Consider the following 144,179-nt stretch of genomic DNA (forward strand, 5'->3'; position numbering starts at 1 on the left):
GGCCCAAAGATCCAGGCCCATTCTGCAGTTGGGGCCCCTTCCAGGCAGTTAGGACAAAATCTGGCTGTACTGACTGTAAGAAAACCACAAGGTTCTGGCATTAGTATTTAAAGACTAGCAGGAGGGTCTGGAGAAAGAGCACAGTGGAGAGGGCACTTGTCTTGCACAATATTGATGCAGGTTCTATCCAAGGCACCCCATATGGTTCCCTGAATACTGCCATGAGTGTTTCCTGAGCACAGAGCCAAGAGGAGGCCCTGAACACTTCTGGGGTATGGCTCCAAGCTCCCCCTCCACTCTGGAAAGAAAAAGCAGGGTTGCCAGCTCACTGAGAGTGAGACAAGGTCACCTTACTAGAATGGTTGGAAAAGAAATGGATTGAGCAACTATTCTGTACAAGATTGGTGATGGTACCTAGGTAGGTACTGCAGATGGTGGTGGGTAGTGAATGAGTTAGTGGGTATAATTTGACAAACTGTTTGTTCAAGTTGCTATCATCTTTAGGGAAGACTGATATTATATACAAATAAGAGCATATGTAAAGGGGTCGAAGCAACAGCACAATAAGTAGGGCATTTGCCTCGCATGTGGCCCACTCAGGTTTGATCCCTGGCATCCCATATGGTTCATTGAGCTTGCCAGGAATGATTTTGGAGTGCAGAGCCAGGAGTGACCCCTGAGTACCACTGGATATAGCCCAAAAACCAAAAAAAAAAAAAAAATAAAGAACATATGTACATGTACATAGGGATTTTAGATCCCAAAGATTAGGAGTCTTTTTTTTTTTTTTTTTGGTTTTTGGATTTTGGGTCACACCCAGCAGTGCTCAGGGGTTACTCCTGGCTCTACGCTCAGAAATTGCTCCTGGCAGGCTCAGGGGACTATACAGAATGCCGGGATTTGAACCACCGACCTTCTGCACGTGAGGTAAATGCCTAACCTCCATGCTATCTCTCGGGCCCCAGATTAGGGGTCTTTAATGTGGAAACATGATTGTAAATATATCCGAGTAATTAGAATTATTCATTGTATCCCTAAAAACCCTATTCTCAACCATGGATTCATCTGTCTCAGCTCCCTGGCAGACACTCCAGAAACCTTTGAGAAGATCATTTTATGTAGTTACAGTGTCCACAATATGGAGTTCTCTTAAGAAAACAGCTCGCCAAAGCTGGTCATGGTAGAAATAGGTAAAGTCTCAAGAAAGACTCAAATTAAGCCAGGTTTTAAATACATGCCCCCAGTGGCCAGTGGGTAGGGCACTTGCCTTGCATACAACTGAACTGAGTTTGATCCCTGGCATGGCATTCCATATGGTCCCCCTGAGAACTGCCAGGAGTGATCCATGATCACAATGTCAAGAGTAACTTCAGAGCATCACTGGATGTGTTCTCCCTAAAATCAAAACCCCTAGATAAATAAATAAAATACATGGCCCAAAATTCCTTTCATGAACAGTCTGGGCAAGGACCACAAGCTCTCTTGTGAGCCATTTCATTTGTTCCATCCGTGGGAAGGGGCTGGGTGCCTGGTCTGGTGAGAACCCAGCAGGCAGGACCAGTTTTGGGGTGTGACAACAGGACAGCTGCTCCTATGCAACCAATAGTACCCAGGGATCCCTCCTGTCAGCTCTTGGGTCCATCTGTGGTGCCAGGGAATGAAGCAAACTGGCTTTGTGCTTAAATCTTAAATCCTGTACTATCTTTCCAGCTCTCTATATTTTTTTTTTGGGGGGGGGAGGAAAAATACTTGTCAGTGCTCAGGGGTTGTTGAATTAAATAAATAACAATGGGGCTGGATGGAAGTGGATGGTATCCCAGGCCACGTGGCTCTGCAACCCCCATCCAACCGGCGGGTCCTAGGTCCAGGTGAACGGCAGAAACAAGACTCACTCACAGGCAGGCATTAGGAAGCATCATCTTTATTCATGCCCTGACCACCACAGGTGTGTGGCCTATCTCATAACCTTTCAAGCATTCGGCCATTCTTAACCCTGCTTCTTATAATTCAGCCATCTTCCTTTCGCCTCCATCCCGGTCAAAGACCAAAAGAGGCAAAGAACCTAAAGCCAGCGAGCGAAGCAGGGCAGAGAGACCTAATCCCCTTGCTCCAGGGTTTATCTACCTATTCCAAGACCCCTCCCAGGAATGGGCCGGGTCTTGCAGGTAAGGTCACACCTAATATCCGGTTCCCAAGACCCCTCCCAGAAATGGGTGGGTCTCAGGTATCTACACCTAAATCCAGGGTCTCAGATAGGTACACCTACAAGGGGTTACTCCTGGAGGGCTTGGGAGACCATATGGGGGCCTAGGGAGTTAAAACTCAGGTTAAGGCAAGCACCTTCCCCTCTCTACTACTTTTCCACCTCCCCCTATTTTTTGTTAGTATTTTTTTTGGGGGGGGGTCACACCTGGCAGGGCTCAGGGGTTCCTCCTGACTCTACGCTCAGAAATCACTCCTGGCAGACTCGGGGGACCACATGGGCTGCTGGGATTCGAACCACCGTCCTTCTGCATGCAAGGCAAACACCCTACCTCCATGCTATCTCTCCGGCCCCTGTTAGTTTTAATATCACTGATGCTCAACCCTCCCTTGTTGGGCTTGGCAGATAACTGGACTGTATTGAGTGGTCACTGTGATATTCAAACAGTGAGGTGTCTCCTAGCACGGGAGGTTAAGTTCTCAAGCTGAGCAGCAGGAAAAGAGGGAAATCTTTCATTTTCTCTTGCATCACCACCCAGATTGCAAGGTGGGGATTGGTAAGATCCAACCAGCTAGGCCGGTTCCCCTTAGCCGTTCCACACCTGAGACATCGTAGGATGCCTCACAGGGCCAAACAAGTGTTTATTCTGTATTTGTTAGGAGTCCTCCACATTCTCCTCTGCCCAATCGGAAGTGAGGTCTGATGCCATTTCAACTTCACCTAATGCTTCGCATTTTTGAGGCAACTAGCAACATTTCAGCCCAGAAGACAAGCGAATCATGATAGTGCTTGAATCACGGGAAAAATGAACTTGAGAGCTACAGAATGGAAATGGCTGTCCTGGACACCTGGGGTGTCTACACTATCATTCTCAAGATTCTTAAGGTCCCCATGGAAAGCGCATCATGAATGATGTCTGATTGTCCAATCTGGGGCCGGAGAGATAGCACAGTGGTAGGGCGCTTGCCTTGCACGCAGCCCATCCAGGAGGGATGGTGGTTCGATTCCCAGCAACCCATATGTCCCCCCCAAGCCTGTTAGGAGTGATTTCCGAGTGCAGAGGCAGGAGTAACCCCTGAGTGCCACTGAGTGTGGTCCATAAACCAAAAAAAAAAAAAAAAAGTTTGATCTATTTTTGGGGGGGCGGGGGTACTGGGGATTGAATCTGGTTTGCAATGCATGCAAGGCAAATGCTTTTTTTCTTTTGGTTTGTTTTGAGCTACATCTGGCAATGCTCAGAGGTTTCTTCTCTCCTGGCCCTGGACTCAGGAAATCACTCTTGGCAATGCTTGGGGACTGACCATATGGGGTGCCAGAGATTTTGCTTGGTTTAGCCACGTACAAGGCAAATGCTTTACCACTGAAATACATTCTCAGTTCAGTAGTCCAATCTATAAAAGATTTTTTTTCCTGGTGGGAGGGCCACACCCAGCAATGCTTAATGCTCAGCACTGACTGTGCTTAGGGTGACCATTAACAGTGCTGGAGATTCAAACTAGGTCAGTGGAATGCAAAGGAAGAGCATCTTATAATCCCCGTACTCGCTCTTTGTCCTAGCCAGTTGGAGAGCACAATCTTTTTTATCTACAACAGGATGCTGGCAATACAGATTTAGCAACGTCCTTTTCTTCTGTTTATTATCAAGGTCACATAGGAAGATTAACTTGTGTAACTGCAGAACAGAAACATAAAAACTTGCTCAAATTAGCACATGCTCTTCTTTGTAGCCGTCCCCACTTCCCCCACATATCTGCCAAGACTGAGGGAGAGAAAAACATGACAGGAAGCACTGAAGCTCCCAGGAACTTTGCACAGAGTCAGAGAAGGGCTTTGCATGTGGACCTGGTCAGTTACTGCTGTTCGAGCACATAAGCAGGAGAGAAAAGGAAGTTGGGCTAAGTTGGGGATTTGACTTTTCAGATTTTTTTTTGGCCACACCCAGCAGTGCTCAGGGGTTACTCTTGGCTCCACGCTCAGAAATCGCTCCTGGCAAGCACGGGGTACCATATGGGATGCCGGGATTTGAACAAATGACCTTCTGCATGAAAGGCAAACGCCTTACCTCCATGCTATCTCTCCGGCCAACTTTTTAGATTTTTGACTAAACAACGAACCTTCAGATCTAACAAACCTTGTCACCAACAATGCATCTTCCTCCTGGTGGGTCTCCAGCCTGCCAATCTCAAGAGACTAATTTCCAAAGTACCTCTAAGAGAGGCATCCACAGGACTGCTCTAAAGGCCAAATAAGTATAGATCAAATTCTTCCCTTGGGGCTGGAGAGATAGCATAGTGGTAGGGTGATTGCCTTGCGTGCAGCTGACCAGATATGGATCCGGGTTCTAACTTCGGCATCCTATATGGTCCCCCGAGTCTGCCAGGAGCGATTTCTGAATGCAGAACCAGGAGTGACCCTTGAGTGCAGCTGGGTGTGCCCTACCCCCCAAACCCCCCCCTTCCCTCACTGTCCTTGTGTTCTGGGTGGTGCTGGCCACTCCAAGAGACACATCATAAATTTATAACCAGGAAATCTTCCTGCAGCTCATCCTCAAAATCCTGAAAGTAATCATTATTATCTTTTTTTTTGGGCCACACCCAGTGATACTTGGAGGTTACTTCTGGCTACACGCTCAGAAATCACTCCTCCTGGCTTGGGAGAACATATGGGATGCCAGGGGATCTAACTGCACTGTCCATCCTAAGTTGGTGTGTGCCAGGCAGGTGCCCAACCGCTTGTGCCACTGCTTCGGGCCCCAATCATTATTTTTGATTTTTGGGTCACACCCAGCAGCGCTTAGGGGTTACTCCTGGCTCTATGCTCAGAAATCGCTCCTGGCAGGCTTGGGGGACCATATGGAATGTCGGGATTCGAACCATCGTCCTTCTGCGTGCAAGGCAAATACCTTACCTCCATGCTATCCATGCTATCTCTCTGGCCCCACCAATCATTACTATCTTATTTAGAAAAAATCATGAGGGAAAAAATAGATGAGCTGGGGCCCAAGTGATAGCATGGAGTCAGGGTGTTTGACTTGCACACAAAAGGATGATTTGAATCCCGGCATCCCATATGGTCCCCCGAGCCTGTCAGGAGCAATTTCTGAGCATAGTGCCAGGTGTAACCCCTGAGTGCTTGCCGGTTGCAACTCAAAAAAAAAAAAAAAAAAGACAAGCTATTCTTTATCAAATAATTTTACAGCAATAGTGGTGGATATGTATGGGGGGAAGAGTACGAATCTGCTCCAGAGACAGAGAGGAAAAGGGCCTGGAACATAGACCTTGGTGCTGTTTCTGGAGAGGTGGACCAATCCTCCCTAATAGAATGAGCCTAGAACCGCCATCTGTTAGCTGCCTCATTAAACCTTTAGAAGCAGCCATTGGTATCTTGGGGCTGGAGCAATAACACAGTGGGTAGGGTGTTTGCCTTTCTTGTGGCTAACTTGGGTTCGATCCCCGGCATCCCATATGGTCCCCTGAGCCTGCCAGGAGTGATTTCTCTGTGCAGAGCCAGGGGTAACTCGAGTACTGCCAGCTGTGGCCCCCAAACAAAACCAAACAAAAATAAGAAATGCATACCTCAACAGATGCCTCATGGAGATGCTCACTTCGATTTAATTGATATTTGGGGGGGCTGGGGACATACCAAGTGATGCTCAGGGGTTACTCCTGGTTTTACACTCAGGTATTACTTCTGACAGTACTTGGGGGCCCATATGGGATGCCAGGGATCAAACCTAAGTCTGCTGTGTGCAGGGCAAGCTCCCTACGCACTGTCTTATTATATCTCTTCATTTCCCAAGTTGAAAGTCCATCAGCTGAAACAGTGAGGTATTTGTGGGTTAATGACAGAACCAAGTGCAACCCATTTTCTGCTTATTTGCGTCATTTGCAGGAAGGTTACTCGGTTCACTGCCAAGAAGTCCAACTGTGGTTCCGAGTGTGCATGACCATTTCCTGGTGTCTCATTTCTTCCTGACCCCAACATTTTCCAACAAAACCACCATTCCCGAAGACCATTTCAGCCAAACCAAGAAGTACGAGAAATAATGCTTGTTTTGATTTTAAAATTAAGGAACACACACACACACAAAGAAAAAAAAATATTTTTAAATGTTTAATTCATCAAATGCTGCCTCACCACTCCATAAGCAGTTAGAAAACATCTGTTTCTAGACATACTGTTAAGATGACTGGATCTGAGATAATCTCGAGTGGTGATAAGCAACTCAATCCTCTTCTCAAGAGCCACTTCAGCCTTGTCCGCCCTCTCCTTCCACATGCCTGGCCCTCCCCATGGACCCAGGGCCCAGTTGGGTGACAATGACTGGGATAGTTTAATTTCTTGACCGGTTTTGTTGCCTGTCCAAAAACTGAGAATGAAGACTGGCCTTTCAGAATCAAAACTTCAAACATGGCCTCATTGGAATCCTGCTCTAGTCAACAGAGCTACAAAGACGAAATAAGGAGACCAAGAAGAAAATTGACTTTCCCTTTTCCTATTTCCTGCTTGAGACGTTGGGCTTTGGAAAAAAAAAAAAAAAACTCACGAAAATGTGTAAATAAGACAATAACAAGGATTTTGGTCATCATTAACACAGAAACAACTTCATTCCATGTATTCCATGGAAAGAACAATTTTTGAGTGCCACACCTAACAGGGCTCACTTCCGGTCCTGGTAGGGCTCAGAGGGTCAGATGGGGTGCCAGGGATCACGTTCAGCTTGGGTGAGGAGTAGGTGCAAGGCAAACACCAACCCATGGTGCTCTTTCTCCAGCCCTAAATTGAATTGTAATATGGGGTCCTAATCGAATGACCAGCGTGCCTTTCAATCACCATGACAAGAAAAACTCATCTACAGTATCACTGCCTGCGTTCGCCCTTTGGAACTGAAAACTCGAAGCGTTCCGGCATGAAGCAAAAGCTTCAGGGCTGCTCAGGCTTTCTTGGGAGGACCTTTGGCGGCGGGGACAGGAGGCGGTGCTCAGTCGTATTTACCCGTAAGAAACTACAGCTCAGCTACATGGGCTTCTTCAAGACTTGCCCTAATTCAATGCCCAAGTGAGGACTGGAGGGAGGTTTGAGGGGCTGGATGTACCTGCGTGGAAAAGCTGCTTCAGCCCGCTCCCACGGGGCACCAGAACCTGGCAGCGATGGGTGTAGAGAGAGTAAGCGAGCTGAGCTTCTGCCGATGAGCAGGGAAGCGCGAGACAAGTCCAAAAGGGAAAGAACGTTGGGCTTGAAAAATGAAGCTACTTAGTAGTATTATCAAGCCTTTTTTTTTTTTTTTTTTTTCATGATAGGAGTGTAAATAAAGTTCCATAAACCAGCATACATGTTTATAGGGCAGAAATTAGATGAGAAATGAGGACCAAAAAAATAAAATAAAATAAACACGCTACCTGGAGCCTACATACATGGTTAAATGAATGGATCCACTCCAGGCCAAGAGTACTAAGTTAAGTCTGAAATTCTTTTTTTTTTTTTTTTTTTGGTTTTTGGGCCACACCCAGTGACGCTCAGGGGCAACTCCTGGCTATATGCTCCTGGCTTGGGGGACCATATGGGACACTGGAGGATCAAACCATGGTCCGTCCTAGGTTAGCATGTACAAGGCAAATGCCCTACTGCCTGCGCCACCTCTCCAGCCCCAAGTCTGAAGTTCTAAATCGCAAGGGTTTGAGAGGAAACCAGGAACTGGCAGAGCCGCAATGCTGTTAGCAGCATCTGTTCTAGAACAGACAGCTCCTCTCCAACATCTTTGATGGAGAGGAAAAGGGGGGGGGGGAAGGCATAATTCTGATGGTTCTTTCCACATCTCAGAGTTTCTCAGAACTTCTTGTGGAATGGTGGGGAGGGGGTGCCAAGGCCAGAAACCAGCCACTTCCCCACTTCACTTGTGGCTGCTGGCAAGTGCTAGAAAAAGGGCCCTTCTGCTCCAGGGACAGGCTGGGGGTGGGGGACCGCCTTGCCAACACGCCAACAAGCATGTGGCTTTGGAGCATCTGGCTCTCAGATGCTATCTATGGTGGTCTGGAGGGGTGCGGATGGGTTGCCTCTGCGGCAGGTACTGTTGGTTGTGAGTGGAGGGGGGCCCCTCAGAGCGCTTCGGGCATTTAAGCACTAACCCCCAAGCTCCTGGTCCTGGATCGGTGGAGAGGGAAGCGCTGGGCGTTCATCTGCGGTTGCCTACAGTGCTATGCTGGTAAGAGTTCAAGGAAATGTCAAAACTGAAGAAGGGTTCGTATGAGCTCAGGGGACCCTGAATTGGACGTGGAACAGTGACCTACGTGAATGAGCTGGGGCTCGGGCTACTGGCTCCATCTCCTCACAGCCGCAGTCCCCCCCTCTCTGCTGAGTGTCACCGGGATGGGTCCCACGCCGGCCCTCACGGGGAGCGTGGGGCAGCAGCAGGGCGGTGGCTTGCGGGGAAGCAGTGACTGGCCTTGCCATGTGCTTCCCCCATGGCAGAGAGACTGAGGGACAGGTCGGGGCTCGGCTGAGTCCGGAGAGGGGAAGGCCCATGGGGGAGGGCGAGCGGGGCACACGCTTCCCTCCGCGGCGTGCTGTCATACGCAGCCCTCCGCCTTCTCCTCTTCCATGGCCTGGCCCTCAGCCTTCTTCGCATGGCTGGCAACATCCTCCAGTGGCTTCTTGCCCAGTGCTCTGCTGGCCTCTTCCTGAGGAAGAAATCCATCACAAGGGGGAGAGAAAGAGAGAGGTGAGAGAGATGTTCAGTCATTGCAGGTTCCTGCCAACTACCAGGCTGGGAGCAAGGGCGTCAGGCCAGGACTTTCGTCAGGGGCTGTGGGGGCCATGGCACGTCAGGGCTGTTCTGTTGATAACACTCACTTTTCTTGGGTCCACAAGACTAGCTGCCTCAGGGGATGTGCTTAATCATCAGGGTTATGCGAGAAGGGGGTCAGGGAAGAGAGCACCACTTACTTACAGAAGGGGAGGCAGACCTGGCCCAGATATCCTCTCCCACACACGCGGGCTGGCTCTTGGAACCTCAGAGTCCTGGTTGTGGCCTCTCCCATGAAAAACAGGCTCAAGGGCCATAGTGGTAGCATAGCCGTAGGGCTTTTGCCATGCTTGCGGCTGACTCAGGATGGACACGGGTTCAATTCCCAGTATCCCAAATGGTCCCCTAAGTCAGGAGCGATTTCTGAGCGCAGAGCCAAGAGTAACCCCTGAGAGTCACCAGATATGGCCCAAAAACAACAATAAAAAAGAAAAACAGGCTCAATTCTGATGGGTCTAGCTGAGAGCACTCAGGTGACTCAACCTCCCAACCCCCATGGCCAGTCCTCTCTGCTCCACCGGGAGTGACTCTTGAGCACTGAGCCTGGCGTGCGCTCCAAGCTGGCTGTGCCCAGAAATCACAATTCAAAGCAGAAGAATAATGAAATATTTAAAAACAAACAAATGGAGCCAGAGCGACAGTACAGTGGGTAGTGTTTGCCTTACATGTAGTCAATCTGGGTTTGATCACCAGAATCCCATATGGTTCCTTGTGCACTGCCAAGAGAGACCCCTGAGCTCAGAGGCAAGAGTAAGCCCTGATCACTGTTGAGTGTGGCCCCAAACAAAATAAACAAAACAGAGACCAAACCCCTGGTGTCTTTATGATCTTAGGAAAAAAAAGCTGCGAGTTGGAGTGATAGCACAGCACTAGGTAGGGCATTGTTTTTGCACAGGGTCAATCTATATTTGACCTCCGGCATCCCATATGGTCCTCCGAGCCTGTTAAGAGTGATTCTTGAATACAGAGACAGGAGTAACCCCTGAGCACTACTGGGTGTACTCTCCCGTCCCCCCAAAAAGCCAAAGAAACCAACCAACTAACCAAACAAACAAACAAAAAGACCCAAATGCCACATTGGATGTCAAGGGATTTGCCTTCATTCATCCCTTTCATGGCCAGGCCAGAATGTTATGGCCACAAGCCTCTGGGGAGTGCAATAACCCTCCAGATGCAAACCAGCCTCAGATCAGAAGCAGGGCCCTTTCGGGAAGGGGTGAGGTAGGGTGGGGCTCTCAGTGCACGGGCTGTCCTGTTTTCCTCCACTTGCCCTACTAAGGTTAGAACCCAGGTAGGGCTCGACATCTCAATGCATGCCCAGGGACTCTGCACGCACCTTGGCATCCTGTTCTGCGAACTTCTTGAACATGTTGGCGTAGATCCTGCGGTCCCGCTCATTGTGCTCCTTTGCCTTCTTCTGGCACACGGAGATTTGCAGCCTGGCAGCCTTATTGTGGGGATTGACTTCCAGCACTTTCTCGAAATCACCCCTGGCTGACTCAAACTCGTTCATCAGCAGCTGGGCTTCACCCCTCCGGTACAGGCCCTTTTCATTGGTATTGTCCAGGCCCAGTGCCTAAGGGACAGATGTCCGTGTTTCAGAAGGATGAACCAATGGGACTCCAGGGAAGTTAATAATAAACTGAGTTTATTTAAAGAAGCTCTCTGGCTTGGGGCTGGAGCTGTGGTGCAAGTGATAAGGCAGCTGCCTTGCACGCACTAGCCTAGGACAGATCATGGTTCAATCCCCATGTGTCCCATATGGTTCCCCCAAGCCAGGAGCAATTTCTGAGTACATAGCCAGGAGTAAACCCTGAGCTTCACTGGGTGTGGCTGAAAAACAAAAAAACAAAAAACAAATACAACAACACAAAGAAGCTCTATGGCTAATGGGATTGGAAAATGCATATTGAGAAAGAAGGTACTTGTAGATTATTTATCCAAATGCAAATACTTGTAGCTGGAGGGATAGTACAATGGGTAGAGAGCCTTCCTTGCACACAGGCAATCCAGGTTCAATCCCTGGCATCCCATATATGAAGGAGTGATCCATGAGTGCAGAGTCAGGAGTAAACCCTGAACACTGCTGGGTGTGACCCAGAAAACAAATGAACAAACAAAACAAAATTGCTCCTGGCAGGCTTGGGGGAACCATTGGGATGCCGGGATTCGAACCACTGTCCTTCTGCATGAATCCGGTCCGTCCTAGGCCTGCTGTGTGTAAGGAAAATGCTCTATCGCTCTGCTATCACTCCAGCCCTGTCTTATTAATGCTCCAAGCTATTGTAGGCATCTGTTATAGTGTATTTCAACAGTCCCTTTCAGTAGATTTCCAGATTCTTTTTATGGGTCACACCTGGTGGTGTTGAGGGGTTACTCCTGGCTTTACACTCAGAAATTGCTCCTGGCAGGCTCGGGGGACCATATGGGATGCTGGGATTCGAACCACTGTCCTTCTGCATGCAAGGCAAATCCCCTACCTCCATGCTATCTCTCTAGCCCCAGATTTCCAGATTCTTTATGTTGCATATTATACAGTACCTCTCTATATATGAGTTTTCATTTTCGTGGCATGGCTTGTTTCTCTTTTGAGAGTTAAATGTGTCTTGTGCTGGTAATGAGCTGACATGACAGCTGCTGTGGGTTGTGGGCGTGTCTAGGATTGTTTTTCTTCTTCTTTTTTTTTTTTCGGGCCACACCCATTTGATGGTCTGGGGTTACTCCTGGCTAAGCGCTCAGAAATTGCCCCTGACTTGGGGGAACCATATAGGATGCAGGGGGATTGAACCGTGGTCCTTCCTTGGCTAGCGCTTGCAAGGCAGACACCTTACCTCTAGCGCCACCTCGCCAGCCCCTAGGATTGTTTTTCCAAGGATAAATTTCTAGAAGTAGAAACATTGAATAAAAATTATTTCTTGGGCAGGAGAGATAGCATGAAGGTAGGGCGTTTGCCTTGCGTGCAGAAGGACGGTGGTTTGAATCCCGGCATCCCACATGGTCCCTTCAGCCTGCCAGGAACGATCCCTGAGAGTAGAGCTAGGAGTAACCCAAGCACCACCAGGTGTGACCCAAAAACCTTAAAAATATTTCTTGGATTTTGCTTCCATGATACTTGATTTTGGGGGAGAGGGAGATCCCACATTTGTTGTGTGTTATTTATGTTTAGTAGTACCAGGGATTAAAACCCAGGGCATCACACACGCAAGTAAAGTTCTCAACCACTGAGCTACCTCCTGTCCCTTAATTTTTGAATTTTGAGTAGCTCAATTTCTCCTTTAGTTAAGAAGCAGAAAAATTTAAAATATGGGGCTGGAGCAATAATAGTACAGTGCATAGAGGGCTTGCCTTGAATGCAGCCAACCTCAGTTTGATCCCCAGAGAAGTGCCAGGAGTAATTTCTGGGTACAGAGCCAGGAACAGTCCTTGAGCATCGCCAGGTCTGACTCCAAAGCTGCCACCCACTCCTCCAAATTAAAATGTAAAGAATAACATCCTTTTCTTTTCTTGTTTTGTTTTTGGGCCACACACAACAATGCCCAGGGGTGTATTGTGCAAGCATCTGACGCAGGATCAATCCCTGGCACCACACGGGATCCACAAGCACGGCCAAAGGGTCACTCTTGACTACAGAGCCAGGAATAGTCCTTGAGCATGGCCTGACTGGCCGTCATCCCCCACCCTGATAAAATAAAACATTTATTCATACTCTATTATTATATAAATATAGGTATCAGAGAAGTCTTGTTATAATTAAAATTTTTCTGGGGCTGGATAGTGCAGTGGGAAGAGTGCTAGGCCGGAATGCGGATGACCTGGGTTCGATTCCCCAACACCATATATATAGCTCCACCCCCATCCCTCCAGGAGTGATCCCTGAACATTGCCGGGTGGGGCCCCAAAAGAAACCAACCAACTCATCTTTCCGAATTTCTCAGTTCAAAAGGAGAAACAAAGAAATGAAACAACAAAAATGAAAATGCTGCCCAGAGTGGCTGGAAGAAAGAAAGCCAGGAAGATGGGCTGAGGAGAAGGGTCCCAGTCTGGCCACAGACGCTACCTTGTCGCAGCACTCCACGGCTCTGCTGTACTCTCGGAGCTTCAGGTAGCACATAGCCAGGTTGAGGAAGGCAGCGAGCAGGAAGGACTCTGAGGCTTTCGATTCCTTCTCTGACAGGCCATATTCCATCTCCAGCCAGGAGACTATCTTCCCGTACTGGATCACGGCCTGCATGTACTTGCCTCCCTACAATAAAGGGAAAAGGAAATAAAAGGAAATAAAGGGAAAGAAAGGAGTGGTACAAAATCAGCAAAGTGCTCCACAGACAACCAGCCCCTCCGCACAGGAGCAACTCCTCTTTGGCCCTTTGGATCTGAGCAGCTCTCAGAAGCTTTGCCTCCTTCTTACTGAAGCCCCAAGACCTCTGGCAAGCTACCTGCAATGCCTTTCACCAGGGATTACACCTTCTCTTCCTTCCCAAAAAACTATTCTTTCAGAGTTATTTGGTCTGTGGAGCTGGAGCGATAGCACAGCAGTAGGGCATTTGCCTTGCATGTGGCTGATCCAGGTTCAATCCTCAGAATCCCATGTGGTCCCTTGAGCCTGTCAGGAGCGATTTCTGAGCCAGGAGTAATTCCTGAGCACTGTGGTCATGAAAAAAAGGTATCTGGGCTGCATATTTGGAGCAAATACTGGGCAGATTTTCTCAAAGATAAGCAGTTTTACTATAGGTCATTAACATCTTTGAGAGAAATTACTTTTTCCTTTTTTCCAGATACAGCAGAAGATTATTTGGGCAGTGACAATCTCCAACCCAACAAACATTAGTTATCAAGACCAAGATGGTGCTTCTTATTTTGGAGAGAGGCAGAAAGCAAACAACAGCTCTGCAGGCCAGTCCTGGTTTCCACTTCGTCACTGGCAGTGCAACAAGTAGCTGCAGACAATACACATTAATGGGTGTGACCAGGCCCTGTAAAAATTTCCTGACAGAATGTGGCTAAGGAGTCACTCATAAAAAAATAAAATAAAAATAAGAAGAGTCACTCACTGACTAAACTACAGGTAAAGAGCTCACGAAGCTGAGTAGCAGCCCCCAGTGTCAGTAACAATGATACCACAAATCACACAGGGGCCAGTAGGCTAACTACAAAAGAAAAAAAAAATCTTTCTCTAGAATTTTGTTGATTTCTTGGAACTGGACTGTGTGGTGAGATTCTTGCCTTGTATGTGGCCATCCCAGGTTAAATGCCTAGCACTGGATATAGTACAAGGCTTGGGGGACTATAGGGGATGTCGAGGGATCGAACTGCAGTCCATCCTAGATTAGCCGTGTACAAGGCAAACGCCCTACCACTTGCACCACTGCTCCGGTTCCTTTTCCCCAAATTTTTACACAACACCTTCCTGTTTCATCCAAGTTGAAGCAAGATGCTAAGACATATGGTTGACCCCAGCTGAATTCCTGAGCACTGCATATAATCCCTTTAGTACTGCCAGGAATGATCCCTGAACTGACTCAGGAATAATCCCTGAGCATCATCAGATAAGGTCCAAACTCCCAATGCCCCATTAAAAGAAAAAAAAAATTAAAAACAAAAATAAAGGGGCCGGTGAGGTAGCGCTAGAGGTAAGGTGTGCCTTGCAAGCGCTAGGCAAGGAAGGACCGTGGTTCAATCCCCTGGCGTCCCATATGGTCCCCCCAAGCCAGGGGCAATTTCTGAGCGCTTAGCCAGGAGTAACCCTGGAGCATCAAACGGGTGTGGCCCAAAAAGCAAAAACAAACAAAAATAAACAAATGGGATTACATCAAACTTTTAAAAAAACTTCTACACTGTAAGAGACACCAAACAGGGAAAATAGACAATATTTTCTATAGACAATAGACACCAAACAGGGAAAAACAGTATGCATACTGCACACCTGGACTGCATGAATAAAACACTCATAAAGCATAAAGCTCAACAACAACAATACCAATCACATTCAAAAAATGGGAAAAACTGAAAGCAGGTTATGAAAAAGTGTTTATTATCACTGTTGTGATGGTCAGGAAAGTCCAAGTCAAAATCATGAGGAGACAAATTTCTTTGCACCTATCAGAAAGACCTATAAGGGGGCCGGAGAGATAGCACAGCAGTAGGGCGTTTGCCTTACATGCAATAGACCCAGACAGATGGTGTGGCTCAAATTCCGGCATCCCATATGATCCCCCATGCCTGCCAGGAGTGATTTCTGAGTGCAGAGCCAGGAGTAACCCCTGAGTGCCACCGGGTGTGACCCAAAAACTAAAAAAAAAGAAAAAAAAAAAAGAAAGAAAGACCTATAAGGAAACAGATAGGAAAGAAGCAGAGGTGGCAGGATGTGGCCATCAAGGACACTTTTCAGTGCACTCCTGGGGGCTCTTGGGCTGGTCCAGCCTCTGTGAAAAGCAGCCCAGAAGATTTCTCCAACATTCAAACACAGAATCACCAGGCGATGCAGGAACTCCATTCCTCAGCAAGGAAACAAAGATAGCATGTTGAAAAGACACTCGCTGACTTGTGTTCACTGCAATGCTCTTCACGATGGCCAGATCAGAAAACACCCAAGTGCCCAATGAACGATGAGTGGTTGTACATAAAGGGATGTTTCTACACAATGGAATCCCATGCAACTATTTAAAAAAGGTGAGATCCTGCATCTCACTTCAACTTGGATAAAACAGGAAGGTGTTGTGTAAAAATATGGGGAAAAGGGGTCAGAGCGATGGTGCAAGTGGCAAGGTGTTTGTCTTGTACACGGCTGACCTAGGATGAACTACAGTTCGATCCCGTGGCATCCCATTTGGTCCCCCAAGCCAGGAGCAATTTCTGAGCGCATAGCCAGGAGTAACTCCTGAGCATCACCAGGAGTGGCTCCCCCCAAAAACAAACATAAAACCCCCCCAAAGAACAAAAATGTGGGAAAAAATGTCAAACAGAGAAAAACAATAGCAGAGGATCTCACTCGTGTGGGGGAACGCAAAGAGACAAAGCCAGGGAGCAGACAAGGGCCAGTGAAAACAGAGCCCGAGACACTAACATTGGAACTGAGGTGACCCAAGAGGGGCGAGGGGACAGGGGTGTGGTGCGGAGGGAGAGGCTGGATGAAAAGAGCCTTTGGGGAGATGATGGAAAGAAACTGGAATGTTGGTGCAGTGGCACTACATATTTAAAGCATAGGTATTGCAGGGTTATAAGCCATGTTACCACATGGCAAAAACATGGTTCAAAGAGCAGTTTAGAAAAAAATTCATCCTAAAAACCTAAGGAAATCCAAGCTTCGTTTCACAGCGGGAGGCAAGGCAAAGCAATGGTGTGATTCACGGTCTCTTGTGAGCTCCTGTCCCTTCCCACAAAGAGGCCCTTCATGAGGGTCTGGTGAATAAATATTAAGGAAAAAGAGAACCCAAGTGGAACCCAAATGGGATTCTATAATTTGTGAGCAAAAATAAAGATTCGGGGCCTTAGATGTAATACAGAAGGGATCAATCCCATATGGTCCCTGAATCCCCACCCTAAGCACAGAGCCAGGAGTAATCCCTAAGCACCACAGGGTGCTTTGTTTAGGGGTGTGCTCTCCAAACAAAAAAACAAAAACCAAAACAAAACAAAAATGGAGATGAGGGAAGAAATGGAGGGTTTTATTTTATTTGAGCTAAAAGTTAGGGTAGACAGTCCCTGTTACATCTGCCTTTTTTGTTTTGTTTTTGTTTTTGTTTTTGGATCATACCTGGTGGTGCTCAGGGGTTACTCCTGGCTCTGTGCTCAGAAATTACTCCTAGCAGGCATGGGGGACCATATGGGATCCTGGAATTTGAACCACTGTCCATCCTGGATCAGCTGCGTGCCAGGCAAATGCCCTATCGCTGTGCTATTTCTCCGACCCGTTATATCTGCTTTTGTCTTTCTTTTTCTCCTCTTCATTTTTAATGTACCGACCCACTGTCTGAGTATCTCCTATTATAAAGTTGTAGGGAAGACATGAAAGGGGGGGGAGGAATGGGGAAGGAGAACAGACCAAGCCACAACACTCTGCTACACTTTCAATAATCAACAACACGAGGTTATAGCTTCTAAAAAACTAGAATGCAGACACTATGGATTTCATAATACAGGCATGTTTGATTTTATTGCAGCTTTACATAGATTGTTTTTAAACAATTAAAAACTTGTGGCTGGGGCTGGAGAGATAGCACAGCAGCATTTGCCTTGCAAGCAGCCGATCCAGGATCTAAGGTGGTTGGTTCGAATCCCGGCGTCCCATATGGTCCCCCATGCCTGCCAGGAGCTATTTCTGAGCAGATAGCTAGGAGTAACCCCTGAGTGCCACTGGGTGTGGTCCAAAAACAAAAAATTAAAAAAAAAAGCTTGTGGCAGGGGCCAAATTGATAGCACAATGGTAGGGTGTTTGCCTTGCATGTGGCCAACACAGGATGGACCCCGGTTCGATTCCCAGCATCCTGTATGGTATCCTGAACCTGTGACTCAAAAACAAAAAAATTTTTTGGCAACTCTACACTGAACAAACAGTGCCATTTCCTCAACAATATGCTTGTTTGGTGTCTCTTGGTCAGACTCTGGTCATTTTTGTAATATTTCAAACATTTTTGGGGTGTGTGTGTGTGTGTTTGTTCATAGGCTACACTTCGTGGTGATTGGAGCCATTCCAGGAGACTATTTTTGGGGGGGTTACGTAGGGGCTTAGCCCCAGTGATGCTCAGAGCTTATTCCTGGTTCTGTACTCAGAAGTTTCTCCTGGTGGTGCTTGGGGGGACCATATGGGATGCCAGGGATCAAACCAGGGTTGGCTGCGTGCAAGGCAAAGGGAGCACCTGCTATATCATTACTCTAAAGGACACATTAAGTTCAAGTGTAAGGAAGAATCGTACTTCTCTTACTTTGAACCAAAACTTTGTGAGAAATGCATGTAAAAAAAAGATAGGGGCAGAGAGATAGTACAGTCAATCAGGTGCTTGTGCTGGTGTGTGGCTGACAGGCTTTGGTCCATGAGAAAGTCCTGAGTATCACCAGGCATAGCCCCTTCTTCCATAAGAAAAAAAAAGTTCTCCTCTGTTTTGTTTTTTAAAGCACCCACAGGTATTTACTCCTAACTGCACTTAGGGATCAATCACTGGGAGGACTTGGGGAATCATAAATGGTGCTGGGGATTGAAACCGGGTCAGGCACATGCAAGATAAGTGCCCTACAAGCTGTCCTATCTCTTTAGTCCCCGAGAGTGATTTTTTGAAAAAGGCAGAGGCAATGCAAGGGTGAGGTCATCTCTTCGCTGACAGAGACAGTTTCGTAGTTTTATAGATATTGAACCAGCCACATTTCTTTAAGCCAAACTTTAACCCAAGGCCCTCATGCTCCTTGATCCTATGAAAGCCGAGAAGGAGGCGGCGAGGAAGCTGTGGGAGAAAAGGCGGAAGTTGCAGTGCTGATTCCTGAGGTTTAGGAAACTCACTTGCAAATGAGAGATGAAGCAGCCAGTGAGATGGAAAACAGCAGCGGCAAGTCTAGATCGAGACTGAAGACAGGTGAAAAACCATCTGCTGGACGGGAAGAGGAGCCAACGAGGGCTGACAGAAAAGTAAAGGCCTGGCTTCAAGGCAAGAACTGACCTTCCTTATGGGGCTAATGCAGTGGGTGGCTTGAGGCTGATTCTAGAAGTCCTAGGGCCCTGGGGTAATAGATAGCACAGAGGGTAGAGAACTGGCCTGGCACACAAGCACCATCCTGGCATCCTATCTGGTCCCCTGGGCACTGCCAGAAGTGATTCCTGATTGAAGAGATAGGAATAGGCTCTGAGCACTGAGGGGTGTGGACACACGATAAAGAAAAGAAAAAATAACCCAGGGCTTTAAGAATGCTACTGCCTTGCATGCTATACATGGAGCAATAAGCTCTGAAGGACAATCGTTTGCAACATGGTTTCCTGAATATTTTAAGCTTGGTCTTTAGACCTACTACTTAGGAAACAAAAATTTTTTTTTTGCAGTATGACAGCTCATTGGGACTGGGGAGCTTAAAGGGCTAGTGCTTTGCATGTGGCAGGCGTGGGTTCAATTCCTGGCCCCACATGGTCCCCCAAGCATCACACTAGGATGAGGCCCTAAGGACTATCAGATGTGGCCTGCAAACAACACACAAAGCAAAATTTGGGCCACAGAGATAGTTTTGAAGATAAAGTGTTTGCCTGCATGTACCCAACCTGGGTTCTATTCCCAGCACCATATTTGGTCCCCCAAACTTCAACAGGAGTGATCCCTGAGCACAGAACTAAAAGTAAGCCCTGAATGAACACTCCAAGATATGGACCCAGAAACTAAAAGATTCACAGACAGCACACTCACTAATTCAAGCACTCTGATAGTGATGTAACAGGAGATGCCTCATGGGGCTGAAGAGACAATACAATGGGGACAGCGCTTGCCTGTACATGGCTGACCCAGGCCCAATCCCCAGCACTACATATGGTCCCCTGAATCCCACCAAGAGTAAACCCTGAGCACTGCCAAGTGTAGGCCTAAAACAAAACAAAGGAAAATGCCTCGCTTTCCTGTTGACACCAAACCCATTCTGCAGCCCATGAGTCCAAGAGTCATTTCTTTTTTCAAATTCTACTACTTAAGACATACTTGGGCCTGAGAGACAGCACAGAGGTTAAGGTGCTTGCCTTGTATGTGGACAGATGGTTGATTTTGGTTCAATCCCTAGTACTACATGCGATCCCCCAAGAACTGCCAGAGAAGGCTCCGAGTACTGCTGAGTATGACCCAGGCCCCCCCAAATTTGTTTTATTTTGGCCACACCAAGAGCTACTCGGGTCATTCCTGACTTTGCATTCAGAGATCATTCCTAGAGGTGCTCAAGCCCACATATGAGATGTTGGAGATCAAATATGAGTTGGCCACATGCAAAGTGCTGTACCATCATTCCAGCTCCAAAAGAAATAATTTTGGAGCCAGTGATATGACTTAAAGTGGCATGTACCCAGTATGAGTGAGGCCCTGAACTCGATCCCTGGCAACATAGGGTACCTTTCAGTACCATGGCATGTGGCACCTATTATAAAAATAAATAATAGAGGCTAAAGGGTCTTGGGAGATGGCTCATAGGGGCAGAGCAGTGTCTTCTGTGTGTGACCCCTGTATTCCTGGCACCAGAGCACTGGGCCCAAGACACATCAGGTTGAGACTGCCAAGCCACAATGAATACCAGGAATGGCCCCCAGGTCCCTCAAACAGTGGTGGGGAGCTCCAGCTCCCGCCTTTCTTTTTCTTTCTTTTTTTGGGGGGGTCACACCCAGCAGCACTCAGGGGTTACTCCTGGCTCTTCGCTCAGAAATTGCTCCTGGCAGGCTCAGGGACCATATGGGATGCCAGGATTCGAACCACTGTCCTGCATGCAAGGCAAATGCCTTATCTCCATGCTATCTTTCCAGCCCACCCCCCTTTCTACTGCCAAATATTTCTTAGGGTTTTTGTTGAACTTGTGAGTCCTCTGACGTAAACTGAAAATCTGAAAGGATCCTAGAGGCCTTACCTCCATGCTATCTCTCTGGCCCCCTAGAGGCCTTGTATGTAGAGGGCTTTTAATAGCAGGAGCTATTAAACAGCAGCGTCAACAAGAGTGTGGAGGAAGTCCTGTCCCCGAAACTCTATCCCACGGATTGCTCTGGGGGGTACAAGACTTTACTGGAGAAAGTAACCGCCAATGTGGCAGAAACAATGAAGAACAAGAGTGAGAAGTGAGGCCTGAAGACAAAGCTGGATTGCTGCACTGTCATGACAAAGCTCAAGGAGGTAAGAAATTACTTCAGATGAATGAACAAAGAGAGTGTGCTTCTGATTTAGTCTAGAAGTTCTCAGTTGGGGTGATTCCCCACTCCACTTCCCCTTGGGAAGATATGACAATGTGAGACGTCCTGAATTGCTACAAGAGGGGAAATACGTACTCCTGGCAGCAAATGCCAGAGGCTGCTAAATACACATACCAGAGTGACCTCACAACCACTCCACTCTCCACTAAAAAGTTATATAGACCAAAATGTCAAAAGCGCTAACACTGAGAAATTCTGTTACTAAAAGAGTGGAGAAAAAAATGAGGGGTGGGGAAAGGGGAAGGACACAGAGTTTTTAATCCTAAAACCCCAGAATTACAGATTACTTGTTTTTATTGATTGATTGATTGATTGGGTTTTTGGGCTACACCCGATGATGCTCAGGGGTTACTCCTGGCTATGCTCATAGGACTCGCTCCTGGCTTGGGGACTATATGGGAAGCTGGGGATCGAACCGGTCCGTCCTAAGCTAGCACAGGCAAGGCAGACACCTTACCCCTTACGCCATCACTCTGGCCCCCAGATTACTTGTTTTTAAATTATGGCACCGTTCTTTTTGTTTGTTTGTTTGTTTTTTGGTCACACCTGGCGATGCTCAGGAGTTACTCCTGGCTGTCTGCTCAGAAATAGCTCCTGGCAGGCATGGGGGACCATATGGGACACCGGGATTCGAACCAACCACCTTTGGTCCTGGATCGGCTGCTTGCAAGGCAAACGCCGCTGTGCTATCTTTCTGGGCCCGGCACTGTTCTTTTGTTCAGCAGAGATGGTCAAAACCAGCAAAGACTGATTTATTTGAAATGAATTTTGTGGGAGCTTTGGAAGGAGGGCAGAGGGTGGAAATCACACCAGGAAGTGCTCAGGAGACTACTCATGACTCTGGAGTCATTCCTGGCTATGCTCAGGGGACCAACCATGTGGCACTAGGTACCACTCCAGGAGGTCTACATGCAAAGCATGAAGCTCTGGCCCTAAAGATGCTTCTTAACTGGCATGGTTTAGAAGTTTCTCCATATGAACACAAGGGGGCGCCAGAACCCCACCTCGTTGTCAGATAGCTTCTAAGTCATGAAAAGACAAAAAACACCAACCAGGTGGGACAGTTAATGCACTTGGTCCTAAGGGACAGTCAGTTATGAGGGTAAAAATCGGGTCTATTCCAAAAAAAAAGAAAATCAGGTCTGGTGTGGAGGAGAGAGCTTAAGGGGTTTGAGTATATGCTTTTGCATACTGGAGACCTGGATTTGGTCCCTGGCAAGAACCAAGAGTAAACTTGCATGTCTGTTTAACTGGCTTGCATAATAATGCCTAGCATTAACGTCACAGTGTTATCTGTGCTTAATAAGGATGTTCAAAACCAAGTGAAGTCTCCTTTACCTTTTCTTTTAGCATCCAGAGGTTGAAATGATAGAACCTCAACCTTCGTAGACATCAGCCGTTCCCACTTAAAAGCTAAACACAATTCAACTCAATGAAGACGATTTGCCCACTTTGGTGTCAGTGAAAATGTGCCTCAGTGTACTAAGCTTGAGAGTAAAATGCAGGCACTGACTTCACCCTGTCTGGTACTCTCTCACACCTCTGGACTCTGGTTGTAGCCAAGCTGGAAAACAGACACCTGGCCAGAGCAGCGGATTGAAACTTGCCCCGGAATTTTACAAGGAGATACGACCAGGAAACTATCCACCAACTATTTTGGACTATTTTGAAGTGAGGATTGTTGCTGGGGTCCTTTAACCTATAATTAAGAAGATGCCTCCAGGGAACTTTTTAGTACAAAATGTTCAGACATTCTGGGGGAAAAAAATAGTCTTAGGTCAGTGGTTTTGAATCTCTCATTAATTTTCCCTCAATGGACTAATGTTTTTAAAGATGTTGTCTATAAAATTGCATATTATAAATAATATGTTCCATATGTGTGACAGCTGATCCAGATTTTATCCAAAGATCGGTAATTTTGAAAAGGGGTTCATAGCCTGAAACAATTGTATTATGGGATCACGGTGTAGTAATAATAAAAATAAACAAAAGGGTTCATATATGATTCACATGAAACCTTGGTGTAGCTGGGATGATTCTAAGCAGTAGATGCTATTTGCAGAGATACTTACGCGGTGCTTTCAGTTACTGAGCCCTAATTCTGCAATCCCCCCATATGTATTCATGTATATGAACCCAACTATATGATGGGTGGATTTGCAATATTATTTTGTTCCACGAATTTTAACATATTTGGATATGGTAACCCAAAGATCTGAGTCATCGGCAACCAATTACAGACCTCTGGACAGTTGAGTTATTTTACTCCACGGAGTGGACCTGATTCTAGTCGAACATCAAAAGCCTCAATTTTCCCTAAACAGCTAGTATTTTATTCAGAAGGTTTAGAAAATACAAAAAAGAAATTACACCAAAGTATTTAATAAATTCCAGGAATAAAGGAAACACTGTTCAAGACATATTAAGAGACTTAACCAGAAGTTTTCTTCATGTCCTACGTCACTGAGTATTTGGTTGGGTACACAAATAACTTGGATAATTCAGAAGTATCCAATATACTTAATTTGAAATTAAAAAAAAAATCAATTTTGCTTTAAAAAGAGTGTAGAAATTCACAAAATTTGGGGCCTGGAATAAAACTAGGGAGTCATTTAGTCTAATTTCCTCAAATTTTCACATTAAAAAAAATAAATTAAGGAGCTGAAGTGATAGCACAGCAGTTGTTTGCCTTGCACGTGGCTGATCCAAGTTTGACCCCCAACATCCCATGTGGGCCCCGAGCCTGCCAAGAGTAATTTCTTTCTTTTGGGTTTTTGGGTCACACCCGGCGGCGCTCATGCAAGGCAAATGCCCTACCTCCATGCTATCTCTCCAGGCCCCCAAGAGTAATTTCTGAGCAAAGAGCCAGGAGTAGCCAGCGTGCCATCAAGTTTGGTCCCCAAATAAACAAAAAAAAACCTTAAGCTCTTCAATCACTGGGAGCCAGAAAGTCTGATTTTCCCTGTTTGGAGCTTATTCCACATACCTTTGTGCTTTTCATAGAGTATTTTAGTTATATACAATAATTATATATGTACACACATAAATACATGTTTCTCTACCAGTGGACTTCAAATTTAATCATAACTTAACACACTATAAAGTTTTAAATTATTGAGTTCCTGGGGCCGGCGAGGTGGCGCTAGAGGTAAGGTATCTGCCTTGCAAGCGCTAGCCAAGGAAAGATGGCGACCGCGGTTCAATCCCCCGGCGTCCCATATGGTCCCCCAAACCAGGGGCAATTTCTGAGCGCTTAGCCAGGAGTAACCTCTGAGCATCAAATGGGTGTGGCCCGAAAAACAGAAACAAAAAAAACAAAACAAAACAAAACAAAAAAAATTATTGAGTTCCTACTCATGCACCACTGAACAAAATTTTTATGAAATAAAATTTGTCCTTACTATAAAATGCAATATACTTCCATTAAATTGCCTTTCTTACCCACTAGACAGGTAGGTTGCCTCTCAAAGTCTGAAAAATACCAACTGGGGCTAAGGAGGTTAATTCAGGCTGCAGAAAGGCCTTGCATTGGATCCCCTGAACTTCAGAGACCCCTGAGCACCATGTGTGACTTACAGAAGTGAATAATTTTTGAAATATATGCATAGGCATAAAATATAGTAAGCCTACAGGTGTCCTCTGGCTGTGTGGGTCTGGTGATGATAGTCTTGTGTATTGACTTTTTTTTTTTTTTTTGGTTTTTGGGTCACACCTGGTGATGCTCAGGAGTTATTCCTGGCTATGCACTCAGAAATTGCCCCTGGCTTGGGGATCCATATGGGATGCCAGGGATCGAACCATGGTCCGTCCTAGGCTAACGCATGCAAGGCAAATGCCCTAATGACTGCGCCATCACTCTGTCCCAGTCTTGTCTTAACTCTAGTTGTTTCAGGTGACCTGTCACTCCCTCTTCCTCCTCCAGACTAGGCTGTCAAAGCAGGAGCCCGCCTGTAACAGATGTCTCATATGTGAAGTGCCTTTAGGCCTCAATCCAGTGGTCCTCAAACTATGGCCGGCGGGCCACATACTGTATTTGTATCTGTTTTGTTTCTTCATTGCAAAATAAGATATATGCAGTGTGCATAAGAATTCGTTCATAAATTTTGTTTTGACTATAGTCAGACCCTCCAATGGTCTGAGGGACAGTGAACTGGCCTTCTGTTTAAAAAGTTTGAGGACCCCTGTGACATTGGAAAGAATCCTGCAGGAGATTGGGAGAGAGCTCGAGGCTGCAGGTTGAGGGAGCACTGATTGGTGTACTTCCAGAGGTCTCTGAGCTTACAGGCCTCCTGAAAAACCCTGAGGTGGCTGTCGGCACTTCAGGCTTCAGGAGCCTGCAACCCTTTCACCCTGGCCCCCAATTAATTGCTCATGAATTGCAGTGGAAAGAAGAAAAGAAGGGAACCTTGACAAAATTTCCATTTTCTTTTTTTGTTTTGTTTAGTTTTTTGAGCCACGCCCCGCAATACTCAGGGGTTAGTCTTGGCTCCGCACTCAGAAATCATTCCTGGCAGGCTTGGGGGACCATGTGGGATGCCAGGGATCAAACCTCAGTCAGCAGCATGCAAGGCAAATGGTCTACCTGCTATCTCTCTGGCCCCAAACTTCTATTTTTTCTTTCATTTTCCCTCACTTTTCTGCTAGAGGCTGAGAAGGTACATATTTAAGGGCAGAGAAGCCAGCTGGAACATTCAGATCAGGAGATCTAACTGCTGCTTCTTTTTCTTTCCATTAAAATAATAAGATATGGGGGCCTGAGAGATAGCATGGAGGTAGGGCGTTAGCCTTACATGCAGAAGGATGGTGATTCAAAGCCCGGCATCCCATATGGTCCCCCGAGCCTGCCAGGAGCGATTTCTGAGCATAGAGCCAGGAGTAACCCCTGAGTGCTGCTGGATGTGACCCAAAAACCAAAAACCGAAAAGAAAAAAAAAAGATGTGGGGGTTTATAACCTAAAGGAGAAAATAAAAGATTCTCAGGGGTTACAAGAGTGTTTTTTGAGAAGCAAGAAATAAGTGTGATATGAGGGATTTCTGTAGCTGCCCACCCCTACCCTCCAGCAAGTGTGGAAGGGATCTGAGCTTATCAAAGGAAATTCTATTCTCCCGAGGTCAGTTTTTTTCTGACAACTGTGCATGTCCTCTTTTTTCTTACTATGTGCCGTCACTTGGTGTGGAATTTAGCTGGGGATTTGTGTTACTCGCTGACAATCATTCAACTCAGATATTGCTTCAGTTCACAAGTATTTGCAAGTACCAACCATGCACCAAGATGCTTTAAGGTCTTGAGCTATCAAGAGCCAGGCGGGCAAACTAGTCTGGTCTGCCTACAGGGAAGGCTTCCAGTTTCGGGTAGAGAAATATCAGATTATTTTTGTTAGTTTGTTATTTGGGCCACACCTGGCATTGTGCTCAGGGCTTACAGCTGGGTGGCGAGGATCGAATCTGGGTTAGCTGAATACAAGGCAAGCGTCCTACCCACTGAGCTACCTATCACTCCAGCCTGGTCTTTACATTCCTTTTTCTCAAATTATTCTCCCTGCCCCCTTACCACCTTCTCTTCTGGAGCTGAAAAAAACACGAACTTGTAGTAGGAATGCAGGCTTATTTTTACAGAAAGGTGCTGACAGAATTCAGAGCAGGGGTTATCAGCACAATTCACTGGCACCCAGTCAGTTCTGCGCTGAAAGGACCGGACAGTCACGGAGACGAAAGGACTCACACACCTTGAAGTACACAGTGCCCTTCTCCTTAACAATCGCAGCCTGCTCCAATTTCTCTTTGGTATCCATCTCCCAGGATTCTTTGGCCTGTGTGCAAATTTGTGACAATGGTTAGAGAAACAGGAAGGGCAGCGCATCAGCTGAAGCCCCTGAGAGCAGAAGCTACTTCTAACGGCGTCGGTTTTTCATCTCTTTTGCAGCCGTGGCCAGCCATAAGCCCCACAGACTGCTGGTTGAAAGAAAACAAAAATCACTGCTCTCAAGACACGGTGGCCTTGAAAATGTGAGTGCCCCTGCCAATTCACACGGAGGCCAGGACTCACTTTCCAGGCTGATAATGCTGCAGCGTGGCCCATGTTGCTCAAGAGGAAGGAACATACAAAAAACAAAACAAACAAATAAAACAGGCTGACATCAAGCCAGGGCTGACACCATCGGGCACCGGGAAGTACCGAATGTTTCTTTGGAATGGAGAGGTGAGGTAGGCACACCAGGAAAGCCCGGGTCCTCTAATTCCTCCCTGCAAACTTCTATAAAAGACTCGTGGAGGCTTGGCAAGTGGTTTTTCAGGAGCCTCAGTTTTCCAACTGTAAAAGGGCAACATTACTGGAAGCAGTCATAGAGTCACACACTTTTTTTTGGTTCTGTTTTGTTTTGGTAGCACTCGGGTTTCTCCTGGCTCTGTGCTCAGAAGTTACTCCTGGCAGGCTGAGGAGACCATATAGGATGCTGGAGATTAAACCTGGGTTGACCTCATGTAAGGCAAACTACTATGCTATTGCTCCAGTCCCCACTCACATTTTTTAAAATGTCAGGGCAGGGACTCTTCTCCCCACTCTCAAGCAACTCGTTGGAAGATCCGCCCAGTGTGTTGACTTGCAGGTGCCCACTTAGGGAATTTCAAGTAAGACACAAGTCACCTAAAACATTCGTTGTGCGCCTTTGGACCCAGAGAAGATTGTTCTTCCCATGGCATGAGCAGGCTGGGGTGGATTCTAAAGAGTCAACAGACCCAGCCAAGACCCTTTAGCGAAAGGGACATGACTCTGGGCTCTTGGCTGTGTAGATACCAGGACGCTTCTTCAGCAGCTCAACTCAAATTTATTCCATTCGAAACACATGGGCGTATTCTAGTGCCAGAGTCCCATTTTTTCAGAAACCCCCCGGGTTTCTTCATCTTCCAGCCACTCGGCTTTTGTATTTAAAAATCTAGTAACATGAGCCCTTTGCGTACTTTCACGCTGGGTTCAGTCTTTAGGGGGTATCAAAGCATCGAAGCATTCTTGCTATCAGGAGGCCAGGAGACCAAGAAGGTGGCCCTGCTGTTCTCGAAGCACACACTGCCCTGAAGGTGGTTTCCAGATACCTCAGGAGCACAAGGAACAATCCTGGGGAGCTATGACAGACACAGGCCCTGGGTGGTGTACCCCATAGCGAGCGATGTGCATGGGAACAAGGACATGAAATGAAAACAGTCTGTGGGTCCCCACAGGGGGCAGGTTTGTTTGGGGAAATGTGAGGGGCGGGGGTGTGATGAAGGTGGAAGGTCATGGGCAGGCTGGGGAAATATTTCTGTTTGTTACCCCACAAGAACAGGCCTACAGGGCAGTAGGGATACAGCTGAAAGTAGGCATAGGACATGCAGCAGGCCCTGCAGCACAGGTATAGGGAAAGGAGACACTTTGTGATGCCAAGGGGGCTCAGCTGGGCCAGGCACAGGTTCTACGTGTGGCCTTGGCAAGGCGGAAATGCCAGTAAAGCTCGAGGAGGCCCAGGGTTCCTGGAGCACAAGTTGACACTGGGAAAATGCTCTTCTCTCCTTGGTCAGGTATGAAGGAGAAGGCCCTGGGGGTCAGGGGTTTGTGTTTCCTCAGGCCCATCTCCAAACCCGGTGGCCTGCAAGACCTTGTGATTTGGAGAATAACTTGGAGGCACAGCAAAAGGGCTCCTCACTGGCCCTGGGAAGGTACAATCTGTCCAGCACAGGGAAGCTGCACCCCCAACCCCCCCTCCCTGCATTCCTCCCCCTCACCCCCTCCCAGGAGCTGCCTGGCAGAACACGAACCTTTTTGTCTTCAACCCAGGAAAAAAAGTACAAAAAGAACAAGTCTAGGAACAAATAAGGGAACAAGCCTTGGATTCTACCCAAAAAAAGGAAAAGGGAAAAAAAAAATAAGAAAAGGCTGACACATAGGAACAAAATAAGCGCAGGGAACTATAGCTTAGCTGCTGAGCTCCTGCGCTGCGGGGCTGGGTGAGGCAAAGTGGCCAGGAAAAGCACCAGAGCACACTCCAGCAGGGGGATGGGGGAGGGCCCTAGGGCACCAACTCAGAAGCAGTGAACTGAGAAGAAGCCTCCCAGGATGTCAGAAGTGGTATTTTTCTCACCTTTTCGAAGCTCTTAAGTGTAACTTCATATATAAGCTCAGCATTAGGTTCAATGCCAAATTTAGGCTTCCCTGCCTCTCCAAAACCATATCTGAAATGGAGAGTAAAAAAAAAAAAAGTATATATATATTTATTTATAAAACCTTAAAAGTATCGGTGTATTTCCAGGCACGACCTGCAGTATTATTCCCAGGCATGACATTAGCAGAGGAGTGATCACAGACAGAAGGGCACACACACACTGGAGGTAAACTGGCACCAGGCTGAGACCAAGTAGGGACCACTCTGGCTCCATCTCCTGGGAGCAAGGGCTTAAGGTGATGGGGACATGTCCCTGCCCCACCCACTGTGGGGGACCTCAATCTTCTACTCAGCTGTTATAGAAAGCCAAGTCTTGCCCTGCCTGGAGCACCCTCAGTGGGAGGACGCAGAGCAATGCCATGTCCCAAGGGTCCTTCCAGCCCAGGAAATAGGGCGAGGGTGGTGGTCGCTTACGCACCGGGCAGGAAGGAGACCTAATTCTTGGCAGGGCTCTCCAGGATTTTCAGAAAGTAGAGTAGGAAAGGCAAATGCCCCGATAAATACAAAATTAAAGAGAAGAGCTCCTCTCCTCCAGCACATTCTAAGATCTCAGGGCAAAAGGAATATATTCTTGGAGCCTGAGGTTCTAGCATCCTGAATGAGCGCACTAATGAGCCAGGGACACCCTTGTTTTGTGGGGCTTCTTTATTATCTCTGACGGAATCGGCATCCAAAGAGCCCATGTCAAGGCTAGGCGGGCTGGTGGAGCTTTGCCTGCCTGGCACAGTAGTTTCCTCGGTGTTGGTAGGAAGGATTCGCTGGCACAGATTCTTATTCCCACCAAGTCAAGTGCATGAAATAGCTTCAGTATATGAAATAGCACCATAAGGACAATTCAACAACAACAACAACAATAACCCCCAAAGTCTTAGAGAACCCAACTTGCAGGCTCTGACCTGCATGTGTCCCCTCACCCCCCAAGCAGGCCAGAGCTGATTCCTCCAACTTCCTCTGGGCCGGAAGGAAGCAGCAGAGCGGGAGGCCTTCTCTGGCGCCACTTGCATCACTTTCTTTACCCCTTGCCCGAATTTTCCAAGAAGCAAAGTGCTTACTCACTCATCTCCACAGTTACACAAGAACAGGGAGCCAGAGCCAGACATAGGCCGAGAGATACAATGCGAGCAGGCGGGAACGGGGTGCGGCCGGCTTAATAGCAGGGCAAAGGGTATCTTCAAGCAGAGAAATCAAAGAGGGCAAGAGGACCCACCATGACTGGTAATTATAGGGGCCACTTTCAGGCAGTGGTGACCAGGTTTCTACTTTGAGATCCCGCATGTGCCTGTCTCCTATTTTCTTTCTGCCTTCTGGGATGGAAGGAATATTCCTGCCTTCGCTGCTGGGAAATCGGCGGGTTCCCGGGACAGCAGGTCTCTATTTGACGCCCACGGTACAAACAACAGAGGAGGGGCCATTTACAGATGGCAGGCGATTGTTTGGGGGAAATGGATGGTACCCAGGAAGGTTTTTCCTCCCTACCCTTTTCTTTCCCGGGAGACAGTCATTTGTCATTGCCTGGAAAATTCTGGGCTTCTCACTAATAGTGAGTAAGAAGGACAGTCCTTACAAGCCTTCAAATGTCACAGACAATGGGCTGGAGAGATAGCACAGCAGAAGCGCATCTGCCTTGTACGCGGCCAACCTGGGATGGACCGGGGTTCAATTCTTGGCATCTCATATGGTCCCTTGAGCCTGCTAAGAATAATTTCTGAGTACAGAGTCAGGAGTAACCCCTGAGTACCACCAGGTGTGGTCCAAAAACAAAAACAAGTCACCAGCTCTGAGGAAGGAAAGGGCAGCCTGAGGAATGCACACATGGAAACCCAGGCCTGAGCTGGGAGGTGAGCTGTAAGGGAGCCGGGGTGCAGCAGCCTGTGCTGCTGACATCAATGAGCCTGTGGAAGATGAGTAGAAGGTTCCATTTCTAACAGTCTCCTTTGGTTTTAAACAGAGACGTACATGGAGTATTTCATCCTGGGAAGTGAGATCCCACGCCACAGTGCTCTGAGCCTCTCACTGGACTCCCATATAAATAGGGGTGAGGGCTGCCTTCTGCTAGATCTGTGGGGACCAGGGAGGCCACCCGAGCTCACAGGACTAAATGGTAGATGCCAGACAAGGCAATCCAGGGCCTGACCACAAGAAAGGCTGGGCCCAGGTAACGGAATTAATATTCTTTTTTTTTTGGTTTTTGGGCCACACCCGGTAACGCTCAGGGGTTACTCCTGGCTATGCGCTCAGAAGTCGCTCCTGGCTTGGGGAACCATATGGGACACCGGGGGATCGAACCGAGGTCCGTCCAAGGCTAGCGCAGGCAAGGCAGGCACCTTACCTTTAGCGCCACCGCCCGGCCCGGAATTAATATTCTTGAGCAAGAGTTTCCTGAAGAGAGTAGACACAAGGATGACCAGGAACAAACACAGCCTCAGGTGCTCAAAGTTCTTACTGTGTGTTCCCTTTTTATAGATGACGAAACTGAGGCTCAGAGAAAAGTGCTTCTCGAGAGTCAGATGAGAGCAAACCCAGATGGGCTCTTCTGGTCCGAGTTTTCCCAAGGATCTCACCATCTCTCTTTGCTCATTTGCTCTTTCTCTAACCCGTGTTCTCTCTTCCTGGATTCCTTTCTGTTCCCCCACTCCACAGCTTTCTAAGCATGTTTCATTCAATACAAATTATCCTGATTCACTACAAATAAAAAAAAAAATTCAAGACCCTACGTGCCCACAGAAAATAGTTTATTTTTGACCCACACTACCTCAGGATTAAACACTATGGTTTCCTTGATGACTTGTATCTTTATCTGGGGTTGGTGTAGGACCGGAACAAAAGGAAGTTAAAACTAGAAAATTAAATGAAAACAAAATGGGGCTGGAGAGATGCTACAGTGAGTGAGGCGCCTGCCTTGCATGTGTCATACCCAGGTTTGATCCTTGTCACTCCAGGGGGTCCCCAGAGCCCTGCCAGGAGTGATCAATCCCTAAGTCTATTCAGAGCCTGAGGACTGCTGGGTGTGGTCAAAATTTCTTTTAATTAAAGTTATTTTTTAAAGAAAAAAGGTTAAAATTTGCCATACTTTACCTAAAATGAAAAAGATTTATCTCATTCTTCTACTCAGCTGTTGTATAAAGTGGGTCATATCCTCCCACCCAACACTCTCAGCGGGAAGATGCAAAGCAGTCAGTATATCCATCCCGATGGTCCTTCCAGTGTGGGGAATGGTGCGGGGGGAGTGGGAGGGCTCATGCACCAGGCAGGAAGGAGACCTCATTCCTGGGAGGACTCTCTAGGATTTTCAGAAAGTAGACTAGGACAGGAAAATGCCCCAATAAGTACAGAATCAAAGCTGCTGTCCTGATAACAAGAGAGAGAAAATGAGTTCTGAGGAAGTATTTTATGAATTTCTTATCATGAAAATAGTCCATGAAACAGTATGTTAGAATGACAGCGAAAGTGTATCCTAGAAATGTTTTGGAGAATGAAATACAGAAGAGAGCGGGAACAGAAGTAGTCATGATGGCAGTGACCCTCAGGAGCAAAGCACCGTGGAGAGTGGGAGGGGGGAGGGTCCTCTGAGAAAGGCCAGACAATGCCTTTGGGCTCTCAGCATGATGGGTGCTATGGAGTGAGACAGAGGGTGAGGGGTGGGTAACGGGTGCTTGAGAATGTGATGGGTGCTTGGGAGTGTGACATATGTGCCAGAATGTTTGCACACTCAGCTGGAATCACACACCGTGTACAGAGTCTTGGATAGAATGAAGTACAGGCCACATGTACTCCCCCTTGACACGCTGAAAAGAAAGTAACATGCGCCCCTTTACTAGGCTAATTTCCAGCAAATACTGAAAAACTCATGCCTAGATACTGATTAAAATGTGCCAACAACATTGATAAAAAGCTCTGAGAATTTTACCAGGCTGAAATAGTACTTCCTTTTTCTTGTGGTCTGAGCGGTAAAACGAAGGGAAGATAATGATCACACTAGCATTATTAACTAATGCTGTAGATGAACGTGCCTGGCACTCTGCAAAATTTCTCATGTGGATTATTTTATGGCGTCCAATGCCTTTCTATCTCTGTGTTACAAAAGAGGAAACTGAAGCTCAGAGAGTTTCGTAACTTACCCAAGTATCCACAGCTCTACATTCAATGAAATAAGGATAATCTGTTTCTCTTTGCCATAAACTTGAGACATTTGACCCCACTACTGCCTCCTCAATCAGATTACAAAGAAATGAATTGGTATTTTCTTTTTCTTTTTTATTGGGGGGGGGGTCACACCCGGCAGCGCTCAGGGGTTATTACTGGCTCTCTGCTCAGAAATCGCTTCTGCAGTCACGAGGGATCATATGGAATGCTGGGATTCGAACCACCGTCTGTCCTGGGTCAGCTGCTTGCAAGGCAAACACCCTACCACTGTGCTACCTCTCTGGCCCAATATACTATATATTTTCTAATTTTTTTGTTTTTGGGCCACATCCAATGGTACTCAGGAGTTATTCCTGGCTCTGCATTCAGAAATCGCACCTGGCAGGCTTGGGGGACCATAAGGGATGCCAGGGACTGAATCGTCCCAGATCATCTGCATGCAAGGCAAACAACCCTACCACTGTGCTATCGCTCTGGCCCCTAATTTTTTTTTTCAGCCCCTAATTTTTTAAATAGATTCACTGCTTATTTATCTATGTTGGCGTTTTTGGACCACACCCGGTGACGCTCAGGGGCTACTCCTGGCTCTGTGCTCAGAAAATGCTCCTGGCACCGAGAGTTGGTCTTATGCCAGGAAACTTCAAAGGTAGGGTCTCCTTGTATTTAGGCCAAGGCTTTTCCTTTCCATGTCCCCCATATTTTGGTGGGCCTATGCAAACAATATTTGCCACTCTAACACCATTTACTGTGCTCCTTTGACTCTAAACCTTAAAAAAAACCACTTAAACTTTTAATGTTAACTCAAACTAATATGCATGTGCATGAAAATGTAAAAAAAATACTATGCCTTCAATGTTTAAGGAGTCACATAAATTTCATGGCTTTAGATTGCTTTGTGTACTGCTAAGAAATGTTATAATGTACTACAATCTGGAGACTTGTGGACAAAGTAATTGTACATGGGTTCTGTTTTATCTTTTTTTTTTTGTCACAAATGAGAATATTTGAAAAGAGTTATAGATGTTAAGGGAATACATCAGAGATATACAAAAGAGATACATATGACCCTTTTATGTTTTAAAAAGAAAAAAAAAGAAAGAAAACAAGGGTATTTGAAGACAACAGGTGATAGTTGAGTTTGGGACATGTTTTGCGGCATGACGGAACCCTATATTGTCCTTGAACAAGGGGTTATGCTGAAGCTGATTCCGGTATCATGCAATAGTCCATAGTTTGATGGGGGCAGGAGGGGCCACCAAGCATGGGTCAACAGGCATGTTGTTTGTAGTTGTTTGTGTAGGCATGAGCTGGGGACCGAGAGGGTGTCATTCAATGAGGAGCTGGATGGTGGTGTTGGGGCAGAAGGTCAGTCTTGGTGTTTACCCAATTAGGAACAGAAAAAAAGAGGGACGATTTTCCTGGCATGTGCGCTCTGCTGGGTCCAACTGCGAGCTCCCTCTCCAGTTTGAAAATTGAAAGGGAGGGGCCGGAGAGATAGCATGGAGGTAAGGCGTTTGCCTTTCATGCAGAAGGTCATCGGTTCGAATCCCGGTGTTCCATATGGTCCCCTGTGCCTGCCAGGAGCAATTTCTGAGCATGGAGCCAGGAATAACCCCTGAGCACTGCCGGGTGTGACTCAAAAACCACACACACACACACACACACACACACACACACACACACACACAAAAAAAAAAGAAAAGAAAAGAAAATTGAAAGGGAGGAGTTTCCCTCCTCCGCCCGCCCCCCAGGACCTGAGTTGCCAGGGCCGGCCATGAAGACCTGCCTGGCGTGGGGGGTCCCAGTCTCCTGGACCAAGTGTTCAGTCCAGGAGATCTGTGGCCCGCTGTCCGACCAGCGACCCTAACCTTATCTTTCTTAATGTTCTTTGACTGTAAGTTCAAAATTTAGGTGTCAGCAAGGGGATTTCTTCTGAGAACTCTGTATATGGGTGATTGTCCTTCCCTGTAACTTTACCTTATCCTCTTTCTTTGCATCATTGTTATCATAATCAAAAATAAAAAATTAAAAAAAAAAGAAAAGAAAATGCTCCTGGCAGGCTCGGGGTCCATATGGATGCTGGGGAATGGAATCCAGGTTGGTCTGGGGTCAGCAGCGTGAAAGACAAACACCCCACTGCTTTGCTATTGCTCCAGCCCCTGGCTAATAGAATATTATATGCTCACAACATATACAGAATGTTTAGGGAACTGAAATCTGAAAAGAAACCTTGAACATAATAATGATGTTTTTGGGAAGGGGATTTGGGGCCATACCTGGCTTTACTCAGGGCATACTCCTGGCTCTGTGCTCAGGAATTAACTCCTACTAGAGCTTGGGGAAACATACAGGTCCAGAGATAGAACATGGGTCAGCCATGTGTAAGGCAAAGGCCTTACCTGCTTGCTGTACAAGCTCTTTAGCCCCAATATTGTCCCCTTTACATAAGTTTAGAGTAGCTGCGATTTTAAAACACAGAATTAAGAACCACTATATATTGCTGGTTTAGAGATAGACTCCTCTCTGCTCTACTTGATTAGAAAATGTTATGTAAAAAAAGAGAAACTGGGATTAGAGTGGTGGCACAACAGTAGGGCATTTGCCTTGCATGTGGCTTACCTAGGATGGATCGTAGTTCGATGCCCTGGTGTCCCATGTGGTCCCCCAAGCCAGGGGTGATTTCTGAGTGCATAGCCAGGAGTAACCCCTGAGCATCACCAGGTGTGGCCCAAACCCCCCTTCCCCCCAAAAAAAGATAAATTGACCAGGGGCAAAACAGTCTCATGAGCATTGAATGGAATATGATCAGACCTAAATACCCAACTCAAAGTCAATGACAATAGAATCAAGAGACCCAAACTGCAACAAGCTATACACAAAAGAGAACTGTTATATTAGCAGTCTAGAGGGCTAAGGATGAAGGGATGGGATGCATGCTGGGAAGAGTGGCGAAGGGAGGTCAACACTGGTGGTAGGAATTGCCCTAATTCACTGTCACTATGTACCTTAAATATAACTGTGAAAGACTTGTAATTCACATTGGTCTCAATAAAAAAATAGAGGGAGAGACATTAGTTCACCTAATAAGGAGTTCCAAAAAAAAGAAAAAGGGAGAAAGAAACAGACTGAAGAGGGCATATAGTCACAGCAGGAAGGGATTGTGACAGACACATAGAAGATTAATTTAAAACTGCCTCTACAAAGAGTTGAGATGGACAGCATTTTGGCAAGATTTTAAATAGGTACAGGCATGGCCAAAACACCACTTGAGAAATCTGATTAGTGGCTCAAGTATTAGGGCAAAGGTAAATAGGCCACGGGATTGCTCCTGCAGCTACATAGAGGCCAATGGCTGAAGAACAGGCACAACATCCCCCAGTGCTAAGTCTGGGGCATCAAGACTCCCAAAACTCCCATCGGAGGAGCCAGAGATGGAGGCGGCCTGAGAGGCAGATGCATTTTCATGCAAACAGAATCCAAACGCCTGCTTTCTCTCCAGGGTCCGTCTCTCAGGATGCAAGGGTTGGATTCATGGTATAAATTTAGATCTAAAAATAATACCAAACATGTTTTCACAAGAGAGACTGATAGTTCTAAGCCTGGAAGTGCTAATGGAGATCCTTATGATGGGAAAAATTTAGGCAAAAATGAGTCATCGTTGCTGCCTTTAGATCCAGGAAGAACACTCTTTTTTTTTTTTTCCAGGGACTCTGTATAAGAACAGGTGGCACAAATTCAAGTGGGTAATAAATCATCCAAATGCTGCTTCTGGTCCCAGCCTCCAGATATGTTTTTTGTCTCCTGTGTAATTCAGAAAAAAGGAAAGAGAGGGGGGCAAGAGACTCAGAAGAAAAAGACCAATAGCTTCCTGTCTCAGCTATGGGCCAAGCAACATCAAAACACAAGAAGCAGAATGGGCTGCCCAAGCCTATCCTGAATACAACCATCATGCAGGCCAAGGAACCTTGCTGAGAGAAATCCATGGTGAGCCCTGTACATTCACCCCAAGACTAACTGCTTTAACTATTTCTACTACAGGCATTAGCAGCGCTGAAAACACCAAAACATGGCCTGGAAAGCAAGCATGTCTCTGCTCTCTGGAGAAGTAACCGACAGGCTGCTTACTTACCGAGGGCCGAGATATAAAATGCATTGCTCTTCCCGCTGCATTTTCTCCAGGGCTTTGTCAATCCCGATTGGGATGTCGTGGTCCTCCCCTTCGCCCACGATGAATACCACATCTCTGCAGTCAAACCTCCTTCCTCCACAGCAGCCTTCCAGGTGAACTGTGAAGAGCAGTAAGGAGAGTCACCCAGAGCTGTTCCTTGGGCTGGGCTGAAGGTTTCATTTTTTTCACTTAGCTGGGGTTAGGGGTCAAACAGAGCTCAGGAAGCTCAGGGGCCCAATTTGGTGATTCTTTTTTTGTTTGTTTGTTTTGTTTTTTGGGTCATACCAAGTGACTACAGAAATCACTCCTGGCTTGGGGGACCATATGGGACACCAGGGGTTTGAACCACGGTCCGCCCTAGGCTACTGCAGGAAAGGCAGATGCCTTACCGCTGGTGCCACTACTCTGGTAATACTTAACCAACTGGGCTGGGGGCTTGAGGCAAAAAAAAAAAGACCTAACAATATGCTGCTGCTTGGGTCCCAAGGGGTCAGGGGTTACTTGGGCTACCTTGGGGTCCCTGGGGACCTCCAGGACTGTACCCACTGATGCTTTAGGGGACCATGCGGTGCTTGGGCTTGAACTAGATTTAGCTGCATGCAAGGCAGCTATCTCTTTCTGACTTCTTGGGAAGTAGTATTAGATAAAGCTTTTTTTTTTTTAGCTTTTGGGCCACAGTTGGTAATGCTCAGGGGTTACTCCCTGAACAGGAATTACACCTGAGTAGGATTCACTCCTGGCAGGTTCAAGGGACCATATGGGATGCTGGGGGTGAAACCTGGGTTGACTGAATGCAAGGTAATGTGCCCTACCTGTTGTAATACCACTCTGTTCCTAACTCTACATTGGAACTATGTGATCTCAAAGGTCTTTTTTTCTATGCTACTGTAGGCAGTATAACACCCAATTTAGACAGGAAACTAGCTTCAAAGCTAATTTTGGTAGTTAATCATTTGGTTGAGTCATCTTTGGTTTAGGCCTGAGAAATGAGGGAATTTCTGCAGAGTGCAAAGCAGGGATAGAGACACGCAGGGGCTCAATGTCACTTGGATATTTATGCAGTAAAGTGCTCTGCCTTTTCTCACTTTCTAGGATTGATCCAACTCGATTTCATTTCACTGAAGACATAGGCTTGGTGTCTAAGAAAAGCAGATATGGAGAAGACCTGCCTCTTTTTCTTTTTGGGGCCATACCCAGTAGTGCTCAGGGCTTACAGTCCTGGCTCTGTGCTTAGGATTCATTCCTAGAGCTCAGGTGGCAACTATATAAGGTGCTGGAAATCAAACCTGAATCAGCTGCATACAAGGCCCTACCCACTGCATTATCTCTTTGGCCCCAAGGTCTGGCTCTTGAGTCAGACCCTCTAAGTGAAGTCAAGAACACGCCTGGTTCTCAGAAGAAATACATGGAAAGCTGGGCACACATGTCCCATTCTCATAACTGTAGATGATTCTCTTCTGCTCGTTTCTGGAATGTTCCAGATAAAATGAAAATTAATTGATGGGTAGCACAATGAAAGTTCTTTTCAATTGAATTTATCTTCCAAATAAATTCAGCTTAATTATTCTCAAATGTATACATACCAGAGATGTTTGGTGGGGAGTCTAAGGTTTAAGATAGTTTCACTGAACATTGCTGTTTCTATTGGAGTTTCTAAATTATGTGTGTTCTCAAATACTTTAAGATATAAGACAAGGGGCCCGGAGAGATAGCACAGCGGCATTTGCCTTGCAAGCAGCCGATCCAGGACCAAAGGTGGTTGGTTCAAATCCCGGTGTCCCATATGGTCCCCCGTGCCTGCCAAGAGCTATTTCTGAGCAGACAGCCAGGAGTAACCCCTGAGCACCACCGGGTGTGGCCCAAAAACCAAAAACCAAAAAAAAAAAAAAAAAAAAAAAAGATATAAGACAAATAAAATAAATTAAAAAAAGAAAGAAAAGATCTAAGACACTTAATTTAGACTAATTGGTAATTTAGACTTTAAAAAAATCACTTTATACATCATGGTTACAAGGTTGTTCATCTTTTTTTTAAAGACACAAAGTTGAGGGGCATTTGCCTTGCACATGGTCGACCCAGGACAGACCTGCGTTCGATCCCTGGCATCCCATATGGTCCCCTGAGCCTGCCAGGAGCGATTTCTGAGTGCAGAACCAGGAGTAACCCCTGAGCACCGCTGGGTGTGGCCCCAAAACCAAAAAAAAAAAAAAAAAACAAAAACCCAAAAAGCAAAAAATCAAACAAAAAAACACCACCAAAGTTGTTCATGATTGAGTTTCAGTCATACAATGTCCACCAGTGCACATTTCCTGCCACCAATATCCCCAATTTCCCTACCGTTCTCACCCCTGCTTGCCTCTGTGGCATACATTTTTTTCCTTCTTTCTCTCCATTTAGACTGTGGTTTGTAATACTGTTATTGAAGGGGTATCATGCTTATCACTTTCCCTTTCAGCACCCAGTTCTTGTCCAGAGTGATCATTTCCAACTCTCACTGCTAGAGTGGTCCCTTCCCTGACCTAACTGCACTCCTCCCATTTCTGGCAAGCTTCCTAACACGGACTGGCCCTTGTCTCTGTTGTCTCTAGATATTATTACCATACTATATTCTTTTTTTAAAATTTAGACTTTTTTCACACAAAAGATTTGCTGAGCAAAGTAAATTACAGCGCTTATATATGAACTATCTCAAGTAACAGACATTTATTATATCCTTGACGCTCACAACTTGGCTGAAAGATCTTCTTGTCTGAGGTTCATTGTTCGAAATAGCGTCTTCCTCTCTACAGGACAGCACGGTTTGTGGGGGAGGAAATTATCAGTATGTTCGTTGTGGTTTTTGGCGGATCAGGTCTGAATGTGCATTCAAAACAGGAAATGCAGAGGCACTGTAAAGGATTTCTGTCAAGTGTGTCTGTTTCCTAGGCTGGTTTTCACTCGATGCATGGACATGATGTTACAATTCTATAATTATACCATGTGTTCTCACTTATCTATGGTATACAGGATAACAGGATGAGGGAATGCAAGGTATGAAAGCGGGGATACCTAGATTACCTCTGACCCTAGATTATATAAATGAAAACAGGAAAGGAAAGAACTTGGGGAGTGGGGGGAGTAAGACGAGGCAGACAGGAATAACAGGGGCCGGGCTTTGGTACATGGTGGTAGAGAGGTGTAGTAGATAGGTAGGTATCTAAACCACAGAGCTGGAAATGCTCTGCCAGCAGGAGACAAAAACTACAACCACCATACTTTAAAAAGGGCCTGTTGGGGCCAGAGCAAACTGTAGCAGTAGGGTGTTTGCCTTGCATGCGGCTGACACAGGACGGACCTGGGTTTGATCTCCGGTGTCCCATATGGTCCCCCAAGCAGGAGCAATTTCTGAGTGCAGAGCCAGGAGTAACCCCTGAGCATCACTGGGTGTGGCCCCCAAAAACAAAAAACAAACAAACAAAAAACCCAACAACAATACCAAACACATAAAAAGGGCCTGTTGGGGTCAGAGCGATAGTAGAGAAGATAGGGCTTTTGTCTTGCAAGTGGCTAACCTGAGTGAGATCCCAGACAGCCCTCCAAGCACTGGTAGGAAATACCCAAGCATGGAGCCAGAAGTAAGCTGAACATGCTGAGTGTGGCCCCGAAGCCCTCCAAAATAAAACACAACGTGCCTGTCAAGGATGCAGGCAGGAGAGTGGGAGAGAGCTTGTGACTACTGTACCGGTGGTGGGATTAGCGTTAGAACATTGTACCCTGAAACTCAGCTATGAATAACTTTGTACATCACGATTGCCTTCAGAACATCTTTTGTTTGTTTCTGAGCCATACTCAGGGCTCACACCTGGCTCTATGCTCAGGAATCTCTCAGGTGGTGCTTGAGGGACCCTATCTGGTGCTGGGAGTTGAAAACGGGTTGTCAATGTGCAAGGCAAACCTCCTACCAGCTGTTCTATCTTTCTGGTCCCCTTAACAACATTTAACATTTTTCGTTATTATAATTTTGGATGTTATAGATATAACAACTCCAGTTTATTAAGTGGGTGAGAAATAGGTTACTAATAAACATGTTGTGAAAGATAAAATGAAAAATAATCAAACTATAATGGAGATATCACAGGTTTCTCTGAGATACAATAAATCAAATTCAACATTTATAGCCACCTAACAGGGAGGCAGACATTTACAACATCTTTCATAAAAACTTGCCACCTTATGGATTCCTCTGTGCCTGTCTAATCTGTTTTGTGCATAATCCCTGCCTAAATTGTATATAGTCCCTGTTATATATAATCCCTCCTTTCCCCCTCCCCACCTACCACCTTACAAATCCTCTTCTGTCCTCTCACCCCCTCAACCCTGATCCTTTATCTCCTCCTATTTAACCCTCTTTACCCTCAGTTCTTAACTCCTCAGGAACCAGAACCTTTCTCCTGCCCCAGCAAGCTGCCAGCTGGCTCCCAAAGTGAAAGGACAACCTCCCAGTCAGCCTTGTCTTACCCCGGAAAAAAGCTGCAGCCACCACTCATTCTATGCGGCCCTTTTTCTCCCACCTTCTTTCAATGTGGACTATTGCTTGCTGCAAGATATAGTTCCATAGAGACCCTTAGCTCGAGGACACTACCTGATTCCTGACTTCTTCGAACCATTTCTCATACTCCAGAAGACCGCGGCGTGAAATATAAAACTGTGCTCGCGGGGTCAGAGAGGTGGTGCAGGTGGTAGGGCATTTGCCTTACAAGCACTAACCTAGGATGGACCGCGGTTCATATGGTCCATATGGACCAATATGGTCCCCTGAGCCAGGAGAGATTTCTGAGCACATAGCCAGAGTAACCCCTATGCATCACTGGGTGTGGCCCCAAAACAAAAACAAACAAACTGTGCTCTGGATTTTATGCCCTCCCGCCCCCCAAATATCTCAAAAGACTTAAAGGAGATGTCTATATTTCCTTTGTATATTTCTGTAGACGCATTTCCTTAGTAGTTATAATTCTTAGTGTTTATTTCCATATATAGAGGTATCTTCCCCCATCCCTTTTTGGGATCTGCTTTGTAGTAGATAAGACTTGCTTGGGATTTTAGGTCAGGATAAAACCAGGTTATAGAGATTGTTTAGCTTGTTACTTTTACCTCCATATGCACCAGTAGTATCATATGACATTGTTCCTCTTTGCATAGGCACATTAAAATAGAGAAATCTTAAATGTAGAAAGGAGTTCTTATCTAACAGGGATAAGAACTCATAATTTTTTTTTTTTTTTTTTTTTTTTTTTGGTTTTTGGGCCACACCCGGCGGTGCTCAGGGGTTACTCCTGGCTGTCTGCTCAGAAATAGCTCCTGGCAGGCACGGGGGACCATATGGGACACCAGGATTCAAACCAACCACCTTTGGTCCCGGATCGGCTGCTTGCAAGGCAAACACCGCTGTGCTATCTCTCTGGCCCCAGAACTCATAAATTTTATAATACAAGGTGCCTTTTACCCTGAACATTTGTCATGTGGACTTGACTTACACCTCAGTTGATCTGCCATTAATTGTCCAACCCTGAACCTTGGATTCCATCACTGGAACCGGCGTGGTTTTCTGCACTAGCACCAGAATTCAAACTCCCCCCCCCCCACCCCCCCCGCAGGCCCTAATGCCACTCTGGCTCCAACTTATTCCAAGATAGGTTCATATGACACCTGACAACAAGGAAACAGCAACAACTTGCTCTAAGGGCAGGTTTCCCTGTCTCACCACCTAACAGTGACATGAAATCAGAAGATGCTGTGACACTCCAGGTTTGACACAGGATCTGTACAAAAACCAAGATCTCTAATTACAGAAGACTGACTATGACAACTGCTTCTGAGTAGAACTTTTCCTAGGACCATGAAGAAAAACCTTGGGGTTAGACAATTAGTATGCCCAGAGCCTGTTTTTTTAGGCCAAGGGTATTTCCTTTCTAATTTCCCCATTGTTTGCTGCGCCTATGCAAAAACACCAAAGCCTAACCCCCCCCCAAAACCCAAAAAACTACCAAACTGCCACACCTGCCCCTTTCTCCTCCTCCTCCTCCTCCTCCTCGTCCTCCTCCTCCTCCACCACCACCTCCTCCTCTTCTTCTTCTTCTTCTTCTCCTCCTCCTCATCCCCCCTCCTCCTCTTCCTCCTCTCCTCCTCCTCCTTTTTGTTTTAATTTTATTTCTATCTTCTACATAAGAGCTCCCACCTTTTTCATAGAAACTTGGGACAAGAATCACTTTGTTTTACCTCATCTTACTACGTCTTTCTACAAATTGAGAAAAGAAAAATAAAGTGAATGGGGCCTAAGGATCAAATGGTCTCAGGTACATTGGGTAGGGAAAAAAAAGGTCAGAACTAAATACCCAAGCCAAGGTCAACGACAATAGAATCAAGAGATCCAAACTATAACAAGCTAAACAAAAAACGAAGCTGTTACACCGGTAGACCCAAGACTAAGGGTGTAGGTACAGGATGCAAGCTGAGAATTTTGGTAGAGGGTGGTCAACACTGGTGGTGGGAATGGCCCTGATTCACTGTCACTATATGCCTGAAATACAACTATGAAGGATGTGTAATTCACAATGGTCTCAATAAAAAATAAAAACTTGCCACCTAATATACAGAATTTTCCCCTGATAAATCTAATCCAGGGGTCTCAAACTCAAATTTACCTGGGGGCTGCAGGAGGCAAAGTCAGGGTGATCCTTGAGTGCAAAGTCAGTAGTAAGCCTTGAACATTGGGGAGTGTGACCCAAACAACTAAAACAAAACAAAACAAAAAAAGATTCCTCTAGGGCAGGGCCACAAAATGTCGTACGGAGGGCCTCGAGTTTGAGACCCCTGATCAAATCCTTCTAAACTGGATGGTGGTGTCATGGCCAAGGCACCTTCCAAATTGGCCGCCTGCCCCCAAGTTCAATCTTGAGTGTCACACACAGGTGTCCCACTCTTTCCTGCAGCCCTACTGTTTAGGAGCCCTGTGCCATGACAGGATGCAGAATCTCTGGAGCACTAGGGCCAGAAGAAGTATAATCCACTGTGGACACATTCAAGAGAACCATGCTGCTGTCCTGCCCTTCCCTCCAGAAAGCACATCTTCCAGAATGTGCTTGAGAACCACAATTAAATGAGTGCAATCCAACCTCAATAAAGGGAGAGCCATGAAAAGAAGAAATTGGATCAGAGCAGGCATAGCCATAGTCTGTTTTGGGAGCCACACCCAGCAGTACTCACAGTGCTCAGAGATCACTCAGGGATCACACTCCTGGTGGGCTAGGGGTGCCAGGGATCGAAAGCAGGCCAGTTGCATGTATTGCTACTATTGCAATGACCCCAACAGTACCACAATAGTTCATTGTTGGGATTTAAGGGTCATATCCAGAGTGCTCATGGGTCCATATATGTTGACAGGATTTAAAGGATCAGTGGGATTCCAAGCAAGCACCTTAACCCCTGTACGATCTCTCTGGTCCCAGTAACATAACATTTATGATAAAATGATGGGTGTATATATAGGATAGTCACACTTATCTGTGGTATAAGAATAAGTGGATGATGAAATATAATACAGTAAAGGGGGGATGGATAGATCATCACTGACTTTTCTTTTTTTTTGGTTTTTGTTTTGTTTGTTTGTTTTTGGGCCACACCCAGCGGTGCTCAGGGGTTACTCCTGGCTGTCTGCTCAGAAATAGCTCCTGGCAGGCACGGGGGACCATACGGGACACCGGGATTCGAACCAACCACCTTTGGTCCTGGATTGGCTGCTTGCAAGGCAAACGCCGCTGTGCTATCTCTCCGGGCCCTCATCACTGACTCTTAGGGAGAACAGAGAAAAGAAGTAAAGGTGGGAAGATGGCAAGAAAGGGAAGTAGGGGCTGGAGCGATAGCACAGTGGTAGACCATTTGCCTTGCACACAGCCAACCCAGGACGGACCTGGTTTCAATCTCCGGCATTCCATATGGTCCCCTGAGCCTGCCAGGAGCGACTTTTTTTTTGTTGTTGTTTTTTTATTTTTTTGGGCCACACCCGGCGGTGCTCAGAGGTTACTCCTGGCTGTCTGCTCAGAAATAGCTCCTGGCATGCACGGGGGACCATATGGGACACCGGGATTCGAACCAACCACCTTTGGTCCTGGATCGGCTGCTTGCAAGGCAAACGCCGCTGTGCTATCTCTCCGGCGACTTCTGAGCGCAGAGCCAGGAGTAACCTGAGTGCCACCAGGTGTGACCCAATCCTACTAAAAAATAAAAAAAAAAAAAGAAAAGAAAAGAAAAGAAAAGAAAGGGAAGTAATGGGGGAAGAGGAGTAGGACTTTATATTGGTGATGTGGGGGAATGGTATACATCCAAAATAGACTCAACAACACTAAAAACATGAGGTCTAAGCTGCAACCATTACACTGTGCCTGCCGAGGGGTAGGGGAGCTTGACTGGAGGCTGGGAGATGACGCCGGATGGAAACACTAGTGATGGGAGAATTGGTGTTGAAATATCATGTGTCTAAAACTCAACTATCAATAACTTTGTATGCCGTGGTTCTTTAAACAAAACTTTTTTTCCAGGGGTCACACCTGGAGGCGCTCAGGTGTTACTCCTGGCTCTTTGCTCAGAAATTGCTCCTGCCAGTCTTGGGGGACCATATGGGATGCTGGGGATTGAACCTGGGTCTGTCCTGGGTTAGCCATATGCAAGGCAAATGACCTACTGCCGTGCTATCTCTCTGGCCCCGAAATAAAACTTTGGGCTTTTTTTTTGGACCACACCCATTTGATGCTCAGGGGTTACTCCTGGCTAAGCACTCAGAAATTGCCCCTGGCTTGGGGGGACCATATGGGACGCCTGGGGATTGAACCAGGGTCCCGCGGTCCTTCCTTGGCTTGCGCTTGCAAGGCAGACACCTTACCTCCAGCACCACCTCACTGGCCCCTAAATAAAACTTTTAAATAAATTATGAGTATATAAACAAAACCATATACATACCATCTTTTTTTTTTGGGGGGGCCACACCCGGTGATGCTCAGGGGTTACTCCTGGCTATGCGCTCAGAAGTCGCTCCTGGCTTGGGGGACCATATGGGACACCGGGGGATCGAACCTCGGTCCGTCCAAGGCTAGCGCAGGCAAGGCAGGCACCTTACCTTTAGCGCCACCGCCCGGCCCCATATACATACCATCTTTTTTTTGTTTGTTTGTTTTTGTTTTTTTGTTTTTTTGTTTTTGTTTTTGGGCCACACCCGGTGACGCTCAGGGGTTACTCCTGGCTATGCGCTCAGAAGTCACTTCTGGCTTGGGGGACCATATGGGATGCTGGGGGATCGAACCGCGGTCCATCCTAGGTTAGCGCAGGTAAGGCAGGCACCTTACCTTTAGTGCCACCGCCCGGCCCCTTTATACATACCATCTTATGTGTATCATTAAGTCACTACCTTTTAAAACTGGTATTATCTGGAATATCTATGCAAGAAAAGATGTCATAATCTCCGAGAGTTGACAGCTAATTGATCCTTTCTATCAATTAGCCAAGAAGGCTATTGCTCTTCACTGGCTCCTAAACTAGGAACACTGGTGTGACCAGCTCTATGAGTCGGTGGACAAGAACTCACACGCCACACTGGAGCCTGCCCCTTCATGGTAATCGAGGCAGACATACTCACTTCCTTTGGCTCTACCCATGCAGATTTAACAATCACCACCAGAGAAAACCATGGCAGCTCTGTCTGGGGGAAAGACCTATGGTTGCTTTTGACCTTGTCTCTCCTGGTGCAAATACTCCCTTAATAAATATTTAATAATAACTACCATGACTCACTGGGAGTTCGGCCTCTGGGGCTCAGGAGGTCTGTTGCTAATTCCAACCAGCATGATTTACAGGAAGTAAATGATCTGTGACGCGCACAAAGAGAATAAAAGTGCATACAGGATGCTTCTACTTAGGACATTTTTGGTAGGGAAAGAAATACACAAGTTTAAAAAAGGGACAATTTCTCTAGACTGGAAGTCACTGGAGGGGGCGGGGGGCGGTCCTCCGAGTCCAGCCGGGTCCCAGCAGAGCCGATGGCCCCAGCCTCAGTGCGCAATCCGAGCGTAACCACATCAAGTGAGCCCCATGTGCTGAAAAACATCACTTAAACTGGGGCTCTGACTTATTGTTCTTTGACTGCCCTACAGCAATTTTGTTTTGAAGAGCACAGAACACCCTGTTCTGAATGTGGCTGGCACATGAACTCAATGTGCTGACAGCAATTTGTACTCCAATTAAAACAGGGGGGAGGAAAGGAAAGACTGTACTGCAGTAAACCAAAAGTGGAATGCCTGAGCCCAAAATTGTGGGATTTGCATTTCAGGAAGCAAAACTGAGAAAGAGGCTCCAAAACCTTTTTTTTTTTTTTTTTTTAAGGGTTCAGTGAATGCTCCAGCAGAAAGACGTTAGCTCTGGTAAGTGGGTCCCCCCCCATTTCTAATTATAGAAGTTGGTGTCTGATAGCTTTGTATTCATTCCCCCAACAATTACTGGGTCATGGGGATCCGAAAGGGAATGGTGGAAGGGCTGTACTCTCGGACGTGTCCGGTCACTAAGGCCAGAGCAATCTGGGCTGGGGCAGGTTACTCCCCCGCAGCAAGGGAGCTTCCTTTGCTGTCACTTCTGCCAAATGAGTCCGCTCTGCCCGCGCCTTCTGCCTCACAGCTCGGAGCATCCAAGAGACAGTGAGGTCTTAATGACCCCCCTCAACAGGCAAATGAGGAGGCAGAGATGGCATTCTAAAAGCCGGGAGGCATATTAATCACTGATTAGAAGAGAAACAATTCCCATTAAGCCTAGTGGTCGAATTTTCCCCAGAATGGTCTCACTCCCTGCTCTTGACTAAGACAGACAAATAACATTCAGATTGCTTATGGAACTGAGGGGGCAGATGTGGACCGGGAGCTGGAAGGGACCCTGGTGGCTGAACTTGGTCACAGTTATGCAAATAACATGGATCTCAGTCTAAACAGGAAGCCGGCACATCAATCAGTTCCACACTGACACAAATCCTTGCTGTCATCCTTTACACCAGGAGAGAACTATAGGCAGCCCTGAATCCTATGCCCATTCTGCCGACTTCATTGTGTTTTACAAGCTCATTTAAATGACCTGAAGCTCCAGCTTTTCCTCTATGGAAAAGGGGGAATGTTTTTCATGGTGCTTAAATAAAGATATTTAAAAATAAATAAATAAATAAATAAATAAATAAAAAGGGGGAACGTTAATTTATACTACTGGAACTTATACTAACATACAAGCGGAACTAGTAACTAGTGTTAACTTATACTAGTGGAAAGGATTAAACAAGTAATCAAATTAAAAACTTATAACCTTCCATTCATTCATATGTTGGGGTGTCTACCATGTAAAAATGTTACTATAAAGATAGTGAATGATAATTTTTTTTTTGCAATTAGTGGTAAATTATACCAGATTAAACCTGTACTAAAACTCGGTATGATCCATCATTTAATGGTTCCACAGAGAAGAGCTGAAGAGTAGGAATAAAACTCAAAGAAGGCAACTAGTCTTAATGCTTCTTTAATAATCTCACAAAACTGCTCTAAAATTTAAGGTCAGAAAGTAATTATTTAATGATTAATCTGAAAACAGGGCAATAAGGAAAATGGTAGGAATTTTCCCTTTTGAATATATTAGTACTGGGGTTACTTAAAAAAATAAAAAACGAACAGGCAGTCTCGGTGGCGGGGAACAACAACAACAAAAAAAAAACCCCACAAAACGGGGCCGGGAAGGTGGCACTAGAGGTAAGGTGTCTGCCTTACAAAGCGCTAGCCAAGGAACGGACCGCGGTTCGATCCCCCGGTGTCCCATATGGTCCCCCCAAGCCAGGGCGATTTCTGAGCACATAGCCAGGAGTAACCCCTGAGCATCAAACGGGTGTGGCCCAAAAACCAAAAAAAAAAAAAAAAAAACCCCACAAAACATCATATGAGCTATTTAAATCCCTGACATGGTATGCAACTTTTGGGTTTGTTTTTGCTTTGGGGCCACACCCAGTGATGCTCAGGGAACCATACAGGATGCTGGGGATCATACCCAGGTTGGCAGTAGGCAAAGCACTCTGGAGTTTGCTGCTTTATTCTTTATTAGTTTTCTAAAATAAATGATCCACTGCCTGAGCAGTGTACCACTGATTTCTGCTGGGCCCCCAGTCCTGCCCCATATTGTTTCCTCCTCCCACTCCTGGCTGCTGACAGAGGCCCTCCTAGCCTCACCCCAGGAGACTTTTTGTCTGAAGTTCTACCCAGGCTGGATGAGAAGAGGAGTTACAGGCCTTCTCAGAGCAGTTTTCTACACCTGGTTCTGGGCTGGGTCTCCTGAGTCGAGTTGCCATCAGCTTTTTACTGGCTTGAGATATTCATCCCCATAGATTCCTCTCTATCTCTGGTGTTCCAGAGATTTCAGGTTTCAACACCAATAAGGAATTCTTCCTTTCTGAAATCCTTCTCCGCTGCTGCCACCTCTCTTGCCATTCTTCATTTCAGTGGGATTTGGGGGAGGAGTGAGAGGTGCAGGCACGCCAACTACCTGATCCTGCGTGTCACTCAGGTGGAAGCTTCATGTTTGAAAATGCTGCCAACGGTCTGCGCTCCTTGCATTCAAATGCATTTGAAAGCACGGTTAAGACAGGCTGCAGGAGAGTGACACGCAGACAGCATCTGGATATGCCCTCTGCTTGGAGTGAAGCCCACAGCTAGAAGATGCAAGAAGAAGAAAGGCTGGCAGATATTTAGAGCTTTAAATTAGCCAGATTGGACTTTCTAAGAAAGCAAACCTCAAAATTAACAATGCAGCCATGCTGGCAAGGAAACTGAAGCTTGATGACGACAGTAGCTATTATCCTAATAATGTCAAATGGAGTAACTTAGAACACAGTGGTTGTGCATGTGTTCATATACATGCACATGTGTGTATGCCCCTGGAGGGGCTGGACAGACCATGTGGAGTGTTACGTTGACTGCATGCAAGGCAAGTGTCCTATTTACTATAATACTCCAACTCCGCAGTGACTTTTTAGTTGTTGTTTTGGGGCCACCCTGGTGATGCTCAGGGTTTACGCTGGTAGAACAAAGGAGACCACATGGGATGTGAAGGTCGAACTTGGGTAGACTACATGCAAAACAAGTGTCTAACCACTGTACTATCTCTTTAGCTCCCACCTCATCCCAAGTAACTTTTGTTTTTGGGCCAAATTCAGTGATGCTCAGGGCTTACTCCTGGCTCTTGCACTCAGGAATTATTATTGGCCATGCTTGGGGAAACAGACAATATGGATCTCATGCAAAGCAAGTACCTTATCTTACCCCTGTGCTATTTCTCTAGTCCCCCTTTTCTCCTTTTCATAATTTGTCACTAAGTGTCCAGGGAGATAGTCCAAGGGATTAAAGAAAGGCCATGTGCAAGGCAAGTGCCCTTATCTGCTGTACTATCTCTTCAGCCCCAGTGACATTTTACAATCAATAAAAATAAGATCAAAATGTTAATCTTTTCTGATATAAGAAAATACACTGGGGGCTGGAGAGATAGCATAGCGGTAGGGCGTTTGCCTTGCGTGCTGAAAGACGGTGGTTCGAATCCCGGCATCCCATATGGTCCCCTGAGCCTGCCAGAGGCGATTTCTGAGCATAGAGCCAGGAGTAACCTCTGAGCACTGCCGGGTGTGACCCAAAAACCAAAAAAAAAAAGGGCCCGGAGAGATAGCACAGCGATGTTTGCCTTGCAAGCAGCCAATCCAGGACCAAAGGTGGTTGGTTCGAATCCCGGTGTCCCATATGGTCCCCCGTGCCTGCCAGGAGCTATTTCTGAGCAGACAGCCAGGAGTAACCCCTGAGCACCGCTGGGTGTGGCCCAAAAACAAAAAAAAAAAACAAAAAAAAAAAAAAAGAAAATACACTGGGGGCCGGAGAGATAGCATGGAGGTAAGGTGTTTGCCTTGCATGCAGAAGGATGGTGGTTCAAATCCTGGCATCCCATATTGTCCCTCGAGTCTGCCAGGAGTGATTTCTGAGTGTAGAGCCAGGAGTAACCCCTAAGCCCTGCCAGGTGTGACCCAAAAACAAAAAAAAGAAAAAATACACTGTAAGAATCTAGAAATTTGTTTGTAAGCACTATGATCCTGATTTATTAAAATAAATTTTTCTTAAATTTTATTCAGTATAAAACCCTGAAATATTTGGTCTAGTACAGCAAGTAGTACAACTAGTACAACTTACCTTGCAAGTAGCTGACCTGGGTTCAATCCACAGCATCCCATATGATTCCCCTGAACCCACCAAGAGTGATTCTGGAGTGCAAAGCCAGGAATAAGCCCTGACCACTTTTGAGTGCCCCGCCAAAATAAACCCTAACATTTCTCTCTTTTTTTTGGGGGGGGGTCACACTCAGCATCACTCCTGGCTCCACGCTCAGAAGTCGCCCCTAGCAGGCACAGGGGACCATATGGGATGCCAGGATTTGAACCACCATCCTTCTGCATAAAAAGCAAATGATTACCTCTAAGCTATCTCTCCGGCCCAACCTTGAAATTTCTATGAGAAAAAAGAAAATCCTGCCAAGCTAATAAAATTCTTCTTTCACAAAGACAGTTTTGGGGGACCACACTCCGTGGTACATGAGGACTATTCCTGGGTAAGTCAAGGACCATTTCTGGTAGTGCTCAGGGAGTCACGTGATACCAGAGTGTTGTGTGATTGTTGTAATAATGTTTTTGCCTGTCATCCCACCTGGATCTTCCAGGTGGGGGTGATTAAGGAAACAAATAAATAGCTTGTTGGGGAGGCAGAGGGGGCTCTTTTGCCAGAACTGACGGCTTGTTCAGTTTGCTTTTTGGAGCTGGCTGCAACTGACAAAAGACTTTCTTTGCTGAACCTTTGGTCCCCTAATCTTTTGCACTCGTTGATTATTCACGTTGGATATTATTATCAAAGTCTCCCCCAAAAGGGGGGACGGAAGAATGGGATTCAATTTATCTTTTTGGGAATCATTCTTTGACTTGGAGACCATCAACAAAGGGTTTGACCTCCCCCCACACCAGAGATCAAACCTAGGGCTCCCATATGTAAATCATATGCTTTCTTTAGTCTCTTGGACTATCTCCCTGGACACTTAGTGACAAATTATTAAAAGGAGAAAAGGGGGACTAGAGAAATAGCACAGAGTAAGTAAGTAGCACATGTAAGGCACTTGCCTCGCATGAGACTAACCTCAACTTGAACCCCAGCACTGCATATGGTTCCCTGCACACAAGGAGAGATTCCTGAGCATAGAGTCAGGAGTAAAACCCCAAGCATCATTGGGTGCTGCTCCCCAAAGTAAACAAACCAACAAAAATAAAAGAAGCCAAAGATCATAATTTGGCAAAAGTTTTTGATTCATTTTGTAATGCTGTGCTTCAAAGAACAAATCAGGAGACCAGAGAGGTAGCACAGCAGTAGGGCATTTGTCTTGCATGCGGCCGACCCGGACGAACCTAGTTCGATTCCTAGCATCCCATCTGGTCCCCCGAGCTTGCCAGGAGCAATTTCTTTCCTTTTTTTATTTTTTTTTAATTTTTGGGTCATACCCGGCGGTGCTCAGGGGTTACTCCTGGCTGTCTGCTCAGAAATAGCTCCTGGCAGGCACGGGGGACCATATGGGACACCGGGATTCGAACCAACCACCTTAGGTTCTGGATCGGCTGCTTGCAAGGCAAGCACCGCTGTGCTATCTCTCCGGGCCCACCAGGAACAATTTCTAAGCACAGAGCCAGGAGTAACCCCTGACCATTGCCAGGTGTGGCCCAAAAACCAATCAATTAATAAACTACTTTAAAAATAACACATAAATCTGGCTTGAGTGATAGCACAGGGGTCGGGTGTTTGCCTTGCAAGTGACCAACCCAAGTCCGATCCCTGGTATTCAAGAACATCCCCTGAGCTTGCCAGAAGTGATTTCTGAGTGCAGAGCCAGGAATAACCCAGGAGTGGGTGTGGCCAAAAGAAAAAAATAAAAAGCACTGAGGTCTCAAAGATATCAGACTCAGGCAGCATTTATAGCTCCCAACTGACAAGAAGAAAGAGGTTTGGGATTGTAGAAATAAAATGACCCTGGCAGGCTCATATAACCTATTTGACATTCCAGTCTGGTTCTCAGGTGATTAGGATGTTTCTATTGCGTTACCGGAAGGGGATTTTCACACAGGGAATTTATCCCGCATGTTCAAGGACAGAAAAGAGGATCAGAATGTCTTTGTACCACCTGCTTCTCACATAACTTCCATTGAGAAGAATTAATATGCCAAAGTGACATATTTTGGGGGTGACTTTCCCTGAATTCCACCGGAACTATCACATTTTCTACTCTGGAATTCTGTTTTTTTTTGCACAGGAGTATGAATTAGCAATTCTGAAACTAAGTGTCTGCTACAACTGTCAAATAAACTCACTGTGGTGAATAATGAGAACTAGGTTTTTCACTGAAAACAAAACAAAACAAAACAAAACAAAAAACAAAAACCAGTGTTGAAATGTCAGGATGAACATGTGGTTTTAAGTACATTTTCATTTACCTATAACCTAGTTCTGTCTGCTAAGAGGTTCTAGCAGCAATAATATACCATAGTACAAGCAAATATAACAGCATCTTTGTTTCTAGCTGTTCTCCCATAAAAAGGAATCACAGTCCGTGATGGTCTACTCTAGGTCTGGGGAAAGAACAGTACAAAATGAACTTAGAACATCCTGTAGTGCCAAAAGCAACAAAACTATGGGGGGAAGGAAAAACCCAAACTCAAAGGAGTGGCCAAGGCTGTGGCTCAGGTGGTAGGAAAGCCAATTGCCTTGTCTGTGGATGACTCTGGGTTTGATCCCCAGCATCACATGCACCCTGCCCCTCGAGCCCTGCACCCAAGTGTGGCCCTGAGCACTGTGCACCTGAGCACTGCTGGGCCATGTAGCTAGTCCCAAGCACTGCCGGAAGGTGTCCCCACAATTTCAAAAAACAAGCAAGGGGCCGAAGAGATGGTACAGTGGGTAGGTGCTTGCTTTAAAGAAGCCAACTCAGGTTCGATGGCTCCCAGTGCCACTCTGTGGTCTATGTCTCGGGGATCACTGAGACATCTCACAGTGCTGGGTATCACCCTGGGGTCAGCCACATATAAAGCAAGCATTGAACCTACTGTATTGTGTCCTTAAAAAAGAGTTTCAGGTCCTTTCTTTGAATTTTAGCAGTTCTCAAACCGATTCCCTTTTTTTAGTTCTACAATTAAACTTAGGGTCCAAAGTTGAGTTTAGTTGTCATGTGCCCTAGTCCCCTCTAGTCTTCCTGGACCATTTCTGATGACTGACATTTGTTTGTTTGTTTTTGGGCCACAACCGGTGATGCTCAGGGGTTACTCCTGGCTATGCACTCAGAAATCGCTCCTGGCTTAGGGGACCATATGGGACACCGAGGGGATCCAACTGTGGTCCATCCTAGGCTAGTGCCAGCAAGGCAGATGCCTTACCGCACCGTGCCACAGTTCTGGCCCCATGATAGCTGACATTTTTGAAGATCACTGGCTGGTTAGTTTGCAGGAAAGTAGCTAATGCTCTCAATCCATCGCCTTCGTGTGTGTGTGTGTGTGTGTGTGTGTGTGTGTGTGTGTGTGTGTAATACTCTCAATCCATCGCCTTTGCGTGTGTGTGTGTGTGTGTGTGTGTGTGTGTATGTGTGTGTGTGTGTTTGAGTCACAACCAGAGGGGCTCAGGGGTTACACCTGGCTCTATGCTCAGAAATCGCTCCTGGCAGGCACGGGGGCCATATGGAATGCCGGGATGCAAACCACTATCCATCCTGGATTGGCTGCGTGCTAGGCAAACACCCTACTGCTGTGCTATCTCTCCGGTCCACAATCCTTCACCGTTTTTTCTTTCTCTTTGGTTTGTTTTGGTCTACTTTGCTCTTTGGGCCACACCTGATGTTGCTCAGGGCTTACCGCTGGCTCTTTGCTGAGGGCTCATTCCTGGCACTGCTCAGGGACCCATAGGGGATGCCAATGATTGAACGTGGGTCAACTGCATGCAAGACTAGCACCCTACCTACCCCTACCCACTGTTCTATCACTTCAGCCCCGAGGCTCACCGCCTTAAAGTTCACTCTTTTCCCTTTGTAATCATTGTCTGGTTGGGAGGAAATTTGTAGGAGACTCTACAAACAGCATCTTCTTTTACATCACACCCTCACACAAATATTTTACCATCAATCAATGACTGGGAAGGGGATGAACTCCCAAGTAGTGCTCCTAAGGTTTGGGGGCTGGGGAGACTTTTGACACTTGACCTGACTGTGCTTAGACCTGGTGATGAGGTCAAATGCCCAGTGGTGCGGAGGTGCCAGCAGGGTCAAGCATACCCATTAGTGCTGGGTGATCTCCAGAATCACATTCTAGGATACTTGAAAAGTGGGGTGAGGGCAGGCAGGGGTGCTGGTGACTGAACTCAGATTGTGCAAGCTAGTCCTGCACTCCAGCCCTGTACTTACTTATTTGCAAGTTGTTCAACTTGTTCTAAGTATCTGTCCAATTAAATTTGTTCCTTGTCTTTTAATCCTTCTTCCATTATGGTTCTCAGAGATTACCTCCCATTCTGTGCTCAGGGGTCACTCTGAGGATCAACAGGTGTGTGTGTCTCCCCCCACATCCAGATAAGATATGCAAGAACAGTAAGTGGTATCAAATCAGTGACTCCCTGACCTTGCTCAGTATAGTTTGGTAGAGGAAGATGTCAAAACTGTAGGTGAAATAAGATGTGGATGGATGAGGTAATATTCTCTGTATCAGTTGTAACTTGTTTGTATCAAAACAAAATAAAACCCTTAAATTATTCCCATCAAAGAAGTATAAAAATTAAGTTCTGAATGAATTTAGCCTGCTCCAAAGTTAACTCTACCAAGAGATTTTTGTGGTATTATTTACAATGGGAAAGGTTTTTTGTTTATTTGTTTTTTTGTAATTACCAAAAAAAAAACCTCAAACAAAACCTAGTTTGAAACTATATGTGGTCAAGGATCAGAGAGAAAGCTTAAGTAGCAGAACACATGACCAGCACAGGTAGGACCCTGGCATCAATTTCAGTGTCTCTGGGTCTGGAGTGTTTATTCAAATAAGTGTGGAGAGGTTTCCAGTGGGGACTCCAGCCTGAAACCTATGTATGATGAGAGGACAGGAGGGGAGGGAAAGGGAGGAGAGAAGAAAGGAGAGGAGAAGAAGAGAGTGGAGGAGAAAGGAGGGTAGAGAGAAAGAGAGCTAAAAGGAGGAAGAGAGGGGCCGAAGTGATAGCGCAGAGGTAGGGCGTTTGCCTTGCGGATGACCCAGGATGGACCTTGGTTCAATCCCTGCATCACATATGGTCCCCCAAGCCAGGAGCAATTTCTCAGCGCATAACCAAGAGTAACCCCTGAGTGTCACTGGATGTGGCCCAAAAACCAAAAAAAAAAAAAAAGAGAGAGAGAGAAAGAGAGAGAGAGAGGGAGGGAGAGGGAGAGAGAGAGAGAGAAGTCTGAACCAGAAGCTAATGTATTTATCATAGGAAGAAAAATCCTCAATTTTGTATGTTTAAAAAATTCAAGAAAAGGGGCAAAAGGACTGGAGCGATAGCGCAGCAGTAGGGCATTTGCCTTGCACACAGCTGACCCAGGATGGACCTGGGTTTGATCCCCGGCGTCTTATATGGTCCCCCAAGCCAGAGCGATTTCTGAGAGCATAGCCAGGAGTAACCCGAGTACCACCAGGTGTGGCCCAAAAACGGAAAAAAAAATCTCAAGAAAAGATTGAAGAACATATTACTAGATTAGTCCTATAAAACCTCAAAACTGAAGACCATTTCCTATGGTTCCTGTGGTTTCATAAATGTTCCCATCCCATTGCAGATCTTTAGGGCTGGCAAGCAGGACCTTTGAAATCACCAAGTTCTAAGCTGGCCTAAGAGGATAGTCAAGTGGGTAGGGCACTTGCCTTCTATGCGCTGACCTGGGCATGATCCCTAGATAGTCCCCCGAGCCCCGCCAGGCGAATCCTGAGTGCAGAGTCTGTGTTCAGCCAGGCACAGTCCAGCCGGCTGAGCCCAGAGTCTACCTTCTGCTCCAGCCCAGGTACTTTTCCATCACACATATCTGAGCTCTCCTCTGCACACTCTGAAAATTGTCCTGACTGAGAATTATTGAAACATTTGAACGGCAACGCTTCATAAGACTAATTATACTATTTCCAGTTCAGTAACAGCCGACTGAATTTAAAGTAACGTCAGAATCAGAGAAATGAGATGGGTCCAAAGTGAAAGAGACATTAAAAATGGCAAGACTCGGGTAATCTAGTTTGCCGAATCTAGCAAATTCCATTTCTTTTCATTTAAAAATTATTTTTTAATTTTTGGGCCAGGTCTGGTGATGGTCAGGGTTTACTCCTGGCTCTGCACTCAAGGATAATTCCTGGTGGACTTAGGGGACCATATAGGGTACAGGAGATCAAACCTCTGAAGGCAAATCCTACCTGATGTACTCTCTGGCCCCTGATATACTCTACTTCAAACAAGCTTTTCACCAAAAACAAAACAAAACAAAAAAAAAACTTGAATCCTTCAAAGACTGGCCATTTTCTTTTCTTTTCTTTTTTTTTGGTTTTTGGACCACACCCGGCAGTGCTCAGTGGTCACTCCTGGATGTCTGCTCAGAAATAGCTCCTGGCAGCATGGGGGACCATATGGGACACCGGGATTCGAACCAACCACCTTTGGTCCTGGATCGGCTGCTTGCAAGGCAAACGTCGCTGTGCTATCTCTCCGGGCCCGGATTCAAGTTCTTGGTGTCCCCGCTTTCCCTTCTTTTTTCTGGGGCCACACATGCTTAACCATGGTGCTCCCCAGAGGTTGCACATCTAGTTGTGGGGACAGATACTGGGGGAGCCTAGAGGTACTCAGTCCACTAGGGTAGGTCTGGGGGCTGCTGGGTCAGCAGCCTGTCTTTGCCATGACTGAACTTGTCCTGGGCAGGTGCTTTATCACTCGAGTCACACAGCCCAGGCCACTCATGAGAATAATTAGTGAATTAGTGAATAATCTCCATTTCATCCAGGTGAATGAACTCAACATTTTTGGAGGTAGTGGGAATGGTGCATTTTGAGCCACACCCAGCACACTCAGGGGTTACTCCTGGCTCTGTGCTCAGAGATCATTCCTGGCAGACTCAGGGATCATATGGGATGCCAGGGATCAAACCCAGGTTTGTCACAGCAATGCATGCAAATGGCACCCACTGTGCTATGGTTCCAGCCCCTGGAACCCAACCTTTAAGGACCAGCACCCTCCCGTGGCAGTCACTCCTTACTTTCTACGGTGGCGCCTTCATTTGGGTTTGAGTATCCTTCTCCTTTCTGTTTGATCCTGCGGATGATGCCTCCATCTTCAAATAAATCCTCTCCTTTGAAATCAAGGAGCTCAATCTAGAAAGGAAGATGGGAGTTGGCTGAGAAAAGAGCAAACAAAGCCAATTTGACATTGTCCATAGCAAGCATTACCACATCTCCTTTCGTTTTACAAAACACAACTCGGTTTGGTGTTTATCTATGCATCTTAGTTATTGGAAAAGGGGGGGTTGGAGGAACACAGTTCTTTTCAATACCTGGAAAGAACGGAAAGAACCCCTGTGTAATGATAATGTCTCGGAGTACATCCTGTGGGACAGGCAGCGCACAGACAGACAGGAAATACTAGGAAAACTGCCTGGTGGGCACACAGCCAGGGCAACAAGGTGCTGGCACTGGACTCGTGTGTCTGGCTCTAGAGGCCACCACTTTTCCACCCGGAGTCACGGAATTCCCATTTGGAAATGTAAAATGACACACGACTCGATGTGTATTTTTACCCAGTTCCAACGTTTCAGGCCTGTTCCCTGTTAATTTCCAAGTCAGGCTGGGCCCAATAAATGTGAGATTCAACACAGAATGAACATTTCCTTATTGCCGATGGCTTCCAGGGAAGAAGTGATGTCTGATATGCCCAAATTGTGGTAAGGTGAGGACACCTTGGGGACCTGGTCTAGGTGTCCTTCCACCATTGTTCCCTCTGCACAGCCGTGTGTTTTTTTTTCGTCAGCTGCGAGTCCAGCACAGCGACCAGTGTGCTTCTAGCTAAGCCCGGTATCTTTTGTTTATTTGGATATGACCTTTTTGTGCCAGAGACACGTTTCTAAGAAAGCCCTGGCACACACCCCTTGGGTTTGTGGGAAACAATTCAAGAAGCCAAGCTCCAAAATAAATAAGTCAACTCTGTTTCTCAATCACCAGCTGTAGCCTCTTTATTCCACTGCCTGTTGCTTCAGAGCCAGAGTGGGCTGGGCAGTGGCACATATACTTGCCTCAAAAAAGAGTGTTGCATTCGAGGGGATCTGGGGGAGATTGCCAGCAGCGCCATATGCATATTCCGGTTTGCACAGTAAATGGCAGATCTCGCCTTTCTTCATGGTGGCCACCCCGATGTCCCATGCCTTGATAACCTGGCCTAAGAGAAAGAGAAAGAGAGTTGAAGCAATAAAGTCACACTTTAGCAAACTCAATTATCTCAAACCAAGTGTTCAGTGTTGCAATTCCTCTTCTGTTTCCTTAGGGGTGGGCTGTCACTCCTGGCAGTGCTCAGGCTGGCAATTCGAAGGGAGGGGGCAGCAAGGCCAGACCTGACACTGCTCAGGCCCATGGGAAGGCTGGGCTTCAACCTAGTCTCACACAGGCAAGGCACCTGCTCTGAAGACCATTTGACCCACATCTCTGGCACCTAAATTTCAATTCCTTTTTGTTCAACTTTTGAGCCATACCTAATGCTCAGGGGTTACTCCTGGCTCTGCACTCAGGAATTACTCCTGATGGTGCTCAGGAGACCATACAGGATGTTGGGGATTGAGCCTGGGCTGGACATGTGCAAGGCAAGTGCCCTACTTGCTTTATTATCGCAATGGCTTTTTTTTTTTTTTTAATTCTTTGGCTCTCAGGCAGTTTTCAAAGAACCTGGGGCCACTCCTAGTGACACTAGTCATCCGGTCCAGCGGTTCAGTACTAGTGGCACTGCTTTGGATCTGCAGTGCTGGAGACCATTAGGGCTATGCAAAGGTGCTCAGGAGGTGCCCAGGTGACACCCAGTGATGCTCAGGGTGCTATGTGGTACCAGAGATACACTAGGCTGAGGTGCATGCCTTGGTTTCTACACTGTCTTCTGTTCACCCCACATTTCAATTCTTTCTGCTCCATATACAGCTAGGAAGGGGCCAAAAATAAAAGCCCTCAGTAATGTACACACTATGAAATATTTATTTTTTGATCCAAAGTAAACAGTCAAAAGTAAAGACCTTATCTCTGAGGGGGTGAGGAACAACAGTCCAGGGGCCTGGGATCCTCCCTCACTTCCAATATCCCCGCAATATCAGAACCTTAATACTGGCTGAAGGGTTCAATGCTCAAGCCCAAGGGTACGGTAGGCAGTCATCAGGACCAAACTAGGTTTTAAAAAAGGGCACAATCTGCTGAGCCTAAGCCGGGCCCTGGGCAGGGAAGGCAGGACTCTGGCCTGGCCCCAAGATTAGGTCACTGAAAGGTGATGGCAACGAGATCTTCAGAACGTGTCTGGGTTGCAGGTGTTGCTCCATTTCTAATGTCAACCCTGACAAGAAGAATATGTTCTCTAGGCAGGAATGGAACAAAACTAGTATGGGGAATGGAACTTTTTCCCAAGAAAGCTTCTAATTTAGTTGGGCCAAGAAAGATAATGAATGAGGGCCCGGAGAGATAGCACAGCGGCGTTTGCCTTGCAAGCAGCCAATCTAGGACCAAAAGTGGTTGGTTCGAATCCCGGTGTCCCATATGGTCCCTCGTACCTGCCAGGAGCTATTTCTGAGCAGACAGCCAGGAGTAACCCCTGAGCAACGTGTGGCCCAAAAACCAAAAAAAAAAAAAAAAAAAAAAAAAGAAAGATAATGAATGAGAAACACCAGAAAGAGTTAAAATTGCATAACAGAGTCCATAAAACAGGTTTCCCCCCTTCTCAAAATTTAGAATAATAAAAGCTTTTCTGGAGGGGTCAGAGTGATAGCACAGTGGGTAGGGCGTTCATCTTGCACTTGGCTGACCCAGGTTTGATCCCCAGATCCCATATGGTCCCTTGAGCATGCCAGGAGTAATTTTTCTGAGCGCAGAACCAGGAGAAACCTCTGATTGCTGCCGGTATGGGCTCCCCCTAAAAAAATTTCTTTAAGGTTCATAAGTTAAAAAAAAGGGTTTTGGGGGGCTGGAATCACAGCAGAGCAGGCAGGATGTTTGCTTTGCCTGTTACCAACCCAGGTTCAATCTACAGCATCACACATGGTCCCTTGAGCACCACCAAGAGTAATTCCTGAGTGTAGAGTCAGGAATAATCCCTGAGCATTGCTGGTTGTGGCCCAAAATCCAAATAAATAGACACCCTTGGCAGTGCTCAGGACAAACAACCACAACAAAATAAACCAACAACAACAACAAAAAAGGAAGATTTTTTGGCTTTGAGCCATACCCAGTAATACTACAGTCTGGGGAGGAACAGCAACTACTTTTGTTTGTTTTTTATTTTGTTTGGTAATAAACCTAGTAAGGTTTAGGGGATACTGTGACTTGAACCTAGGGAGGCTGCTGGCAAGGCAAACCAACTTGCCTACTGTATGATCCTTATCCCCCGGTCCCATATGGGTTATTCTCAACTAAGACTGGAGTTGCCCCCCAACAGTGCTCAGGGGAGCCAGCGGTGGTGAATATGATTTTCAGATCTGAGAGACTGAGCCCACAGTCCCCTCCAAAATGGTTTCTTACACTCCTTTGGTCATGAGTGGTGCTTGGTAGGGGCCGTTTCAGATCACCACTAGAAACATGGTGCCTGGTGCTGCTCAGCTACTCTCCTGTCACCATTACTCAGCTAAAGTTAGTGTGGGTCACGAGAGCATTGTTTTTGCTATGTGAGAGTGTAACACATACTCTATTGCACCCCCCAACTCCACCCATCTTTTTCAAAAGCAGTGCTCTAGGGACCCAGGGCCACTTTCATTGAAGCATCATCCATATTACCCTGGCAATCATTATTTCCGGGGCTACCAGGGCTATTTCCAGTGGTGCCAGTGATCAAACCTGGTCATGCATATGCTAAGCATGTGTTCTACCACTTGAGCTCTCTTTCTGGTCCTCAACCCTGACTTAAAGGCAAATACTTGAGAAGCTCCTTCAAAAAAACTGTAACTTTTCAGGGCACTAGTTTACATAATCTATGTACCATATCTAACCAGCCACAAGCAGCAAAGGTCTGTCTCAGTACTAACAACACCAGCTATGTCCTCTTTCCTTCCAAGGCACACCCATTAGAGTAGGACATAGATACACTGTCTTGTTCGATTTAGAAGCAAGTAAATATTACAGTATAAATAAGGGCATGAGGCTGGAACTGGGGGTGAGAACAATCAGTCAAAGCTTAATTCATCGAGAGAATTCGTGCTGAAACAACAGCCTGTCAACGAAATTCATAGGAGCCTCTATCAGGGGTCTCGAACTCAATTTACCTGGGGGCCGCAGGAGACAAAGTCAGGGTGATCCTTGAGTGCAAAGTCAGTAGTAAGCCTTGAACATTTGAAGGTGTGACCCAAACAACTAAAGCAAAACAAAACAAAACAAAAGAAGATTCCTCTAGGGCAGGGCCACGGCCACAAAATGTTGTAGGAGGGCCGCAAATGGCCCGCGGGCAGTGAGTTTGAGACCCCTGCCTAGCTGAAGAAATCACGCCTGTTTTTTCATTTGGGAACATTAAAATCTCGGATCGTGAAACACAAGGCGCAAAGAGCCGGACTGAGGTGGGCATAGAAATAATGTCTAGAATTGTAAATCTTGTGTTTCTTTAGAAGCATTTCCCAGATTTAAAAGAAAGAACGCAGGGGGCCGGGCGGTGGCGCTAAAGGTAAGGTGCCTGCCTTGCCTGCACTAGCCTTGGACGGACCGCGGTTCGATCCCCCCGGTGTCCCATATGGTCCCCCAAGCGAGGAGCGACTTCTGAGCACATAGCCAGGAGTAACCCCTGAGCGTTACCGGGTGTGGCCCAAAAACCAAAAAAAAAAAAAAGAAAGAACGCAGACTCATTGCACACTTGGGGTGCAAGGCAAAGCAAAGAGAATATAATTTTAAAAAAATGTAAACTTGGGCCGGAGAGACAGCATGGAGGTAGGGCATTTGCCTTACGTGCAGAAGGACAGTGGTTCGAATCCCGGCATCCCATATGCCCCCCCCCCTGCGTCTGCCAGGAGCGATTTCTGAGTATAGAGTCAAGAGTAACCCCTGGCGCTGCTGGGTGTGACCCGAAAACCAAATTAAAAAAAAAGTAAACTCTGGGGGTACTAAGCTGTCAACTTCCTTCTCTCTTTTCATTCCAATTAGTCTGCTCTTTGCATTTACTATTATAAGGACATTTTTATTGGTAAACAATATCTGAAGGAGAGAGGGAGAGGGAGCAAGAGAACAGCAGGTCAGGCACTTGCCTTGCATGTGAACAATCCAGTTTCTAACTCTAGCACCACTGAGCCCCATCAAGAGTGATCCCTGAGCACAGAGCCAGGAGTAAGCCCTGAGCACAGCTAGGTGCAGTCCCAAAATAAATTTGAAAACAGAACTCTGTACCCATCAACCTTTTGAATTCACAAAATATCATTCTCAATGATTAACATTTAGATGGTTGGTAATAATGTCAATGATGATAATGACTGTTTTCAGGCCACACCTGGAAGAGCTCAGGACCCACTCCTTGGATGTATGGTCAAGGATCACTCCTTGTGGTGCTCAGGGATCATAAAAGGGAAAATCATTAGCCTCAGGCAAAGCAAGAACCTTATTACCTCCCTTGTACCATCTCTCCAGCCCTGAGGCATTTGAAAAATCTATGGGGGCTGCAGCAATAGCACAGTGTTAGAGCGTTTTGCCTTGCACGCGGCCAACACAGGATGGCCCCTCGTTCAATTCCCGGCATCCCATATGGACCCCCCCCCCTCCCCCGAGTCTGCCAGGAGCATTTTCTGAGTGCAGAGCCAGGAGTAACTCCTGAGTGCCACTGAGTGTGATCCAAAAACCAAAAACAAATAAATAAACTATTAATTTTTTTTGTTTTCTTTTTTTGGGGGTAGGGGTTGTTGAGCACACCAGTGATGCTCAGGACTTACTCCTGGCTCTGCACTCAGGAATCACTCCTGGCATTGGTCATATGGGATACTGGGGATGGAACCCAGGTCAGCCACTATGCAAGGCAAGTGCCTTAGCCATGCTGTACCATCTCTCCAGTTCCCCTGGCATTTTTATGTGTTTTTTTTCTTTTTTTCTGTTTTGGGTCACACCCGGCAGCACTCAGGGGTCACTCCTGGCTCTATGCTCAGAAATCACCCCTGGCAGGCACGGGGGACCATGGGATTTGAACCACCGTCCTTCTGCATGAAAGGCAAAACCTTACCTCCATGCTATTTCTCTGTCCCCCCCATGGCATTTTTAATAAGGAAAAAAACACCCTATGGCTAGAGGTGGTGCTCAGAGGACCATATGGGATGTTGGGATTGATCCTGGGTTGGCTGTGTGCAAGGTAAGCACCTTACCCACTGTGCTGTCTCTTGACTGCTTTCCTGATTTTTTTTTTTGGTTTGATTTTTGATTTTTGAGTCACACCTGGCAGCGCTCAGGGGTTCTTCCTGGCTCTATGCTGAGAAATTGCTCCTAGCAGTCTCGGGAATCATATGGGATGCTAGGATTTGAACCACCATCCTTCTGAATCTAAGGCAAATGCCCCACCGCTGCACTATCTCTCCGGCCCCTGCTTTCCTGATTTTTTTTTCTTTTTTTTTTGGTCTTTGGGTCACACCTGGCAGCTCTCAGGGGTTACTCCTGGCTCTGTGTTCAGAAGTCGCTCCTGGCAGGCTCAGGGAACCATATGGGATACCGGGATTTGAACAGGGGTTCATCCTGTGTTGGCTGCATTTAAGGCAAATACCTTACCGCTGTGCTATTGCTCCAGCCCCTGCTTTCCTGATTTTTAAAAGAGTCTCAGGAAGGAAAGGGCAGCTCTTTCTTTACTAACATCTGGAAGTTGCTTGACACAACAAAACCTTCATGAGGTTTGAAGCTGGCCTAGGGTACACAGTGAAGCCAGGCTATTCTCCAGTTGGACATAAACAATCCCAAGAAAACATCAACAACTGATAAAATCACACGAAGACCATGGGAGAGTGAAACAAAAAAAAACCAGAGTATTTCAATAGAGTATTTCAGCATGATCAAAAAAAACACACCAAACCACCACCTACAAAATACTCAACATCCCCTCTTCTGACTCTCAGGAGTGACTGCTGCTTCTCTGGCAGGTAAAGCTGTCATTTCTCTATATCTCGCTTCCTTCCTCCATGACACAAGCAAGAAATCTAAAAACTCAGCCCATGTCCTAACAGCAGCCATTCCAGAGCAAAGCCATATTTTTCAAAACCTACCCTAGATCACCAATGACAGAGATTCTCAAATTAAAAAATTACTCAGCACCCCTGGTAATCTACCTCCTTTAGGGACCAAAAAACGAATGCAAGTGTGTGTGTGTGTGTGTGTGTGTGTGTGTGTGTGTGTGTGTGTGTGTATGTGTGTGTGGTACAAAGGTTAGGGTACAAGGGTTATGCCTCATATATGCCCAACTGGGTTCAATCCCTTGTATCACATGGCATCCTGGGCATTGCCAGGTATGTCTCCAGCACTACCAGGAAATTTCCCAAGTACCACAGTACTCACTTAGCCATGCTGTACCTAGGCATCCCTAGACACTAACATTGAACCACCAGTCTAGTTGACCAATTATCACTGGAAGTGACCCCGGATCCTGGGTGCACTGCTGAGGGAAGACTCCCCTTTAGATGAGAAAACAAATAGTAATCTCCCAGTTGTACTTAAGGCTACTAAATCCCTAATTAGTTTACACCTCCCAGGAGGCAGTACTGTCTTTGAGAAACAGTGACCTAACACAGAATGGGGGTGGTGATGGTGGGCACACACTCAGTGGTGCTCAGGAGTGACGCTGAACAGTGCTCCAGCATTTGGTGTTAGGATTTGGACCATCATTGCAGCCAATGTGATCTGCATATGCAAGGGGGAGCCCTTCCCTCCTGTACAGTCTTTCCAGAGATCCATGTGGGCCCCAATCTTGTACTAGTTCCTTCAAACACTTATGGAGACACCTCACAATCTTCCATGGTGTGTATTCTCCTTTTCAATGGGTAACAAATCAACTTTTTTATTTTGGTTTTAGAAACTAGAAAATGTCATACTCTACAGCTCATCTTCTTGAGGTCTGTGGCTGGAGGACACCTGAGAGGCCGGAGTCAAGCAGAGGACACAGCCCACTCAGAACCAAACTTGGTTGGTCAAGCAAAATTCTACAGTGCTTCTCAGCTTCAGTCCCTGGAAGTAGATCAGGGCTGACTCCTGGTCCTATGCTCATGGATCACTCCTGGTGGACTCAGGGGGCCCTATGGGGTAACGGGGATTGAACCCAGGACAGCTGTATGTAAGAAAAGTGCCTTAACCCCTGTACCATCTCTCTAGCTCCCTTACTTTTCTTTTTATAATAGATAAACTAGTTGTTCTATATATTCTTCTATAGCACATTTTATAATATATTTTATTAAGTAAAATACATTTGATTATTTAAGTCTTCATGCTTTGTTATATTTTGTACTTTAAATTTCACTTGTTACGGGGCCCAGAGAGATAGCACAGCAGTGTTTGCCTCGCAAGCAGCCGATCCAGGACCAAAGGTGGTTGGTTCGAATCCCGGTGTCCCATATGGTCCCCCGTGCCTGCCAGGAGCTATTTCTGAGCAGACAGCCAGGAGTAACCCCTGAGCAATGCCGGGTGTGGCCCAAAAACCAAACCAAAATAAAAAAAATTCACTTGTTACTAAGAAAACTGAGCACAGAATGCTTTCTCACTCATCTTCATGCTTATAGTTTGTTTTCTTCTTCTTCTTCTTCTTCTTCTTCTTCTTCTTCTTCTTCTTCTTCTTCTTCTTCTTCTTCTTCTTCTTCTTCTTCTTCTTCTTCTTCTTCTTCTTCTTCTTCTTCTTCTTCTTCTTCTTCTTCTTCTTCTTCTTCTTCTTCTTCTTCTTCTTCTTCTTCTTCTTCTTCTTCTTCTTCTTCTTCTTTTTTTTTTTCCTGGTTTTTGGGCTACACCCAGTGGCACTCAGGAGTTAACTCCTGGCTCTGTGTTCAGAAATTACCCCTGGCAGACTTGAGGGACCATATGGGCAAACAAACGCCCTACATACTGTGCTATTGCTCCAGCCCCCATGCTTATAATTTTAAAATCAGGGGAACTCGAGAGATAGTACAGTGAGCAGGGTGCTTGTCTTGCATACATTTGACCCTGGTTTAATCCCCAGCACCTCATATGATCCTTCAAGCACTACCAGGCATGGCCCTTGACTATAGAGTCAGGAGTAAGCCCTGAACACTGCCAGTGTGACCCCTCAAACCAAAAAATATTAAAAATAAGTGTAAAATTAGGAAATTCTTCCTTGCACAAAGAAGGCCCTATATTTGATATCCAGTATTGCATGCCCCCTCCACCCAGCACTAACAAGGGTATGCCCTACTCAAAAATGAAGGTGCTGGCATTCTCTGTTCAGAGAGCCTTAATGATCAGGTCTGCCAAGTTACGTTGATATTTGGTGGCAGGAGTGGATGCCTTATTATTTTCTATTCGATAAAGAACTATGTAGCACAATATTATTTTCATTAAACACTATCATACCTAATTTAAAGGACAGAAGAAACCTGCTTAGTTTCCCGTCTACTCTTACTCTTGCCTAAATCAACTTGCGAATGTCCTAATGGCTTCAGCCTTGGAAAATAACAGCATTCTTCCTTAATTGCAAAGTATGACATAAAGGTAAAGACAGCAGTTTCTTTCTTAGTTTGCTGCCTTTGTGATCTGCACTTTTGGAGAACATTAGAAACAACAAAACTAGCTTAAAAGCCTTCCTTCTAAATCCTGAATGCTTCCAAACTAGATGATAAAAAGCAAACAGGTGTTAAAAACATATTTAAGTACGAGGAATAGTAACAGACATTTAATGGGAAGGCAAGGCTGAACCACACACCCATAGGAAGTTTGTATGTCCATCATATTACCCATTAAACTCTTTACTAGCTGTAAAATGATGTCAAGGCTTTTAAGTAGACAGGAAAAAAATCATTTAAAAGCTTTAAAATAGGAACTAGGTCTACATTATCAAGCATTTAACAACAGCAAGAAGTATGTTCTTGACAAACCTCATTCCTGTGGGTTTTTTTTTTTTCTTATGACAACAGAGCACGGCAAAGAAGGGTCATGAGATAAGGCGTTTGTCTTGCATGCAATAGACCTTGGTGCAAATCCCAAACACCACATATGGTCCTTCTGTGCACAAAGCCAGGAATAGCCCTCCGAGCACAGCTCTATTCAGCTCAAACCCTCAGCCACCTCACAGTCCACCTACCCAATAAATGTTCTGTAGAGAAGATCATACTAAATTCTGCTGTAACAGAACCTACCTTGTTTTATCCCTGATTTGGATCAGCTTTAAACTTAATTTTCATTTATTTATTCATTACTTCTATTAACAAACGCCCATAATAGGCCACACCCAGAAGTGCTCAGGGACTATTCCTGGCTCTACACTCAGGAATTACTTTAGTCAGTGCTGGGGTCAGGGAGGGAAGACATATGGGATGTGAGGGAATCAAATTCCAGGTCAGCTGCATGCAAGGCAAACTCTGGCCCCTGAATCAGAAAACTGATATGTCACAGTGAGGCCATAAAGTAATTGTGTGTGGGTTTCTAAGCTGTTTGTTGCTAATTGATGTTAATTTGTTTGATGAGCTGAGTTGGCTTCCATGCTACTTTCCCATCTAATCTGGTGTTTTTCCGCCTGGGATGTCAGTATTAAAAAATTTAAAGGATGGGGTTGGAGCAATAGCGAGTTGCCTTGCATACAGCTGACTCAGGATGGACTGTCTTGGTTTGATCCCTGGTGTCCCATATGGTTCCCCAAGCTAGGAGCAATTTCTGAGTGCATAGCCAGGAGTAACCCCTGAGCGTCACCGGGTTGTGAGGCTGCATATGTGGCTCTGTGCTCCAGGAGCTGGAGAACTGGGATGATGGTGGCAGCTGTAGGACAAAGGTGTGGCTGCTGGGGTTTCCATCAGTATAGGGGATGGGATCAGTCTGCCCATAAAGACCCCAGAGTTTTCAACTCCCAACCCAGTATACCTGGAGCTTTTGCTGGTTTGGTGTCTCTAGAGATTAGTCAAGAAGTAGTAGGTTAAAAAAAAAAACAGGTAGGGCCGGTGAGGTGGCACTAGAGGTAAGGTGTCTGCCTTGCAAGCGCTAGTCAAGGAAGGACCGCGGTTTGATCCCCCGGCGTCCCATATGGTCCCCCCAAGCCAGGGGCAATTTCTAAGCACTTAGCCAGGAGTAACCCCTGAGCAAACAGGTGTGGCCCGAAAAACCCCCCCCCCCAAAGGCAATAAGGTTGGATCTCTGGCAAATGTCTAATGGTCCCCTGAGCCTGCCAGGAGTGGTTTCAGAGCGCAGAGCCAGGAATAACCCCTGAGAGGTGCCAGGTGTGGCCCTAAAACAAACACACAAAAATTAGAGAGAGAGAGAGAGAGAGAGAGACAGACAGACAGACAGACAGACAGACAGACAGACAGACAGACAGAGAAATACAGAGAGAGATCAAAGGGCTGAGAACATTCTTTGTATGCAGGAATGCCTGATTTAGTTTGATCCCCAGCACCAGGAATGATCCCCTAAGCATAGAGCTGGGGTTAGTGCCTGAGCACTAGTGCCATGTGTTTCCCTTCCCCACCTGCTAAAAAAAGACTGACACTATGTACTTTAAATACTACTGTGAAAGATTTGTTATTCACTCTTTGATCACAATAAAATATTATTATTAAATAATATTATATCATTATATTATATGTATAATAATATATTATTGTTATACAATATTATAACATGATATTATGATATGATATATTATATTATTAAATAATATTAAAATTATTATTATTAAAAAAAAGAAAAGACTGAGCTGGAGTAGTACTGTGGGCAGGTGCTTGCCTCGCACCTTTGCACACAGCCAACCAAGGAACCATGTCCTGCATTCTATAGGTCCCCTGAGCCCTCCAGGAGTAAGGTGGGGGACAGAGAGACAGCACAGTGGTAGGGTGTTTGCCTTGCACGGTCCAATTGTGGACGAACCCGGGTTAGATTCTCAGCATCCCATATGGTCCCCCAAGCCTGCCAGGAATGACCTTTGAGCATTGCTGGGTGTGGTCCAAAAAGCAATAGGAAGGAAGGAAGGGAAAGAAAGAAAGGAAAAAGAGGAGGAAGAGGAGGAGGAAGTGGAGGAGGAAGAGGAGGAGGAAGGGAAGAATAAGATCCAGAATAAGAAGACAATGATGGGGCCAGAGAGATAGCATGGAGGTAGGGTGTTTGCCTTGCATGCAGAAGGACAGTGGTTTGAACCCCAGCATCCCATATGGTCCCCCAGCCTGCCAAGAGCGATTTCTGAGCATAGAGCATTGCTGGGTGTGACCTCCCCCCAAAAAGGAGAAGACAATGATAACTAAAATGGGGCCTAGAATATGATTTAGAGACATAAAGCGTTACCTATAAGTAATGGTGTCTTCAATCATCAGGCAAATACAAATGAAAACCAAAATCAAATGTCATCTCACAACCATTAGAACAGCTAACCCTAAAAAGGCTGACAATAGTTAAGTGTGAGGCTGTGAAAATTCTGTCAGTGCCTTTGTGGATGTGATGACGTTTGGTCAGCCATTGTTGAACAGGACGGTGGTGTCTTGTAATACCTTGCTTACTTTGATCCTCAATCCAATCCCACATATTTATTTACCAAAAGTAAATGAAAACATGCATGTGAACATTTATGACATTCTTTTTAATAATCCAAATTGGCAACAACCCCAATGTCCAATTCTTTAAAAATGAAAATATGGTGGTACTTCCAATATGCACAAGCTTCAGCATCAATTTTCTCAATGAAAAGAGTCAGAAACCAAAAAAAGACAGATGATTTCATTTATCTAAAATTTTGGACAAGGCAAAATAACAATAACAGTGAGTGCAAAAAGCACACAACAAACCTTTCCAGCCTTCCATTCTGGACCCACAAATGCCCCAGCTTGGATGTGTCCTCCATGACCTTCTTGTAATTTATGTCTCTGTCTCATCTCTATTTAGAATTACTGTCCCCATCAATAATTTTACATCACTAAAAGATAAGCAAGACAAACAAAAGATAGGGTTGTTTTGGGGCTGGAGAGGTAGTGCAATGGGTAGAGCGTTTGCCTTGCAACTGGCTAAACCCGGTTCAACTCCCAGCATCCTATATGGTCCCCTGAGCACTGCCTGGAATAATTCCTGAGTAACCCTGAGTGAGCATCAGTGGTAGTAGTTACACAACTATTATCAAACTTCATCAAGTTGTACTCTTAAAAGGATGAATTTCACTGCATGTAATAACTTCTCCATTAAAAACCTTAAAGAGGGGCCCGGAGAGATAGCACAGTGGCGTTTGCCTTGCAAGCAGCTGATCCAGAACTAAAGGTGGTTGGTTCGAATCCCGGTGTCCCATATGGTCCCCCCGTGCCTGCCAGGAGCTATTTCTGAGCAGACAGCCAGGAGTAACCCTTGAGCACCGCCGGGTGTGGCCCCCAAAAAACAAGAAAACAAAAAAAAACCTTAAAGACGGGCCCGAGAGATATCATGGAGATAGGTGTGTGCCTTGCATGCAGGACGGTGGTTCGGATCCTGGCATCCCATATGATCCTCCAAGCCTGCCAGGAGTGATTTCTGAGTGTAGAGCCAGGAGGAACCCCTAAGCTCTGAGCGCTGCCAGGTGTGACCCAAAAACAAAACAAAACAAAAAAAACATACACATACACAATGAAATATGCAGCCATCAGGAGAAATGAAGTCATGAGATTATCTTATACATGGATGTACATGGAATCTATTATGCTGAGTGAAATAAGTCAGAGGGAGAGAAATAGACACAGATAGTCTCACTCATCTATGGGTTTTAAAAAAAAGTAAAGACATTATTGTAAAAATTCTAGAGGCATAGAGTTAGGGCTGGAAGGACTGGCTCACAATATGCAGCTCACCACAAAGAGTGGTGAATGCTGTTAGGGAAATAACTACACTAACAACTAGCATGACAATATTAATGAATGAGAGTAGAATGCCTGTCTTGAACACAAACTAGGGAGGGGGAGGAGGGAGAGGGGGGGCATCGGTGGTGGGAATGTTGCACTGATGAAGGGGGGTGTTCTGTTTATGAGTGAAACCCAACTACAAACATGATTGTAATTATGGTGCTTAAATAAAGATTTTATAAAAACAAAACAAAACAAAAAAACCTTAAAGAGGGGCTGGAGTGATAGCACAGCGGTTCAGGCGTTTGCCTCTCACACAGCATCCCACATCCAGTATCTCACTTCAGCATCCCACATGGTCCCTCGTGCCCACTGGGAGGAATTTCTGAACACAGAACCAGGGGTGAGCTCTGAACACCCTGGTGTGGCCCCAAAACAAAACACAAAGCAAAACAAAACAAAAACTTCACCAAGTCTTGGCCGGAACAGTTAATGCATCATTGCAGCCACGCACATGTATGGCCCTTGCTCGGCAATGCCAAGCCTGACAACAAAGGAAATGGGTGAGGCCAGCATTACAAATAAGCGTCAGCATGACTATGACCTAAAGTATACAAAATAAATTACACAAAGAGAAAAAAAAAAGCAATAGGATTGGTAGGAGGATTAAAAGAGGTGATATGGAAGGCTCTGCAAGGACTTAAGACATTCCTTACTAGTATTTGAACATATATATATGTATATGTATATACATATATATATATATATATATATGTCCCTCTTATCCCAAGATGCTAATGACTTGATTGCATTTATAGGTATTTGTACCAATGCTCAGAGGTCATCATGCAACTAATAAGACTGCAGGCTCGGGGGACCATATGGGTCTCTTGAATTCAAAGCATGTGCTGAGTCCTTATTTCCCTGTCCTAGAACTCCTATTATTAAATGACCACATTGGAGCTGGAGCAATAGCACAGTGGGTAGGGCCTTTGCCTTACATGCAACTGATCTGGGTTCAATCTCTGGCATCCGGTATAGTCCCGAGCCCGCCAGGAGTGATTCCTGAGTAATACTCAGAGCCAGGAGTAGCCCTTGAGCACTGCCAGGTGTGGCCCAAAAACCAAAAACAACCCCCCACCAAAAAATAAATAAAAGAGCCTATTTTAAAAGCCTGAGTCTTGGGGCTATAAAAGATGCTTTAAAAGATCTATGCACATGTATAGGAAATATAGGAAGTCATGACCCAAAGTCCTACAACAGAATTCTGTTTCATACCATCCCACCAGAAAGTCAGCAATAATCTTTTTTTTTTTTTTTTTTTTTTTTTTAGCCAATAATCTTAATACTATAATGGGCAAGTAAAAAATACTTGAGGGCTTACTTTGTGTAAGGCTGGAAGTATCTTGCTTAATCCTCATGTAATTACTCTGACAGAGGAAGGCAGGAGTAGGGCAGAGTTTAAAGACAGCACAGAAGGAGCCACATCCACAAAAACAATGTACCACTATAGTTCACATTTATATATTAAAATTTTTAGAATAAGTTCTCATGATTCAATTTTTTGTTTGTTTGTTTGTTTGTTTGGGTTCCAGCAGGAAACCCTTTTTTGTTTGTTTTTGGTTTTGGGCCACACCCAGCAGTGTTACACCCCACTCAGGAAGGGAACACATCAGAGCCTTCTTAGGTGTAGTGCACTCCTGAAAAAGAATTATTTGCCAAAAAGGCCCGCTTAGAGTAGTCAAATCAGTTGACCCTTTGCGTGGATTGTTTGGCTATAATTCTAAATGTGGCTGTGACTATCTCTCTTTATTTTTGACCATTATTAAAAATCAGGCCTCAGTATTTCTTTCTAACAAAGAACAGTGCCAAAAGCCCGCCAAAGTCTCCTGCTGAGCTCCTTTGTGATCTCTCCCCCCATTTCCTTAAAGGTATCTGGTTTCTTTTTACCTGTCTCTTCATATGCTAATTCTAGCTCTGATCTCATTGGTTCATCCCCCTTTCCTTTCTCCCTGGCTATGCCCCAAAAATCCGTCTATATATAGACCCAATTTAAGGAATAAAGCCTCTCTCTGGCCTCTACCTCTTGTTTTCACCATGTAATTCTGTGTGGTCTCATTTATTTCATATTTCATAATTCATATTTCATATCCGTCCGTTTTGTGCTCTGCTTGATTCCCAGTGGGAAAATGAACCCACTAAGGTTTGCTTAGGGATTTTTTATCTTATCAGGATAAAAGGTCTGCAGCACAGCAGTGCTCAGGGGTTACTCCTGGCTCTGCACTCAGAAATCGCTCTTGGCAGGCTCAGGGGACCATATGGGATGCTGTGGATGGAACCCGGGGCCTGTCCCGGGTAGGCCACATGAAAGGCAAATGTCCTACTGTTGCACATCACTCTGGCCCAAGAGACTAGTACCACGGTTTGTAATAATGTTAATAACAGGGTTCTGCATATAACATAGTCCCTCACATCCCCCAGGGTCCACTTCCCTCCACCACTATCTTGGTGCTCCCCCTCAGATTAATGTCTTCTCATCCCTATCCTAAAGTAAACTTCCACTGAAGACTTCAGTTCTTGTTGACTTCACGTATTTGTTATACCCCTACTACATATTTGTAGAGCCTACAATTGATAGAGCTAAGTTTGTGAGACTCCCTTTTTATTTTGGGTTTTTCTTTTTGATTTTGTTTTTGGGCCATACTTGGTAGTGCTCAGGGATTACTCCATGACCAGGAGAAAGCCATAAACACTACTGAGTGTGGCCCCAAAACAAAAATGAAATCAAACAAACAAAAAAATCAATTGCAGCCTGGGAGAGCACTTAAGGAATAAGCATATGATCTGCATGGGGGAGGCCTGAGTTTGATCCCAGGCACTGCATGGTCCCCTGAGCATCAACAGGTATGACCCTCCCCCCTCCAAAAAAAAAAAAAAAAACAAAAGAACTATCAACCAACTACTAGAGCTGGAGAGAAAATACAAAGGGCTGGAGCACATGCGAGGCCTGAGTTCACCTCTCAGCACTGTCCTATGCCCACATCCCCTCCACCACCAACCGAGTGCAGGATCAAGCAGCTCTATGTTGCTGGGCCTGAGCATGCCACAGGGTCACTCTGCCAGGCAACAGTCCTCAGAATGGGCCCCCCAGAGGCTGAAGAGATAGACTAGTGGTAGGGCATTTGCCTTGCACGCAGCCGATCTAGGACAGACAGTGGTTTGAATCCTAGCATTCCATATGGTCCCCCGTGCATGCTAGGAGTGACTTCTGAGCACAGAGCCAGGACTAACCCCTGAGCACTGCTGGGTGTGACCCAAAAATCAAAATATATATACTGTATTTTCCGGCGTATAAGATGACTGGGCGTATAAGACACCCCCCCTACTTTTCCTGTTAAAATATAGGGTTTGGGTTATATTCACAGTATAAGGCTACCTCTCTCTTAACTCACATCAAATGTAAACTTAAAAATATAAGAGATAAAGCTGGAGCCATGGCACAAGTGGTAAGTCATCTGTCTTGCCTGCACTAGCCTAGGATGGACCCCGGTTCAATCTCCCGGTGTCCTATATGTTCCCCAAGCCACAAGCGATTCCTGAGTGCATAGCCAGGAGTAATCCCCGAGCATCACCAAGTGTGGCCCCAACACCCCTCCAAAAAAAAGTAAGAGAAAAAGAATAGATCTCTCTCTTTTTTTTTTTTTTTTTTTTTTGGTTTTTTGGGCCACACACATTTGACGCTCAGAAATCGCTCCTGGCTTGGGGGGACCATATGGGATGCCGGGGGATCGAACCGAGGTCTGTCCTACGATAGCGCTTGCAAGGTAGACACCTTACCTCTAGTGCCACCTTCCCGGCCCCTTGATCTCTCAAAGATTAATAGTACATGTTTAATAAAGCTAGACTTTGAAGTGCCAACAATCATTCTACATTTGTCATTTGTAGTAAGTGACTGTGATTTTTTGTGATCTACATTGAAAGCAGGGAGAGGGGGCTCCTCCAAGAGCAGCTGGCTGGGGTGCAGTGATTAATAGGGCAGCTAGAGGGAGACGGAACACCTCCTCTGTGTCCCATAAAAGCTGAACAGAGGACTGAGCACCAGAAAGCCGCATACCTGGCGGCTGAATGAGATGCAGCACTCGGTAACTCAGCTCCTCTGTGTGCCCTGAAAGATAAATCAGGACAAGCAGAGGACTGAGTGATGAGCCTAGCAGCTGGATGGGATAGGCAGAAGTGGTGGTGGTAGTGGGGCAGATCACTCATTCTTGAAGCTGGAGTAAGTTTCAGCATGCCGTATACCGGTGTATAAGATGACCCCCGATTTTTAAGATTTTCATGGGTTAAAAAGTCGTCTTATACACTGGAAAATACGGTATACATATACATATACATATATACACATATATATATATATATAATTTTAAAGAACAGAAATAAATTAAGACTTAAGACTGACACTGTAGGAGCCGGGGGTGTGGCCCAGTCCCTTGGATACCTCCACTGTAATGACAGTTGCACCTGGACCATGACCCCTGGTCATGCCGGGTATAAAAGGGAAAATCAGGACCGTTGTAGGGGGCCAAGGATAGTGACCAGAGCAGCACCTGCTGGTTCACCGGGGTGAGTGGGGAAGGCTGGAGAAAAAGCATTGGGGAGATACTGCCGGCTTTGTATCTATCCCTCTATAGGGGACTACAGGCCAATTTCCATCTCTCTCTTCTCAAACCCCTGGGGGTAGCCAAACTCCAGGAAGAATAAAAAGGATACTTGGTTTCCTCTCCCCTCCCCTTCTTTCCTCTCTCCCCACCTCAGTCCTGGGTGAGCAGTTGTTACAAGTTGGCATCCTTGGGTGGCCATGAGGCACCACCCGGAAGCTAGGCCCCAGGCTCCAGTGAGCCTTGTAGCACCCTGGCAGCCTCGAGTCCCTGCAGCCCTGGTAGCCTTGGGCCCTTGCAACAAAGCAGCAGCCCCACAGCAGGTAGACTTGCAGCTTACTGCAGTAACTTTAGCGAGGCATTCTACAGCCCAGCAGTGAGGCATATGACCTGCTCGCCTGAGACCTGGGTTCAATTCCCGGCACCATGCAAAATGTCTTCAAACAAGTGACATTTGACATAAATGTTAAGGAGTCGGATTTAATAAGAGACAACTGAATTTACTATCTACTTTTGCATTCAGCTGTTCAAATTTGGGCTAAGGTATGGAAAAGACGGAGAGTTGGAAAAGATAATAGTGCTCCTGGAGTACTTTAACAACCTTTTCAAATAATGTGACTGTAATTTAAGACCATGTTATAACTGGAAAAATGGTAGGTTCATAAAGTTTAGCTGTCAAGAGGAATCTGAAAGCACATAAAGAACTTTTCATATTTTATGATATTAACAGACTTTGCCAGTGAATGGATTCTTTACTCTTGAAAGATTCTGTAATATTTTGCATTAGTCATCAGTCATTAGGAAAATATTGGTTGACTGAGTTATAATGATCTCCCAAATGGTAACAACACATTTCAGTGGATCATAATTTTTGAAATCATGTTGATGCATGTTCATAGATCTCAAGCTGAAGTTGGGGAGGCTGCCAAGCTTAGAGTGACAAATACAAATTTTCTGAAACTGTAATTTTCACTTGAAAATTCAATGCCTGCAAATATTGCCAGTTGTTTTCCTTGAAGTAACAAATTCATTTTTTTTTTCTTTTTAAAAAAGTGGTCGAGGGCTGGAGAGATAGTACAGTGAGTCAGGCAACTGCCTTACATGCAGCCAATCCAGATTTGATCCTTGGCACCCCATACAGTCTAAAGTCTAATGAGCACCACCAGAAATTATTTCTGAGCACAGAGTCAGGAATAACCCATAAGCATCACTGAGTATGGTCCCAAAACAAAACGAACAAGCAAAAAAAAAAAAAAAAAAAAGCCTTCCAAATATTGATAGATAAAACCTTCCATTTCCAAATAAAAATAAGATTTCATGAAAAAAGGCTAGTTCTGTATTCAACTACAAATGCATAAACGTTTTTCCTTAGACTAGATAAGTATGTTTACTGAATTTTTCTATCACAAAATATCACTATTATGTGAAACTTCAAAGCTAGAATAAAATATAATTACTATTTTTTTGTTTGTTTCAGCAACATTAAGGACCTTCTTAAATGAAAATGGTTCTGCTTGTTCTTTGCATGTCATCCTTGCGCAGGGGCCATGCTAATCTTCTCTGTATCATTCCAATTTTAGTATATGTGCTGCCGAAGCAAGCACTCTGTTCTTATTTCAAGTGTGAGCATGGGCAATAAAGTCATCTAACTTCTGCTATAGTTTGATGTCACTGCCAGGATTTGTGTGAAAGTATCAGTTTGTACAACTGCACCTGTACCACTCTGTACACAAATGTGTGTACACAAATTATATATATTTTTTGGGGGGGTTACACCCGGCAGCACTCAGGGGTTACTCCTGGCTCTATGCTCAGAAATCACTTCTGGCAGGCTCGGGGACCATATGGGATGCTGGGATTTGAACCATCATCCTTCTGCATGCAAGGCAAATGCCCTACCTCCATGCTATCTCTCCGGCCCTATATATTATATTTTTATGAAAATAATTTTGACATATAGGGTACCTAAGAGGATATCAGAGACAGTCACCTCCTAGTGATCTGTGGACCATATTCTGAGATTTTTTTTTATATTAAAATATCTTGGGGGATATGGAATGCAAGCTGGGAATGGGAGTAGAGGGAGGACAACTTTGGTGGTGGGAATTCCCCTGATTCAATGTTAATATGTACCTAAAATATTACTGTGAAAGATATGTAATCCACTTTCATAAAAATAAAAATTATATAAAAATATCTTTAATTTGGGCATGGCTTGGATCCACTAGGTCTTATATGATATTAAAAACAGCAATAAACCTAAAAAGAAAGTAATTCAATTAATACCCCATTACCTTTGCCAAGACTAAAGACAAATGGTTCATTTCTGTCATGACTGGAATCAAACTTCTTTCCATTGGATAACTTCCCTTTGTAATGGACGTAAATTTTGTCTCCAATCATCGGTTTTTCATCACTCTTTCCCACTCTTCTGACAATCTAGAAAAGACAAATGCCAAGAAAAAGTTACAACCAGGCTCACTGATTAAAGGATCAATATTAAAATTATTATCCTACCTAAACTATTATATTAGATTCAATGCAATCTCCATCCATATTCAGACAACATTCAAGAACCAAGAAAACTCAATAATAAAGTTTATATTGGGCCAGAGTGATAGTGCAACAGTAGGGCGTTTGCCTTGCATGCAGCTGATCCAGGACAGACCTTGGTTCAATCCATGGCATTCCATATGGTCCTCCGAGCCCACCAGGAGCGATTTCTGAGCACAGAGTCAAGAGTAATGCCTGAATATCATCAGGTGTGGCCCAACAAAACAAAACAAAACAAAACAAAATAAAAGTTTGTATGGACTCAGAAGAGACCATGAATATAGCCAAAAACATAATAAAAAAGAAAAAAAAGAAAAGAAAATGCAGAGGTATATGCAATTTGGAGCTATATTATAAAGCTACATAAGTGATCAAACTACTTGGTATTGGAATAAAGATAAGCTCTCTGATCAGTAGGTCAGAATTGAATACCCAAGGATAAAACCCCACATTTATGATATATATGGACAGTTAATTTTTTTCTTTGTTTTTGGGCCACACCTGGCAGTGCTCAGGGATTATTCTTGGCTCTGCACTCAGAATTCACCCTGGCAAATTCAGGGGACCATATGGGATGCCTGGGATCAAATCTGGGTTGGCCATGTGCAAGGCAAATGCCCTACCCACTGTGCTATCACTTCGGCCCTGACAGTTAATTTTTGATAAAAAAGAAAAAAAAAAAGCTCACACCATCGAGATGGCACATATCAAAGATAATAAAAACAATCTGTGCTGATAGGAATGTGGTGAAAAGGAACTCTCATGTAGTGCTGGTAGGAACGTTGTCTGGTTCAACCCTTAGAAAAAAAAACAATATGGAGAGTCCTCAGTAAACTTAGAATTAAGCTTCCATATGATCCAGCAATTCTACTTTTGGGTGTCTACCCCCATAATTTAAAAATAATCATTCAAAAGGATGTATGCACAGGGTCAGAGATAGTTCAGTGGGTCAGGTGCCTGCCTTGTACATGGCTTATTTGGCATTTTATAATTTCCCCCTTAAAACCACCAGGAGTAATTCCTGAGTACAGAGCCAGGAGCACCACCTAGTGTGGCTCTAAAACAACACAAACAAAAAAGGGGATGTATGCACATCATTATTCATTGCTGCTTTTAGTACAGTAGCTAAGATATGGAATCAACCTTGGTGTCCAACCACAGGTGCGCAGGTATATACACACAATGGGATAATATGTAGCTTCAAAGAACAATAAAGTCATGCAGTCTGCTGCAACTTGGTTGGAATTGGAAGATCTCATGTTGAATGACGTGAGCCAGAAGAAGACAAATGTAGGATGATCTCACTTACCTGTGGTATATAGAATAAACAGATAAGGAAAAGTAATGTAGTAAAGGGGGGAATCCTTAAATCACTCTTGGCCCAGAACTTAGGGAGGACAGAGAAAGAAAGAAATCAAGTGGGGGTGGTAGAGCTATAGCACAGCGAATAGGGCGTTTGTCTTGCATGTGGCCAACCGGGTTCAATCCCTGGCATTCAATTTGGTCCCCGGACCCTGACAAGAGTGATTTCTGAGCACAGAGCCAGGAGTAACCCCTGAGTGTTGCTGGGTATGGCCCCCCCCCCAAAAAAAAAACCAAAATAAATAAATAAATGAAATCAATGGGGGAGGAATAAAGGGAATGGGAAGTTATGGGGAACAGGGATCAGAGCTTCAATTATATGGGTGATGCATAGACTCAACAGTACTGAAAACACGAGATCTAAGCTGCAACCACTGAACTTTGTAATGTGCCTGTCCAGGTGAAGGGGATGGGGTGATGAGTGAAGGACAACAGAGTATGAGAGCAATATCACTCCGGCTCAACTATCAATAACTTTGGTTTTTTTGTTGTTTTTGTTGTTTTGGTTTTGGGGCCACACCCGGCGATGCTCATGGGTTACTCCTGGCTATCTGCTCAGAAATAGCAGGCACGGGGGACCATATGGGACGCCAGGATTCGAACCAACCACCTTAGATCTTGGATCGACTGCTTGCAAGGCAAACGCCGCTGTGCTATCTCTCCAACCCCACTATCAATAACTTTGTATACCAGGATTTTTAACTAAATAAAAAACTTTTATAAGGACCCTTATAGTGGGGGAGATAGCACAGGAGGCTGGTGCTTGCTTGCATGCTAGTGACCATGATTTAATTCCCAGCACCACCTGGTCCTCCAAACACTGTCAGGGGGTCACAGTCCAAAGTACAAAACAAGAAATAGTCCTTGGGCCCGGAGAGATAGCACAGCGGCATTTGCCTTGCAAGCAGCCGATCCAGGACCAAAGGTAGTTGGTTCAAATCCCGGTGTCCCATATGGTCCCCCGTGCCTGTCAGGAGCTATTTCTTTTTTTTTTTTTTTGTGGTTTTTTGGGTCACACCCGGCAGTGCTCAGGGGTTATTCCTGGCTCCAGGCTCAGAAATTGCTCCTGGCAGGCACGGGAGGACCATATATGGGACGCCGGGATTCGAACCGATGACCTCCTGCATGAGAGGCAAACGCCTTACCTCCATGCTATCTCTCCGGCCCCGGGAGCTATTTCTGAGCAGACAGCCAGGAGTAACCCCTGAGCACCGCTAGGTGTAACCCAAAAACCAAAAAAAAAAAAAAAAAAAAGAAATAGTCCTTGAGTACTTCCAGGTGTAGCCCGAGCCCCACCTCCACCCCCACAAAAATGGCCCTTTACTAAACTCAATCTTTAATGTTGTATTTATTTTTATTCTTTACCACACTATTCCCTCAAGAATAATTCATCAATAGAACCTGTTAAACCTACTGGTTTAACGCCCACTGAAATTTCTGACATAACAGCTAGTCCATATACAAACCACATCAGACCAAAAGATTAGTGGACTTTCAAACACATTTTAAAAAGTAGTTTAGCTCAGAGCTTTTAAAGGCAAGATATTTTTTTTACTTCCCTTCTTTGCTAAAAAACATTAGTTTTGGACAGGAGTCCAATAGTTCCATTTCATTTCAAGAAGTCCAACCTTCCTGGTGTAGTCTCTTACACTTTAAATGAATTGAAAATATTCTATGTGTAAAAAAGCAGTGTCAGTACACAGTGTGATATACCAAATATTTACTTCCAATAAAGGAAATACCAAAAGAGTTCCAACTTGAAAAGTATTTAGCTAATATAAAATCCAATATATTTATTTTGTTCTTGGCAGAGCAAGCGACTAATGTAGTCAATCAGTTCTAGGAAAAGAACATAAAATTCAGGCCCATGGCAGTATAACTTATTCTATCACCTATGAAAAAAATTAATCATTTTCAGTCTATAACACAGATGGTGGCTAATGGCCACATGAGTAATTTGAGGGGGAAGAGCCTGAATTTTCATCGAGTCAGTTACTGGCTCAAAGGACAGGAAGAGACACACACTTTGCTTATGGGAAGGGAGGGAGGGAAACTGGGGACATCAATGGTCAGAAATGAGTTCTGGGGAAGGGAAGGATGTTGAAATATTGTATGACTAAAACTCAATCATGAGCAACTTTGTAACTATCTCATGGTGATTCAATTAAAAACATTTATTAATTAAAAATAAAGAAACTGGAGTTGGAGGGATAGCACAGTGGGTAGAGGGTTTGCTTTGCATGAGGCCAATCAGGGTTATCTGTGGCATCCCATATGGTCCCCTGCGCCTGCCAGGAGTAATTTCTGAGTGCAGAGTTTAGAGTAAATCCTAAGCACGGATGGGTGTGGCCCAAAATCAAACCAAACAAACAAACAAAAAAACAAAAACAAAAAAAAATTAACTCGAGCAAATACAGACAACTATGATTTGACAAGAAAACCAAGAATACTCACAAAGAAAAGGATAGGCACATGTGTTGCTCAAGCATATGTGGCTTGTATGTCCCCTCCTGAGATGTGCACTTTCTTACTTCCCTACTTCCATGCCAGGCTGTGTAGAGGCTCTCTCCTCCGCCTTTAGAGAAACCCACGCTCTTTTTTGTGTGTGTGACTCATTTCTCTCTTCTCTTCTCTTCTCTTCTCTTCTCTTCTCTTCTCTTCTCTTCTCTTCTCTTCTCTTCTCTTCTCTTCTCTTCTCTTCTCTTCTTTCTCTTCTCTTCTCTTCTCTCTTTCTCCTCCCTCTCTCCTCCTTTCTGTCTCTCTTCCCTCCCTCTCTATCCCCCTCCCCTTCCTTAGTATCTCCAAGTTAAACCTTTTTTATTACTTCCAAAAAAAAAAAAAAAGCAAAGGAAAGGATAATCTCTTCATCAAACATGCTGAAAAACCATGTTAATTATATGTAGTACAAGTCTGAGCCTTATCTTACACTAGTCATTAAAAAAATATCTAAAATAAACTAAGTCCTCAAGCTAAAAACTAATAGAAAAAAAGCACAGGAAAAGCTCCTTGCCAATAACATTGGTAACAAGTTTTCGGTTAGAACACCAAAAGCACAAACAACAAGAGCAAAAATAAGTAGCATGACAAATGAAGTCTCTGGCAGCCAAAATCCCAACCTACAGAATGCATAAGGAGCTCATGGAATGGGAGAAAATATTTGCAGACTATAGGTCTGATAAATCCAAAATATATAAGGAATGCATATGTGATTGTTTTTTAAAAATAAATTGAAAAAGGAGTATAGAAGATGCACAGATGGTCAACAAGTACATGAACAGACACTTAACACTAGTCACCTGACAAATACAATTCAAACCACGAGATCTCCCATACATAGGAGAATGACTCTTCTCAAAGAAATGAGAGGGGGCCAAAGAGATATAGCATGGAGGCAAAATGTTTGTCTTGCATGCAGAAGGTTGGTGGTTCAAATCCCGGCATCCCATATGGTCCCCTGAGCCTACCAGGAGCAATTTCTGAGCATAGAGCCAGGAGTAACCCCTGAGCGCAGCTGGGTATGACCAAAAAAATCAAAAAAAGAAAAAAAAAAAAGAAAAGAAATGAGAAAGTTGCCAGGGGCCGGCTCTGTGCCAAAAGGTCTGCCTGCCTGCCGAGTGCCAGCCTGACACTGCCCACACGTTGCATACTCTCTGTGAACACTGGCCGTACCACAAAGTGTGTGCAAACACCTCAATCGAACACACACACACTGCAATCAGATAGCTGTGATCCCAGACACTGTAATGATAACAATGGGGAAAGAAGGGAATAGGAGAAAAAATAAAGAGAACAAGAGCTGGGGAGGAAGAGGAGAAAATGGAAAAGGGGTCTCGGGGTCTGATGGTAGAAATATATATTCAAACAACACGAGGGAAAAAGGCAGGAAGGGGAGGGAGTAAACTGACTTGCAAGTGGCCGACTCAGGTTCAATCCCTGACAATTCCATATGGTCTCCCCCAAGCCTGCTAATTTCTGAGCAGAGTCAGGAGCAACCCATGAGTGCTGCCGGGTATGGCTCCAAAAAGAAATCAAAAAATTGAAATGAGAACCACCAAAAAGGTCAGGCAATCCCATTTCTGGGATAATATATTCAAATAAAATGACATATATTCAAATGAAATGAAATCAGAGAAGTTTGTTTTGTTTCGTTTTGTTGGGGTCAAACCTGGAAGTGCTCAGGGGTTCCTCCTGGCTCTACGCTCAGAAATCGCTCTTGGCAGGCTCAGGGGACCATATGGGATGCCGGGATTTGAACCACCATCAATCTGCATGCAAGGCAAATGCGCTACCTCCATGCCATCTCTCCTGTCCCATCACAGAGAAATTTTAACTCCCATATTGACTGCATTATTCACAACTGCCAAACTAAGGAAAGGAAATAATTAAGTGCCCATAAGCAAGAGGGAATAGCAGGACTGTACATATGAATTATATATGAGAATGAGATGCCCTATTATTCAAACACCACATACAATATTAATCAGAAAGAAGTGTGCAAGCGGCAGACCAAGACTGACATTGGTTCGAATCCCAGCATCCCATATAGTCCCCTGCCAGGAGGATTTCTGAGCACAGAGCCAGGAGTAACCCCTGAGTGTTGCAGGGTGTGGCCCAACAAACAAACAAACAAGCAAACAAAAAAGAAGTGTGCCATTTGTTTAACAATGTGAACTTTTAGTGCATTATAAGTGCAGTTGGCTAGACAGTGTCTACAGTATCTCAATGAGAAAATACATTTAGGTGATACTATTATTTTGCAATTGTCATAGAACATTATTATACTTTTTGTTTGTTTTTTTGGTTTTTGGGCCACACCCCAAGTTGCTCAGAGGTTACTCCTGGCTCTCTGCTTAAAAATCATATGGGATGCTGGGATTCAAACTACCATTGGGTCCTGGGTTGGCAGCTTGCAAGGCAAATGCCCTACCGCTGTGCTATCTCTACAGCCCATGATTATACCACCTGCTACCAATTTAGGTTCACTGGTAGGCCTAATCGGGTCCAAGATAGTGTATGTGCTCTGTCGATTGCTGACTGAGACACTGTCACATGAGGCACGGCTCTATGTGGGATCTAAACAGCTGAAGTCTGCACTGGGGGAATAGCTCAAAGTTGGAGTGTATGCTTTGCAGGAGTCCTGGGATTTATGCCTGATGTATTGTTACCTGAGCACTGTCCCCCTTCCATAGGCCCGACAAAATAGCTGAATTCAGGGAGTATAATGGGGATGACTAGAAGCTGGAAGGAAAAGAGACAGTGTTGGTAGAAGAACTTCCAGTTCTTTTTTTTTTTGGAGGGGTCATACCTGGCAGTGTTCAAGGGTTACTCTGGACTCTGGTCCCCTGAGATGCCAGGGACAGACTCTAGATCTCCTGTGTGCAAAGCATGAACTCAGCCCACTAAGCTATCTTGCAGGCCCCTAAAACTTCCAGCTTTAAAAGGAATTCTGGGAATCTAAAGTAGCGAATGGTAACTAATACCAACAACTTTTTTTAATGCATGTGAAAGTTGCTAAGAGAGTAGATCCTAAATATTGGCACCACACATAAACACACACACCCAAAAGAAAGAAAAAAAGAAATGACACTTGTGTGAGGCGAAGGAAACGTTAACTCATCTGATGTTGCAATCATTTTTGAAACATGAAGTGAATCACAGCCTTAAACTTACCTACTGTTATAGTTCCATTCTAGTGTGTTGCAGCTGGGAAAATAATGACAGGCAAACCTCCTGCTATGGAATGTGGCAACCACTGCATATTTGCTAGTGGGAGGCCTGTGTAACTCTATATCCAGTGGTGCCATTTTCCCAACAGCATGCGTTCCCTTCACGCCTGTGACACTTTTAATTAGGGAAGCACCACGTTTTATTTAGATACAGTAGACACATCACTAGGAACACTTTATCAATGACAAAGTAGACCTAGTTCAAACATGACTTTGTACGTGTATAGGGAAACCAGAAAATTAATGTAACTTGCTTGATGGTGGTGATCTGGATTATTTATTGGATTTAGTGGGTGACCAAAGAAATTCAAGTCTGTAACACCTGTGGGTATGACAATATAATAAAAAAATATATCTAGTTATAGTTATTTAAAAAAAGTATTACCTTCCTTCAAAGGTAAAAAAAAATTAAAAAGAGGGGCCAGATTATTAGTACAGGGGATAGGACATTAGCCTTGCACATAGTAGACCTGAGTTCTATCCCTGGCATCCCATATGGCCCCCTGATTATCTCCAGGAATGACTGCAGAGCAAGGAGTAACCCCTGGGCACCACTGGGTATGACCCAAAAACGAAATAAACAGAAATCACAGAATAGTCTCAAAATGTGACATTCATGAACTCCATACGGTAGAAGAGCACCAGAACCTCACCTGGAGGGAATATGTATTCCTGAAGTTCGGAGCATGTCAAAGGGGGTATATGGAACAAAGGGGTTAGCTATAGAAAGTCAGGACGGATGTCTAGGGTAGCTTGTGGGGCTGTAGAACTGCTATAGGTACCCCCAGGAGGAAGTTATGCCTCAATCTGAAGTTGCCATAACAATCCAACCCAGTTTCCATTCATTTTTAAAAATATAACCTGCACAATGTAATCTTTTTTTTTGTTTTGTTTTGTTTTTGGGCCACACCCGGCGGTGCTCAGGGGTTACTCCTGGCTGTCTGCTCAGAAATAGCTCCTGGCAGGCACGGGGGACCATATGAGATACCGGGATTTGAACCAACCACCTTTGGTCCTGGATCGGCTGCTTGCAAGGCAAACACGGCTGTGCTATCTCTCCGGGCCCATGCACAATGTAATCTTATCTTCCGTAAACTAGTAACTGACTTCCCAGGTCTGCCCGAGACTTCTTTCCCTTCCTATTATATATAGCACAGATAGCGTACAATGGTCCAATTTCTGTCTCTATGCTGACTAACATGAATAACATGGTGCCACACAACAGTAAGGTAGGCAAATTGTATTGTTGCTGTTTTATCAGTGAGGAAACTTCATCACAGAGAATTAAACAAAGCTCACTCAAGTAGTTCACACACCTCAATAATCTGAATCATCTCACCCAATGTGAAACTGGAGGCTCTATTTATGGTGATAAATAATATAACTTAAAGGATCAACAATCGGGCCCGGGCACAGCAGCATTTGCCTTGCAAGCAGCCGATCTAGGACCAAAGGTGGCTGGTTCGAATCCCGGTGTCTCACATGGTCCCCCGTGCCTGCCAGGAGCTATTTCTGAGCAGACAGCCAGGACAAACCCCTGAGCACTGCCGGGTGTGGCCCAAAAACCAAAAAAAAAAAAAAAAAAAAAAAAAAAAGGATCAACAATCTTGAAATAAGGCAGAGAGATAATATGGGGGCTAAGACACATGCCTTTGCAGGTGGTCAATGTCAGCTCCATCATCCACAAGAGGACTCCAAGCACCACAGGATACAGCCTTGGAAGCCTTCAAGAGCTATTGGGGTGACCCAGGTAATCTCCTGCAGGACTCAAGCAGCGCATTATCAAATTGGCTGGAAAATGCTAGGGATGGTCCCTGGTTCTTCTGAGCACTGCTTGGGAGTCCCTTCTCTCAACAACAACAAAAATCCAATTTTTTTTTTGTTTGTTTGGGGAGTATACCTGATGAGTTTCTGGGGTAACTCCTAGTTCTACACTCAAGAATTATTTCTGGTGGTGATTAGGGGACTATATGGGATGCTGGTAATAGAACTTCAGTCAGCAGCATGCAAGGCAAGTGGCCTCTCTCTGGGCCCCAAGTTTCAAATATTTCTTTTTTCTTTTTTGCTTGTTTTTGGGTCATACACAATGATGCTCAGGGGTCACTCCTGGTGGTGCTCAGCAGACTATTTAGGATGCTGAGGATTGAACCCAGGTTGGTCATGGGCAAGACATACCTTACCTGCTCTACTATTACTCTGGCCCTCAAACATTTATTATGGATATAAAAATTCTATTAGAAATACTCCTAAAACACAAGACTGAGGCAAATTGGAGGTAGTGCTCTCAGTAAGAATATTCTAAAAATGGGAGCTGTGAAACAGTACAGCAAGGGGTGTGCTTGCCTTGCATGCAGCCAACTTGGGTTTGATCCCCAACATCCCATATGGTACCCCAGACACCACTAGAAGTAATTTTTCAGTGCAGTGTCAGGAGTAATCCTGTGGATTTTGGGGTGTGGTAAAAAAGAAGGGAGGGAGGGAGGGAGGGAGGGAGGGGAGGGAGGGAGGAAGGGAGGGAGGGAGGAAAAAAAAAGGAAAGAAGGAAGGAAAAGGAAGGAAGGGAAGGAAGGAAGGAAGAAGGAAGGAAGGAAGGAAGGAGGGAAGGAAAGGAAAGAAAGAAAGAAAGAAAGAAAGAAAGAAAGAAAGAAAGAAAGAAAGAAAGAAAGAAAGAAAGAAAGAAAGAAAGAAAGAAAGAAAGAAAGAAAGAAAGAAAGAAAGGGGCCAGAGATAGCATGGAGGTAAGGCGTTTGCCTTTCATGCAGAAGGATGGTGGTTCGAATCCCGGCATCCCATATGGTCCCCTGTGCCTGCCAGGGGCAATTTCTGAGCATAGAGCCAGGAGTGGCCCCTGAGCACTGGCCGGTATGACCCAAAAACCAAAAAATAAAGGGAAGGAAGGGAGGGAGGGAGGGGGGAGGGAGGGAGGGAGGGAGGGAGGAGGAGGAGGGGAGGGAGGGAGGGAGGAAGGAAGGAAGGAAAGAAGGAGGAAGGAAGGAAGGAAGGAAGGAAGGAAGGAAGGAAGGAAGGAAGGAAGGAAGGAAGGAAGGAAGGAAGGAAGGAAGGAAGGAAGGAAGGAAGGAAGAAGAAGAAGAAAGAAGAAAGAAAGAAGAAAGAAAGAAGAAATAGAGAAAGAAAGAAAGACTAAAGAAAGAAAGAAAGAAAGAAAGAAAGAAAGAAAGAAAGAAAGAAAGAAAGAAAGAGAAAGAAGAAAGGAAGAAAGGAAGAAAGAAAGAAGAAAGGAAGAAAGAAAAGAAGGAAGAAAAAGAGAGAAAGAAAGAAAAAGAGAAAGAAAGAAAAAGAGAAAGAAAGAAAAAGCAAGGAAGGAAGGAAAAGGGAAGGAAGGAAGAGAGAAAGGAAGTTAGAAAGGAAAGAAGGAAAAAAGGAAGAAAGAAATATAGAAAGAAAAATACTATGAATAGATTAAAGAGAAGGACTTCAATAGAAGTATCTCGAGAGATATAAAAGACTGCCTGAAAATTTCTACTCTCCTTATAAGTATCCTGGAATTGGGGGTGTGTAATTAACATAGTTGGTAGGTAGAACAGTCTTCAGAAAGAACAGATAATACACATCACATAATAATGCCTTACTCTACAGAAGCAAGTTCTCAACATTTGGCTTGGCAGGAAGCAGAATAACAGTTAAACATGCATAATCAGAAGAAGAAGAAAGAAGAAGAAGAAGAAATAATTTCACATCAATGGAACTATACAAAACAAAGTAAAAAAATAAATTTTTTTTTTCATTTTTGGACTCCAGCAGAAAGTGTGCTTGCCTTTTATACACAGTCAACACAAGTTCAGTCCTCAACATCCCATAAAGTCCTCTGAGTTGGCAGGAGTGATTTCTGAATGCAGAACTAAGGGTAAGCCCTAAGCATCACCAGGTATGACTGAAACACCAAAATAATAATAATGATAATAAGTTTTAGCTGTCATTAGTTAGCTTTAGTCATCTTTTTTAATTATTATTTTTTTATTGTGGCCAAAGTGAATTACAAATCTTTCACATTAATATTTAAGGCACATAATGACAATGAATGAGGGGCAGTCCCACTACCAGTGTTGTCCTCCCTTCACCCCTGTTCCTAGCATGCATCCCATATCTTCCCCATTTTCTCCCCATAATGGTAGTGTAACTGGTCCCCCATTTGTACAACTTGTTGTAGATTGGGTATCGATTCTGTTGTCGTTGACTTTGGGTTTGGTGTTTATGTCTGAACATTTTTTATTTCCACTAAATGTTCATACGACTGTCTGGTCCTGGTATCATCTATTTTCACCCCTCAAATTATGAGGCTGAACAAGATGATTCCAGTAATGCAGTTCTGTTGGAGATATAAGAAAAGAAAGGGGAAAAGAGAAAAAAAAAACAAGTAGGAGTTCGTCTAGGTGTTATAAATATCAATTTAGAAGAAGAAAGAGAAAAAGGAAGAAAAAGGTAACAAAACAAAACAGGACAAGAACAAAAAACAAAGCAGTAGTAACAAAAAAAAAAACAAAAACAAAAAAAACCAACCCCTGCATTTATGGAAAACAAAAAACAAAAACAAAGCAAAAAAGGGCAAAAAACAATAACAACAACAAAAAGTCAAAAAACCCAAATCAAAAAAAAATATGGAATGCTTCACGAATTTGCATGTCATCCTTGCTCAAAGGCCATGCTAATCTTCTCTGTATCGTTCCAATTTTAGTATATGTGCTACTGAAGCAAGCACAGCTTTAGTCATCTTGAGTAGTTATTATACTAACATAATAACCCATGTGTACTTCTAAGAATGGGGGAGAGGGCATTTTGGAGTGAGTTATCACCTGTTACTAAGATTTATGGTTATTGCCTTATTATTCTGGCATTAAAGTTACTTAGCTGAGCCTCACTCTTACCTCCCACGATCTGAGATTTAAAATAAAGCCTTCCAGCCTTTCTTGCTCTTTAAGCCCATGTTCTCCCCTGAACACTTATCTTGCTTGCTTGTCTCTCTGCTGCCCATGTTCTCCCTTGAAACACAGCTCCCCTCTTTTCTTTCACATCTTTCTCGGTAAGTTCCGATTTAAACAAAATAAGGGGCCAGAGCGATGGCACAGAGGTAGAGTTTGCCTTACATGTGGCTGACCCAGATGGATCAGAGTTCAAGTTCTACCATCCCAATTGGTCCCCTGAGCCAGCCAGGAGCAATTTCTGAGCACAAAGTCAGGAATAACCCCTGAGCACTGCTGGGTGTGGCCCAAAAAACCAAAACATATAAATGCTTGCTTCACTAAAATAAATAAACAAAACCTTTGACTCTGACAACGAAATCTTCCTTTGGTTTGAGAGCTTTCCTATGCTTCAATAAACATTGTCCTCTTTTTATTAGGGGGGGTCACATCCAGCAGTGCTCAGGGGTTACTCCTGGCTCTATACTCAGAAATCGCTCCTGGCAGGCGCAGGGGACCATATGGGATGCTGGGATTCGAACCACTGTCATTCTGCATGCAAGGCAAATGCCTTACCTCCATGCTATCTCTCTGGCCCCAAACACTGTCCTCTTTAACCAACATAAAACAAAAATGTTATCAGTATCTTTCTGGAGAGCAGATATGCAGCTTCACCTTTAATACGCCTCTATCTTTTTTGGAGGTAATATCCTCTCCTCGTTCAGCGACAGCTGCTGCTGGGCTTTCCTCATTGTTCTTGGCACCTTCGTCAGTAGTCATTGTCTTGTCTAAGTAGAAAACCTGGTATGAGAAGAAACACATTTTTAGCTAGGAAAAATATCACCATTATACATCTTAAAATGTACTGGGGAGGGCAGAGCAGTGGTGCACGCAGTAGGGTGCTTGCCTTGCATGCGGCTGACCCAGGATGGACCAAGATTCTATCCCAGTGTCCCATATGCCCCAGGATCGATTGTAAAAAGTCCCAGGGAGAGAACCAGAGTGGTAGTACAGGGAGTAGTACATGCTCGCCTTGGATGAGGTCAACCTTGGTCCGTTCCTCATCACCACATACTGTCTTTCCTTCTCCCTCAAGTGACCTCTGAACAAAAAGTCAGAGGAGTAGTGCTGAGCACTGCCAGGTGTGGCGCAAATTCTCCTCTCCCCCTTCCCCCAAATGTCCTAGAATCCAAGTTTTACCCAACCTAATGTTGATTCAGAGCCAATCAGGTTAGAGGCTAAAGGCAGAGCAAAAGCATTCGCTATGAGCGTATTCTGGTGCCATGTGGCAAGCAAGTAAAACATCATACAACTCTTCCAGTTCCGATCCAACGCTGGTCCCAATAATTGAACAAATCAGATTTGTAGCAATAACAGGCCTTCCTATGATTACACAGTGAGAAACAGTCCTCTGAAAACTAAGAAAATATACCTTCCTAGAGCCATATTCTTGACAGAATTTAGAACATATCTGATCAGATAAAAACAGGCTCAGCAATAGAGCGCATGACTTGCATGGGCTCGATCCCTGGCAAAATACAAACACACGCACATGCGCGTGCGCGCACATACATATACATACACACACCAACAACATCAATAATATGAAATAGTAGTTTATCATAATGGTGGTAAACTGAATAGGCTTTAGAAGCTGACAGGTCATAGTCTGAGTCCTAGCAGTATAAATTTGACATTTGCAAACTTTATCTTGCATGTATCATTTATCATGATTATTAGTAGGTCTTTTATAGGCCACAGTTTTCATTTCCTGCTCAGAGAATCTTCTCTGGCATCACATTCCATACCCTTCACAGCTGAATCTCAGCTCTCTTTCAAGTGATATTTCTACTACTTTCCTTCATGCAGCTCATGATCTAGTCAAATTCTTGTCCAGAAGACTTCTGAGAGAACCTCACAAATAAAAAACAGCTCAGGAATGTCACAGAATTGAAACTATCTCTACAAAAACAATGAAAGGGGCTACTTTTAAGACAAATCTCACAAACAGGCCAAATTCCTACAGAAAAATGGCACAAAAATCCATAATAATCTCACCCAATGTTAATGGGCTAAAAACACCAATAAGAGACACAGAATGGCAGGATGGATTAGAAAACTGAAACTAAAAAAAAAAACACAAAAAACAAACTGAAACTAACCTGCTGCTGCATACAGATACCTCTTTGAACAGTAAAGGTAAACAGACTCAAACTCAAAGAGTAGAAGACAATATTTCAAGCAACTAAAAAAGACCTTCACAAAAACAGACAAAAATGGGGTGGCCATACTGGTATCAGACATCGACTGCAGGATTATAAGTTATGAAACAGAGAGGGTCATTCATTTTTTATTATTATTTTAACACCATACTTTACAAGGTTATTCATAATACAGTTGTCCCTCTCAGTTACAAAATTGTTCATGATTAATTTTAAGTCATATAGTGTACAATACCCTTCACCAGTGCACACTTACCGCTACCAATGTCCTCAGTTTCCTTTTGGCCGCCCACTACCCCACCACCCTGTCTCTACGGCAGACATGTTTTTTTTTCTTTTCTCTCTGTCCTCCTTTTATATTTTTTTGAACATGTGGTTTGCAATATTGTTACTGAAGGGATATCATGCATATCCTTTCAGCACCCAGTTCTTTTCCAGAGTGATCATTTCCAACTATTATTATCACAGTAGTCCCCTCTCCCAGCTAACTGCACTCCCCTTTTTTGTTTCGTTTTGTTTTGTTGCCATACCTGGTGGCACTCAGAGTTATTCTTGGCTCTGTACTCAGAAATTACTCCTGGCAGACCCAGAGGGACCATATGGGCTGCCAGGGATCAAACTGGGTCTAAAGAAAGGTAAAAGCTCTGTCTCCACCCCCAGGGTCATTCTTAATGATCAAGGGATATGTAAACAGGAAGAACTTACACTCCTAAATATAAATGCACATAATGAGGGTCTAGAAAAAAGATGTAAAGCTGCTAATAGACTTGAAGGAAGCCACAGATAACAGAGTAAGAGTTGGGGAGTAGAACATGGATGGCTCTATCACAACTTGATAGATCAAGTACACTAAAACTCAACAAGGAAATACTGGAGTTTGAAGAAAGAAATAGAAATGTAGTTTTTAATCCACATAAAACAGAATACTCATTCTTCTCCAATGCACATGGGACAGTCTCCATTAGACACCACTGGGCCAACAAGATGTCAAGCCAAGAGGATAGAAATCATATCATCTCCTCAGATCATGATGTTTTGAGAATTAAACACAAACAGAAATAGAGAACTAACTCAAACACCTGGAAATTAAACAGGTCACTACTGAACAACCACTGTCAGAGAGGTGAGAGGAAATCAAAAGATTCCTGGAATCATATAGGCATGAGGACAGAAACTACCAGAACTTATGGGACACAGCAAAAACAGTATTTTAAAGAAAGTTCATAGCTATTCAAGCATTCATAGGAAGGAAGAAAGGGTCCACATAAATAATCTGACAACGCAGCTCAAGAAACTGAAAAATGACCTCCAAAAGGAGTCCAAAGCAGGAAGCAAGAAAGAAATCCTAAAACTTAGAACAGAAATTAATAAATTGGAATAAAAAAAATCTAAAAGATTAATAAAACATACGTTGTTTTTTGAAAAATAAATCAACAAACTATTAGTGGACTCACAAAGAGAGAACTCAAAAATTAAAGTGGAGACATCACAACAGATACCACTTAAGTGCAGAGGATCATCAGAAATTACTCTGAAAATCTTTATACCATGAAACAAGAAAACAGGAAAAATGATTAATTTGTGGGCTCCTATAACTTCTCAAGGTTGACACAACATGATCTGGAACTCTTGAACTGACTTAATACCCTTGAAGAAATCAAATTGGTAATTAAAAGTTTCCCCAAAACAAAAGCTCAGGCCCAGATTCACTAGTGCATTCATTCAAACCTTAAAACAAAAAAACCTACTGCCAATTCCTTTTCAGGCTTTCAGTAAATGTAAAAAATGAAACACTCCCAATTTCTATGGGCAAATATCACCCTGATACCAAAAGCAGCCAGAGCACAATATAGAAGAATTAGAGACCAATATCCCTGATGAACTTAGACACAAAGATCCTCAACAAAATACTAGCAAAGCAAATCCAATAATTGATTAAAAATGTCATATTCCATGACCAACTGGGATCCATCTGAGGTATACAAGGCTGATTTAATATATGCAAGTCAATCGGTGTAATACAGCATAAGATATAAGAAAAATTAACATCATATAATCATGTCAGTAGATGCAGAGAAAACATTCAACATGAGCCAGTACCCTTTCATAATAAAAATTCAAGATAGGAATTGAAGGGACTTTCCTCAACATAGGCAAAGCCATTTACCACAAGCAAACATTATACTCAATGTGGAAAAAAAAAAAAGAGAATCCTTCCTCTTAAGATCAGGCACAAGACAAGGTTGATTCTCACTACTTCTATTCAATATAGTATTGGAAGTACTTGCCATAGCAATAAAGCGCACACACACACATACACACACACACATACATACACACACATACACACACATACACACTCACAAAAGATATTAAGGCAACCTAGATAAGAAAGGAAGAAGTTAAACTCACTGTTTGCAGATGACATGATTCTGTATCTGGAAAATCCTAAAGACTATAATAAAGCTCCTAGAAACAATACATTTGTATAATACAAAATTATTTGTGTAGGTTACAGATTAACATGCAAAATTCCAAAGTTTTTGTATATAAAATAGAAGAGGGCCAGAGCAATAATACAGTGGTTAGGGCATTTGTCTTGTTTAAAGCTGACCCAGGTTTGATTCCCCGGCATCCTTTATGGTCCCCTGAGCCTACCAGGATAGATTCCTGAGTGCAGAACTAGAAATAACCCCTGAGCATTGTGGGGTGTGGCCAAAACAAAAACAAAAACAAAGTAACATTCCCATTCACAATTGTGAAAATCAAGCACCTAGGAATTAGCTTAACTAAAGAGGTGAAAGACCTATACAAAGAAAACTATAAAACACTAAAGAAATAAAAGAGGACATGAAGAAATGAAACACCCTCACCCCTGCTCACAGGTTGGGAAGATAATTAAAATGGCAATATTGGAACCTGAGAAACAGCACAGTGGGTAGGGCATTTGCCTTGCAATGTGGTCCATGTGGATTTGATCCCCGGCATCATATATGGTCCCCTAAGTCTGCCAGGAGTAATTTCTGAGTGCCGCTGGGTGTGGCTCCCCATCTAAAATGGGCAATACTTCCTAAAGCATTATACAGATTTAGTGCATCCCTATAAAAAGATCCATGACATATTTTAAAGAAATAAATCAAGTACTCCTGAAATTTATATGGAACAACTCCCTTTCTCTTCCCCTCTACCCACAATAACTAAAGCCGTCCTTGAAAGAAAGAAAACAGGAGGCATCACTTTCACCAATTTCAAACTGTACTGTAAAATGGTAGTAATTAAAATAGCATGGCAGGGGCTGGAGTGGTGGCACAGCGGTAGGACATTTGCCTTGCATGCAGCTGACCTAGCACGTAGCTGGACTGCAGTTCGATCCCCTGGTATCCCATATGTCTCCAAGCTAAGAGCGATTTCTGAGCACATAGCCAAGAGTAACCCCTGAGCATCACCAGGTGTGACCCAAAAACCAAAAATAATAAGAAAGCATAGTATTGGAATAAGAACAGAACCTCATATTAATGAAATACAACTGAAAACCCGGAGAGAGATCTTCAGGGCAGCTAGTCTTCAATAAAGGATTAAAAAAGTTATGAAGTAGGGGCCAGCAAGGTGGCGCTAGAGGTAAGGTATCTGCCTTGCAAGCGCTAGACAAGGAAGGACCACGGTTTGATCGCCCGGTGTCCCATTTGGTCCCCCCAAGCCAGGGGCAATTTTTGAGCGCTCAGCCAGGAGTAACCTCTGAGCATCAAATGGGTGTGGCCTGAAAAACCAAAAAGAAAAAAAAAGTTATGAAGTAGAACAATGAAAAGTCTCTTCAACAAGTGGTATTGGGGAAACTGGTTGCTCATTTTACAAAACAAACAAAAAACAACTCAGGCCTCTTTCTGACACCATGCACAAAAGTCAAATCAAAATGGATTAAAGGGGCCAGAGCTGTGGTAAACAGTAAGGTGTCTGCCATGCAAACACTAGGCTAGGACTGACTGCGGTTCGATCCTCTGGCGTCCCATATGGTCCCCCAAGCCAGGAGTGATTTGTGGGTGCATAGCCAGGAGTAATCCCTGAGCGTCACCGGGTGTGGCCCAAAAACCAAAAAAAAAAAAAAAAAAAAAAAAGAAAAAAGGATTAAATACTTCTATATCAGACCTGAATTCATATATTCATATATTACAAAGAGAAAAATATAGGCAGAAGTTTCCATGACATGGAAGCTAAAGGCATTTTCAAGAATAATAACACCACTAACCAAGCTTGTAGAAGCAAAGACAAATGAGACTACATCAATTTAAGAAGCTTTGGTACCTTGAGGATCTTAGTTGACAAAAAAGCTCCATAATGCCAGTTTTGGGGCTGACATCTCCAGGGACGGTTTGGAGCCAGCAAGGGCCACCCACTTCCCTCCACACCTCTGTATTTCCAGAAGTGCCAGCAGCCATACCTACGAACTACTGCTGTTGCCATATGAGCTCATCAGTACAACTCAACATATCCTCAAGTCCTGAACCATGCAGGCCATATATGCAGCAATGCAACACACCCATAATTTTAATACTGACATCCTAGTAGGAATACATCAAATTAGGTGTGAAATTTTCCTAGAAGCCACATAAGCTCAACAAAACCAACAACAAAACACTAAACTAGCAACAGCTTAGTAGACCTTCAGACAATGACATAACGACCCCATGGAGAGATACAACAGATTTTACAAATTCACTTTTAATGAGGTTTGTTTATTACTTTTTGTAAATTTCATTACCATTTAGTTGTAACAAGCAATATTAAGTAAATTATTTGTACTTGCCAAGAAGCAGGCTTCAGGGAGGTTGGGAAACTGGTGACAAAAGAGAAGGAAATATTACACTGGTGATGGGATTGGTGTTGGAATAACTATAGTCAGAAATAACTATTATAAACAACTCTGTAAACTATGTGTTTGAAATTTAAAGAAATGAATTAAATAAAGAAAGCTTTTTGTAACTCAAAGGGCATAATGACCAGAATACAAGACATTCCATAGATTGGGAGAAATTATCTGCCCATCACTCATTCGACAAAGATTTGACATTCAAGATATAACTGGTAGAACTTAACAACAACAACAACAACAAGACCTACCCTATCAAAAAATGTGGAGAAGAGGTAAATAAGGAGAAATAAAAATGACCATTAGCATAGAGGAAAAATGCTCTGTATAACGAATCATCAGGGAAAAGCAAATCAAGACAATGAAATATCACTTCACACCAGAGACTGGCACTCACCAAAAGTAACAACAACAGGGGCCAGAGCAATAGCATAGTGGGTAGAATATATGCCTTGCACGTGGCTGATCCGAGTTTGATGCCCAACATCCCATCCTCAGAGCCTGCCAGAAGTAACCTCTGAGTGTAGCCAGGTGTGTTCCCCCCTCAAAAAAAAAAAAAAAAAAAAAAAAGGAACAACAATCAGTGTTGCTGAAAATGTAGGGAAAAGGGACCATTTCATCATTCTCACCGTTTACTGCTGGTGAGAATATTGACTGGTCCAGCCTTTTGGGAAGACAGTATGTACATTCCTCAAAAAACTTGAAATATGACCCAGCAATTCCACTGCTAGAAATATACTCCAAGGGACCAAAGCATGATGCAGAAAAGACACCTGCACTCCTGTGTTCATTGCAATTCTATATAGAATAGCCAAAACGTGAAAACAACCCAAATGCCCAGGAACAGATGAGTGGATTTAGAAGCTACTGTATACATGCACAATGGAGTACTAGTTGGCTGCATGAGAAGATGAAGTTATGCAATTTGTTACAACATGCATGGATCTGGAGAGTATCATGCTGAATGAAATTAGTTAGAGAGGAACAGGCTCAGAATGATCTCTCTGAGATGTAGGATATAAACTACCTTTCGGCCGGAGTGAAAGCACAGAGCTTGCATGCGGCCAACCTGCGTTCAATTCCAGGCAGCCCATATGGTCCCCCAAACCTGCCAGGAGCAATTTCTGAGTGTGTAACCCCTGAGTGCCACTGGGTGTGGCGATCCCAAAAATAAGTAAAGTACCTTCATAGGAGAATATTAAATACATAATGGCAATAGAAATGAAGAGCAGGAGAACTGGTCTTCAGTAGGAAGTCTGCCACTGGGATGGGGGTAGAGGGATGATAAGTTAGGGAAGAGAGCAGTAGTAGGACAATGGGGGAGAGGAAAAGTGCAAGCCACAGAGACAGGCAGGGGAGCTGGAGGAAAATTGGGACACTAGTGGAGGGTAGTGGACTCTGGTGAAGGGATTGGTGTTGGAATAATGAACACCTGACTCAAATCATAAATATCTTTGAAACTTTTTAATTCATGATAATTCAATTAAATTTAGAAGATCCATCTGTTAGATATATGAAATCTTGGAGAGAAAAGTGTCAAACTCAGTTCAGATTTAAGTTTCCTCAAATGTTTCTTCTTTTTTATTTATTTATTTTTTTGTTTTTGGGTCACACCCGGCAGCACTCAGGGGCTACTCCTGGCTCTATGCTCAAAAATTGCTCCTGGCAGGCTTGGGGGATCATATGGGATGCCGAGATTCAATCCACCGTCCTTCTGCGTGCAAGGCAAACGCTCTACCGCTGTGCTATCTCTCCGGTCCCCAAATGTTTCCTCTTTTAAGACAGAAAAAAAGGACAAGGTCTGCAGGGCACCTTGCAAGGGTAAGATGCTTGCCTTGCATGCAGCCCACTTGAGTTTGATTCTCCACACCCCCTTATGATTCCCCAAGCCTGCCAGGAGTGATCCCTGAGTGAAGAGCCAGGAGTAAACCCTAAACATCACCGGTGTGGCCCCCAAACCAAACTAATAAATTAAAAAAATAAAAAGCTGCTTTTACTGAGTGCTCTACATATGTCAGCATATAACTTGAAAAGTATACTATTGAAATACTAGCTCTTACAGTTATTATTGGTTGTCAACAGGGAGTTTTTCATGCAAAGCAAACAGAGTAGGGTAATCGACAGAGGAACAATGCACGCCTTCCTGGCCATGGCCACAATTCACCCTACGCCACCGATCTCCAGTCAAGCAGGAAAAGCAAGAATTAACCGCTGGCACAGCTATTCCGCTGAAGGCTAATAAATACCAGACACGAGGCTCCATGAAGTAAATTGCTCAGCTCTGGCCCTCTGGTTTACAGTCAGGAAGGACTATTTTACACTTATAAAAAACCTCTTGCTGGTATATCTGATAATAAGCAACCACAATTATATTGCTGTGATTTCATTCTCATCCTTTTGACCTACTATTACTCTGTGTCAGTAGAAATACGAACTCAAGGGACCAAAGTGATAGCACAGCTGTAAGGCATTTGCCTTGCATGTAGCCAACCCTGGACGGACATGGGTCCAACCCCGAGCATCCCATATGGTTCCCTGAGCTTGCCAGGAGCAATATCTGAGTGCAGAGCCAGGAGTAAAGGAGTAACCCCTGAGCACTGCTGGTGTGGCCCGAGGAAAAAAATAAAGGAAGAAATGTAAACTCAAGTTAGCTGTGCCAGAAGATCTTCCAAGACAAAACCAAAACCAGGAGCAATGGTTCTTGACTGCATTTTCTAGTTTGGTTTATATAAAATACTAAAGACCCAAATGTTTGGTTCTGGTTCAGTGAAAAAGGGCCCAAACAGGTTATTTTCTTTTATTTTTTTTCACCACCCCCCCCCAACAGGTCATTTTCTTTCTTTTTTTTTTTTTTTGGTTTTTGGGTCACACCCGGCAGTGCTCAGGGGTTATTCCTGGCTCCATGCTCAGAAATTGCTCCTGGCAAGCACGGGAGACCATATGGGACGCCGGGATTCGAACCATGACTTTCTGCATGAAAGGCAAACACCTTACCTCCATGATATCTCTCCGGCCCCAATTTTTCAAAAATCAAAACAAAACAAAAAGAACAACCATCTTAAGGATTTAGTTGTATGTGATGCAGAGCTAGGAAATGAGGAAATTAGATCGATGAATGAGACTGGCTCCCAGCTTCTAGAAATCGGCTGCTCACCAGCTTTGTCTCATGCAAAGAAGCTTGTAGAAAGCAAACCAACAAAAGGGGCAAAGATACTTTTATTTTCGGCTTTTCATGGTGGTCCAGGCCAGATGGTTTCAGAAATGAGGTGCTGTTCCAGCCTAGCAGTGCTGGGGAGCACCAAAGACACCCTAGTTGTGACTAAGTAACCATGAACTACTGGGAATTGAACTAAGTCTATCTAGTACAAAGCAAAGCTCCAGTCTTTTGAAACTCTTCCTGACCCTCCTCTCCTCCAGAAAAGATCTTTTAAATATTTGGGGGTGGGGGGGTAGGTTCAGGAATCATATCTCTAGAAAAAGACACATACATTTCCCAAATCAATAGACTCCTGGGGAACCCCTCATTTAAAGCAATGAGCGTTTAAAACTACCAAGTTGAAAGGGTTGTTTGTTGTTTTGTTTTGGTGGGCCACACCTAACTGCTCAGGGATTACTCCTGGTGGTGCTTGGGGGACCATATGGGATACCAGGGATGGAACTTGGGATGGTCGCATGCAAAGAAAATGCCCTACCAGCTGTACCATTGCTCTGACTCAATGTTTGGGGTTTTTAGATGGTCATACCCGCTGGTGCTCAAGGGACCATATGATGAAACCCAAGTCTGCCACGTGCAAGGCAAGCAACCTACCTGTTGTACCACCTCTTCAACCCATGATGAAAGTTTATCAGTAAACAGAAAAACCCACCTGGTCTCAAAGCATAAACCTACAGATTATTATACAGCAAGGAAAAAGCTTTCTAAGGAAGATTTCTGATAAGCCCAAAGACCAGAGTTTTGTATTACAAAACTCTGCATCTCCAATAGTCACACAGTCTGCCCTGATGAAAGATATATGATGTGACAGGAGTGTACATTACCCATAACCCACCAGAAATGCTTCCCTTGAAACTAACCCCAGACAAAAGACAAAAATCACACGTGGCACATTCGACAACTGACCTAGACTCCTCAAAAATGTTACCTCAAAAATGTTAATTATGAGGGCTGGAGCGGCGATGCAAGCAGTAAGGCTAGCCTTGTCCGAACTAGCCTAGTACGGACCTGGGATCGATCCCCTGCATTCCATATGGTCCTCCAAGCCAGGAGTGATTTCTGAGCACATAGCCAGGAGTAACCCCTGAGCGTCACCAGGTGTGGCTCAAAAAACAAACAAACAAAAAAGTTAATTATGAAAAACTAAAGGGCATCAGAGAAATAGTACTGGGGTTGCCATGCTTGCCCTGCCCAGCCAGTACCGCCAGATGTGATCCCCAGTTCCCTCATTTAAAAATGTCTCCTTTAACTTGAACAGGTCGTCTGTCTTTTTTATTGTTTGTTTGTTTGTTTTTTGTTTTTTTTTTTGGGTCACACCCGGCGGTGCTCAGGGGTTACTCCTGGCTGTCTGCTCAGAAATAGCTCCTGGCAGGCACGGGGGACCATATGGGACACCGGGATTCGAACCAACCACCTTTGGTCCTGGATCAGCTATTTGCAAGGCAAACGCAGCTGTGCTATCTCTCCGGGCCCAAGTCGTCTGTCTTAATGAAAAATAATGATGACCAAATGCAGCAAGTGACCCTTATCTGTACCCCCAAATCAGGAGGGAGAAAAAGGACATTTTGAGAAGAATTAGAAAAGTTAGAAAACAAGCTTACTGGCTGTCCTATATATCTCTGGGTACTCTTCAACTAATTCTTTCCTCACTCCCTCTCCCTTTCTGTCTTGAGGTCACACCATGTAGTGCTTGGGGGGTTACTCCCAGTTTTGTGCTAAAGTAGGAGGGTGCCTAGGATAAACCCAGACACTGCATATGCAAACACCTGTTCTCCCATGCCCTGCTCCTTATCTTTTGTTTAGTATTGTTTTGGGGCCACACCCAGCAATGCTCAAGGATTCCTCCTGGCTCTTAATTTTCAGTTCTAACATTGCAAGATGAAGCAATCAGCAATTTCAGAGAACCATTCTGAGTAGCATGGGAATCATTGAAAAAGGAGAACATAAATGATTGAGAGATAAAACAGCAAACTTTTTTTTGAAGAGATGAGACCATACAGGGGAAAAATAATTTGTTTACACATGGCCAAGTCCTTTTGATTGCTCACACTACAAAAGGTTCCCTGTGCACAGGAGTGGCCCCTAAATAGAGAGCCTAGACTACTAGACACTGGGCATCACCAGATATGATCTAAACCCCTTAAAAATAATTAAAGAAGGGGTCAGAGTGATAGCATGAGGTTGAGCATTTGCCTTGCATGCAGAAGGATGGTGGTTCGAATTGCAGCATCCCATATGGTCCCCCAAGCCTACTAGAAGCAATTTCTGAGTGTAGAGCCAGGAGCACTGTTGGGTGTGACCCCCCAAAAAAAAACAAAACAAAAAAGAGAATTAAAGAAATAAAAAGGGGTGGAGCTATAGTACAAAAGGCAGGGCACTTAACTTGACTTGCAAGTGGCTGATTCGAATTCTATCCCTGGCATCCCAAATGGTCCTCTAAATATCACCACTAGGTGTAATTCCTGAATGCAGAGCAAGGAATAAACCCTGAGCACTGTCCGGTGTGGCTCCCAAACAAACAAACAAAAAACTGCCACTCCAGGGCCAGACTGATAGCACAGCAGGGTGGGGTGGGATACTTGCCTCGCCCGTGGCTGACCCAATTTATATTCCCAGCACCCTATTTGGTCCCTCAAGCACTCCAGGAGTGATCCCTGAGCATAGAGGCAGGAAAAGCTCTGAGCATCATCAAGTGATGCCCCCAAACAAACAAACAAACAAACAAAAAAATAGGGGCTTAAGCAATAGTGAAGCAGCGAGTAGAACGCTTGCCTTGCATGTGGTGGACCCGAGTTTGACTTGGTACTCCATATGATCCTTGGGCCCCACTAGAGGTGATTCCTGAGCACAGAACCAGGAGTATGTCCTTAGTGTAGTCAGATGGGTGCAAAAACTTTTTATTTTTTTTTATTTTTATTTTTTTTTATTTTTTTGGTTTTTGGGCCACACCCTGTGACACTTAGGGGTTACTCCTGGCTATGCGCTCAGAAGTTGCTCCTGGCTTCTTGGGGGACCATATGGGGCACCGGGGGATCGAACCGCGGTCCGTCCTAGGCTAGCGCAGGCAAGGCAGGCACCTTACCTCCAGCGCCACCGCCCGGCCCCGCAAAAACTTTTTAAAGTAAAAATTAAATAAATAAAATAAAAATAACTTCTCTGAACTTTCAAAGGCGGGTAACTTTCAAAAGCAGGTAAGTCAGTTAAATAACTTTGACTTTCTAAGTATTTCCCTTTAATTCTAGTTATGCCGGTTGGGGCACAAATTTTCCTAAGTAAACATAGTGCAATGTAAGGTGAACCTACTTAAAAGCCCTAAACAAAGATGTTCTAACTACTTCTTCCCAGTAACCTCTTCCTTTGATATGTAAAAACCCACCTGGATTACAGGACCTTTCCCCCCCTCCACTCTGGTGGATTTGGTTCTGGAGAATAAAGAGAGAGCAATTCTGGCTTTGGTGGGCACAAAGAGAGCACAGGTCAGAGGGAGGCCATGAAGTGAAAAGCAGGCTGACTCAAGATAAATCTGGTCCTGACTGGCTTGGTATTATTTATTTTTTGCTTGCTCATTTTTTTTGGGTCTAAACTCAGAAATCATTCCTGGCAGGGTCAGGGACCATATCGGATGCCAGGATTCGAACCACCATCCTTCTGCATGCAAGCCAAACGCCCTAACTCTATGCTATCTCTCTGGCTTGGTATTATTTCTCCACTGCTACCCTGCTTCATCAGACCCATCCACTTTAGGGATTAGAAACACAGTGCCTGGGGCAGTTTCACCATGCATGAATATTTTTATTTTACATATAGTAGATTTTAAAAAAGGTGGGGGAGTGGACCTGTGGCACAGCAGTAAGGCATTTGCCTTGCACGTGGCCAACACAGGACGGAACCTGGTTCTAATTCCGGCATCCCAAATGGTCCCCTGAGCCTGCCAGAAATAACTTCTGAGCTCAGAGCCAGGAGTAAACCCTGAGTGCTGCAGGGTGTGACCCAAAAACCAAATAATAATAATAAAACTTTTCCCTTGGTCTAATCCAATGAAAAAAACAGCAAGAACAGGCCATTCCTTCAAACCTGTATGATACAGTCTGCAAGTTTCACTTTTTTTTTCATGACAGCTTTTACCCTAGGTTTGTTCTGGATTTAAAATCACTATGTAGCTATGGCTATTAATCTATGACACCACTCGCTGTTCTGTGCTGTCCAAGGAGAGGAACTGCTCCCAGTAAGTAAGAACATCAGGAAGGAACACACAGTCCGTTCCATTATGGACATGACAGATAAGCACTCTCTCCAGAGTGCGAGCCGGCAAACACCTGAGACATAGCAGAAGAATGAGAATAAGCCAGAAATTTCATCAACAAGATTTCAGCTAACATGAACTAAAGCATCCATCTCCACAACTGAAAAGACAACCTGAAGCTTTAACCACGAACTCCCCCCCCTGCTACGTTACTCACTGTGTGGCTGTTCTTTACTAAAATACAGACACACTGACTCATCGTGCTACAGGTATAACGGGAGCCTTTTCAGGACAGACAGGCCACAGGCATAGGCATAGGCACTGCAACTTGATTGAAAATGCAGATATTTGTGGTGCTAAGAAAGAATGCAGCAAGCTGCAGTTTTCTGCACTTCCTACATATCTCCTACTATCTGAATGTGGTATATCTCCTACTATCTGAATGTAAAGCATACAGTTCAGTCCTTTTTTAGTCTGATTCCTCAGCTTACTTGGGGAAGATGGAGTTCTGGAAATGCTACAACAATTCAGATGAAAATGAGTTTATGCATCCCTAAGTCCCCAACATAGCCAGTCTTTGGGGACCACAGGATGAGCTGCCCAGTCACAAAGGAGAAGGGAAGGAATAAGAGGCTTTAGGATCTACCACAGCTAGGAAGGACTTCCTCCTTTATTGTGGCTGTGGATAATTTCAGTATTTTAGAAATCAACTTTTCTTCTCAGCGAAGTTCACAGACCAAATTCATAATGAATTCTTCCATCACTAACTGCTTCCCTGGATAAATTACTGTTCCTAAATTTAATGAGGAGGCAAAGAGATTACATTGGCTTTAAAACAAAACCTAGAAAATATCAGTCTCGCCAAACCTTTTGGCTGAAAAAACAATAGCCTTGTAAAGGTGGAAATGTTACTAAAACATTCTCCTTCCAGAATCCTTTTAGGGATCGAATCCGTGGCCCATACCTACAAGACACATACATGCCTTATCGTTAATCATACCATATCCCTGGGCCACGCCCTTCACTGACTGGTAAAGATTGGTACCTAAAACATTCCTTCTTTCTCCTAGATGAATGTGTACCCCACACTGAACTAGATGATAATCTAGTTCAGTAACAGCACTTTACTGTTTTTTGGTTTTTTGTTTTGGGGTCACACCCAGCAGTGCTCCAGGGTTACTCCTGGCTCTGCACTCAGGAAACATTGTTTTAAACTGATAGTAAAAAACAAATCTCACACAAATAACATTCTGAAAATTCTTTAAAGATGACAAATTGGGCTTTCTGCAGCCTTAGGGTCCAGAGATCTCGGCTCCTCGAGGACATTGGCTTATCCTCCCCTGAAGATTCCCCCACACCCCAGTAAAATAAAATGCTTTGATCTGGAAAAAAAAATGACAAATTGGGCCGGAGAGATAGCACAACGGTGGGTTTGCCTTTCATGCAACAGAGTCAGGAAAGATGGTGGTTCGAATCCCATCATTCCATATGGTCCCCTGGAGCCTACCAGGAGCGATTTCTGAGCACACAGCCAGGAGTAACCCCTGAGTGCCACCGGGTCTGACCTAAAAATAAAAGAGGAAAAAGAAAAATTGGGGGCCAGAGCAGTGGTGCAAGCAGTAAGGCATTTGCCTTGCATGCGCTGAACGGTTCAATCCCCCAGTGTCCCATATGGTCCCCCAAGCCAGGAGCGATTTCTGAACTTATAGCCAGGAGTAATGCCTGAGTGTCACAGGATGTGGCTCAAACCTCCCCCACAAAAAAGACAAATTGAATACCTCTGCCATTTCAGGGGCTACCCCACATCTATTCATCATACCTCATGCTGCTCAGTTATACTTCCTGTCATTGGGTGAAGACAGGTAGGGAAGGAAGATATTCAGCTTACTGCCTCAGAGACTCTCCAGGTGGGGGGCTGTCTACAAAGATTTACCCTCAGCACAACAGGAGCACAGAAGACATAATGGATAAGATGCATAGAAATCCACCAAGCGGGCCCGGAGAGATAGCACAGCGGCGCTTGCCTTGCAAGCAGCCGATCCAGGACCAAAGGTGGTTGGTTCGAATCCTGGTGTCCCATATGGTCCCCCGTGCCTGCCAGGAGCTATTTCTGAGCAGACAGCCAGGAGTAACCCCTGAGCACCGCGGGGTGTGGCCCAAAAAACCAAAAAAAAAAAAAAAGAAAGAAAGAAATCCACCAAGCATGAGAGAAATAGTAACACAGAAATCTCTACCTGGACACTCTTAGAAAAGACCATATTGAGGGTATTTAACGACCTCAAGAAAACAATGGTACAAAGCACAAGAAAAGTACCAGAGCAGACATGAGAAAGTCAAACTCAAGGCTTCACATGTGTCAGACATGTGCTTCACTGCCTTACTCCATATCCCCAGTTCTCTTATAATTAGTTCTCCTTTGGGTTGAGAACTTTTCTTTTGTACTGCTAACGCTTACTTTTTTTTGTTTTTTGTTTTTGTTTTTGGGCCACACCCGGCGGTGCTCAGGGGTTACTCCTGGCTATCTGCTCAGAAATAGCTCCTGGCAGACATGGGGGACCATATGGGACACCGGGATTCGAACCAACCACCTTAGGTCCTGGATCGGCTGCTTTCAAGGCAAACATCGCTGTGCTATCTCTCCGGGCCCACATTCTGATGTACACAATAATTGCTCCTCCTCACCACCAAACCTGCCACTGATGCCCACAGATTACTTCTAGTCCACTTCTTCCTTCCTTCCATCCTGTTCCTAACTTTATATGGTAATCTAAGTTTTGAGTCTTGTAATCCAAGACCAAGGGTTTATTATCTATCGTTCAATACTTCAATGGGTTTTTCTGGGGTTTTTTTTTGGGGGGGGGGTTGTTAAGGGTTTTGTTTTGTTTTGTTTTTTGAGCCACACCTGGTGACACTCAGCTATGTGCTACTATGTGTTACTATGTATTACTCCTGGCTATGTGCTCAGATATTGCTCCTGGCTTAAGGGATCATATGGGACACCAGGGGATCAAATTGCTATCCATTGTCCTAAGCTAGCATGGGCAGGGCAGATGCCTTACTGCTTGTGCCACCACTCCAGCCCCTGGATTTTTCTGTTTTATATAATTTTTTTCTGCTCTACTTCCCTCCCATTTGATGGTATTGGGACCTTGCCTCTGAACAAGGAAGGGCACCATTTTGTATAGGCCACATGGCAGGCTTCTCAGGTTCTGAGCAAGGAGAGAAGCCATTTTGTAAGAACCACATGGTATTAACCACATAGGAGATCTTCACAAGACTATTTCCATTAATACCGTCCCAAGCTACCTGGCCATATCCGGTAGCCTATGAGGGAAGGAAAAGGGAGCAGTAGGAAGGTACCCCTAGACAACAGCAAATCATTTTAAAAATCATCAGAAAGCTGGAACCTCCCTATATATCCCTTCCCTCTATAATCTTCCTCATGACCTTGGGCGGGGCTCATCTCCCTCTGGAGATGGCCCTGGCTGGCCAGTGTGGGGACTGATATACGTATCAAACTTTATTCCAGGTGTATGATCTCATCCTTTGAGTCTGGACTCTAGCAATGGCTGTCGTGATCATTGAAGGCTGCACACTTACGGCTGTTATGTGCTGGAGAACACACACTTCGTCTTGTTGCCAGAGACCCAAATAGTAGAGCAGCTCTGGGATCAATCAGGTGTGAGGAAAAGTGCAGGGGTATCACCAGTCCCACCCTTGAACCTTGGTACAACAACCCACATGGAAAAGGCAGGGAATAAGCAGCCTCTTTTGTCACCAAGATCTCCCAAGCCCCAGAGGGCAAATGTTTTATGATTTAATTCATTTAAAGTGTATTGAGTTTTATCTACTAACATGTGATCTATATTAGTAAATATTGTGTGTACCCTACTTGTATTGTATAAAATGTCATTTAAATGTCAATTAGATTAGTTGGATGACTGTGTTATGTAAGTCTTCTAAATCATTATTAAATATTCTAAATTATCTGATTGGGAGTAGGAGTTTGAGCCATACATGGCAGAGCTCAATGGCTATTCCTGACTCTGCCCAGGTATAAGCCCCAGCAATGCTTAGGGGATCGTGCTGTGTCAGGGTTCAAACCAGGGATGGGCACAGTAAGATGTCTTACCTCCTGCATTATCTCTACAGTCCCTATATCATTACTGATGTTTATCTAATAGTTCCATCAATTACTGAGGCAAAAAAAATATGAAAACCTCCAATTATAACTGTGCATCTAGGTTTCCTCTTGATTCTACCAATTTTTGACAGTAAGGCTCTGTTGTGTGGACTATTAATTTCGCTTGAATTGACCCTTTTGTTATTACAGAATGACCAGAATTTCTGAAAAGAGCTTGTTCTGAATTCCAATTATTTTTGAAATTAATATAGCTATTCCAATTCCCTCTTGATTATTATTAGTGTGGGATATCCTTTTCCAACTTTTACTCACAGTTTACTTGTACTGTTACGTACACAGGTTTCTTGTAAGAAGCATACAGTGGAATCTTGCCTTTTTTTTTTTTTTGTGGTTTTTGGGTCACACCCGGCAGTGCTCAGGGGTTACTCCTGGCTTCATGCTCAGAAATTGCTCCTGGCAGGCACGGGGGACCATATGGGACGCTGGGATTCGAACCGATGACCTCCTGCATGAAAGGCAAACGCCTTACCTCCATGCTATCTCTCCAGCCCCAGCCTTTTTATCCAATTCTATATACTTTGTGTTTAGGCCATTTATAGTTAGTGACTAATGATATGATCTGATATGCCTGCATCTTGTTCGTAATTATTTGTCATATCTAGTTTTTGTTCTCTTTTTCCTTGGTTTACTGCATATATGTTTATTGAAGTTTTTTTTTTCTTTTTATTTCCCGCAGGGGAAATGGGAGTTTTCCCAAGCAATACTCAGAGAGCCCTGTGCAAGTCAATTCTGGTGATTCTGGGTCCACTTGGTGGACCAATGTGAGTACCCAAGGATGTAGGATAGCCAGGAACCACCAAGGCCACCAAGGTGGTGGTTGGGGGCCATAAGGATCACTTTTAGTGGCATTTGGATATCCCTGGAATATCCAGGGATATGTCTTCTAAATCATTATTAAATCTTATTACCAGGGATTTACCTGGTTACCAGGATCAAAACAGGCAAGTGTACACCCTAAACTCTGTAACCCTGCACCCTAACTTTCAGTCCCTTGAAGTCTAATAAATGACTTTCTCCCCTTAGTTACTACTATTGTGATGTCCAAGGGTCATATTCACGTTTACTTGTGGGTCCTCAGAGGTCACACACTAGAACTACAGTGCTTTAGACACTCTGTTGCAGCACCTAAGGTCCCAAACTGCAAAACTGCCAGCATGTGGGTTGTTACACCAGGATTCAAATTTGAGACCCAAAGCTTTAAGGCAGGTACTTTAGCGAATGAGTGTTTCCTAGATCCCAAGAATAGTGGTGATTTTTGACTAGAGGTCAAATGTGCATTTTACTTTGGTGAGTGCTAAAATATTTTTCTCTGGCTGTTAAACTAAATTTTGTTCTGTGACACAGTTACTTAGATACAGTTTGATCTAATTGAAGCCTGTCTAAAAGCTGTTAGAGGGATTTATACTTAAATCCCTATAGCTTAGGGTTACAGTTACACCATCGCCAAGATGCTGGGGATCAAACCCAGTGCCTCATACATGCAAGGCAAAGTGTTCAACCACTGAGCTACATTTACCACCCCTTCTTCTAAGTCCTAAACCCCTCATTTTCTAAATCGTGTGTTGAAGAAAAAATGGGCAAGAGTGAAAAGTTCCTGAAAACGTTTATGACAGCACTAACTCACGTAGTATTATTTCTCAAGCAAAAAGTGGTCAAAGGGGCTGGAGCAATAGCTCAGAGCGGTAAGGCATTTGCTTTACTCACAGCGATCCAGGACGTATGGTGGTTCGAATCCTGGCATCTATATGGTCCCCCGAGTCTGCCAGGAATAACCCCGGAGCTCCGCCAGGTGTGATCCAACCCCCCCCCCACACACACACACACAAATAAAAAAGTGGTTACAAGTGAGAAAGCTTATGAAGCTCAGTAGCTTAAGAGCCTTTTCCTCTCTAGCTACATTTGGAAATACGCTATCCTCAGCCCTGGAAAAGGAGAACTGCTTCTTCTACCCCTTTCGAGTGTTTCTTTCTCGGCTTTCAGGAATTTTCCACAGAACAAATGCATTGCACAGAACTCCTCTGAGGACTCAGGGGAGACCGTACAGAGCTCTCTGGAGTTTTCTCCTGAAGTTGCTCTCTCCTTTCCAGTTCCAGGCATCATGGTCTCTCTGGATTACAATCCCTTCTCAATTCAAAGTCTGCTACGAAGTGCTAGGATTCCTTCTTACAAGGCAGTCTACAAAACAAAGGTCGAGGGGGGAGGGAAAAATAACTGCAGGATTCATCTGTTTGTTTCTTCTTTGGGGAGGGGGTGTCAGTGTTGCCTGTTCGGTGTTTGAAACTTCATTTGTTTTTTTCCTGGGAAAGTTTGTTTACTTGTTACGTGATTACAGGCAGAACAAATCCAGTATGTTTCTCTGTGTTTATTGGCCAGAAGCACAAGTCCATAGTACATTTTACATCAAGGAAACACACCACACACACACACACACACACACACACACACACACACACACAGTAAAATTTTAAAAAAGAAAGGCAAGCATTATAGAGTTTAAAGTAGAGCAAGAAGTGTCTGATAAAGTAAATATTCAGAATAAATTCTGACAGTCTGAAATGGAAGATTCTGCATTATAAAAGTCAAAACCTATAACAGACCAAAAAAAATCATAAACTAGCAGGCATTTTGTTTCAGAACAGAAATCAAAATGATGGCTTTGTGCTTATTTCTGGAAATTTGGGTAACTTTTCCATTATGATATTGTTTTAGACTTTATGAGAATGAAAAACTTGTAATTTTATAATTTACAGGCAAGTAACAAACATACTACTTAAAAGTCCAACCTAAAAACCATTTTTCCAAGGGTGAAGAGATAGTAAAGCAGGTAGGGAACCTGCCTTGCCCATTGCTGACCTAGGTTCAATTCCCAGCATGCCATAAGGGCTTTGTCCCAAACCCTGCCAAGAGTGATCCTGAGCATAGAGATAGAGCCAGAGTTTCGCCAGGTGTGGCTCCAAAACCAAAACCAACAACACAAAACATTTTCCCCTGCTTTTGGTTAATTCAACTAATAAAAAAAATTTCCTTAAAATTCCTCTTAATTCTCCTCTCACTATTGCTAAATTGTGTTTTTGTAGGATTTGTCTATTTCATGCTAAAATTAACATAGAATAAAAATTTGCATAGAATTGTTCACACTACTAATTTTTAAAGTTTATATACCTACAAAAGCAAAAAGATACAGTTTTGGGGAAAATATTTTTCAACTTATTACAGATTTACAATTTTGTGAAATTTCAGCAGTTTACCTTTAATCATTGATATATATAGGTATCACAATTTTCTTTTTTTTTTGGTTTTTCGGGCCACACCCATTTGATGCTCAGGGGTTACTCCTGGCTAAGCGCTCAGGAATTGCCCCTGGCTTGGGGGGGACTATATGCTGGGGAATCGAACCACGGTCCTTCCTTGGCTAGTGCTTGCAAGGCAGACACCTTATCTCTAGCGCCACCTCGCCGGCCCAGGTATCACAATTTTTTTTTTTTTTTTTGTGGTTTTTGGGTCACACCCGGCAGTGCTCAGGGGTTATTCCTGGCTTCACGCTCAGAAATTGCTCCTGGCAGGCACGGGGGACCATATGGGACACCGGGATTCGAACTGATGACCTCCTGCATGAAAGGCAAACACCTTACCTCCATGCCATCTCTCCGGCCCATGGTATCACAATTTTTTAATTAAGCTAATTTCCTTAATTTAATTTCAAAAACAATTTTTAAAAACCTCTTTCATATGTGGGATATAAAGAAACATACTATGAGAAAAACAAATGGTCAATGTGATTGAAACTAGAGATACAGTCTAAATATTGTCTAGGAAACTGAGCTTTTTAAAAGTTTTTTTCTTGTTTGTTTGTTTGTTTTCTGGGGGGGGGGCTCACACCAGGCAGTGCTCAGGGGTTACTCTTGGCTCTACACTCAGAAATCACTCCTGGAAGGCTCGGGGGACCATCTGGGATGCTGGGATTCAAACCACCGTCCTTCTGCAATACAAGGCAAACACCCTACCTTCATGCTATCTCTCAGGCCCAGGAAACTGAGCTTTAATGGGGTTAAAGGGGTCAATAAGCTGTGGAAGAACACGGTCCTTTGGTGATAGGTATGGTGTTGAAAGGATATAAGCATAAAAAGTACACGTAACATTATTGCAAATCCTGGTCCTTCAACTGAAATGATTTAAAAAATATTTCAAAGTCATAAAACACAAGAGCTCACTGCTTGACACAAGCCCTTAGCAAGTCTGTAAAACTTACGTTTGCTTTGGAACAAACTTCACAGGGACATCGATGTATTTAAAATCTATAAAGCAACTCAATGTAACAATAATTTTTAGATAATAACAAAAGCCTCCAGCTCCTTTAGAAAATAAGAATATTTTTCATTGTTTAAACAATGAAAGAAAACCCCCACACAGTTTAGAGCAACACACTCTGATCTGCAGTGGCATTTCCAAACAATAGAGAAACACAAATCTGCCACCAAGCCACCTGGGTGCTTTTCTGTTGCCTAGTCAAACTTTTCTTTTTTTCTTTTTTTTTTTTTTTTTTTGCCATATCAGGAACCAAAACCAGAGCCTCATATACGTGTGTAAAGTGCTCAGTAGATGTAGTTGCTTATGAATCATATGAAAACAACACATGCAGATTAAAGAAAGTAAGAGAACATGACAGGGCAGGCAGGTAGATAATTTCCCATCCAAATCTGGCTCTTGGCCCTCATTCTGTTCAACCACCGTTCATTCCATCTCAGTAACACTGGTAGAAACTATGCACATTTCAATTTTTTCATTTAACAGGTCTGAGGAAAGCCCTAAACTAGGGAAGGAGAGTTTTGTTGTTGTTTGTTTCGGTTTGGGGACAGGCCAGTAGACACTCAGGGGTTACTTCTGGCTCGCAACTTAGGAATTACTTCTGAGAATGTTTGGGAGATATACGGGATGTCTGGAATGAAACTTGGGTCCTCCAAGACCAAAGGCAAGTACCCTGTCCACTGAACTATTTATTACTCCAGCCTGTCTTCCCATTTTTATTTAGGCACTCTGATTTATAAAATTGTTGATAAAAAAAAACTTGAGGTAAACAATGTCTAGCACCAATGTCTCATGACCTCCTCCGCCCTCCCAGACCCAGGCTGAGGACCCTTTGGTAAACTTTTCGTTTTGGTTTTGTTTTCTTTTATTTATTTATTTATTTATTTATTTATTTATTTATTTATTTATTGGTTTTTGGGCCACACCCGTTTGACGCTCAGGGGTTACTCCTGGCTATGTGCTCAGAAATTGCCCCTGGCTTTGGGGGACCATATGGGACACTGGGGATCGAACCTCGGTCCGTCCTACGCTAGCGCTTGCAAGGAAGACACCTTACCTCTAGCGCCACCTTCCCGGCCCCTTGTTTTGTTTTCTTTTGGGGCCACACCTGCTGACGCTCGGGGGTTACTCCTGGCTATGGACTCAGAAATCGATTGCTCCTGGCTTGGGGAATATATGGGACAGCAGGGGATCAAACTGCAGTCTGTCCTAGGCTAGTATTTGCAAGGAAGACACCTTACAGCTTGTGCCACGGCTCCGGCCTCTGCTTTGGTAAACTTTAGGTTTATAGCTTTGGTTGCATGTTTCCAGTAGTGTTAACTCAGTTACCACAGCTCACAGTAGCCCAAGATCCTACCCCATTGCCCTCGTGTTCCTTCTAGTTCACATGCTTCTAATGTAATGGAATCACTGGATCAATGGGGGCCAGTGTGCAGATTCACAGTATTCTCTTGGGGAGCCAATACAGTATATTATGACCCTGTAGGTATGGACACTAATCTGGGCCCACCAAGCACAAGGAGCTGGAGCCTACTGGCAATTAATTCCAAGAGGAATTTTCCCTCTTTGCATCAGCTACCGTCTTCCTGCCTTAAGTGTGGATGGCTTTCATGAGCCATGATAGTCCAGGAGAAAGTGCAACAGATTTTTTATTTTTTTGGTTTTTGGGTCACACCCGGCAGCACTCAGGGGTTATTCCTGGCTCTATGCTCAGAAATCACTCATGGCAGGCTCGGGGGATCATATGGAATGCCGGGATTCGAACCACCGTCCTTCTGCATGCAAGGTAAATACCCTACTTCCATGCTATCTCTCTGGCCCCTTAAAGAGCAATTTTAAAGTCACAGAAAATGTAAAAAGTTCCCATATGGCCCTGGACAAGCCAACACACAACTGCCCCCTCCATAACAATCTTCACCAGAAAGCTAGACATTTGTTGTCATGAGGGTGCATCATACTGCACTACCACCCAAAGTCAACGATGGATATGTGGGTTCACTTTCAATGTTGAATATACTGTGAGTTTTGACACGTGTAAGACATATATCCAGCATTACAGAATCAGACAGAATAGTCCTAATCTCTCTACTCTGCCTATTCATCCCCCCTCCCATTCCCACTTCCATTCCAGGCAATATGAATAGATCTTTTTATATCCAGTTTAGTCTTTTCCAGAATGTCATACAGTTGTAATCATGACTTTTCAGACTGATTTCCTTTACCTAATAACAAATATTTAAGTCCCCCATTCCACCAACCCTAACTCCTTTCAAAGCTCAGTAGCTCAAATTGTTTTTAGCACTGAATAACAGTCCATTTTATGGCTGTACCGCTGTCTAATGAAGAACATATTGCTTCCAATTTTAGCCCATTCTAAATAAATTTGCTATAAACACAAATATATAGGTCTTTGTGTGGATGCAGCTTTCAATTTATTTGGGCAAGTCCCAAGGAGTACAATTACTGAATTGTATGGGTGAATATGTTTAGTTTTGTATGAAACTACCAAATTGTCCTCCAAAGTGGTTCTACCATTTCCCACTCCCATCAGAATAGAATAACAGTTCCTACTGATTGCTTCATAACTCACCAATGTCAACTCTTAGAACAGCAATTACCAGAGGACAAGGAGAAAGATGGGTAGAGATCAAGAAAAAGAGGTCAACTGGGGCCGGAGAGATAGCATGGAGGTAGGGCGTTTGCCTTGCATGCAGAAGGACAGTGGTTCGAATCCCAGCATCCCATATGGTCCCCCGAGTCTGCCAGGAGAGATTTCTGAGTGCAAAGCCAGGAGTAACCCCTGAGTGCCACTGGGTGTGACTCAAAAACAAAACAAAACAAAAATTAAAATTAAAAAAAAAAAGGCAACCTGTTAGAGGAAGTTTGTTTTGCTAATTCTGGGCATCTCACTTTGTTAATTTTTGCTACCTCTGATTTTTCCATAGCTTAAAATCAAATAGTTTCCTAATTATCGTAGAAATTGTGTGTACCAAGAATATCCACTAAACATGAACTCTCTACAAGACCCTGTAATGGAAGTTCCCACCGGAAAAAAAACTGACATAAGAAAGTCAAAGAATCCATAGGAGGTAAAGAAACAATTTAATTAAAGAATAAGCATAAGATAGCTATAAAATACATACACGGGATAAGAGAGAGAGCTACTTACAAAGGCTTATAAACTAGGAGAAAGATGGCAGTTTTGAGCTGGTTTTGAAGGATGGGCATCATTTCAGCTGGCAAGGGTGTAACAAGAGTAAAATCAGGCTGGTAAAAGAACATAGCACATTCCAAGACTATGTGGCCAGTGTACAAAGTAGCAAGGCGAGGGAACAGAATGGTGAGAAAACAAGTTACAAGGTGTTCTAGGAACACAAAGAAGATCCCTAAACCAGAACTGGTCCCAGGGGAGCCGAGGGCTCGGGTTTCAAGCAGGACAAATAGCAGCTGAAAGACACCAAGACCAGCAGCAAGCATCACAGCCACCCAGGGAACTGCACGAAAGCCAATTTGGCTGCTGGGAAGGGTGCATGTGGGAAGGAGGCAAATGATGCTAAATAAATAGGCAGAGAGGCCTGACTGCGAAGGACCTCGTGTGCCAGAATAAAGCACTGAACTTCATTCCAAAGGAAACAGAGAGCAGAAGGATTTTAAAGAAAAGAAGTGAAAATCAGCCTGGCTTTAAAAATTACTCTGGCAACACTCCAGTGGTTTCCCATAACACAGAATTATAAGTCCTCCTTATGCTTAAAAACCCCACATACTGGTCAGGATCTCTCTCTCTCTCTCTCTCTCTCTCTCTCTCTCTCTCTCTCTCTCTATATATATATATATATATATATATATATATATCCACCATTTCCTATTGCTTCCTTCACTCTGCCTTCCTCACCCTTCTCTCTTTCATATCCCTCTCTCTCCCCACTTCCTATTGCTCCCCTCACTCTGCCCTCCTTATCCCATGGGTCATCTTTCAGTCCTTTTCACCAGCCCCTCCCTTTTGGGGTTGTTTTTAGGCCATACCTGATTCTGTACTCAGGGATCACTCCTGGTGGGGTTCAGGGGACCCTAAGTGAAGCCAGGAGTCGAACCTGGTTTGGCTGCATGCAAATCAAGTGCTCTACCTGCTGTACATCTCTTGGGCCCAACTAGGCCCCTTCTTAGGACTTCTGCACTCTCCCTTCTCTTGATCTGGAACTCTTTTTTTTTTTTTTTTTTTGGTTTTTGGGTCACACCCAGCTGTGCTCAGGTGTTACTCCTGGCTCTACTCTCAGAAATCACTCCTGGCAGGCTTGAGGGACCATATGGGATGCTGGGATTCGAACCACCATCCTTCTGCATGCAAAGCAAACTCCCTACCTCCATGCAATTTCTCTGGCTCCTGATCTGGAACTCTTAACCCGAATGAAGAGAGTCACACTGCTCTGCTCCTTTATTTCTTTCAGATTTCCTTCAAATCATCCTGTACCTGGGAGGTCTCCCTTCCCAGCAGGTAAAGAAGAGCTACAAACTAGAGCCAACAGCCTTCCTGCTGCTCTGCTCCTCTCCAGTTAACCACCTGACCTTCTTTTGTTCACTGTCCCTCCTTAGGAGGTCAAGGTCATGCTGAACCATATAAGATGCCGGGACTCAAACCTGGGTCTGTCATGGGTTGACCGCATGCAAGGCAAAACCCTTACTGCTGTGCTATCTCTCTGGCCCCTAAAATGAAAAATTTTAATCAATTAAGGAGCTGGATACAGTGGATAGGGCATTTTTGCCTTGCACGTGGATAATGCAGGTTCAATCCCAGATGGTCCCTCAAACCTGCCAGGAGTGATTCCTGAGTGCAGAGCCAGGAGTAAATCCTGAGCATTGCCGGTGTGGCCCAAAAACCAAATAAATAATTTTAAAAATCAATTAAAACACAAAGGTATCAGAAGTTTTAATCTCACAGAAACAGATTTTTGGTTTAAAACCCAAAGATAAGAATCTTAAAGCCTGTGTTCTCCCTTGAGCGTGTATCTTGCTGGCTTTTTTCATTCTGGAAAAATCTGTGTTCTCTCTTTACCTTCCCTCATATTTTTCTAAATAAACTTCACTCAATTAAAAAAAAAATCCAAAGATACTAAGATGAAGATTTCATGAAGTTAGATGGAACATAGCAAAACTACATAGTATACCTGTACCTTGTAACTATGTAATGTACCTCCAAAACTTTTTCAATACTTTCCCAGAAGGGATATACAATTTCAGAAATAAAATGAATCCCTTCTAATTTTGGTTTGGTTTGGTTTTGGGCCACACTCAGCAGTACTCAGGGTTGCTCTTGGCTTTGTACTCAAGAATCATTCATTCCTTGTGAAGTTCAGGGGACCAAACATGGTATCAGGGATCCTATGTGGTGCCAAGGATCAAATCCCAGTCAGCTTCTTGCAAAGTAACAAGCACCTTACCCACTGTACTATGGCTCTGGCCTCTGAATTCAATCTTTGGGGAGAGTTCAATAGTAGGGCACCTGAATGGCAAGCATGAGGCTAGTTATTAGATTGACCCCTAACACCACCCCACCTCCACAAGTACCACCTCAGTGTCTCTGATATTCAGGATCCTGGAGTCACAATCAAGTCGACAAACTGGCAAACACTGCAACCAAATTGTGTGTGAGCAACACAGTGCAAATGTGTGAGCACTGTGATTACATGTGCATGACCCAGGCAGCACTGAAAGAGAAAGAGCAAATGGGTGACATGGGGAAAGAGAAATTTCCCCCATGACCACTCATTACTGCCCAAAGAAGAACAATGTCTCTATCTGGACAACATTCACTGCAGTACAATGTGTAAAGAAAGGGAAGTCTAAGTAGCATCTTCCAGTTCCTCAGATTACTAATTTCTCCTTTCCCTGATTAATCTTTGATCCCACTTCCCGTTACCACAAATAGCCCCTTTCAATGCCATTGTCAATCAACAGCTTTGCCCCAGACACTTGAAACCAGAACTCATCTACTCTGAATTTCAAACACTACTCCCTCTACTAGTAATAATTATGCTGCTCTCTTCCTTTCTCCAGTTTTTGATACCTCTTCCAGCAGTCAATATTGGTACCATAGAACCCTTTTATAGATTTACATATATTTAGAAATTAACTTGCTCAGGCCAGCGCATTTATACAGAGCAGGGTGCTTGCCCTGCATGTGGATGACCCAGTTTCAATCTCTGGTGCCCCATATGGTTCCCCATCCCACCCAGAGCCCTGCCATGAGTAATTACAAAGCTAGGAGTAAGCCCTGAGCACCACCAGGGTATTGTCCTCCAAATCTGAATATCCTTCAATTTACAACTTGAATACACTTGGTTTTTTTTTTTGTTTTTTTTTGTTTTTGGTTTTTGGGCCACATCCAGTGACACTCAGTGGTTACTCCTAGCTAGGCACTCAGAAATCGCTCCTGGCTTGGGGGACCTTATGGGACACCGGTGGATCGAACAGTGGTCCATCCTAGGTCAGTGCATGCAAGGCAAATGCCCTACCACTGTGCCATAGCTCTGGCCTCCTTTTTTTTTTTCTTGAATACAATTGTTTCTCTCCATTTAATGAATAGGGTCTGACAATTGCTCATTGATTTTCCTACTTTTCTATCTTCCAACCACATAACTATCAAAAATGGTTTTTGTTTTTGTTTTGTTTTGGTTTGGTTTTTGGTTTTTTGGTCACACCTGACAACGCTCTGGGGTTTCTCCTGGCTCTATGTTCAAAAATCGCTCCTGGCAGACTTGGGGTACCATATGGAATGCCAGGATTCAAACCACCATCCTTCTGCATGCAAGGCAAATGCCTTACCTTCATGCTATCTCTCCAGCCCCCCAAAATGTTTATTTTTATTATTAAATCATTGTAAGATAGTTAAAAAGTTATTGATAGTTGCATTAGTCATGTTCCAGCACCTATTCCTTCACACAACAGTCTTCGTTTCCCTCCATCAATTTCTCTAGTTTCCTTCTTGTCCCCACCTCTACCCTCAGCTCACCTCTATAGTAGACATTTCTCTCTCTCTCTCTCTCTCTCTCTCTCTCTCTCTCTCTCTCTCTCTCTCTCTCTCTCTCTCTCTCTCTCCTTTCCTTTTAGACACAGTGGTTTGCAATACTGTTACTGAAAGAATATCATACATATCACTTTACTTTCTTTCAGTTCCCAGTTCTTCTCCTGAGTGATCATTTCCAACTATTTTTAACGGAACATATTCTGAGTTTCCTTTATTTTCTTCCTGAACAGCCCAGTCTTCCAGCTTCCTTGCCTACTGTCAGCCCTGACATTCTCATCCCATTCACACTTTACGGACTGTCAGCCACACCTTTAAGTCCAATCTTTAATTTAGGAACTCTGCATAGTTCTCCAGCAAAACAAACACAAATTTCTCAAACCAGACCCACCTATTCTTCAGGCTGTCCAGACCATCTATATCTGCAACAACACAAGGTACTCCTGGTTAGCAGAGACTATATACTCTACCACTAATTACATCAGGCAATGAAAAGATATTTAATCCATCATCTTCTAAATACCCTGAATTAACATGAGAAAGACTGATGTTCAAAAGCTGAAACATTTAGCCTAAAAAATAAATGTACATTTAACAGAAAATAACATCTCAGGGTAGGAATGATGTAAGGTGGGTAGGGTGTTTGCCCTGCACTTGGCTGACCTAGGTTTGATCTCTGACATCCCATATGGTTCCCTAAGCACCTAAGTGCATAGCCAGTATCACCTGAGTATCACCCTAAACACCGTCCCCACCAAAAAGAAAAAATATCTCATTTTCTTAGTGAAAGTACAAGTAATACAATGTTTATAAGGGTGAATTTAGCAACATTTACTAAAAAAGAATTAAGTGCAAATATCCTTTTAGTGCAGCAATTCAAATATTCTCAAAGAAGATATTCTCTTTATTTTTTGAGCCATACTCAGATATGCTCAGGGTTTACTCTTGGCTCTGTACTCAGGAACCATTCTTGGTGGAGCTCCAGAGACACCATCTGGGATGCCAGTGGACCAGCCATGTGCCTGGGAAATGCCTGCCCACTGTACTATTGCTCCAGCCCTCACAGAAGATATTTTTTGTTTTGTTTCATTTTACTTTGTTTTGTTTTTTGGGTCACACCCGCCTCACAGAAAATATTCTTAGAGAAGCAAATAAAGGTATGTGTGGCAGATGAAATGTAACCGGGATATAACTGTATAAAAATGTATAGCACTTTCTAATCCAGCAGCAGCAGTAGACCCATGGCCAAAATGCAGATTTTTGTGAAACCCTCTAGGGGAAGACTATCACCCAAAGTTGAACCGTTGGATATGATAGAAATATAAAAGCCAAGATTCCAGGATAAGCAATTCTTCCCCATCAGGAAAGATTGATCTCTGCTGATAAACAACTTGAAGATGAACACACTTTATCTGACTACAACATCCAAAGGGAGTCAACTGTTCATCTTGTTTTGAGATTTCAGGATGGTGCTGAGAAAAGGAAAAGTCTTACACCACTTTCAAGAAGAAGCAGCATAAGGAAAGAAGGTTAAACTGGCTATCCTGAAATACAAGGTGGCAGAGAATGGCGAAATCCATTGCCTTCATTGAGAATGCCCTTCAGATGAATGTGGCACTGGTGGTTGTGTGGCCAGCCACTGCAACACACATTATTGTGGCAAATAATATTTGTCTACTGAAACCAGAAGACTAGTTAACTATAAGTGTTAATAAAGGGCATGAGTTCTAACATTAAAAAAAAGTACTGCAACATACATTTATAGATTCAAGGAAACATCTTGCGTTTGTTGTATGTATGTCTGTGAATCTATTAATAGTAACGAATTCTGGAGGATGATATTAAGGAGCCTCGATTTTTGGTGTGTGCGTACCTTTTTTTGTTTTGTTTTGTTTCTTTGGGTCACACCTGGCAGCGATCAGGGGTTACCCCTGGCTCTATGCTCAGGAATCGCTCCTGGCAGGCACAGGGGACCAGATGCGATGCCAGGATTCGAACCACCGACCTTCTGCATGAAAGGCAAACGCCTTACCTCCATGCTATCTCTCCAACCCCTGTGCATACCTTTAAAGTGATGAGATAAGAAGCAGGAGATAAAGAGCTCTATGAGCTGGACATCACACTTCACATGCAGAAGCCCAGGTTAAATTTCCAATGATGCATAGTGCCCCAAAGACAGAACCAGGGGTAGCTCCCAATAACTGCCAGAAGTACCATACCATGAATGAATGAATTTATGAAAGTTTCATTAAAAATGGATGGAGGAGGAAAAGTTGAGCACAGAAAGATTACTCACTTTAGGAGAATGTCACTGATAACGATTCTCCACAGTTCACGAGACAAACTATTCAAGATGCTTCATGTGAAATTCATCCATTCATGCAAAACTAAGGGGCTAAGGAGATGGCTTATGTGTAGGACACAAATCTAGCATGTGTGAGGACCCAAGTTTGAATCCTAGCTCACCAAGAACCACCAAGTGTGGCCCTCTGACCTCTCCAGTACCACTAAGCCAGCACTATAGTACTATCTCTGGAACACTGAAGTATCCATCTCAAATGAGAGGTGTGTGACCCCTATAATGTGATTCTTTGGGTTTTGGGGTTGTTTGATTTGGGGGCGATACCTGGCAGTGCTCAGGGCTTAGACTTAGCTCTGGTGGGATTTGGGGGACCGTATTTGATGTTGGTATTGAACCTGGACCAGCAGCATGCAAGGTAAGCACCTTACCTGCTATACTATCTCTCTGGCACCTGACAATAGTTCTTCTTGTTGTTTTTGTTTGTTTGTTTGTTTGTTTTGGGGCCACACCCAGCAGTGCTCAGGGGATAGGAGTTACTACTGGCTCTGCACTTGGGCAGCACTCCTGGCAGGCTCAGTGGACCATACAGGATGCCAGAGATTGAATCCAGGTTAGGCATTTTGCAAGGCTATCACTCTAGCCCCTAAAATAATTCTTTTTGTGTTTTTGGGTCACACTGGCAGAGCTCAGGGGTTACTCCTGGCACTGAGCTCAGAAATCATTCCTAGCAGGCACAGGGTATATGGGATACTGGGATTTGAAGAAACCTTTTTTTTTTTTTTTTGTTTTTTGTTTTTTTGGGTCACACCTGGCAGTGCTCAGGGGTTACTCCTGGCTCTATGCTCAGAAATTGCTCCTGGCAGGTTCAGGGGACCAGATGGGATGCTGGAATTCGAACCACCAACCTTCTGCATGAAAGGTAAACACCTTACCTCCATGATATCTCTCTGGCCCGGGATGCTGGGATTTGAACCACCTTCTGTCCTGAATCAGTTATGTACAAGGCAAATGCTCTATTACTGTGCTATCTCTCCGGCTAAAATAATTCTTTTAATTAAAACAAAACAAAACAAGACAATTTATTTCCGAGGCACTGTGCTTGACCTTACTGCAAGAGTTGTGAGGAGAGAAAGAACTTAATCCTCACTCCCAGAAAGCTTACTAAAAAAGGTTTTTGTTTCCATATTCTAACTCCTATTCTCTCCACAGTTCATTTAAAAAATTATTAGTGGTCAAGGTGATGGTACAGCAGATAGGGCACTTGTCTTGCACACAGTGCACATGGTCAACCTGGTTTTGATCCCCAGCATCTGTATGATTCCATGAGCCTGCCAAGAGAGATTCCTAAGTACAAAGAGAGCCAGAAGTAAGTCCTGAGCATCACCGGGTGTGGTCCAAAAAAATAAAAAAAATTTTTTTAAGTTATTGGAAGCATGCACTGTAGAAAGAACAATTCAATTAGCACACTTTTAAATTAGAAAAAGAAGTTAACTAGATATTAAGTGAATTTTAGGAAAATTAGTTAAGATATAAAGGGAAAAAACAGGAAGATTTTTTCAATGACATATATGTTTACTAAATTCTTGAAAACAAAAATGTACAGTACGATTAAAAAAAAAAGTGCAAGCCATTTTGAAAAGAACTGCTTCTGCAACAATAGTTTAGCTACTGCATACAATCCCACTCTCCCAGGGGCCCTTTTCTGGTCTGGCATTGTCGGAGAGTCTTCCAGTTTGGTATGTCCAGGAGCCATTTCTCCCTCTGCTGGCCATTGTATTCTGGAACATTCCACAGGGCAAGCCACTGCTCTGCACCCCCTAGGGCCCAATTCTCAGTCTCTGTGTTTAGTCAGAAATTTTTGGGGTTTTTTTTTGGGGGGGGCATATCCGGCAGAGCTCAGGGGTTCTTCCTGGCTCTGCGCTCAGAAATCACTCCTGGCAGGGTCGGAGGACCATATGGGATGCCAGGAATTGAACGGTGGCCGCGTGCAAGGCAAATGCCCTACCGCTGTGCTATTGCTCAGGCCCCAGTCAGAACTTTCTATTCCCCTGGTTACTCAACTGTTCAGAGATGGCTCACAGGACTTGAAGCACACGATCTGCATGTGGGAAGTCCACATTCAACTCCTGGCACCACACAGGACACTGGCATGGAGCTGGGAGGAGCAACTGAGCACCACTGGGGGGGAGGTGTGACAGACACAAAATATCAAATAAAAGTTTCGATATGAATACCTGACACTAAAACAACCAAATCAAATGCAATCATGAAAAGATCCTATTTTGGGGTGGAGGGTGTTTGGGCCACACCTGGTGGCACTCAGGAGTTACTCCTGAGTCAGCACTCAGAAATCGCTCCCGACAGGCTACGGGGATCATGAGAGGCCCGAGATCGAACTTGGGTCCATCCTGGGTCGGTTGCATTTGCAAAGCAAACACCCTATCACTGTACTATCACGCCAGCCACAAGATGCTGGGTCACACCAGCAGCGCTCAGAGGTTACTCCTGGCTCTATGCTCAGAAATCGCCCCTGGCAGGCACAGGGGACCATATGCGATGCCAGGATTCGAACCACCGTCCTTCTGCATGAAAGGCAAACGCCTTACCTCCATGCTACCTCTCCAGCCCCTCAAGATGCTTATTTTAAAGAGAATATTAACTGACTATTATCACAGACATATCGGATCCCTCTTTAAAACTTCATAAAATGGGATTCTCATCTAATATAACTTCACATGACAAAACTGACATTTAAAAAAAGTCATGTTTTTTTCCACAAGAGGCAACAACATTGAGGCTATAATAAAAAATATTAGATAAGTAAAAAAAAAAGTCCAATTTCTTTCTTTCTTTTTTTTTTTTTTTTTAATTTGGTTTTTGGGCCACACCCGGCGGTGCTCAGGGGTTACTCCTGGCTGACTGCTCAGAAATAGCTCCTGGCAGGCACGGGGGACCATATGGGACACGGGGATTCGAGCCAACCACCTTTGGTCGTAGATCGGCTGCTTGCAAGGCAAATGCTGCTGTGCTATATCTCTGGGCCCAAAAGTCCAATTTCTAAGACGCTATCAAAAGTTTGTGCTTAAGTGGCTCTTAAAGCAAAAGATAGCTTAAGTGGCAGCGCACACATCTCGAATATTCAAGGTCTTGCATTGATTCCCCAAAACACATAATCCCTAGAGCAATGCTGGGAGTGGCTTTTATTGGGGGGGGGGTGTCTTAAAGAATAAGAATGCTAAATCCATATAAATCACATCCAGGCAAAATAGCTAAGTATAGAAACAGTAAGAAAACACTGGTTACCAAGCATATACATTCAGCATGAGTTCCCGGACAAAATAAATTTTTCAAATAACTTTAAAATTCGCTTTCTCCCTCCCCTTACAGATATTTATTGTATTTTATGAGGTACCTAAATGATACTGAATTGCTGAACTTTTAAAATTATTTTAATCAACTAGGCATTTTCATTTCAGCACTAAGCTAAAATGTATATAAATAAATTATAGGGAAGCAAAGTTCCCTCCGATATGAAAAATAAAATTAGAACTTCCTAAGACATTCTAAAACAGGAACAGTTCCTCCTGAAGTGGAACTAAACGAAAACCCAAATTCTGAAAATAAAACATCCTTGAAGAATTCAAATGATGTGCCAGCTGTTTTGCTTCTTGAAAGAGTATAGCTGAACACATAGAACAATCTGCTGCATTTTTTCTAGTATTACACAATTTTCCTGGACGACGATGCACATATTGTATCTATTATCATATGTAAGCATCTGACAGCATTGTTATAAGAATCCATAATATTCATCTCTAAACACATATGCAAATTTTTCCATTCCAAATGTCCATGGCTTTCAGTCAAATATCCTATATGTTTTTTTCCTACAGTTTAAATACAATATATTTCCTGAACTTTTAGCTTTCAGTTTCCTGTTCGTCAGTGGCTATGGCACTAAAGGCAATACATAAAACACACCCTCGCCATGGTATTTCCACTTTTGACAACAGTGGACACAAACTTAATAAGAATAGATGTAATTATAGAGCGCATAAATGGTACATGGCAGCTAACAAACAGAGCAAGGACTGAACAATTTTCAAAATTGGAAATATAAATATTTCTTATGCAAGAATTCATATAGCAAATGCCTTCCCAAACTTCGAACTTAAGAGAAAGTTCTCTCATCTAAAAAAATGGTAAGTTTTTTTTTTTCATCAAACAATAACTATAAAACCCATCCTGCTTTTTTTCTCTTTCTTGCCAGGAAACTCAGAGCTAAATTTAATGTTCAAATACTGAAACTTTCTTGCCTCAGATTACTGTCTTAAGATTTCTTTCTACTTGATCATCCTGCTCATTCTTTTTCAAATGATTTGTTTTTAGATTTTTGTTTTTAACGGTCCTTGCCTCTATTTTTTTTGTTTTAATGACAAACTATTAAGTCATCTCTGTGAATAAATATAATAAGAAACAAATTAAAAATATTATCTTCATATCACAGAGCAATATGTTAACCCAGTTTATATAAATTATAGGTTCTAAAATTTTCCCCTTTTAAGTTATTTTACATAATTCATTTTTATAAAAAAAAACACACTGTTAAGTGTTTTAAATAGAATAATAAAATTACAGAAGGCCCAAAACAAATTAGTAAATAGAAGATACTGGATTAGGAAATTAGTAATTTTTTAAATGTTTTTAACTTATAAAACTGATCTGGCAAAACTAATAATTGCTATAAAGAATTAAATTACAGAAAATATATTAAAATATTATACTATTATCAACATTTTCAGATGTAAAGTATTAATACTTACAAAAATATTTAAATAATTTGGGAATCTTAAAGAGGGAAACTAAGTCACACTGTTTAAAAATTACATGTACAAAAAAAAAAAAAAAAAAAAAAAAAAAAAAAAAAAGGTCCTGGAGAGATAGCACAGTGGCATTTGCCTTGCAAGCAGCCGATCCAGGACCAAAGGTGGTTGGTTCAAATCCCGGTGTCCTATATGGTCCCCCGTGCCTGCCAGGAGCTATTTGAGCAGACAGCCAGGAGTAACCCCTGAGCATCGCCGGGTGTGGCCCAAAAACCAAAAAAAAAAAAAAAAAAATTACATGAACATGTAAACAAATGATAATGCTCCATTAATATCAAAATGTTTTTCAACTGGAGATAAATAAAATATAAATAAAATTTAAAATATGAAAACAACCCAAATTGGCAAATCTAGACAAGAGCAAAACAATATGCCTATAATCTTATTAACTATGGGAAAAGAAATAAAAATACTAAAAAAATTAATTAAAGCAACATTGGCTTATAATATATCAATTTCAGATGTACAACATTCTAAGTCAACATTCTGAATGCAATTTAAACCAAAAATGCATAACATATTAGAGCTTTCAAATTTTAGGAGCTACAAATAAAACAAAATTACAATAAATAAAAGAAACAAGGAAACCAAATAATTAATATTATGAAAGTGAAATAAACCAATTGTAATCTTTCAATGTTTGTAAATTGTAGTACTTAAATCTAAAATAAGTTAAACTACCAAATAAAGTGAGTGTCGTTAACAGTATTAATGCCTGTGTAAAGACTAGCAACCATAAATATATAGATTACAAATTTCTTTCAAGCAACAATAATTCAACACAGAAAATTTGGAAACGTAAAATCCTATGTATTATACAGAAGAAAATGGCTAAGAGAAATCAAAACACACATACACTGTCCTTTGAAATAAAAAACAAACAAACAAAAACAAAAATTTTCAAACACTTTTCTTCCCTCCCTAAATCAATAAATAGGAGAAATTATTCTTGTTTTGTTTTAAGGTTCTTTCTCTTCTAAGGGTACATCCAACAATGCTCAGGGAACCACATGGTGCTGGGAATCTAGGCCTTTGACCGATTGTCCAGTCCCCCCAAAAATGCTTAACTATACAAATACAAAGCGAACATAGCAGAATTCAAGGGGGAAAAAAAATTCCCTGTTCCTTCAAATATATTAAAACAAGAAAAAGAGAGCAGAAGAGATAGCACAGAGGTAGGGCAACTGCCTTGCTTGCGGCACACACAAGGGAAAAATAGTGTGTGTGTGGGGGGGGGGTGTTTAGGACTGAATCCAGCCTGTGCATAGATATTGTAGACTATCTAATTCAACTTCACAATTTTTAAATGAATAAAAACTAGTTGTCAGTGGAAATCAATCTAGTCCACGTTTATTTGGCTTTTTTTTTTTTTTTGAGTAAGGCAACATGAGCAAAGGTCTGGGCATCTTTATGTAAACTGCCATTTTTTTTTCATTATTTATGGGAAAGATGATAGAACATGAAAAGGATGCTGGTTGCAAAATTATTTCATCATAAAATTATGCTTAAGGAGAGGTCAAAAGGTATTTATATACCACAAAATGTTTCAAAATGCAGGGATGGCATCTTGCCAGAGTTAAAACAATACATTTCAAAGCGGGGGTGGGGGGGGAGTGAAGAATGCAGTATAAAGTCATTTATACTAAGAAGGAAAAATAACCTCTTAATAAAAAGAATTTTATTAAGCAAGTAGAACTGTGTTCCCACAGTGTGATACAGCTTAGGGAGGGGGCACTTCTGTTTATTTGCTAAAAGGTAAATTTCCTGGGGAGAGGAGACAAGAGTACTTTTTGTTGTGGGGGGAAAACAGGACAAATAATTGGACTTGGTTTTTTGTTTGGTCTGGGGAACACACCCTGCCCTGCTCAGGGATCACTCCTGAAGAGTAAGTCAAACCCTCTGCCCTGTGCATGGCAAATTAGCTGAACTGTTGTACTATGGCACCAGCCCCAGGCCAAATGATTTTGGGAACTTCTGGACTGGACTGTGTCAACCTTTTTCTAGCCAAGGTACTCCCTAACCTTGTTTCCTTCCTGGAACCCCCCTCAGTTTACGTAATTCTCACCTGCGGCCCCTTTGGAACACCCTAAGGGCCAAAAGGTAACCACAGGGGACTGTTTTGAGAAATGTTGAACCAGGGCAACTGGACTCTAAGCACAGGGCCTTGGGGACCTCCATCACATTGGCTCTAAGCGGGGAAACAAGGCTTAAATACGTGGCTCCTCTTTGCATGTGGCAGTCAAATGGAAGAGATGGAAGACAGTTAAGAGCAGGTGCCGCTGCAGTCACAGGAGCATAAGCCCCAGAGACCTGGAGACTAGAGAAAGCCACCTTTACTGCATTACTATGTTTATAATATAATAATCCTTAAAAAATAATACTTTCTTCTTAAAGCAGATTGGGAGTCTTTATTTGGGTTTGGGGGTTTTTTTGGGGGGGGGCGCCCACACCTAGTGATGCTTAGGGGTTACTCCTGGCTATGTGTTTAGAAATCACTCCTGGCTTAGGGGACTATATGGGACGCCAGGAATCAAACCCAGGTCCATCCTGGGTCAGTCGTGTGCAACACAAATGCCCTATCACTGTGCTATCCCTCTGGCCCCGGAGTCTTTGTTTTAAACATTTATGAACGAAGATGCTTGGGTAAGGGGATCTAGTCTCAGGCAGACATGAGACTTCCATGGTGTTCCCTTGGGTTCCATCCCCAGAGAGGGGGAAGAGAGTAGTGCTTATCTATGAAACATAATCATAGTCAGGGAATTAGCTCAAAGGGCTGGAGGAAGCACCTTGCACACGATGCTCAAGGTGCCAAGTTTGATCCCTGGCACTGCATGTCTCCCCAAAACCCCAGCACCACTGGGCCCCAACATTAATCCATCAGGCCCACACACTGTAGTCAAACTGAGTACTGCCAAGAGTTGCTTCTTAGGATCTTCTATCCCCATGCCTCTCAAAAAATAAATGTAATGGTGGATTCTCATTAATAACAGTGAGTTAATAATATTATTTCTGCCAACAGAAAAATTATTGATTAGTTCCCACCCAGATGGGACAATACAAATTAAAAGACAGTCCAAGTTTAAGATAAAAAGATGCAGGCATGAGGATGTTGGACATTGTATGATTGAAACTCAATCCTCGATTAAACAATTTATTTATTAAAATATAAAGTAAATATGGGGCCAGAGCAATAGCACAGTGGTAAGGCATTTGCATGCGGCTGACCCAGGATGAAACTGGGTTTGATCCCCAGCATCCCATATAATCTCCCCAAGCCAGGAGTGATTTCTGAGCAGGAGTAACCCCTGAGCACTGCCGGATGTGGCCCAAAAACCAAATAAATAAATAAATAAATACATAATAAAATATAAAGTAAGTACAGATGCAGGTCTGATCATTAATTAGCTGTGGATTTTGAGAACATATTTATTCTTTCTCTGGCCCTCAATGTCACCTCCATAATAGTAGATGACTGTCAAGGTAATATTTTCTTCCCTTCCTTTTCCTCTGTGGTTCTTTCCACTTTATAGCTTTGGTGACTTAAGATCGAAACTGGCATGTTTGATGACAGAGAAAAACAGTAACAGAAATCCACTAAACTTCAGAGAAAAGAAATAGGATTCCATACACGAGACTATGGGAAAAAAAGTTAGCCAAAAATATATTTACAAAATGGAATGGAAAAATTAAAGAGGCATAATGGTTCAGAAAATGAGCTTCGTTATCAAAACTTACAGGAATTACAACTTCAGCTATACTGAAATCAAAGGGAAAGGGAAAATGTGAGAAACACAGACCCAGAAATATTATCTGTAATATACAAGAGTGCTCCATAAATAAACCAAAAAATCTACCTCCAGTATATATGGAAAATATGCAAAATTCCCTAATTTAAAGATTCCTAATTCTGCCCAACCTAATCACCTACTAATATTTTCCAACAATTATTCCTTCCAACCCGACTGGCTCCGCCATTTCAAACAAGCCAAAGATATTTCCCCCTTCATTATCATTCAATGTTCTATTTGCAATGCTTTCTCCCTCTCAACATTCAGCATAATCTATCCATGTTGTGTTTGCCACATACTAATTCATTTAATTCTCTTGATAATCCCACAAGAAAGGTAAGAAACTTCAGAGATGGGACTCAAAACTAGCAGTCTGGCTGCAAGGAGCCCATTAACCAGCTAACTAGTGTTTCAAAATCCAAGTTTGTCTTTGTTTATTCTTTAACTTTTTTTGGGGGGGTGGTGGTAGTGGAAAGAGAAGCCACATCCAGTGGTATTTAGGGCTTACTCCTCGCTCTGTGCTTTGAAATCATTCCTGGCAGTGCTGAGGGGACCAGATGGGATGCTAAGGGTCGAACCCAGGTCAGCTGCATGCAAGGTAAGAGCAGCTTATTCTATACCACAACACATAACATTGCAGAACCTATTATCTGGTACATAGAAGCTTTTTTTTTGTTTTGTTTTGGTTTGGTTTTTTGGGGGCCACACCCGGCGTTGCTCAGGGGTTACTCCTGGCTGTCTGCTCAGAAATAGCTCCTGGCAGGCACGAGGGACCATATGGGACACCGGGATTCGAACCAACCACCTTTGGTCCTGGATGGGCTGCTTGCAAGGCAAACGCCGCTGTGCTATCTCTCCGGGCCCACATAGAAGCTTTTTAATGAAATACATTAAGTATGTATACTTTTTAAATAAAACATATAATAGCAAAAACATATAGCATTTAACATATAGTAATATATAGGCTGTATTTTAGACTCAGTACTTTACATCTCTTGACTCATTTAATTCTTTTTTTTATTTAATTCTTTTTTTTTTTTTTTTGGTTTTTGGGTCACACCCGGCGGTGCTCAGGGGTTACTCCTGGCTGTCTGCTCAGAAATAGCTCCTGGTAGGCACGGGGAACCATATGGGACACTGGGATTCGAACCAATCACCTTTGGTCCTGGATCGGCTGCTTGCAAGGCAAACGCCGCTGTGCTATCTCTCTGGGCGCTTTATTTAATTCTTATAAACAGCAGAGGTATTAACATCGCCTGTCCCCAGCATTTTTATAGCTGAGAAAATGGAGACTTAGAAATGTCAAATACTTAGTGTACAAGTGGTCGTGATGTCTTACCTAACTCATCAGAGTCTAACCCATACTCTTAATAAAATCTCCAGTCTACCATAAACCAAAGTAAAACCTGTCAGGACAGAAACAATCTGTCCTAGGAACAATGACACCCAATTCTCACTCTGCAGCTCTAAGCTGAACACAAAGTATTCTAAACTGGGACAGTGCTGCGGGACAGAAACAGACAGCAAGTACAGTTGGGACATAGACAGGGCTGAGCCTCTTTCTACCCTCCTTTAGCCCCAGGCTCTGCAACTGGCGCACTCCAAGCACCACTGGGTGTGGCCTTGATGGCCCTGAGGTCCCTGGAATCCCAACACAATCCCTATTCCTATCACAGAAGGCATCCTAGGAATGGGGCCTTTCCCCCCTCTTTTTCCCTTCTGGTTTCCATATTTAACTGTCATTAAAGTGACTTTTGCAAAAACCATCAGATTTCCTTCTTTTTCTTTAGTTCCACAGAAGAAATAGATGCTGTAGGTTGTCTAAAAACAAGAGAAAACTTGACTCTCTTAACCACCAAGTTAGTCATCTTAAATTGGATCTTGGTTCCTAATAGAAACAAAAAAGGCAGAGAGAAGTCTCCCGAGGCTGAACAGCCAGCCAAGCTGATAAACTACTCAGCATCGGGGGAAACAATCAGGCCAGACACCTTCTGAAGGCTGACTGGCTGCTAGCAGGAAGTGCCATGGATATCACTCATTTTCCCCCTTCTAGCTTATATCTTCTCAGCTAAGCTCAGGCTCCTATCTTTCCGACAAATGTCAGTTCCGGGTGCCTGTAACGAGAAAGGAAATGAATGAAATAGTCTCATATCACTTTTAGCAAAGGAGGTCTCTTGATGGGAACTATAAGGAGAGTTCAGGGATAAGAGACAGGATAAGAATTTTCCTGTAAATCCACAGACCTTACTTTGAGTCATAATAACACCAGGAAGTCCTGGAAATGTGTTCTAGACATTCAGTTTCCTTCACAGCAAAGCCCTTGGGCCCATCATCCGGGGCCATTTCTGTGGTCTCTGAAAGCTATGGCTTAAAACCCATTTCATTGGGCTTCATCCGTTACTCACCAGGCTCATTTAAGCAAAGTGATTTGAAATCTTCTATTTCCACCTTGGCTTAAATAGAATTACCCAAGCCTTAAAAATTATGTTTTGGAGAGCCGGAGAGATAGCATGGAGGTAGGGCATTTGCCTTGCATGCAGAAGGACGGTGGTTCGAACCCCGGCATTCCATATGGTCCCCCGAGCCTGCCAGGAGCAATTTCTGAGCACAGAGCCAGGAGTAAACCCTGAACACAGTCAGGTATGGCCCAATCCCCCCACCAGGCAGGCAATAGAAGGAAACAAAGTGATGTGGTGATATACAGAGTTTAAAAAATAAAGAGAGAGGGGCCAGCGAGGTGGCGCTAGAGGTAAGGTGTTTGCCTTGCAAGTGCTAGCTAAGGAAGGACCGCGGTTCAACCGCACGGCGTCCTATAAAGTCCCCCCAAGCCAGGGGCAATTTCTGAGCGCTTAGCCAGGAGTAACCCCTGAGCATCTAACGGGTGTGGCCCGAAAAAAAAAACAAACAAAAAAATAAATAAAGGGAGAAGGCCTGAGAATACAGTACAGGGCTTAAGGCCTTTGCTTTACATGCAGCTAACCCCAGTTTAATTCACAGCATCTATAGTCACTGAGCACAGCTAGGCATGCCCAGGTATAGTCCAAAAATAAAAGATTTAAAACACAATGCCCAGTAATGCCCAGTAATGGTCCTTTAAAGCTAAAAGAAACATCTAGTGGGGACAGTGGCTTTTGTGTGCCAAAGATGGAATTGAAACATACTTCATTTGAAGACATAAATGAAACTTTGAACCTCAAATTTGAAAGGTCTAAACAGAAGATGTAGAACCAGGGCCTATAAAGCACAATGATGGTTGAAGTTTTAGAGAAAGAAAAGGTAACAAGCATATTTACTTTTTCCTTTTATTTTTTTACTCTTTAGATTTTTGGGTCATACCCAGTGGTGCTATGGGGTCACTCTTGGCAGTACCCATAGGACCATAGGGAGTGCCAGGAATTCAACTGAGACTGGCCATATACAAGACAAAATCCTTCATCCCAGTATCCCAGTACTATCTCTTCAGCCCCAAAATATTTGAACAAAATACAACAGCATCCTTAGCGACCTTTCCAGATGAATAATATCTCATTCCAGGGATAAGTAATAATCGAACTAATCAATCTAATTTTGAACTAACATTTAAAATTTAAGAAATAATTTCTTTTCCAGGTTATGAATTGATAGAAACTAAGGACAAGTGTCGGAGACACAGTTCCAAGGGTCACTACGCATGACCTTGATCTGCTGGTTCCCAGAGCACTTCGAGGTATAGTCCCAGAGGCTCCTGATGGACTGAAGGGCTGAGGAGATGAGTACTTCTTGCCAGGAGTGGCCCCCAAAACTGCTTGGGAGCACCCCCCTTCCAAAAAAGAAAAAAGCAAAGATAAAAATAAATGTCAGGGGCCAGAGTGATGGAGCAGTGGTAGGGTGTTTGCCTTGCATGTGGCTGACACAGGACAGACCACGGTTCCATCCCCTGGCATCCCCTATGGTCCCCCAAGCCAGGAGCAATTTCTGAGTGCATAGCCAGGAGTAACCCCTGAGCGTCACTGGGTGTGGTCCCCCCAAAAAAAAGTCAGAGGGGACGGAAAGAGCGCTTACAACATGTACAAACCAGCTCCCAATTCCATCCCTAGTGCCACATACCCTGCCCAAGCACTGCCAGGCACAGCCCTGGTGGCACCTGAGTTCCTCTGGGAGCCAAACAGCCGTCATGCCTTTCACTGCCCAAATGTGTATATCCCCAGCAGTGACTCCTCAATTCCTGTGCACTGCTAGGGAGAAACCCCCCCCATCAAATTTTATAACTAACTTTTGTCCAAAGTCAAATCTATACTATAACATGTTTTGTTTTTGTTTTTGTTTTTGGGTCACAACCGGCAGTGCTCAGGGGGTTACTTCTGGCTCAATGGGATGCCAGGATTCGAACGGATGACCTTCTGCATGCAAGGCAAACGCCTTACCTCCATGCTATCTCTCCAGCCCCACATGTTTTTGTTTTTGTTTTTTGTGTGTGTGGTTTTTGGGTCACACTCGGCAGTGCTCAGGGGTTATTCCTGGCTCCAGGCTCAGAAATTGCTCCTGGCAGGCACGGGGGACCATATAAGGACGCCAGGATTCAAACCGATGACCTCCTGCATGAAAGGCAAACGCTTTACCTCCATGCTATCTCTCCAGCCCCACAACATGTTTTTTTTTTTTTTTAAGGTGCTTCATATACAAAGAAACTTGGGACGGGAGGAGAAAAATAAATATCTAGTGTACCCAAATTTCTTTTTAAATGTTGAAAGTATCAGTTTTTAAAAGCATATTAACCAAAAACACTGATGACTAATAAATCATGATATTCTTGTCTCCAGTAAGGTGTGGCAACCCAAACTGAAATTCCAGCAAATAAGACTTTTCAAATACTATTTTATTTGAGGGCAATAGTAATAGTACAGCAGGTAGGGTGCTTGTCTTGTATGTGGGTGACCATGGTTCGATCCCCAGCTTCCCATATAGTCCCCCGAGCCTGCCAGGTGTAGTTTCTGAGTGCAGAGCCCCTGAGCACCACTGGGTGTGGCCCAAACACCAAAAAACAAACAACAAAACGAACAAGTTAATGAAAGCGGCATAAATTATACGTAAGTCTAACTTGTAATACATTTTATACACATATAAAAAACAAGTGTAGGGGAGAGTTAAACACTTAAAACTGACCATAAACTATACTTAAGTTGCTTTACTCAAAATCAAAAGATTCCAGTTATAACATGACAGCATTAAAGGGGCTGAGAAAATTCACTTGAAGACTCACCACTATCAATAATCAAAAACAATTTACAAGCACCAATCCTTCTTTACTATGAGAAACAGTACCCCCAAAACTGACAAGCGGATTTATTTGCTTCTGTCTGGAAAATTCCAGGCAGGAAAAAGATCTGCATGTCTGTGCAAAACAGAACACAGAGAAGGAATAACTACCACCTGCAAGACCCAGAAAACTATTGCTAGCTCTCAGTAAAAATAATCTCTTTTGGGGCCGGGCGGTGGCGCTAAAGGTAAGGTGCCTGCCTTGCCTGCGCTAACCTTGGACGGACCGCGGTTCGATCCCCCGGTGTCCCATATGGTCCCCCAAGCCAGGAGCAAACTTCTGAGCACATAGCCAGGAGTAACCCCTGAGCGTTACCGGGTGTGGCCCAAAAACCAAAAAAAAAAAATCTCTTTTTTTGGGGGGTGGGTATTGGGCTACACTTTGCAGCCCTCAGGAGTTATTGCTGGCTCTGTGCACAGAAATCACTCCTGGCAGGCTCAGGGGACCACATGGGAGACAAGGGATTGAACCCAGGTCCTTATGCTGTGCTATCACTACAGCCCGAGTTTTTCTTTTCTTTTTTAATTTAAATACCATAGTTATAAAGTTGTTCATGATAGTTTCCCCTCCCCCCGCCACAGATAAAGTTGTTCATGATTGAGTTACAGTCTTACAATGTATAACAGCCTTCACCAATGTCATGTTTCCCTCTTCACCCTCCATGAAATTCTCTTCCCTCCCACCCACCTTTCCCTGCCTGTCCCTGGGGCAGGCAAAAAAAAAAAATCTTATTTTTTGTCCTTGTTTGTTCTCTCTTGAGTCATTTTCAGAATCCTCTTTCTTCTACTAGAAATATGCTGTCATAAAATTTGCTTAAGAAAGGGCTGGAGTGACAATACAGTGGGTAGGGCACCTGTCCTGCATGAGGTGGACCCAGGTTCAATCCCTCGCACCCCATATGGTCCCCCAGCACTACCAGGAGCAATAACTGACTGTAAAGCCAGGCGTATCCCCTGAGCATTGATGAGTGTGCTCCGAAAACAAAACAAATCTGATTGAGTAGCAGCATAAATACAGGTGTACAGCAATAAAAAAATGTCAGCGACTCCCCTTTTCAATGTTATTAAAGCAATATCCTTTCGTTTCTAATTAAGGGATTTTCTAATTTTCAGATAAAGGGAGTTTTTTTTAATATTGTTTTTGTTTTGTTTTTGGGCCACATCTGTTGACGCTCAGGGGTTACTCCTGGCTATGTGCTGAGAAATTGCTCCTGGCTTGGGTTGACCATATGGGACACTAGGGGATCGAACCACGGTCCATCCTAGGCTAGCGCTTGCAAGGTAGATGTCTTACCTCTAGCGCCATGGCTCTAGCCCCTAAAGGGAGTTTTGCACTATTTTCCTTATTAAAGTTCAAGGACAGAACAAATGGTACAGGGGTTATGGCTCTTTCCTTGCACACGGCTGACCCAAGGTCATTCCCCAACCTATATGGTCCCCAGGAACAGAAGACAGTAATGATCCTGCCAGAAGAGATTGCTGAGCAGAGAGCCAAGAGTAAACCTAGAGTGCAGTTGGGTGTGGTCCAAAAGTAATAAACAAATAAAACAAATGTGCCCTGAAGATGCACATGTGGGGCCAGAGTGATAGCACAGCGGTAGGGCGTCATGTGGTTGACCTCGGACAGACCCAGGTTCGATTCCTGTTCCATATGGTCATCTGATCCTGCCAGGAGCAATTTGAGCACAGAGACAGGAGTAAATCCCTGAGTGCCCCCCAGGTGTGGCCCCTCCCAAAAAAACAAAAACAAATAAAGATGCACATATATGACATAAGTATTATTTTGAAAACATTTTTTCTTCTACACGGAGGGTAAAGTAAAGGTCTAGCAAATATGTGACCCCATACTCCCTCTGGTGGTCCTTCACTCTCACTAATCAAATGTTCCGGGCCCAGAGAGATAGCACAGCGGCGTTTGCCTTGCAAGCAGCCCATCCAGGACCTAAGGTGGTTGGTTCGAATCCCGGTGTCCCATATGGTCCCCTGTGCCTGCCAGGAGCTATTTCTGAGCAGACAGCCAGGTGTAACCCCTGAGCACTGCCGGGTGTGGCCCAAAAAACAAAACAAAACAAAAAAAGTTCCCCACCCCACACACACAAAGTCTAAATATTAAATGAAGCATAAAATAAACTTACTCCAAGGATTATAGTCTTACATGTTTCGATTGAATAATGGTCAAGTCCCATAACAAACTTTGTAAGTCACAAATTATTTTGAGTACTGGAATTTTAGAGTTTCAAATATTGCTAAAAATCCTAAGTAACTGTTAGCCTGTAAGGCTACTTTTGGCCCTACTATAAATTATCATAGCCTCTCTCATTTGGCAGAACTGTCTTTTCCCACAGCAAATATTTTATTGGAGGATTTAAGTACCTTTTCATGTGGCTACTATTTTTCAATCATTTGCTCTGTGATTTACATGCCAATAGCCATTCTGTTTCTAATGTGTGCAAATTTAATTATCTTTACCATTCTGGGACTAGAATGTCAAAAAATAAAAATACGGGGGCGGAGAGATAGCATGGAGGTAAGGCGTTTGCCTTTCATGCAGGAGGTCATCGGTTTGAATCCCGGCGTCCCATATGGTCGTGCCTGCCTGCCAGGAGCAGTTTCTGAGCTTGGAGCCAGAAATAACCCCTGAGCACTGCCGGGTGTGACCCAAAACTCACAAAAATAAATAAATAAATAAACAAACAAACAAATAAATAAATAAAAATAAAAAAATTTAAAAATACACTGGAGAGTGCTGGCTTTGGCAGCACATATACTAAAATTGGAATGATACAGAGAAGATTAGCATGGCCCTGCGCAAGGATGACACGCAAATTCGTGAAGTGTTCCATATTTTTACGCACTGGTGAAGGGAGTGTGTTCTTTAAACGACTGAAACCCAACTACAGCCATGCTTGTAATCAAATTGTATAAATATGTTTATTAAAAAATACACTGGAGAGGGTTGGGAGATAGTATAGGGGTAGGACTCTTGTTTTGCATGTGACCAACCCCAGTTCAGTCCCCAGCACCATATAAGATCAAGGGTGACCTCTGTGCACTTAAGCCCTTAAATACTTCCTGGTGCTCAGAAGAATAAAAAGTACACAGTGAGAGAATATAACAGGTTGAGTACATGATTTGGTCCCCTGAGAAAGGATCAGGATGGAACACTGGGCTGGAAAAATCTCTGTGTACCACTAGGTATGACTCATAACAATAACAAATAAAACTCAACACTGCAGGGGCTAGAAAGTACAGGGGGTAAGGGCCCTTGCCTTGCACATGGCCATAGCAGTCTATGGCACTTCATATGGTCTCCCAAGCCCATCAAAAATGAGCCCTGAGCAGAGAGCTAGAAGGAAATCCTGAGCACTGCTCGGTACAGTCCTGAAACAAAGCAAAACTAAAACCACTGCGAAAAATCTAGAAATAGTAAATTATGAAAAACAATCTGATGAGTAACCAATAGTTTAAGAAGAATTATAAACTGTATATATTTCATGGTTTAGCTCAAATAATTACAAAATCCAGTGTGCCAAAAATAGATACAATATAGTTCTTTTTAGGAATTTTGGAAAAAAAAAACTGTTCAAAACGTATAGAGGATAGTCAATGCCAAGTATAACATGCAAATTATTTTTAAATGAAACAGAACGAGACCTTAACAGTGGTCATTTTCTTTCTTTTTAAAACGTGTTTTAACATATATTCCTATCTTTCTTTTATTCAGAACATTTGCCTATTCCAGATAATACTGAAAACATTCCAAACCTGAGGGTAACTGTCTTAGAAACACTGTCAATATTTACCAAGTAATTGTGAGAATTCAACTAATGTTCAATTCTGAAACTAAGATGTGGATGATAATTTTATAATAAGGTATGCCACAAGTTAATGTGAGCAAATATCTAATTTAAAAAATATCTAAAATCTAAAAATGTACTAGAATTAGAAATATACTTTTACTTAAAAAACATTTTATAGTTACTAAAATATGCTTGTATTTAAGTTTCAGCAATACCAATTTGCATAGCAAATAAGCAAATACAGTCCTGTACACTTTAAAGAATAGTAACCAAACAAAGAGAATGCCAGTTCCACATAAGATTCCTTACAACGATTTACAAATATATATTCCAAATAAAATACACTCTACATGAGAAGCCAAACATGGTTCGACTCATACTCTCTCACTTCAATCAAAAAAGCCAACTCAGGGCCTGAGAGATCATTCAATAGATAGGACGCTTGCCCTACTTGTAGCAACCAGGTTTAATCCCTGATGCCACATAAAGTTAGTCCCCTGAGCCCTGCCAGGATCAATCCCTTTTTGCTAGCACAGAGCTAGCAAAAGCCCTGGGCACAGCTGGGTGTGGCCCAAAAAGGGGAAAAAAAAAAGGCCAACTCAGCTTTTAATAAAAATACTTTCTATAGCTATACAAAGAGGACGTTTGCTCTTTTCTAGACTGATTCCTTATAACTCTAGAAAACTAATTCAAATGGGTGATCTTCCAATCCAAACATATTAAAAAAAAACAAAACTGAAGATTTAGAGACTAGCCTTATTAACATTCTAAGTGTGTCATATTAATTGGCTAAAATTGTTCTAGCACTTTGTGTGTGTGTGTGTATGTTGAGGAAGAGGGACCATTGCTGGGAATGGAATTGAAGGCCTCAAACATACAAGGCAAAATGTCTACCACTGAGCCATATACCTAATGCTGTTTGCTAAAATTCATGTTAAGGGTCAATTATGTACCTATTGGTAGAACACTTGCGTTACATGTGTGACACCTTGGTCTGATCCCAGGAAACCCAAAACACACACACACACATACACACACACACACACACACACACACACACACACTTTTCAAAAAATAAAATGACTCAAATCCCCTAACTAAAAAAAGGAAAAGATTCAGACACAAACCAGTTTTATTAAATAGAAAGACAAAGACCTCATATGAGATATGCCCACCTGTTGCTTTTAGAGAAATAAAATATTTTTCTTGTTTTTTTGTTTTTTTGTTTTTTTTTTGGCTTTGTTTTATTTTGGACTGAACACGACAGCACTCAGTGGTTACTCCTGGTTCTGCGTTCAGAAATTGCCTCTGGCAGGCTGGAGAACCAGAGGGGATGCCAGGAATCGAACCCAAATTCGTCCCAGGTCAGACACGTGCAAGGCAAATGCCCTACCGCTGTGCTATCACTCCAGCCCCAATAAAACATTTTTTAAAGACTATCTTTATTTATTTTTTTGGGGGGGGGGGCACACCCGGCGGTGCCCAGGGGTTACTCCTGGCTGTCTGCTCAGAAATAGCTCCTGGCAGGCACAGGGGACCATATGGGACACCGGGATTCGAACCAATCACCTTTGGTCCTGGATCAGCTGCTTGCAAGGCAAACGCCACTGTGCTATCTCTCCGGGCCCAAGACTATCTTTATTTTAATCTCATATAGTTCCAACTAACCTGTGGTTAGTGTCTTTCTTTAGAAGTTACACATGAACTAGATAAGTAAGTAAAATTACTATCAATGTGTTACTTACAAAGTAGCATAGCTAAAAAAAAAAACAACTTTTGTTTTGAAGTTAAGTCAGAGCTATGGCTCAGTGATAAAAAGTGCATGTATGCCTTGCTTGCAAGGTACCTAAGTTAGAACCCGACTACTGCCAAAAAAAAAAAAATTAAAAATTTTATCTTTGGGGCCAGAAAGATAGCACAGCACAGCTGTAGGGCATTTGCCTTGCATGCAGTCGAAAGGGGAGGGACTGTGGTTCGAATCCCATATGGTCCCCCAGCCTGCAAGGGTCGATTTCTAAGAGCAGAGCCAGGAGTAACCCCTGAGCACCACTGGGTGTGGTCCAAAAACCAATCAATCAATAAAGTTTAAAAAAGTTTATCTCTTAAGTAGTA

The 144,179-nt window shown here is 43.9% G+C and overlaps 1 protein-coding gene and 3 non-coding genes across 4 annotated transcripts; 1 reads left to right on the plus strand and 3 right to left on the minus strand.

Annotated features, from left to right (window-relative positions):
• Positions 1-8,240: 8,240 nt before the first annotated feature.
• Positions 8,241-92,727, minus strand: FKBP5 (FKBP prolyl isomerase 5). The gene is made up of 10 exons (XM_049765305.1): positions 92,605-92,727; positions 79,667-79,811; positions 59,836-59,978; positions 58,807-58,921; positions 37,375-37,531; positions 29,022-29,112; positions 26,637-26,720; positions 13,063-13,248; positions 10,342-10,581; positions 8,241-8,880 (listed from the first exon to the last, which is right to left on the minus strand). Exons 1-10 carry the CDS (start codon positions 92,707-92,709, stop codon positions 8,770-8,772), a joined length of 1,377 nt encoding a protein of 458 aa, XP_049621262.1. The 5' UTR covers positions 92,710-92,727; the 3' UTR covers positions 8,241-8,769.
• Positions 78,869-78,976, minus strand: LOC125996716 (U6 spliceosomal RNA). The gene has a single exon (XR_007491398.1). It is a non-coding gene; the product is annotated as a U6 spliceosomal RNA (small nuclear RNA).
• Positions 91,624-91,730, minus strand: LOC125996686 (U6 spliceosomal RNA). Its single transcript, XR_007491367.1, has one exon. It is a non-coding gene; the product is annotated as a U6 spliceosomal RNA (small nuclear RNA).
• Positions 92,728-141,010: 48,283 nt separating the features above from the next.
• On the plus strand, positions 141,011-141,116 carry LOC125996672 (U6 spliceosomal RNA). The gene has a single exon (XR_007491354.1). It is a non-coding gene; the product is annotated as a U6 spliceosomal RNA (small nuclear RNA).
• Positions 141,117-144,179: the final 3,063 nt, after the last annotated feature.

This window comes from Suncus etruscus, chromosome 18 (assembly GCF_024139225.1).
Source record: "Suncus etruscus isolate mSunEtr1 chromosome 18, mSunEtr1.pri.cur, whole genome shotgun sequence".
NCBI classification, from domain to species: domain Eukaryota; kingdom Metazoa; phylum Chordata; class Mammalia; order Eulipotyphla; family Soricidae; genus Suncus; species Suncus etruscus.

Excerpts from the sequence above, each read along its gene's own strand:
- FKBP5 (XM_049765305.1), bottom strand. The coding sequence starts at position 92,709 with ATGACTACTGACGAAGGTGCCAAGAACAATGAGGAAAGCCCAGCAGCA. Across the intron at positions 26,721-29,021 it reads CACTTAAGAGCTTCGAAAAG|GCCAAAGAATCCTGGGAGAT; the intron begins GTGAGAAAAATA and ends ATTTGCACACAG. Across the intron at positions 10,582-13,062 it reads CCGTGGAGTGCTGCGACAAG|GCACTGGGCCTGGACAATAC; the intron begins GTAGCGTCTGTG and ends TCTGTCCCTTAG.